Here is a 120,102-nt window from a genome sequence, read left to right as displayed (position 1 = left end):
ACTCTATAGTGAGGTCATTAAGTTGTAAACCAGAATATCTATATTGAAAAACATTAAAAATGATTTTATTTTAATATATAATCAAATGTCACCAACCATTGTCAAATCTTCACTCCAGTCACCGTTATATTGGCCACATTAGAGATGATTTAGCATAATAACATCAGGGATGGCTCCTTGCACAGAAAGGCAGCTATCTGTTCCTCACTAGGTCTTCCTGGTTGGGGGCTTTAGTGTCAGTGACCAACTCCAGAGTAACTAAACTCTCCTGAAAATTTATTGTTAGGTGCTGACTTCCTTCTCATGTTGAACACAACACACTCCAAACCGTACTTGCTTTATTAACAAATAGGATTATCAATTTGAGTGCAAGTTGGCATCCGATTCGGCACTAAAGGACTATTCTGCCCGTCTTTCCCCACCCCCACGTAGTAAATCAGGTTTACACTTTACCAACTCACCACAACAGGAGAGGAACTTTGTTTCCAACCTAATGCTGCGGCGTGCAGAGAGGGGGAGAACTTCAGGAGGAACGTCAGTGTTCCCCTGGTAGTTTTATTAGGGGGGCAGGATGGACCCCCTTTCCTCTGACAGGTATGTTTTTAATTTTATTTTCTAAATAAAGGCAGAGAAAGAAGAGAAATAAACTGTGGTGGTTTATGCCCCTGTATGGAAGCTCGTATTGCCCAAAACTCTACCCGGATAAACAGATGAAGACATATAAAGCTAGACAGATGGAGATGAACAGATGACAGATGGGGAGAAACCAAAAAACTGGACAGATATAAAAATATAGATATATACACAGATACAAAAAGGAGCTTTGTTCAATAACTGTTAAATTCTATTGTGTTTATATTGATTTTTATGTCATATAAATTGATTGCTGTTATTGATGAAAACCTACCACTCTTTTAAGTTTCTACTAGCAGTTTTGAATATTTATTAGATTTGTGAAAACACAAAAGGAAGATTTTAGGGCGTTTTGTGTATTTCTTCACGTTACATGGGATCCTCTTTGCAAACTACATCCTGGGGTGTTGCATGGTGCAGCGGTAGAGCAAGCGCCCCACATATTGAGGCTATATTCCTCAACGCAGCCGTCCTGGGTTCGATTTCTGACCTTGAGACCTTTGCTGCATGTCTTCCCCCTCCTCTCTCTGTCTGTTTCCTGTCTGGTAACTGTCAATAAAGGCCAGTAGTGCCAAAAATAACCTTAAATAAATGAATAAAACATCAACTAGACAGCCCAAAACTGGATAGAACCCTTGTTGGGTTACAACATTAAAGGCCAGTAAGAACTTTTCTGGAACTTTCAAAATAAATTGCATTAACCTCCTTCTAGCACAGCCAGGAACAGGAATGAGAAGGGAGTAACAGCAGACTTCCCATGACGTCACTGTTTGAATAAAAACCCCGCGTTGCAACAAACAGACCTCTTCCACACAGGTCCCCAGCGGAGCTGGAAGGAGAGACACCAATGTCTCCTTGCTGGCAAGCAGACATAACTTTTCATCTTGGATCCAGAGTGACTACGATCACGTGCAACAAAGTTCAGTAATGATTTGCTGCTCGAGTATCCGGCGTTCCCTCATATCTTCTGAGGCCTCCAGAAGCAGCCCTAATCGAAGCGGATGTCCCCCATGGCCTGGAAAGGAGGCTGGGACGGCATCGTAGCGAGAGCTAGCCCACCGCATTGCGCCCCCCGAGGAGCCCAAAGTGCCTTTGTTGTACGGTTCCGCCGGGCCAGCTAAAAGCCCTTCCCCACAGCTACGGAGCTAACCCTTTATTTACCCACACGTTGATGTATTTTCCTCAACACTCAGAACAACTTCTCAGCACGGTTCACATAAGAGGTAGTGTTTGGGCAGAGATCAGTTTAAGCTAAATAATGTTCGTTTAATGACTTCTGTTTGTGTTGAGAAACTCAGCTAGAGTAAGTGCTAGCAGACTAGCACTCAGCTAAGGATGTGTTCTGTGTTGTTTTTTTAAGACAAACTTCAATTAAAGGGTGGCTTTTAAACACAGAAGATCGGCCATAACGCGCCGTCCAAGCTTATGCATTTCAACCCTTTTATTAATGTTATTTTAAACGGTATGTGTTCTTTTGTTAGCTCCAACCGCTAACAGCTAAGAACACTTTATGCTGAAGATCATTTACCCCGAAAGGTTGTTGGTCTTCATTCAAAATATTTCCTTAAATATTATTTCAACATTTCCTTAATAATATTTCCTGAAATATTATTTGTACCAGGTGAAGCCAGCTAATTAAACACAATTAAGACCCATTTATCCAAAAGGTGTGGTTCTTATTCAAAATACTTGTCTTCCGCTTCATCCGGGACCGGGTCGCGGGGGCAGCAGACTCAGCAGAGACGCCCAGACGTCCCTCTCTCCAGACACTTCCTCCAGCTCCTCCGGGTGGAGCCCAAGGCGTTCCCAGGCCAGCTGAGAGACATAGTCCCTCCAGCGTGTCCTGGGCCGTCCCCTGGGCCTCCTCCCGGTGGGACGTGCCTGGAACACCTCCCGAGGAAGGCGTCCAGGAGGCATCCGGTATAGATGCCCGAGCTACCTCAACTGGCTCCTCTCGATGTGGAGGAGCAGCGGCTCTACTCCGAGCTCCTCCCGGATGGCCACCCTACGGAGGAAGCTCATTTCAGCCGCTTGTATCCGGGATCTCGTTCTTGACCTAAAGCTCATGGCCATAGGTGAGGGTAGGAACGTAGACCGACTGGTAAATTGAGAGCTTTGCTTTTCGGCTCAGCTCTCTCTTCACCACAACGGACCGGCACAGCGCCCCCATTACTGAGTTCCCAGCAGACCCTCACTATGCGCTTGGGCCGGCCAAGTCTGTCCGGCTTTCTCCTCCTCCAGCGGATCCAACTCACCACCAGGTAAGTAAGTAAAATGTTATTTATATAGCACCTCTCAAGACACAGATCACAAAGAGCTTCACAACACTAATACAAAGTACAATTGGAATAATATATTTATAAATGTAAAATAGAAGATAAGATCAAATCAAAAATAAACTAACCAAACGCAAGCCTAAAAAGATGAGTTTTTAGCTGTTTTTTAAAAGACACCACCGAATCTGCAGTCCTTATACACAAGGAGATAGAGTTCCAGAGTCGGGGAGCTACTGTTGCAAAAGCTCTATCACCCTTAGTTTTCAGCCTTGTGTGATGTACAGCCAGTAGGACTTTATCGCATGACCTCAGAGACCTGGGGGGATTGTACGGATATAAGAGTTCACTGATATAAGTTGGGGCTTGACCGTGAAGACCTCTATAAGTCAGGACCAGAATCTTAAACTGAGCTCTAAATTTAATGGGGAGCCATTGCAGCTGGATGAGTAACGGTGTGGAGTGGGAATACTTAGAAGATTTTGTCAGAAGTCTAGCAGCAGGGTTCTGAACAACCTGGAGACGTTCCAGGGAGTTTTTGCTAAGACAGGTAAATAAAGCATTACAGTAATCCAAACGTGAGGAAATGAGTGCATGGATAGTAATCTCAAGTTCAGAACGTGACACAATGGGACTTAACTTAGCAAGGTTCCGTAAATGATAAAAACAAGAGTGAACCAGAGATTTGATGTGGGTATCTAAGGAGAAAGCAGAGTCAAAGGTTACACCAAGGTTCCTGATGGAAGATTTAGCAAATTTGCCAAGAGGACCAAGAGCTTCCATTATCCTGGGTATAAATCTATCAGGGGCACAAACAAGGACTTCAGTTTTTTCATCATTAAGTTGGAGAAAGTTATCAGCCATCCATCTTTTGATAGATTGAAAACATACAATCAGCAACTGTAACTTAAAAACATGTTCAGGCTTAAAGGAAATATACAGCTGAATATCGCCAGCATAACACTGATAAGAAATGCCCTCAAAAGTGCTTAGGATATGCTGTAAAGGAAGCAAATACAATAAAAATAACAAGGGCCCTAGGACAGAACCTTGGGGGACACCACAAGAAAGGGAGGCTGGAGAGGACCTGTACCTAGAGGCAGCCACACAGAAGCATCGTTCAGATAGATATGAAGTGAACCACTCTAAAGCATAACCAGATACACCAACCCAATGTCTCAGCCTATCGAGCAAGATATGATGGTCAACAGTATCGAAGGCAGAAGTAAGGTCCAACATCAGCACAGCAGAACACTCTCCTGCATCACTATGCAACAAGATATCACTAGAAACTCTAACAAGAGCTGTTTCTGTGGAATGAAACTTACGAAAACCAGACTGATATTTGTCAAGGATATTGTGTTTGTCCATGAAGGCTATCAGCTGCATAGATACAACCTTTTCCAGAATCTTAGATAAAAAGGGTAATTTTTAAATTGGTCTATAACTGTTGAAAATAGAAGGATCAAGCTTGGGTTTCTTTAAAAGTGGGTGAATGACAGCGTTCTTAAGGTAAGTGGGTACATGACCAGAGGCCAGTGAAGTGTTAATTATCAAAAGCACACAGGGACTGATATGGCGGAAAACATTTTTGAACAGAGAGGCAGGTAGAATATCAAGAGAGCAAGAAGATGCTTTCGTTGAGTCCACAAATTTTTCCAGCTCAATTAAAGAAATAGGAGAAAAACTTTCTATAACATCAGGCCGAGCTGGAGCAGGTACGGTCAGTGAAGAACCAGACGGGGAGATGTTAGATCTTATATTACTGATTTTATCTACCAGAAAAGAAAGAAAATTATTACAATCCTCATTTGAAGAAATTGGAACAACAGGTAGAGCAGGAGTAAGGATATCAGTAATTATGTCAAATAACACCTTTGGATTCCCTCTACTCTTTATGACCAGGTTTGAGAAGTAAGCTGCCCTTGCATCTTTGACTGCATTATTAAAAGAGACTAAAATATCCTTTAAGTGAAGCAAATGAACGTGTAAACGAGTTTTCTTCCACAGACGCTCAACTTTACGACAGTCACGCTTTAAACAGCGAATGCTGTCATTTACCCAAGGTGAAGGTTTTGAAGCAGGAGCTAATCTGGTTTTAACAGGACAAACTTCATCTAGAATAGACAAACAATGATCATTAAAATGATTTGTTAAGTGATCAACATCATTACAGGGAGATAAAAATAAATTAAACCTGCCAGAGAATTTATCTGCAGTAGAGGAGTTTAACATGCGAGAAATAACTACCCGGCGGGCAGGGGACCGAGTTACATGATAAGACAAGTTAAACAGAATACAATGGTGATCAGAAACAAAAATGTCTTTCGAATAAATAGAATCAATATTTAGACCCAAAGTAAAAACAAGGTCCAGAGTGTGTCCTTTAGCATGTGTGGGGCAGGACACATGCTGAGTAAAATTAAAAGAATCCACGATGCTGATAAAACCTCTGGCGAACAGGTCAGAGTCATCATCAATGTGAATATTAAAATCCCCAACTATGACTAGCCTGGACAACTTTATAGTGGATGATAAGAAGTCACCAAGTTCCTTTAAAAACATGTTACTCCGGGCAGGAGGACGGTACACCACAGCACAGTACAGAGGATCCTTGTTTCCAACTTTAATCAGCTGTAGTTCAAACGAAGAAAAGTGACCGACCTTTATTGAACGACAAGAGAACCTGTCCCGAAACACTGCAGCGAGACCTCCTCCACGCCCAGACGTAGCTGATGAAGGAATAGTCATCAGGACAAAGCTCGATGAGGGAATAAAAGTCAGTCACGCTGCCAGGTTTCAGTAAGGAATAAAAAATCCAATTCTTGGGAGAGTATAAAATCGTTCAACACGAACGATTTATTAGTCACTGATCGGGCATTAAATAGCGCCATGCTTAGCGAGAGGGAAGTCCGATGTTTAGGTGATGTTCGAGTTAGAGGACGTAGATACTGAGGGTTTGGGCCACGACCATCGTAATTTCCACTAACCGAGGGGACAAAAGGCCAAACAGCAGGAGAGTCTGGAAAAACCCGCCTGAGATAGCAGAGTCTCACACAGCCAGGCCGTGAACATCCAAGCCGGTACTTTGAAGAATAACCCTCTTCCATGGAAACCGACAGATTACAGGAAACCAGACACGCTCGGCGTCGCATTCCCACCAGACCCCGCTTCCAGAACAGTCTGAGCTTCACCTGGACACCTGCTCGTCTTCCTCTCCTCCTCCGAGGTTTGCGAGTTCCCATAAAGACAACATTAGGGACGCCGGACGTAGCTTCAATCCCTGGGAATATAGGATGAAAACTGCCGTCACCGGGAGATAAAGTATATTTAACCATCATTGAGGATCTGATAGACATGAGTGTCTGGCGATCATAAACCAAGGCAGACAGAACATCGGTGATACAGAGTGAAAACAGCAAAGCAGAGAAAAATAGCACTATCACAGAGCAGAACAAACTGCGACCGGCAGTGGCAAAGCCAAACACAGGCGCCATCTTGCCACTGGTGGTGATCAGTGGACAGTTCAGCCCCTCTCTTCACCCGAGTGTCCAAAACATGCGGTCGAATGTCTGATGATACGACAACAAAGTTGATCATCAACCTCCTGCATAGGGTGTCCTGGTGCCAAGTGCACTGATGGACACCCTTATGTTTGAACAAGGTGTTCGTTATGGACAATCCGTGACTAGCACAGAAGTCCAATAACAAAGCACCACTCGGATTCAGATCGGGGAGGCCATTCCTCCCGATTACGCCTCTCCAGGTGTCAATGTCGTTTCCCACGTGGGCGTTGAAGTCCCCCAGCAGAATAATGGAGTCCCCAGGAGGGGCACTATCCAGCACCCCCGACAGGGACGCCAAGAAAGCCGGGTACTCTGCACTACCGCTCGGCCCGTAGGCTGAAATGATAGTCAGAGACCTCTCCTCAACCCGAAGGCGTAGGGATACGACCCTCTCATCCACTGGGGTAAACCCCAACACGAGACGGCTGAGCTAGGGGGCAACAAGCAAACCCACACTAGCCCGCAGCCTCTCCCCGTGGGCCACTCCAGAGCAGAAGAGAGTCCAACCCCTCTCAAGGAGACGGGTTCCAGAGCCTACGCTGTGCGTGGAGGCGAGCCCGACTATTTCTAGTTGATATCTCTCGACCTGTATTAATATTAAATAATATATTCATATTCATAATCACAACATTCAACATAAATGACAGATTAAAGAACAAATGCACGATTTGCCCTAAAAATGACCTCTTTTTTTTCACAAATTCAAAAAGTTTCACAAATCATACTTTATTTTTAATACTCTCTATTTAGTGTAGAATAATTCTAATGGACTTGTCTGGTCCATAAATCTGCAAACTGTGGCTCCAGAGACACAAATGGTTCTTTGGACCTTCCGCTGTGCCTCCTTATAACTGTGGCTACAGATGATTAAAAAAAAACTACTAATGTTTTTAAAGATAGCTATAACAACAAATAATTGCATTGAATTGATGATGAAATTATGTAAAATCTGACCCCAACATCTAGAACGAATGAAAGGTCATCTCAAATGTGTAAAATGCAGCGGAAAAACCCTTCAGTCGAGGGCCAAATCTTCAACTTCACTTTCATGCTATTAATCACATTTTCTTTCTACTGGCCTTTTAAACGGTGACCAGTGTAGAAGAGACTGGAGTTTATGTTTATTATTTAATACTAAAAACTGTAAAAAAAACAAACATTGTCAGTGTTACTTGATAAGACTGTGGTAGTAAAATTTCAGATATATTTCATTATAGACAATCTGGTGTCCGAGGTGCACTTTAATGCAACATGAGGTTATGCATTTTAAAGGCCTGTTAATTCTGCAGAAACTCAGCGGCCTGATAGACCAGAACATGTAAGACCCTTTCAGTCGTGTTACTTGACAGCTAGAGCACCCTGTAATTAAATCAAGTCGGACTCACCACTGCTGTCTTAGTGCCAAAGGACCGTTATCACCCGTCCTCATCCCGGATGAAGTCACCTCTAGATCCACTACCACCCAAGATCTCCTCCAGATAGATTAGGGAAGATCAGAGAGCCAACTGTCCAAGCCCTGCATGGCCAGCTGATGTGGTGTAAAAACTGCTTCATAACCTTTGAGCTTTCTGGAAGCAGCCATATTGTTCACGATGTTACACCCGTCGCTGAAGGTTCTGATAATCCAGTAATCACATGACGGTTAATTGGACTTTTATGGTGAAGCTGTTCCCTTCAAGTGCTGGTAAACAGGAGCCGGAGTGGGCTGAAAACAGCAGGGTCCACAACACCAACTGTAGAGCGGGAGCTGTTAGCGGGATTTCCGCTAACATGTGGAGATTTCCTTGGAGGTCTCCACAAACATTTTACATTCAGCTGGAGGTTCGGAAGTCCACCTTTCAACCTTTAGCTGAAACGCGAAAATAAACCCGTAATTTTACCGTTTCGTTGTCGGTTGTAGCTAAGCTAGCAAACAAGCCGTTCGCCGCGTGACAAAGGCGCGCGCTGATTGATCTGAACCATGACCCGTGTCACGTGACTCCATCACCCCACTACTTTCTTCTTCTGGTGTTAATTTGTGGCGGTTGACAAATAACTTTGAGGTGTGCATTACCGCCACCAACTGGTATGGAGTGTGGTTCTTTATGGTTTTAAAACTACTCATTTACGATAATCAAATTATATTTATTAGGCCCGAGCCTATTGTAATTGCTCCGTTTCTTATTATTATTCATCCGGGAAATGAATTGGCTTTTTGGAGGCCTTAACATATTCAAAACTTCACAGAAAGTTGTCCCCCAATGGAAATTTACGTATTCTAATGGTTTTGAAATTGGGCGTGGCCAAACGGCTCCACAGCGCCCCCTAAAGTGAGATAGGCCAACTGGTAAGTCCTAGAGAGTTGAAATTTGGTACATAGCTAGATCTCTACCAAATCATGAAAAAACGCCTCCTAGGGGGCGCCCTAAAACCAACAGGAAGTCGGCCATTTTGGGTCAAAGGGTCATTTTTGGACGTTTTTCACTTTTCATACATGTCCCACTTTAACAATCTCCTCCTAGGGATTTTGAGCTACCGGCTTCATATTTGGTCAATATGCAGTGAAGGCATGAGGGATTAAAAGTTATCAAAATTGTGAGTTTTTGAGCATGTTGAAGGGGCGGGGCCAGGCCTCAAAGTTAACCTTCTCGCCGCAAATTTCGAATAGCAATAACTTTCACATAAATTGGCTGAAATACACCAAACCAAGTATTATTGATCCTTCTCAGGTAAACAACAATCCTATATGGTCAAATGATGACATCATCAAAGCCACGACCCCTGAGAACAGGAAGTCACTTTTTTTCACTTGGAAAGGTGCCTCTCTGACCCTCTTGACCCAATCAACTTGAAACTGTGTCAAGTGACTGATAACTAGTGGGTCTAACTTCGTTTGAAGCACAGTGACTTTTCATAAAAGGGCGTGGCCATGGTGGCGCGGCGAAGTTGGATGTCACGCCTTGGCCATACGTTTGGCGTAAATTTCCACATACATCATCTGATCTGCACCAAATTCAATGTGATTGATCCTAGTCCAATCCCCAACAGAGATCAGATGACATATTTGGTGGGCGGGGCCAAAGTGGTCCACAGCGCCCCCTAGAAAAAATTTTAAAATCAGCCCCAAGCCATGCTTTGACCGAGGATTGTGAAATTTGGTAGACATATGTAACTTCTCAAGACCTACAAAAAAGTCTCTTGGAGCATTGGTCCAAACCCAACAGGAAGTCAGTCATTTTGGACTGAAGTTGCCATTTTGACCCCAGATTTGCCCTTTCTAGCCCGCATATCTGAGCAAACTCCTCCTACAGCTTTTGACTTAGAGACTTGAAAATCACTCAGTTTACTCTTAAGACACCGGGGATCAAAAGTTATCAAAAGCTTTTTAATACATGAAAGCGTGTGGGTGTGGCTAAGCCTCAAAATCTGACTTCTCGCCATGAAACAAAATTATTATAGTTTCTACAAGGAAAGTCACAGAGTCCTGAAACCTTCTGGGATTTATCCATATGATGACTGGAACAATATTCAATGGTCAACTGCTGACATCATTGAAGCCCCGCCCCCTGAGAACAGGAAGTGTCATGTTTTCCTTTAGAGAGTCAATTTTTTCATCTAATCAATGTGAAACTGTCCCAAGTAACAGATAACATGATGGTCTAAGACAGTCTCCAGTGCTGACTGCTTTAGCTGGAGGGCGTGGCTATGATGGCGTGGCAAATTCTGATGGCACGCCATACGTTTGCCTCTAAATTACACATGCATGGTCCGATTTATTCCAAACTGAATATGGTTGATCTTTGTCAGGCCCCAAACAGCTCTATTGGATTACATTGAAATTTGGATCAATAGCGCCCCCTAGGACACTTCAAGGGCTATATCTCCCTCTTACATCATCGGATCCACTTGAAATGTAGTATACATGATCATGAGTCAATGATGGACATGTTGACACAGTCAGTTGATGACATCAATTCAGCTCCGCCCACTAATAAACAACTGAGTGCAGGTTCTCTCTGGAAGGTCAGATTTCCCCCAAATTTTAAATGCTTCTCGCCAGACCAGAACTCTGCATGACCGAAGATCATATGACATGTCACTCACAGTCCCCCTTAGTGGCGATGTTTGGAATTGAACGGTGGTCTCATTGGTGGCGTGCAGCCGGCGATGGCAGGCTCCTGCGGTTGCTGCACAGGCCGAGTCGCACTGAGGTGCGAGAGCCTTCAATGCTGCTTGCAGCTTTAATTAATTTAGTTTTCTTGAAAAATTTGATTTGAATATGTCTGCTCCCTAAACATCTTTGCAATGTATCTATCAAATTAAAATTTTCTTTAATACCTACAAATTCTCTCCTCAAAATTGTTTTCTTGTTCATATTTCTGACACTTCAATATTACATGTTCTATTGTTTCCTCCTCTCCACAATGATCACATTTTGCTGTATTATGTTTTTTTTATCTTGAACAATGTAGAATTAAGTTCTGTATGTCCAAATCTTAATCTTGTAATTAACCTTTCCTCTTTTCTGCTCCTTCTTCCAGTTCTTACTTCTCCTACTATCTTGTTGATTCTGTAAAACCATCTTTCTTTCCTTTTTTCATCCCACCTTTTTTGCCACTCTTTCCTGATTCTCTGTTTAATGATATTTCTCACCTCTGACCTACTAGTATTAATTATAAAGCTAATATGGTTCTGTATTGCCTATTTTGCCGTCCTGTCTGCCATCTCATTCCCTCCAACTCCTACATGCGCTGGTACCCATAAAAATACTAATATTAATCCCATCCTTTGTATTCTGAATAAAGTATGTTTTATTTCCAACAAAATGTCTGGCCTGCCATCTGATTATGTTTTAAACTTAATAATGCTGAACTTGAGACTGAGCAAATTATTGTTTTTAATGGTTTTATATCCTCCACCCACTGCACTGCTAGCAATATTGCTAATAATTCTCCTGAATATATTGATAATCCATTTCTAATTATTTTTCCTACTGTTATTTTAAAATCTGGTATTATAAATGCTACTCCTACTTTTCCCATCTGTTTTTGATGCGTCTGTGTAAATCTGAACATATTGATAGTAATTGTTTATACATTCTTGTATTATACTTGAATCTAGAATACATTTTGGATCGTTTTTCTTTTCCATCAATGCCATATCCACCACTGCTTCTGGTAACACCCACGGTGGCACCACTGGCGAAGGCAACATTGAACTTATTTCTATATGATGTATTTGAAATTCTTCTGCTATGTAATTGATGATCCAGCCAAAACCTCTCGTTTGTTTTCGTTTTTTTTTCTCCCAGCATGGTTTTAAAATATGACATGTAGGATGATCTGGATTATTCACTCACTACTTTCAAGCCAGGTCTTTCTTAATTCAATTCAAAAATACTTTATTAATCCCAAAGGGAAATTAAATGTTGTTGTAGCTCATTATGAAGGTTTCTTCAAAGAGCCGTTGTAGATGCTGATGGCTGTGGGCAGGAAGGATCTCCTGTAGCGCTCCGTCTTACAGCAGATCTGAAGAAGCCTCTGACTGAAGACACTCTGTTGTTGTAGGACAGTCTCATGAAGAGGATGCTCAGGGTTCTCCATAATGTTCTTCATTTTATGAAGAATCCGTCTTTCCACAATGATCTCCAGAGGTTCCAGAGGAGTCCCCAGAACAGAGCCAGCCTTTTTTATCAGCTTGTTGAGCTTTTTTAAGTCCCTGGCTCTGATGCTGCTTCCCCAGCAGATGATGGCAGAAGAGATCACACTTTCCACAACAGACTTATAGAAGATATGCAGCATCTTGCTGCAAACACCAAAGGACCTAAGCTTCCTCAAGAACCACAGTCTGCTCTGTCCCTTCTTGTAGATGGCTTCACAGTTGCATCTCCACTCTAGTCTATTGTCCAGGTGAACACAGAGGTATTTATACTCCTCCACCACCTCCACTTCTTCTCCCATGATAGAAATAGTTTTTGACTTATTCCTGTTTCTCTTAAAATCTACAATCATCTCCTTTGTTTAAGTCACGTTCAAAATGAGATGATTGTTTCCACACCATGCCACAAAGCGGTCCACCACCTTCCTGTACTCAGCTTCTTGTCCATCTCTGATCCACCCCACGACTGCAGAATCATCTGAGTATTTCTGCAGATGACAGGAGTCTGTCTTGTACTGGAAGTCTGAGGTGTACACAGTGAAAAGGAATGGTGAGAGTACAGTCCCCTGTGGTGCTCCTGTGCTGCTGACTACCTGGTTAGATTCACAACCCTTCAGTCTCACAAACTGTGGTCTGTTTGTCAGGTAGTCTTTGATCCAGGAGATTGTTGAGGCCTCCACCTGAGTCTTCTGGAGTTTCTGACAAAGCAATTCAGGTTGGATTGTATTAAATGCACTGGAGAAATCAAAGAACATGATCCTCACAGTGCTGCTGGCTTTGTCCAGATGACAGTGGGTTTGTTGAAGCAGGTGTATGATGGCATCTTCAACTCCAACTCCACAGCGATAAGCAAACTGAAGGGGGTCCTGATGGTTTACTGTTTGCTTACTCAGGTGGGCCAACAGGAGTCTCTCTAGGACCTTCATGATGTGAGATGTCAGGGCAACAGGTCTATAGTCATTGAGGACTGATGGGTGAGTTTTCTTTGGTACCAGAACAAGACAGGAGGTCTTCCACAACACCGGAACCTTCTTCTGGGCCAGGTTAAGGTTGAAGAGGTGTTGCAGAATCCCACAGAGCTGCTCTGCACAGGCCTTCAGGACTCTAGGGCTGACATGATCTGGACCTGCAGCCTTATTCTGATGCAGTCTCTCCAGTTGCATCTTCACTTGACTTCTTGAGACACACAGGTGGAAGAGGGAGGCAAAGGAAGCATCAGCATCTTCTGATATGGTTGAAGGCAAACATGTAGAAGCAGAAGGGTCTAGGGCTGAGGTGGAAGATAAAAAATGTGAGGTGTTACTGGACAGCTGTGGGTCAAAGGAAGATGGAATGTCTGTTTGGCTGTGAGCAGGAGAGGAAGATGCGAAGCTGGTTTCTGAACTGAACCTATTGAAGAATGTGTTCAGTTCATTGGCTCTGTCCAGACCTCCATTGGTCTGATCTTCTTTCTGCTTGAAGCCTGTGATCTTCTTCATCCCTGTCCACACATCTCTGATATTGTTTTGCTGGAGCTTGCTCTTCAGCTTCTTCTTGTACACCTCCTTGCTGTCTCTTATCTTGACTTTAAGTTGCTTCTGTATTCTCCTCAATAATTCTCTGTCTCCCTCTCTGAAGGCTCTTTTTGTCTTGTTAAGCAGGTCCTTCAGGTCACTGGTGATCCAAGGTTTGTTATTGGGGAAGCATCTCACGGTTCTGGTGGGGATGATGTTATCCACACAGAAGTTTATATAGTCGGTTACACACTCAGTCATGGCATTGATGTCCTCTCCATGTGGCTGGCACAGTGCGTCCCAGTCTGTAGCCTCAAAGCAACCTTGCAGGGCTTCTTCAGCTTCCTGTGACCATTTTCTCACAGTCCTCTTTATTACAGGTTGTCTCTGAACAAGGGGCTTATATTTCGAGCAGAGAAAAACAAGATTGTGATCTGATTTGCCTAGAGGAGGTCTTGCTGTAGAGATGTATGAGTCCTTGACATTTGCATAAAACAAATCTAATGTTTTGTTTTCTCTGGTAGAGCAGCTGACAAATTGTTGAAACGTTGGAAGTGTAGCAGAGAGCATGGTTAAAATCACCAGAAATTGCCACAAAAGCATTGGGGTTTTGTGTCTGTAGCTTATCAACAACTGAGCTGATGGCATCACATGCAGTGTCAGCAACAGCGGAAGGTGGAACGTAAACTGTTACCAAAATAACACTGGTGAACTCTCTGGGTAAATAATATGGACGAAAACCTACTGCCAACAGTTCAATATCTGGACTGCAGAGATGACACTTCACAGTAACATGTCCTGGATTACACCATCTATTGTTCACAAGTACTGCCAGTCCACCTCCTTTACATTTGCCGCTCCTCTTTAAATCTCTTGTCTGCTCGTATGGTTAAAAACCCCGGCAGAGAGATGCTGGAGTCGGGGATATGATCCTGCAGCCATGTCTCAGTAAAACACATAATACTGCATGTCCGGTACTCTGGCTGGGTCCTTTGTAGGGCTTGGAGTTCATCCAACTTGTTTCCCAACGATCTCACATTGCCCATCAAAATCGACAGAAGAGATGGTTTGAACTTCCTCCTTCTCTCTCTTCTCTTAGCTCCTGCTCTGCATCCACGGCGTCTCCTTTTCAACTCATCAGGGATTTGGGGTTGTAGTTGAAGTATTATTTGAGCTTTTGAGATATTAATCAGCTGCTCCCAGTTGTAAGAAACAACCCCGTTGCCATGGCAATGCATCATAACAAATGTCCAAAAATAGAAAGTATTAATAAAAATCCTCCAAGCTGCACAGCATCCGACACTGGAGTGGACAGTCGTACAAAAAAAAATCAACTGTATCCACCACAAGAGGAATAGTTCCCAAAAAAGAATAAATCAAAATCAAAAGTAACAGAATTACTCCAACCTGCTGCCACCTTGAGCGGAGCAATTCTAGAAATTTCTTAATATTGCCCATTGATTACGATAGGCTGTTCAGGCGCATTGATGCGTCCCAAGACAGGGACAATTATCAGCATCCGGGTTCCGCAGTTCTTCCCCTGCATGTAACTTTTAAGTCCTACCAAGGTTTCCCGGTCAGACCCAAACTGGGTACCCTGTAGACACATTGTAAACCCAAAATAAAGTTGGAACCAGATGTTTACATAAACTGTATCAAAGGACAACTATTGTTGGTCACTCTTACATTAAACCAGACTAAATTCTTCCTGAAAATTTGTTGGCCGAGCCAAAAAGATGTGTTTGATCAAAACAAATGGCTCATCTGATTTGAAGTGGGGTAGTGAGAGAAAGAGGTTGTGGATCTTTTTATACAGAGTGTGTATTTGGTTTCAGCTTTATTTCTGTGCACCAACAAAGAAGAAGCAAGACTAAAATGAAGGTGTTTGATAAAACAAGCACAAGGTCATAACCTTGTTTTGCTCTCAGCACTTCAAAGTCTTGACGCCTTTTAGATTCCTGAGAAAGTTTAGTAAATGAAGGATTACTGCAAAGCGCTGATCAGCAGCAGACATCTATATTATATGAAATACTGAAACACTACAATTCAAACCTCATTGTCTGTTAATTTGTTATCCAGCCTGAATGAGTTAAACGTCTAGAGATCTACACTTTGAAATGAAGAAATAAAAATACTTCAGCAGCTTTAATCTTTATTCTTCATTCAAACAAACCTGCAAAGAGTGAATCACAAAGACTGATTACAAGGTTTTCAACAGACTTTTTTGCTTACGACAGGTTTCTGACAACCTCAGTTTTCTGTCAGAAGGAAAAAAAATAAATGGAGCATGAGACAAACTGATGACCAAAATGAGTCATCGCATCCATCTGAGGAGTTTCCAGGCTAAACATTACAAGAGTCGTTTCCTCAATTAGCAGCTCTGCTGTTCTGAGAGTTTCACTCAAACTCTGCAACAAACACAGAAACTTTCATTCTAACACACAAGAAACAGAAAAAATATCCCCTTTCTAAACAATCAGTTGGAAAAACGCAGATTTCTGACCATAATGTGGTTTTACTGTAGCTCAAACTAGAAAAGTTACCGCCATCTGCTGCAGGTTTTTCAGCTTTTGTTGACTAAACACAGAGGAGTAAAAGCCAGCAGAAGCTGTTTTCCCCCACCACACACACACACACACACACACACACACACACACACACACACACACACAGTCTCTGTTAACCCCTAGAGCTCATCAGCTCTGCAGTCAGATGAATCACATTATTTGTGATCATGTCCACCCTGACCTGCTCTCTGCACACATGCAGCGAGGTCCAAAGAAAGTGACTTTTCAGCCACTGTCCAGAGGAGGTGATCTTTTCACCTCTCCAGGATGAGGAAGTTCTTTAACCTCAGTGTCTGGGTTGGCCATACAGAGACATCTGCCCCAGCAGAGGGAAGGAGATGAAATATCCGAGCGCAGAGCCCAGGATGATGCCAAGAAAGATCCAGATGTTGTAAGACATGACGCAGAGCATCAGCATGTAGCCTAGAGTGACCTGCAGGATGTGAAGGCATGTCTGGATGATGTGCAGCAGCCACCTGGAGACCAATAGTTGGAGGGATTAGTTGTAAAAACATCATATCACTAAGTAGGGGTGTGACGGCACACAAAAATCATGGTTCGGGACCTTTTGGGTTCCCTTCGTTCAAGACAAACGAGTAAAAAGTGGCCACTATAGAACTGACTGGAGATGGATGGAACAATCCAGTGTAACAGATGTACTTGAACACACCATAAAAGTGTTCAGAGGAACTGGACTGGACCAGCGTGTTGCTGCATCTCATCTGCTGTGCAGCGTTTTGGACTGGTTGAAAGCTGCAGGCTGCTGGATTTGGACTTCAGCTGACTTTTCTCCAGAACCAGGGATGCTTACCTTCAGCTTGATGTTGTTTTAAGTGAGTCATTTAGTTCAGAGCAGAGCAGAGCCGCTATGGACCTTATTGCTGTTGAAAGATGTAGACAGTGACAAAGTTCTGGTTCAGTCCACCTTTCTTTCTCCACTGCAGCTGCATGAGAAACCTTAATGTTTACCGATAGTTGGGAACCTTCTCTGTTTTGTTGTTACTTTTTAAAGATCCCCTAAAGAACGTTGCATTGCCCACTTAGTTCCTGACAAAAACATCCTGCATGTGTTCAGGTAGAAAACAACGCTCTATCGTACCGCCACACCCCAAATACTTATTATAAGAGACAAGTTCCCACCTGTTCCTGGTGCTCAGAGGCTGGGAGGTCAGCGAGGACTCTGAGGGGCTGGCGTCCAGCACGGAGCAGCTCTCTGTACGTCCGGATGGAGTGGCGGCATACGCAGACGCAGACTGAGCCAGCTTGGAGCTGCTGCTCAGCCACAACCGCCACACTTTGAGGATTTCAAAGAAGACGGTCAGCAGCAGGACGACAAACACTGACAGCACCATACCTGCAGACAGAGAGAAATACAAACTTTTACTTTCAGTACTTTTACTGCAACTTCCTTTTCCTTAAACATCTTTCTATGACCAAATTTCTAGTCCATTTCTGCCCCTTTTTTACAAGCTTAAACACAAAAAGATCCTTCAACTAATCCTGTTGAAGATCAGTTTCCTACAGATGACTTTGTGGTTAAACATTAAACTGAACGTTTGCTGAGCAGAACAGCATCTGGTCTTTTCTCACAGTCGCACCTGGACCATTAGAACCGGTCCCGCATCAACAGTGTTACTGGAGCAGGCAGCAGGAGACAGCTGGGTATGAATAAAAAGCTCACTGGAACAAACTTGCAGAACCTAGCTGGGCTTTTAATTAGATATGTGATGAAATGATGAGTCAATATTTAACATTTCTAAAAATCATTCCGACCTCTTTCAGCATATAATAATAATGTCAGTGAAAGAGGACAAATGTGTTGATTTAATGTTGAAATGTAATGTTCTGTTAAGCTAAACATCGGATCAGTGCATTCACGAGAGACTTTTGTGATCTTCTCAACATCTACTTCCATTGAGTGTTCTCCAGCCAACCAGCCAGCTTCTCTCACATGATCCAAGCAGAATATGACACCCAAACAGATCGGATGGTTCTGGGTGGCATTTTATCCGCTTTGTTTGTTCTGTTTAACTGGATCTTAAAGAACGTTGGTGAACTTCTGTAGTTTTTAATTTGCTACGTAAATATATTCCTGTCGCCTTCAACTGACCTTTTCACCTCCAACTAAAATAAACTCACAGAACCTGCCTTCAGGTACCATTTGACAACAACAGGAAAATATTGTCAGACAGAACATCATGAGTTCTGGTCAGAATCCTACATCCACTCATCATGAGCCTGAAGGTCGTAGCAGGTTTGAGGCTTTAATGATTTATTTGAACCGCTGATGATTACGTGAACAAATAACTTCAACGATCTTTAGAAACAAGAACTGGGATTAATTAGTTAGGGTTAATTGTGGGTTTTCTCTGATCCAGAGGGTCAAAGATATACATACACCCCAGCTTTCATTTGTAAACTGTCTCTTTACCAAGCAGCTCTTCTGCCACATGGTTTTTATATCCACCAACAAGCTTCTGGAACCATCAGCTGGATATCAGATCGCTCATCTTGGCAGGAGTGATAGAGCTCATTTTAATTGGCTGGTTTCCAGGTATAGACGCAGCTTTGAGGCGCTCATCCATTTTCACTTTGTCTTTGGTTCTGTTGTCCTAGAGACAACGGTTACAAACCACGAGTTCAGTTGAGTCCGGTTCTAATGAGTTTACTCAGCTGAGAGGTTGTCAGACGTGTAGATCTGGTGCTTACCTACAGGGCCATGGACATCCCAGAGGTCAAAGAGTAGCTTCACGCTGCTCGACGCCTCAAAGGTCATCTGGAGGAAAACAAGAGAAGCGTGAAAAGCTATACACAGGCGACGACAACACCTGTACTGCAGAATCTATTGTTCTGTTTCCTTCATAGGACTTTTTCTCTTATTAAGATTTCATTATCTTTTGAGTAAAAACTGGATGATTCAATTGTTTATCTTCTAATGTTTGTTTAAAGCACTTGGAGCTAATTTAATTTTTATAGAACTGATTAAATCAATGAAATCCTTATTTACTGAGGTTCAGCTTCAGCTCAGACATAACGTGTTCAACCTGCTGCTCAGAATGGGTCTGATTACTGATCTTCGATCCAACTTTCATTTTCTCAGAATAATCCAGACACACGGGAAAGTTTAAAGAAGGGAAGCCTGGGAATTCTCGGTTTTACTCCTGTTTCTGGACTTGCAAACGCAAAACGTTGCCGTGATTATTAAAACCCAGAAATAACTGAACGGACGCTGCTGTGGACCGATCTCTATCCGGCACGTCTGAACAGACCGGCTTTTTAATCAGAGTGATGCTTTGTCCTCTCCAGCTGCTGTGGATGTAGGACTGAGAAATTCTTTGTGTTGTTCTGTCAACATCCCGGCTCTCTTCTCATCTTCCTCCTGTCCGGGCAGGAGGATCTCTCAGCAGCTGGCACTCAGAGCCTGACAACACCTTCTACACTCCCAGCCAACAGCTCAGGTGGCTTCTGGCTCCGGGGCCCAACGGCTCACTGTTCATTCTGATTTTAAATCTTTAATGAATGTTTAAGTCATTTGAAAACATGTATATCACCAGCTTCAACTGTCCAGGCTTATAAGCTTTGCATGATGACGGCCTTTCTGGGAAAGCAGCAGACGTGTTTCAACAGTTTATGAGTAAATCCAAACACAGAGTCAACAAACAGGCTGATCATCAGGAGCTTATCCTTCAGGGAAATTGAGAAAACCAGGATTTTTTATGCTTCCAGGTGAGCAATGAGGCAGAAAACAGAGATACCTCCAGCAGATGGTGTCTGGGTTTATGGATTTAGCTGCAATGGACGCTAAGAGGTCAAACAGGTCATGCTCTGATCAAAACTAATACATCTGGATGCCTCATATCAAACATTTTGCACAATGTAGAACATTTTAGATCCAAATCACATAACATTTCTGCTGTAACAGAGCAAGGGGAAGAATGTCAACTGCAATTATAGAATTGCGTAGATCTAAAAAGGTGCTAAAAAACTAGAAATCTACCCCACACTGATGCCTTCAGATGTGGCTGTTTTCACTGCTGTGTCTTTGTTCTAAACGTTAAAGTTCTCCAGGCTTCCTGAAGGTCTGTCACGGTTTTTCTTTGGACTCTGGCTGCTTTCCCACTCAGTTTCTGGTCACCACCTGACCTTCCTTGTGTTCATTAAACCAGTTAACTCTGACCTGTCAATCATTCAGAGAGGAGGCACGTAAACTCAAGAGATCAACCAGTGTTGCGTCAACTGAATCTACAAAAGAAAACCAGTAGAGATTGCAGTTTTTACAGACAGAACATTTTTAAGTTCCAACAAAATTATTTCTATAACTTTTTATACTTTAGCGCCATTTTGCAGCAGAGTTTTATGGGGTACAGAAAGGAGGCGTTTACAATGAGACATTACAGATCATGTGTAAATTCATCCTCTGACAACCGACGAATTTATATGATTTTCTATAATCTTCTAGTAGTCTGCTGTCAGGACGTGTGGTTAAACAACATCTGAGGTGCCATCTGCGAAGAAAATAAAGTGTAGGTTGAAGTACGTGGATACAACGTGGTTTGTTTCTGGAGTTTCTGTGAAATCCAACAATTTTCTCACTTAAATTTCAAGACATTTCCTTGAGTTTTTCAAACATTTAAAAAATCCAAATAGAAAATATTTACCTAGTTATATTATCTGCATGTCCCACTAATCATGAAACAAGACGATGTTAAAGCTTGATTCCAATATTCTCTCTTTATTTGGCATCTGGACCAACTGGAACAGCTCAAATATAGATGGTTCAGTACTGGTCTGCATCCAAACCAGACCCACTTTAGCACTGAAATGGCCTTTTTAAACATTCTTGATGAGAGTTTATTATTTTGTGGGTTTTTTCGGTACCTAAAAACATTTAAAAAAAGAAAGTAAAATCCAGTTTTGACGTGGTTATTCACAGATTAACATAATTTGGATACAGGTCAATAAAAAAAAGCACTTTATTGTTTTGAAATTTTGAATTTTCTTGTAAATATTTTAAATACCAAAAAGAATAAAAGTTGTGAATTTTCTTCCATAATCCATTTACTTGCATCCATAACCCTCCAGATGAAGAAAACGATTAGAGCAAATTTCAAACTGGAGCAACTCTGCTATAAAAACATGACTCACCGACCCAGAACCAACACCACTGATGCTTACCCTGGTGACTTTATACTAAAGACCAGAACCAATCTTCTGCTGACCCAGGACTGTCATATGTAATGATTCACAATGTTGGCCCAAAGTCTTATATTTCCCTTCCAAGCTGCCAGAACTTTGTTGCATCCATTTAACACGGTCTATATTAACAGTTCTCCAGACTTTGGCTGCTTTTTCACCCATTTTCAGACATGTCCCGAACCATATCCACAGGACTGTAACTTAAATACCAGCAGCCAGTATCAAAGACACACTTTGCTCCACGTTCTGAAGTAAAAACTATTTTTAAAGAATATTTCAGAGATAAAACAGTTTGATAGAAAATTTGATTTTAGCATCAGTGAGGCGGTTCAGCTAAAACCGAGCAAACAGAAGATTATCTGCTTTTGTCTCTTTCCTCAGACTTTAAATACACACTTAACACCAAAGACATGTTGAGTTTTCAGATAATAGTTATCGAGTAAACTCTTTGCTCAAACAAAATACAATAAAAACAGTGACCGGCACAGGGTTTAGATTTGAAATAAAATAAAAAACTAAAGGAGCCAAAGTCCAAACAAAAGCATTATGAAAACCAGGAACTTTTTCAGAGCTCATTTTCAGTCTCAAAATCTCAAACTTTTCCAAACTAAAATTTTGAAAAATCTTCTGTCATATCCGGATGTTGTTTGTTTTGAAATCATGGAGCGAAGCAAAAGTTTTCCATGTCAGGGGTGGTAAGGTTCCAGTTTACTGGGTTTAATTTCCATCTGCAGGAGCTCCAATCAGTTTTAACAGTTTTCCTGGAATCTAAATCAGACCAAGAAACAAAAACACAGTTCCAGTTTAAAACCCTGAGCTAAAAGTACAACTTAAAACATATTCCCATGCCCAGTTTCTTTATTCCACACTTATCTTGAAAGCAAGTTTTCCACAGTTTTCCATAGTTTCTAAGACTTGGTAGGAAAAGTCTTGAGCAGATTATTGACCCAGATATAATAATAAAACTGATAATTAGAGGAATGTATGACTGGGTATTTCTCTCTATATAACTGGTAAAGTAGAACAGATATTTTACTGTTCTTACTTTTATGATCTATAATTTAATTGTAGTTTCGCGGAAGTTTGTAAATTTAAACTAGGTTCCTGCAGCATGTCTGAAGACGCCAGAAACGATCCGCTGCTCCTTTCTTTCCACAAACACGTGTCCGCTCCAAACAGGAAACCCACCTGCATGTTGGTGAGGTGAAGCTATCGACCCAGTTTCAGCAGGCGTTAAGTTCGGGTCCCATCAGAACTTTGAAGACTCAGCTGTCAGATCTGTCCATCTGCTGAACGCAGCCCAGCAACAGTCAGCGGAATGATCAGAATCTCAGCAGCACATTGAGGTCGGCTAAACCCGTGACTTAAATCAGCCCCAGGGGCTCATGGTTAATGGAGTTTCTACAGAAACTGAGTTCCAGCGATTTAACTAGACGTTCCCGTCGGTTCAGGACAAAAACGGACAAATATATGCCACAAAAGACGAGACTATATTCTATTTTAGCCGCTAAATGACGCCGCTCGGTGCCTTTAAAGTTAACGGACGGCTTTTTGTTTACGACGCCTGAACGTTGTCGACTGGAATCACGTGACCAACGGAAAAGGCCGAGTGCAGTCGTCTAAATGCGGCGTCCGCTCTCTCGCGGTCAGCCGGGGCTTGACATGGCTAGAAATGATTAGCGGGGCGGGAGAAGAATCAATCTGTCCAAAGTTGCCGCAACTTGTTGGCGGTCATACGCCTTGGAGCTCTACCGGTCCTTGGAGCCCGGAAACAGTCACCACTCTATCGAAAGACTCTTAAAGGAACGAATCTCAAACAGTTTCTAAAGTTTGAGCTCTTTTTAATCTAAGTTAAGGCAGAGGAATTACAGAGATCAGCGCTGAGGCTCCCGTCTCGGACCGTCTCCGTCTGTTAGAGGATGACGAAGAGCCCCGATAGAAGGTCACATATAGTTTTTATATCTGGTTCTCCAATGCAATGGATGTTCCCTCCCTCAGTGTTTATCAGTAGACTATGTGTCACCATTGTGGTGTCTATCTGTTAGATTGTGTCCATCCTTAATCTAAGTGTGCTGCTGCTTTCTAATCAAACCAGTTATACCAGCTGCTCCACTATCAGCCCCAGTGCCCCAGCTTCAGGTCATTCATGACAATCCTTGCGCCATTTCTCCTTGTAATGTGTGTCTATGAGCTTCTTATCCTATTCTAACAAAAGGGAAACATTAGAACTTATATTTTTATTTATAGTATAAATGGGAAAAACAGCTATGAACATATTAATAAAGGTTATTCCTAACAATCAATAAATGATACTAATCTTTGTTTGTCATTGCAACTCGAACATTCTAATAAAAATGTCCTCTGCATTTAAAACTCATGCCAGAGAGCAGCGGACTGCAAAGTAACCTGAACTGGCTCAGATTCTTTGCTGCCCCATAAAAACGATGCGTCAGCGCGTCCGCCATATTGTGAGTGGCAAGTTCGCCGAAGACACCATACAACGATTGGACAGAATTAAAAGAACTAAATAATTTTGATGAGTAAACTTTCTATGTTTATTTTAATACCATTGTGATCACTGAAATAAAAACTGGACACTATCTGTAAATTAAAATACAGTGCACGTAAAATTCACTAAATCTTACTTTGATTTACCTCTTAAAATCTACCAAACCACCTAATTTATATTAAATGATACCGAAACTATATTTATTCAGATATTTTTTCTGGTTGTGTATGAGTGAGGCGCTCTACAAACCTAACTCAGTTTCACCAGTAGAAGCGGCCAAAATTCCAGCAAATTATTCTAAGAAGCTTGTGGACAGATACCCAAGTCATCTGGTCTAAAAGCGAACTACCAAATACTATAGAAATGTATGTCACCTTTTCAATTAGGAGACTGTTCTTTAAAAATTTCCTCTCGATGTTCTGATACTTAGCAAATAGAAATAACTGTTATTCCTGATGAGAAACTGATCAAAATAGAAATCACCAGGAAATTATCACGTGCCACGGATTCAGTGACTTTTCCTTTATTTGGATGACGTTTTTATCGTGGTATCAAAATAATAGTGGTATGTTTAAATGTGTTGTGGTTTTACGCTCAAGATGGAAAATCCAAGACAGAAAAATGAACTGGATCGCCACCCGAAGTCAGGATTCTCACTTGTAGTCCGGAGGAGGAAGAACCAGCCTGGACCGATACGAAAAACTTTGTGCTACTAAACCTAAAATGACTTGAGTTTTGCAGTAGGGCAATGATCCAAAACTCATCAGCAAGTCCAGCTCTAAATGCCAATAATAAAAGGAAGGTTTTAGAGTGGCATAGTCAAAGTCTGGACTTTAATCTGATGACGATGCTGTGGTGTGACCTTAAACAGGTCTGTCATGTTTAAAAGGAAAGTTGGCCAACATTCCCCCACAGTAAAACACTTATCGTCACGAACTCTTGATGGCAGCTGTTGATGTACGAGTTTTACAAGGGTTGCACACTTATTAGGTTTTGGGGGAAATTACTTGTTGACATAGGTCAACTACAAAAACACGTCATGTGATTTTTATTATTATTTTATAGTCCAGTACAACCCTGATTCTGCACTGACGCTGGAAACATTACATGTACTCGTTGAGGTGCTTGTCTCAACATATTCAAACTGCGCCTGTAAACAGTTTCCAAGTAGAAAAATACAAAACTAGACGCCACTCATTTACATGTAAAAGGAAAATCAGCAGAAAAAAACCCCATAAAAGTGGTGTTTCATAAAGCTATAGTACCTTTAGTTGGAATAAACAGAAACAGGACTGAAAGGCAGCAAGAAATGACTTCAAGGAGGCATGCAGTCACATTATTACCCAGACTTTAACATGATTATATTTGACAAAGCAGTTTCCTGTGGAAGGTTGACTCTGAACCCGGATGCTTTCATGAATGTAAAACTGATTACTGATTGGTTTAAAATGTAAGAAAACAAGACCATTCAGTACAGTGGTTGTGCTTTAGATTCTCACAGTTATAGGAAGGGCGACTTCTTTGAACAGGGTTCCTTCACAGTTTTTATTTCAAAATTCACGTTTTTAAAGGCTCAAATTTCCAAATATCTCAATCAATCTGAAGACCATTTAGAGTATGGATGTTTAATGTGATTTGGTGCATTTGTTTTTATATTTTGGCGCTTCGGATCAGTGTGTTCGAAGCAATAAATGCTTAAAAAAAAACCAAACTGAGCCACAGTGACCCTCGGCTGCTTGAATGTTTACACATCAGTGGGTTTTCAGTGAATACCTCATAAGCTCCTTTATTTGGAATCATTTCACTCTCAAAGTTTTGAGATAAAAAAGATCTCAAGCCTGTTTTGACTCGACAACAGTTCAATTAGGTAATTCTTTTAAAAAAATATGATCTTCAGATCTTTGTTGCAAATACAGCTTCACGGTTTCATGATCTTAACAGAATACGTCTTGAGACGACATCTTTGACTTGATAGCAAGCCGATTATCTCGAATTAAGACAACTTAAAGCCTCTTGCCTTGAAATATTTCGTTATCTTGAGATAATGGGATGTTGAGGTTGTTTTGAAGGCATTACAGTTTGATTGGCTCATTATCTTATTTTCTCAAGGCAACAATTTCACTATATTATCTTAAAATAAAACAATCTTGAGCTTTTAGTCGTACAACTAAAATACAATTTAATTTTCCCCTAATCTTGAGGTATGAAAGCTCAAATTCTTAAAAAGAACAGGCTGATAGGTTTAATTCAAACAAAGCAGCGAAACCAGCAGCTGGTTCAAGCTGAAAACTATCCGTCATAGAGAAGACAGGAAAGATTATTCCTGTAGTAAAAACTATTCGGTGCTGCACCATAAACAGCCTTTAATCTAACAAATCTTATCTCAAAATAACAAGATAATCAGCTCATGATTTCAATTTAAATCACCCGTAGGAACAGGTTCTCTCAGTTTACATACATCTGTCACGCATCATAGGTCTGAAAATAACTGTTAGTAGTTTAGATCGAGGCAGACAGAGTTTATGGTTTTTAAAAATAGAATACTGACATTATGGAAATTACTCATTTTACTTATCCAGGCTTGTAAAATGTTAAAAGCAAATTCCCTACTTTTCCATAATTGTCTCAGGAGTATGAAGGAACCCTGTTTGACAGCAAAGTAGTCCTGAATGATAAGAGTGCAAGAAATCAACATAAAGGGATTTTCTCTAAACAACTGAACAAAACTCACAAATGAACAATCAGTCTGAAGCATTTTGTTCCTTCTCCCTCTTATGAACCACATCAGATAAAACGTTTTTATGTGCAAAAGAAAACAAAGATGTTCTATCTGCAAATGCCCGCTGCAGACGTAACGTACTAAGATCACATCGTGGGTTTTTGTTGGAAATAAAAGAGAAAAAGTTTAACATAGAAATGACACAGGAGCAGGTTAAAAATTAAGTTTGAGAAGAAAAAAAAAAAAAAACCAACGTGTGGCAACTCGTTTAAATCCAGACCCTCCTCACACACACACACAATGCACTCAAACTTTCAGAAAGTGCTCCATTGTGCACACACACATTGTCATCTACACACTACATGAGGGTTAAGGCAACAAAAAGGTTCCTCAGACTCCTCCAGAGAAGAAGAAGCGCTTTAACGCCAGCAGAGGGGCTGATCTGTTGTGATTTCAAACAGCAGACCTCAAAGACGCCGTGAAGCAGTTTGGGTGGCTGGATATGAGACTCCAGACTGAAAGGCAAGCTGATGTACCACAACTGACCACAGGAGGGCGCAGTGAGATTTACTGCAAAAACAACCCTTTGAATAAAAAAATAAAGCAGAACCAACACAAGATGGCGGTATGGAGTAAAACACAACCAATAATGCTCAATTAAACTTATAAACCAATTTTTTGACAAGCAGCCAGAATATTACCATTTTAAACTGGTTTCGATCAATAGTTCTTCTGTTGGTTGTTTCATAGTGACACAGAGAACGGCATGTTAAACCTTTTCAGGGGAGTATTTGTTAAGTTGATTCTGACCAATGAATCATTGAGGCATTTCCTTTGAGCAGACGCTGCACAATATGCTGAAAGATTAGCAGCTAAAGAACAAAGAAAACATTAATAGACCTCCATAAAGCCAGAAGAAAAACTGATCCAGGACACTTTAAAATATTACAAGAAATTCTGACCGCTTTGGGGAAAAGCAAAAAGAAATTCAGATTGGTTTCTTTTGCACAGAACTGTGCCAAAAGCATTCATACTACTTGAACTTAACCACATTTTGCAAAAAAAAAGAAAACCATTCATGATTTTTTTTTTTTCCAGTGTTCTACTTTGTTTTGGTTCGTAAAAGAAAATCTTGGTAAAATACCAAGAAGTTTATTCTAATGTCACAAAATCAGGAGAAAATCAAGGGGTAACAGGAAAACTTTCTGAAGGCTGAAGTTATGGTTTACCCAGAACCCTGTTTCCCATGTGTAGGATAAAAACAAGTTCTTTAAAAATCACCAAAAAATGCTTCATAAAGGGGTTGTGTTGGGTTCTGTAGTTTCTCCTTCCTTGCCAGACAGATGCACTGGATGCAGCAGAGGAACCGGCACCTTTTTAGACCCGCTACAGAGGCACCCCTGCTCGGCCGATGACGAGGACAGCTGGGAGTCAAACACACAACTCTGGAGTCCAAGCATCCGTGCAGATCTGTTGCGATTCCAGAAAAGGCCAGACTGAAAGTTCTCATCGAAAGCAATCAGGTGCTACAATTATTCTAAAGGCATTACAGATGCAATAGTTCGCTAAAATAAAAAATAGATTTCACTCCTCCAAGAATAAAACGGGTCCAGTCACAGAACATCCTAAATATTGATCTGAAAATACTTCTTTTAGGCACTGTGTTCACCTGTTGTGTCTGATGTTACCTGCTGGGACATGAGGTGGAAACTAGAATTCTTAGAAAAATAAGAAACGATCCCATTTTAACTCCAGACAGACCCAGTCCTCGGGGCGTCTGCAGGGTGAAGCGGTTGTCCAGCATGTCTCTGTCTGGATTTGTTTGGGAGGCGAGTGCAGACAGGTGGCGAACATGACGTTTCGCCGTCCGCTTATCTTCTACTGTCCACTGTTAAAACTAGAGTTCACACTGCTGCAGCTTTCCTCATAAGTCGGAGGGGGTTCTGAAACATAAAGGCAAAAAGGTCAATAATGAGCAGAAGTCTGTAAGATTACATTTTGTGGGATTAAAGTTGGATTACCGGACGGTCCAGAATCTAACTTTATCAGTCCTGAGTTCCTAAACATTTTCCTATCAAAGTTCCAGACTTTTCCAGATTTCTCAGTTCATCTAAAAGAACGAAACAACGGATGAATGGACAAACCGACGCTCGATCGAATGAATCAAAGGATAAATGAACGGAACGACAGACAAGCTGAGGGATAAATGGACGCATGGATTAATTAACAGGTACATGGACACACCGATGGATTAACGGACGGATAGGAAGAAGAATGGACAAACAGACTGTTGGATAGATGGATGGATGGATGGATGGACCGAATGACTCATGGTTAGACGAGAAAATGGATGGACGGATGGTTCCCAGAAGGATGGATAGATGGATGGATGCATGAATGGACAGACACTGTGGGGAACGGATGGACCAACAAGCGCACCGATACACGGGGGAAGGATGGCCTGACGAATTTATGGATAAACGGATGGATAGATGAACTGGCGGACGGATGGTTCTGAACGGAGGGAACAGACCTGGAAAGACATCCAGGAGTGAGGGCTGCGATTAAGCTCAATAACGCTCCTTGTTAGACTGAATCAGGCAAATGTAAGCACAGATAAATTGTCTGCAGAAAAATATCCTGGAACATTAGCAGGAAGTCTGTTTTTGACCAAAAATAAAAAAGCAAATGAATAATTTCACTGAAGCGTTATTACCCTGGTCCACCTCTGCTGCGTGCCCAGATATATTGTTTCTAATTGCTCACCTTGAGGATAGTCACAGCTGCTGTATTCTGGGGGCAGGATGAGCGAACAGGAGGTGGGGATTGGAAGTACATCTCCCTCTGTGAAGAAAGGTATGGTGGCTCCAGTGGACAGGCAGAAGAGCGGAGCAGACGCATCGGGGCGCCTGCCAGACAGCAGCGCTGCACCCGGGGCGTGGCTGAAGGCGCTGGGCGACATGGTGACCGGCTGCCCCGAGGGATCCTGCTGGGAGTGGCTTTTGGTGGGAATCTCCTCGCTGGCGAAGCCCCCGGCGCACAGCTCGTCCTGTGGATCCTCCTCAGCTGGCGGGGCGCTGGGCATCACTCCAGTGGTACCAGGTACCAGCGATGAGACGGGACTGGGACTGGTGGGTATAGACCTTGTTGGAGACAGGTTCACAGGGATGTTTCCGATGTAGATGGGCAAAACGACGACTGCTTCTGGAGACTTTAGTGAAATCTGAAACACATACAGAGATTCTGAAAGAAGACCTCAAGCTTCAAGGCTGAGTTTACGTGCATTAAAGAGTAAGCATAAAACAGTTGCTGGTTTTAATGGTGACCATGGTAAATTTTAGTTAGTTATATCTAGCCTATATGCAGCAACTTGCAGAAGCAATAACTCTAAGATCTCTTCTGTCTGAATGTATCCGACGTTTGGCCCATTCTTCTTTACAAAGCAGTACCTGCTCATTGAGGTTTCCTTAGAGCTCTCTTTAAGTCCCGGTGCAACATTTAGGTTAGGTTGAGGTCTGGTCTTTGATCGGACCATTTTAACACCTTGATTCTTACTTTTTCAGCCATTCTGTTGCAGATTTGGTTCTGTTTTTAAGCTCACTGTCCTGTTGATGACCCAGTTCGGCCCAAACCTCAGCTGTATGACAGATGGGCTGAAATGTGACTCCAGAATCCTTTTATAGACAGGGAGTATATGGAGTTTAATGACTGCATGGTGCCCAGGGCCTATGGCTGCAGAAAAGGCCCAAAGCATCACCCCTCCACCACCATACCTGACAGCTGGTTGGAAGTTTTTCTGCTGATGTGCATTTTCAGGTTTCTTTAATTATGATTCTGCGCATTATGGCCAAATATCTCTACGTTGGTCTCGTATGTCCAAAGCACATTGCTCCAGATGTCTTGTGGTTCATTCAGATACAACTTTGCAAACCTAAGTCACTGTTAAGAAAAAAAAACAAAGTTTCTCCGTCAACTCCTCAAAACCGTCCATACATGTTCAGTCTTTTTCTGATTGTCGTGTCACGAAGGTTAATATTTTACATCCTGAGGCCGGTAGAGTCGAAGCTCTAGGCTTTTGTTGGTCATTTCTCTGAGCATTGCAGAGTCTGATTGTTGGGTGAATTTGCTGGGACGTTCAGTTCTGCAAAGACTGGCAGCGGTCTTAAATGTTTTCTACTTGTAAATAAATCTCTCTGCAGAAAGATGGACTTCAAATAGCTTGAAAAGCATCTTATAACCCTTCACAGACTTTTGAGACCATTTTCCTTCCACTTCATAATTATGTGCTACTCAGTGGGTCAAAGAAAATAAATTAAAGTTTGTCATTAAAATATGAAAAAATGTGAAAAAGTACAAGAAGTACAAACACTACTAATCACAATACTATAATAGTAACAGAGCCGCCAATAACAGATTTTTAACAACAAACCAAAGAAAGTGTTTGCCTAAAAAGACCCGATATTACCTGAACGAAGTAATCGATGTCAATTAGGCGGCAGCCGGCAAGTGCCGACTGAGGAAGAGGAGGGACAATGATCTGCTCCTTCCACTCTGCATGTTTTCCAGCCTTCACTCCGGCTCCCTCCACCTCGGCAATGGTTCGCAGGTCGAAGACGGGCCGCTTGGACCTATAGGTCACTTTCTAATCAAAAGCACGCAGACATGTTAGAGACTACACTTTACTCTAATATGAAGCTGCATGTAAATGTAATGTAGATCAAAAAGGAAGAAAAGGTTTATACACCGCTTGTGTTTATTACACTAATTAAGGAAGGTTTGGTGAATATTTAGATTTAAAAAAAAATCAGTCCTGCAGCCAAGATGGTACCTTCTGAGGAAACATATACTACTGATGATTTCTATACACACCTGTATGAGACTGGCCAGCACGTATCCGGTGTCTTTCCCGGACTTATTGTGGATCTCCGTGGATAATCTGATGACCTGACCAGGGATGTAACCCTTCAGGTCACTGCGCGTTTTCAGCATCAGGGTTCCCGTCCTCACCAGGAGGTAATTAAACTTCTTCGTTGTTACTGCACAATTCTGTTGCTGCGAGGGTAAATTTACAGTGTAAATATTTGGATTTTTAAAGTAAATAAAATACTTTAGCAGATGTACTCTGGAGTATCAGGAAATTTTTAAAGTAATGATGGCAGGACGGTAAATTGGCAAGTGAAAAAAGATTAGCAATTGTTGCAGCGATTAACTTTCTGTACTATTTTTATTACCATAGAAAGTGCTCCCAGCTCAGTGCCTCTGTGGGTAGTTGTGCCTCTTTCCTGGACAGAGTCATTGACGAAGATATTGTCGCGAGCAACTTTGTGTATTCATAATGTTTTGGTCCCACAGAAATACTACTAAATGTTTGTGTTTAGATATTTCTTCTTCTTTGACTGAACCAATGGTTAAGCTAGTGCTGCGGTTCACGCTGTGTACACATTCTGTTTGTCTTTTACATAGAGAGTACTACTGACCCTGGTTCCTGAATTTAGATTTGTGTCCTGAGTCAATGTTTCTACGTTTTGCTGTCTCTCTTTCATGTGAAAATACACTGACAGAGTTATTGCTACCATTGAAACTGTGAACAGTTTGTTTTTATTACCATAGAAAGTACTCCTGGCCCAGTATTTCCGTGTGTAGATGTGTGTCCTGGCTCACTGCTTCTGTGTTTATAAGTCTCTTTCTAGGACAGAACTATTGACAGAGCTATTGCAACCTATAATGTTGTGAACTCTTCGTTTTCCGTCCAGTAGAAAGTACTCTGGTCCTGGCGCTTCTGGGTTTAGATGTGTGCCTTTCCTAGATGGAATCATTAAAATAGCTATCGCTACTTTGTTTACTCTTTGGTTTACTGGCTCATAGAAGGTACTACTGGCACAGTGGTTCTGTGTATAAACGTCCCTCTTTTCTGTACTGAGTCTCTGACTAGGTTATGGTTACAATTTACATTGTGCACTGAAAGTACTCCAAGTTTAATACGTCTGTATTTACATGTGCTACTTTCCAGTACAGAGCCACTAACTGAGATATTGCTGGCCTTTGTGTGGAAAAAGTACTACTGACCCAATAATTGTGTTTGTCTTTGCTGGACAGAACCAATGACAAAGCTTCTTGTAACGTCGTGTTTTTTCCTTTCCTTTCAAATGTACTTCTGATTCAATGCTTCTGTGTTTGGCTGTGTATTCCTACTTGATGGACCCATGTTTGGAGCTATTGCTCCCAGTAACTGCATACTAATGGAAAGTACTGCTGGCAAAAAAAAAAGGAATTTAACAGGTTATTGCTGCCACTAACTTTATGTACTCCATTTATGTTCTTGTCCCATTGAAAGTGCTGCTTACTCAGTGCTCGATGCTGGGCTTCCTTCCTGTATTCTGTGTAATTGAATATGAATTTGAACTCTTTGTCTTCTAAAGGGCCTTGAGAGGGCATCTGTTGTGAATTTACGTAATTAAAAAGATAACTGAAGTGAAAATGAGGTGAAAAACTTCACTCATAGAAGTTCCAAGTTTAACCCAAACACTCACTTCGATGTCAGGAACCTCGTTGAGATTGAGCATGTTGAGAACGTAGAAGAGCCTCTGTGCTTTGTAGTCCTTGGAGAAGCGGGGCGTGTCAATGGCCGCCCTCACATGGTAAACGACCTTCCCAAAGGGTCCTTCAAACGACGTGGGAATGGCAACTAAAAGAGTGGATGGAAAATGTTCAGGCATGACTTTGCTGCACGAACAGATTCTAATAGCCTTTAGGACATTTAAAGGCTTCTAATTGATTTAGGCCAGAAATGCTACAATCCACGTAGACCTCCAACACATGATGGGACGTAGAACTGGTAATCAGTCTGGCCTGGAGATAAAATTATAAAAGGTCTTTTTCACACACAACTCTCTGGAAAACGAGAATGGTCCAGGAAACAAAAAAAGATCCAGTAAGTGGCTGCAGAATGGGAACTTTGAAGCAGATGTGCTACAGCAGCAGAGGACAACGCTAGGTGCCAGTCCTATCAGATAAGAACAGAAAACCGTAGGCTACAATTCTCATGGGCTCGACAAACAAAACAACAACAGACTGGAAAATTGTTGCCTGGTCCAATGAGTCTCCATAGGGTCACTATTGGAGCAAACAACATGAAAGCGTGGATCCATCCTGCCCAAGGCTGGATGGATCACTCTGGGCTCTTTAGTGCCAACTGAGCATTGTTTTAACACCACAGTTTATCCGGGTATTGCTGCTGACTACATCCATCCCTTTATTAACACAATGTACCCATCTTCCGATGTCGCAACGGTAAAAACAGTCTTTGCTCAACAATGTGGGCCCTGAGAAGAACACAGGAAAACAAACAAAGCATCAAATGAAACAATCTTTTTTTTTTTAGGTTTAATTTATTAAATAAATATTTATTCATACTTTATTAATCACTTCAGCCCTGAACTGATCTCAGAGCTAAAAGACACTTTATGACAGATACCAACAAGATTCAGAGCACATCATGACACCTCTGTCCTGACATTTGCATAAAACTTTAAAACCAATCAAATCCAACTTAACATTTGTATTAAACAGCTTCCTTCTTTATACTTTCATTTATTCTGCTTTGATTGTTGTGATCTTCAACAATCTGTGCAGACAGCTCATTTTTTGTTTGAGTAAAAATAAACATTATGTGACATAAACATCTAATTTCCTGATTTAGCAACAACTGCAGAGTCCTAAACCCACACCAGACTGGTTCCTTCGCCAGCAGGGGGCAGTATGAGCCACAGTGAGTTGATGAGACTGGGGGCTTCTGAGGAGGGGAGGACAAAGCATGGAGGCATAAAGACCAATTAAACAGTGACTGTAGAGAAGGATAAAGGGCTCCAAATAACCCCAACTCCCACTGATATTGAGCCATTCATGCATAATGAGCAGAAGATACCAGACGGATACAGGTGGCAAGAACATTCAGCAAGAGTTAGTTTCATCAGCATTACTGTGGTTTTGAGCTTCACTGCCAGCAGCATTAAATGTGTATTTATGAGAAAGGTTCATGCTGAATTAGGATGTAAAGTCATGCTGAGAGGATCTGAGACCAGGAGTCTCCACCCAGATCTTTCAAACATTAACTAAAGGTTACTTCTCCTCACATATCTGATGTGTGACTAATCCGTGTCGTACATGAAGGTCTCAGAGCTAAACACTCTCTAAATTAACAGAGGTTATCATTTGTTTTACTGACGTCAGCTGTTGGTTTAAATAAGGCAGGTCTGCAGGAAAAACAATTACAGGAACAGAAGGCGTGCCTTCGACGGGCATGACTCACCTGGAAGGACGAACTGGAAAGTGAAACTGTGTTCACCTGGGACCAGGGTTCCTGTAAGGAAGAACGGTTTATGAGTTACAAACCAGATATAAAACTATACAGAGCTACATCTTGTTCACGTAAAAACTCCAGCCTTTTCCACCCCGAACTGACCACAGCTGGCACCCCTTCATGTTTATTTTCAAATATAAAATACAAAGAGATTCATGACATTCGAACCTGCGAGAAGGACGAGAGGGGAAGGGAAGAGGGATGGACGTAGGACAGGACAGAGAGAAACAAATAAACAAAGGACTAAATAAGGACACAAGAAGAACAAAAGGCAGTAAAGAAGGAAGGACATAAGGTAGAGAGGACCCAAGGAAGCAATGAAGGAAGGAGGTATGAGAGAAAGGAAGGACACAGCATTTAGGCAGTAGGATAGGGAATAATGTCCTATCTTTAAATAGGAATGAGAGAATTTAAACTATACTGTGGTTTTAAAAAGTCACAGTTTGAAAACCACAAAAAGTGCAAGGTTTTCCACTGCTGTATGTAGAGCAAAGCTCTCCTCCCCTCCCCCACTTATTGCTACAAGCAAAAAGTAAACAAGTCTGTCAGCTGTGTATGGTGCTCTAAGAAAAGGAATTTCCCCCCGTTAAACTCGGCGTTTTGGAAAATCACTGGAAGCACAGGCAAGGCTCGGATGCTAGCAATCACAGATCCTACGGGAGCGAAACTTTGCAACAAGCTAATAAAATTAGCATCTCTGTTGGCAAAATTAACACCCTATTGCAGACTTGCTATTTAAGCAGATAAAAGGGCTAATTATAAATCAACTTTTTTTTATTTTTACATTTGACTTCTAGAAGCTTTAATTATGTTAATTATGTTGTTTATTGCCAGTTAATTTATAACCTTGGCATGGAGACCAAATAAATAACTGTGTCCGAGTCACAGAGCACCCAACAAGCTTATTAGTTGTCTAGATGAGCCGACAGCCCAATTAAATTCTTCCAGACAGCAACACGTCCCACCTCAGAGACGGGGACAACTTTTCTCCATTCGCCTGGACCTCCTTGGGGAGGCAGAAGGAGGGTCCTCTAACTGTTCCTCTCTGCGTTCATTTGTATCATGTTTGCTGTTAAAGGAAGCAGCCATGCTTCAAATACTCCAAATGTTTCAGTTAAAATTTAACACGGAAGTAAAAAAGGTCGAGACGTTTGCCTGAAGAGAACAAACCCGATTAATGGTTGAGGTTGACGTAGTATGAACACATTCACACCTAAAAGATAATTGTTCTTACCTAATTTAGTTTAATAAGTTGTTTAACAGCAATGAAAAAACGTCTGAATTCCTAAAGTGTGAATGTAAAAACCGTTTAGAAATCCACTTTTAATAACAAATAATGTAGACTTTATTGACTTCACAATGGATAAATTATCCATTAATAATCAAGGCTAACAGGAAAAACAGGATCTGAAGTTCATACAGGAGGCCCACAAATGAGTCGAGTTAGTGACTGAAGCTGAGAGTCAAGCTAGCAGCTACTCAACTATGAGTCCAGACATTTCAGTTAAAAAATACTTTATTAATCTCAAAGGGAAATAAAATATTGGTGTAGCTGATAATACCCAGGTTTCTTCAGAGTGTTGATGGCTGTGGGCAGGAAGGATCTCCTGTAGTTTTCTGTAGTACAGCTGATCTAAAGAAGCCAGTCTGATGAAGAGGATGCTCAGAGTTCTCCATAATGTTCTGTGTTTAAAGAAACCTTCTTTGCACAGTGATCTCCAGAGGTTCCAGAGCAGTGGTTCTGCGCTCTCCACAACAGACTTATAGCAGATCTTCAGCATCTTGCTGCAAACACTGATGGTCCTAAGCTTCTTCAATAAGTACAGCCTGCTCTGTCCCTTCTTGTAGACGACTTCACAGTTGCATCTCCACTGCAGTCTGGTGTCTACGTTAAAACCGAGGTACTCCTCCACTTCTTCTCCCATTATGGAAATAGTGTCTTTTTCCTGTTTCCCCTGAAATCCACAATCATCTCCATTGTTCTGTTCAAATTGAAGATAAAATGATTGTTTCCACCCCATGCCACAAAGGGGTCCACCAGCTCCCTGTACTCAGCTTCTTGTCCACGTCTGAGGTGTCCAGAGTGAAAAGGAAGGGTGAGAGTACCGTCCCCTGTGGTGCTTTTTGGAAAAGAATAAATAAAAATTAATGTAACTGAGCTACTCCAACAGGCAGCCTGATCAGGCATAGATTTTCACAGAAAGCAGGATATCATGATGGCACAAAACAAACCCAGGACCTAGGTCACCTGGTTTAGGTGGCTTTAAGCTTTGAGTGGTCGGTATGACTGGAAAGGCGCCATACCAGGCGCCAAATCTACTCTGAATTTAAGAAAAATACCTGAAAAAGGCTTTACAGTTTATAAACCTATTTTTGTTTAGTTCATTTTGGAGAAAATGTTTACAATATTTGCTTAAAATTCCAAAATGTTCATTTTATATTAAAAACCAAAAAGAAGAAAAACTGTTGTTTTTTAATTCAAAATTAACTTTGTTGCTCAAACATTTTCTTAAGGGGAAAAGTAAAACAGCGTAAACGCATGACGGGCCTGTATATAAATGCTAAAAACAATAAAGCTGTCAGTGTTTCCAGAAGAAGCGAATTCCTACAAACTGCAGGAGAAAAAAGGCTGTTGGTCATTAACAAAGAACAGAGACAGGATGAAGAGCAGACGCTGATGTCACTGGTCTTCACTCGTCTAACCGTCAAGGATCTGTGGCATACCACATGATCAGCCATCCAAACCGAGCTTCTCTTGCTTTTTGTGAGACCGTGTGTGACGTGATCCTTCGCCACCCTTCCTGTGTCACTTTCTGAGCCCTCAGATGCCGAGCTGCCCGTTTTTAGAAAGGAACAGAATACAGAACAATCCCAAAGATAAAGGAAAGCACAGAAAGTGGGTGTGCTTTGAATTACGTACGTCTTCCTCTCTCTGAAGTGTATCTGGTGTTTAACACTTTTTTATCTGAGACTGACAAGCTGATTAAGATCTATTGCTACAAATCAGAGCGATGACAATCGTATGCTGGATTTTATTTGACAGCTATCCGCTTCACTGTCTAATAAGTCTTTCACAGCAGTTTTTCTTCACTCAAAACTAAAGCACCAAAAATAACCTTCCTACCAGTGGGTGGCACGCTGAAGTGTGCTCTAGTGATCAAACCTTAAAGCCATTAAGAAAAAGTTTGAGTTTGTTTAGGGTTGATTAGTTGTGAGCAGTTAGTTTCTTACAGGAGGTATACAGTGATCTTAGTTTGGAGAATCAAGGACAAATTGTCATCGAGGAGTCAAGCCAGCTGCTATTTAAACTGAAGGAAAAAGGAGCTTTTTATAGCAGAACAGGTCCAGAGCTGTTCGCTGGGTATAACTGGGTACAGTCCAGTAGAGCAGCTGCATGCATTTGAGCGATGATCCATTGAGTTGGCTTTTGAATAAGATTTTGCTGTTGGAGAACCAAACTAAACGAAACGAAAGAGGAGAGCCTGAAAACCTGTGGCTGTACTGCAGGAAATCAAATCAGAAAACAATATCGGGAAATCCCGAGAGTGGGAAATTAGTACAGGTAATGAGAGCGATGGGAGTAGTGATACTGTGGATAGAAGGACGAGTCCAAAAAGAGGAAATCCTTCGATGGCGGCAGGAGCAGGAAAGATGGGAAGGATGGTAACAAACTGGGCTGAATCTGAAGAAGAGATGGAGGTAAAGGAGTTTAATGTTACTGTTCGATTCAACGAGGAGAAGGGATTGCAGTCAGTTAAATTATCCACTATCCTTAAGAACCAAGTAGGGGAAATTGCTACTGAAAAACTTCTCAGAGATGGAAATTTAATGAATATTTGCAACACAGAAGAACAGAAAGGCAGAGCATGTAGGATGAAAGAAGTGGGAAAGTGACAAGAGTGAGCTGTGTAGAAAAAGCAGACAAATGGAAAAAAGGAGTGATATAGGGGATCCCGGTTGAGGAAATAAAATCAGATCTTAAAGGGGGGAAAGTTAAAGAGGTAAAAAAGCTTCAGAGCTTCAGAAAGTATTTTGCTAGAGTTTGATGGAGAAAAGCTTCCAGAAAAGATTTATCTGGGGAATATGGCATACAATGTAAGAAAATATGTTCCACGACCGCTTAGACTTGCAAAGGGAAGAGAAGATGTGCATGATGTGGAGAAGATCATGATTATGAACAGTGCAATAAGAGCAGACAACCAAAATGCTGTCGTAGTGGTGGTAGCCATAGTGTGACATATGGGGGCTGTGAAGTGATGAAAAGGGCGGTGCAGGGGTAACAGGTCCGAGTACGTAATAACGTTTCGTACGCAGAGGCAGTCAAAGAGGTGAAGCAAAGGAAAGACGTTGAGATGGAAACAATGTTGAACCAAACAAGTGAAAACAAAGTGTGTGTGCATTTAAAAAGGCCAGTGACATTCATTGCAGAGGTCATCAATGCATAAAAGTCCAAAACAAAGAGAATTCAAATAACAGTGAAAGCAGCAGCGAATCATATTAACTAACTTGAGAAGATGTGAAGGATGACCTCAGTGCTCAGGCTAATCAGGAGGCAGCATGGGTAGGATAACTAATATATAATGGTCTTGCTTCTACACTGTAATGCAAGACGTTTAATATGAAATGGTCAGGAAAAAGCACTTAGTTGGCAGATGTTCCAGATGTTTGTTTACAAGAGACCTGGCTAAAACCCCAGTTAGACTTTAAAATGTAAAATTATAATGCTTTTAGATGTAATCGGAGGGAAGGTAGTGGTGGTGGTTGTGCCACTTTTATTAAGGGGATCCTGCCTTTTAGAGAGGGAAGGAAGAGGAGTTTTTTGTAGCAGAGATATGGATAAATGCAGAATCATCTACCATAATAAATTATTATAAACCATATAAGAGACTAGATCTGGACAAACCAAAGGAAACTCATGGACATAATAGAAATAGAGGCATTTGGTGAGGGGACTTTAACACTCATAGCAATTTATGGGGAGGACAAAGGACAGATATAATAGGACACTTTTTAGAAGACGATTATTTAGTTTGCATAAACAACGAGAGAGGGACAAGAATACATGTTCATACAGCAAATCGCTCAGCACTAGATTTAACATTGGTATCCAGAGATTTAGCTGGAATATGTGATTGGACTAAAAACAGGAGACAGCAATTGGTAGTGACCACTTTCCAATTTTCTGTAGAATACAAATTAATAAAGGCAGGAAAGATGGATATTTGGTAAAGCTAAGTGGGATTTGGTGAAATATGTATGAGAACGCCACAGTGAGGAAGTTCATTTAAATTTAGATATAGACGACATGGAGGAAAGTTCCACTGAAGGTGGCAAAACTAGCAATCCCTGAGAGGAAAGGTAAGCAGAAAAAGAGAGAGGTACCATGGTGGAAATCAAGCTTTTAGACTACTGAGGAGAACACATCCTTTTAATAATTTAATTGAGTATAAAAGCTCAGGCAGAAGTCGGGAAAATAATTAAGAAGGCAAAGAGAACAAAATGAAGGGATTTTTGTGTAACAATAGGCAGAACAACTCCTATAGAAAATGTAAGAAGAATGATCAAGAAATTGAGAGGAAACAGACGGGAGAAAACAGGTAAAATACAGAAACTACCTTTTCAGTCATAAATTCAAGTTAGCTAGTAGGAGAGAAGGAGCGGTGTGAGCTTTCTCCATAACAACCACTGGTTCTTCCACTTCCTGGTTCTGTGAAGCCAGCTTAAGTTATGTAAGCTCACATTGCCTTGGTTGCTCTGCTAAAAGCCAAGGCATCTTAATCCCTGGGACCACATTAAAGAACAATCTAGAAAATGCCGTGAGAATGAAAGGTCACAACTTTTTAGACAGGAAGTAAAAAGTACAACATTTACACATGAACTTTACTGAACTTATAGTGTAAAGCACAGACACCTGAACAAAGTCCAGTGCTCCATTATTCTTTCTATCAGTTACACATTGAACCCTTGTGGCTGATTTTAACCAGTGTGGTTTATATGCGCTAATGACTTCGCCTTATAGCTTTTCTTTAGGATTTGTTTATACAAATTCATTATGGTACATTTTCTCTCTGGTTATGGACAATACACATTGTCCAAAAAAAAACACCGTCCTAAAAAGTCTCACTTCTGCAGTTAAGTGGGTCTTAGCGGTGCAGGGCACAGAGTTACTTTAAGGCTAATAACCTGTCCTCTGTGGAGAGTCACAAACATCCTCCAGAGCGTTAGCCAGGACCTGAACTGAACATGTCTCAGGATTTAGGGGAATGAGCCGTAATGAAACTGAACACACCACAGTTTACACAGCTACACATGAAATAATTTGCTCTTTGTATAGAAAAACAAAAAACAGCAACAAATTTAACCCACACCTCTTTTGATATATCTGTTGAGCCAAACCAGATTTCTGGTGGAGGTGTTTCACAATGTGTGGGAAATTTCTGTACTTACCTTTATCAGCCACTGATAACATGCTGTTCAAGTACTGCTCCTCCAGACTCCACGAGGAGTCGTTCATTTTGTTGGAGATCCCACATGAGCCCTGACAGTTCACCTTGATGGCTGTGGAGAGAAAGGACAGTATGACTCACTCAAATGTCTTTACGTGTGAGCTCATATTTACACAAAAGACAAGCGCTGCTGCATGACGGCCAGTTAAAACAACTTATCCTCTGTATGCATTCTCCTGTTTGGTTATTAAAGGAAATAAAGTTTGGTGAAAAAATATTTACCCCTGCCTTGAGATTTTATGTGTTGCTGCTTTTGTGTCACAATGACATATTTTAGATCAAATTGATTTGGATGTCAGACAAATATAACCTGAGTAAATACAAACCGCAGCTTTCAAATGATTGCATTTATTAAGGGAAAAACCTCTCTTCAAACCAACCTCAACCCATGGATTAACTGTCATTAATAATATTTATTTAAAGACTAAAAAGACTCACTCAGGCCTGATTACTGACAGACCTGTAGAATCAAGAAATCACATAACAAGAACCTATCTGACAACACGAAGTAGGCAAAAAGATCTCAAAAGCAACCCATCATGCCTCAATTATGATGCATGTTTGGTAACTAGTGCAGCACATTACATTGAATGATAATAGCAATTCTAATGCTAAGCAATGCTTGAATTAGGGCTGCATAATATTAGGAAAACATGCCATAAACGATATTTGTGAACAAATTTAATGTTGATTTATTGATAAAGTAGATTTAAAAACCACACTAGTTGGATCCACTTGTTCAAAGAGGATGAAACAAATCCTAAAACGTGTAACAATAACGACAAGAAAAGACATAAAATGAGACGTCAAAGTTAAAAGACGTTCCCAAATGTTTAGAAATAAACCCAGGAAGATTACATCAGGACATGAAAACCTCACTAGAACAGACAGCCAAAGAGTAAAGATGGATTTTCCGGAGGTTTCTAAAGCTGCACAATGTATAAGCGTTCTTTATAGGCAATCCCAAATTGTTCCAGAGAGCAGGTCCTGCCAATACCATGGCACAATCACCCATGTTGTTGCATTTGGTTCACGGGGCGTGCGGGAGCATCTGTTTTGTACACCGGAGTGCGTATAAAGAATGGCATAATCAAGCAGACCACAAATAAAACCATGCATAAATTCTTTGAAATGTCTGGGAGAGAGATAGGGCCTTGTCTCGGCTAAATGTCTCAGCTGGAAGAAGCTCGATTTTATGTCAGAGATGATGTGATTGTCAAATTTAAAAGAGCTGCAAATCGTCACACCAGTGTTTCACACAGAGGATTTCTTATAAGAAGCCAAGGACCAAGAAAAGGGTCAGGGTAAAATCTATAACAGAGACATAGAGAGCCTGAATGTGTGCTAGTTAAATAATTAGCTAACAGGCAGGTCTTAGCGATATGCGTACAGTGACACAGCAATAACAACTCATTTGAGATTTTTGTGAATGCAGTATTTGGTAGTTAATAATAAATCATGCACCATAAATTCAAACTCTGCTTGACAATAATATGGTCCTTTGACATTTTCCTAATATTTTGCAGGCGTATTGATAACATGCAAGTAAAGACATTGTAGTTGTATCTGTTGGGCCAGAAATATGAAAATATACTAATATAAATACACCCTAAGGCTGTAAGATTAGCTATGCCTCATGTAAGCTGTTGATTTGAAGCAGATCAGATACAGTTAGAGAAGTCTACAGGCATGGGCTGTTACTGTATCAAGGTATAACAAGATTTTTAAATATTACGGTTTCAAAGCTGATAAAAGTTTACATTACACCATTGGCATGGCTTATGGTAACACAGGACGGCCGCTGTGTCACCCATCACTGCACACTGCTGGTCAGATGGCTAAAAGCAGACACCTACACTTTTCCTCTTACAAGGAAGACAGATTTCGCTGTTGGGAAAGACCTGAAGCTGTGAAAAACACACAGTCATGGTGTGGAAACAAAAGGAGCGACACCCGTCACTCTCAATAAGATAACACTGCTTTAAAATTACACTCGGCAAACTGTGAGCCACATGTCTGATAAGCATTTAACATTTAACTGCAGGCTGTACCCGAGACAAACAGCTAATTACCTAAATAACCAGCTAATTAACCAACTAATATCAACCTGTTATCCTCCCAGTATTACTCTACAAAGAGAATGACAAAAAAGTATTTTTTGCACAAAAGCTTTTAAGCTAACAACAAATTTAGCAGGTGTTTTTCTATACTTTTTGATCAAGTTTATGTATCAAAATCAATTCCTTGAAGAATAAAGACAAGTATTTTAATGCACTTCAGCAGGAGTAGAAATAATTGTTGCTTCTTTATTTGAAAAACCTTTTAGATCAGATTATAAAATTTTGTTTTAAAATATGTGAAAAACAAGTCTATATTTTTACTCAAATTTCTCATAACAGCTGTAGGCTCGATGACCAATGTGCAACTAACTTGTCTTGTTTCTTCTAAGGGAAAGTGAAATAAAATCCTCATCTCATTCAGTTCTCATGAACTCAATACTGTGCATCATCTCGTTAGCTTAACTAATCGATACACCACTAGTATCTTAAAATGAACAGTACAACTAGCGTCTCCTGTCCACCAGAACTCAGAGAACATTATTAAAAGAAGCATCAGACACATGGCTGCAGGCCTGCAGAGTGCGTCGGCCCTCCTCCTGTGATTCCCCGATTAGTTTCTCTCTAAACCCGTATCTGAGGAAACGATGCATCTGATTACACAAGTACACCAAATAAACCAAACAGTGAAAACCTGACAGACGCTAGAAGATTAAGCAGAAAGACGGTGCAGCCAGACTATTATCTCTTCATAAGGATACTATGACAGCAACTACTCTTGTCAATGTTTTCCACTCAGTCCTCCAGGCCACTAATTTGTGTATTTAATAGGCGTATTGGATCACACAGTGGACAGATTTTCCACTCCTATGTATTATCAGACAACCAAGAGAAAGAACTGGATATAGATTCATTTGTTTGCAAAGGACTTAAACCTTGTTTTGCTTTATTATAGGAAGGTCTTTTTCATGAATATAGTCGATGAACATATTTCAGAGCAATTCATTTGTGGCATAAAATATCTTAGCTGTGCATGTTTGTCAGGTCCTTTTAATAATCTGATTTTATAATGATATAAAATGTCAAAGAAATAAAAAAAGGCTTGTTTTAAAGAAAGAATGTCCTGAAAACACCCCACTGACTCTGGTCTAAAAACGATCCAGCCCCTGGCAGTATCTGTCCAACTACAGTCACACCCATGCAGGTTTCTGTGCTTCCATCACAGGGTTTACACACTTACACCCAAAATGGCAGATGGCTTAGCTGTTTGCACCGGCATGGCTGCTGGCACGGTTTACGCTCAGAAGGACGTCTGGCAAAAAGAAAACTAAATCTAAGCTCTGCAGCCATGCAGACCAACGCTTGTTCATGTGGTCATTTATTAAACTAAACAGTTAATTTTACTTCTGCATCGAACCACAAAGCGGGAACACTTTAGAGAAATAACAGTGGAGACCTACAGCATCCCAGTGCATTTAAAACGGAAAGGAAAAGCATTTGCAGCTGTAGGATATTGTTTACAGCTGTCTGTTGAGGGAAAGAGAAGAGCTCAGCCCATGAAAGGTCAGTAGCGGGGTAATCTGGTAATATCCCCAGCTGCAGCGGTGCTGAATGTGAATACTGGACAGGACTATTTACAGATGTATGACAGAGGAGCCGTCATCACATGCTTGAGAGGGGGGAGTAACTCCTCCACCCTACTGCTACTACTCACTCAGCTGCACAAACTAGGACTGTGTTGGCCGTTAATACCCACGCTTCAAGGCTGACATGATTTCAGAAAGCTTTACCGTTCGCGGTCGCACAGGGTCATAGGGTGGAAGTCAGCGGGAACAGACTCAGCGCATGCGCTATAGCCGATATAAAAACCAAAATGCGCTGGCGAGAACCCTGTCTAGGACTTTTTGCTTGAGGTCAGGATAGTGAAGTATTAGAGCTGCACAGATATCTGCCGGTGACCAGAATCAGCCGCTTTTCTGTTTGATCGTTTGGTTGGAAGCTCAAAAATCCGATTAGGGAATGCCCCATATGGAGGAGTTGTTACTGCGTAAAGAAGACTCAAAGTTAGAGATTTTTAGTAACATAGGTGTTTAAAAATGAAGTCAGAGGAAGCACAGAAGCTATAGGAAGCTGTTTACAGAAAAGAGGTACAATATAGATTAATTTAGCTATTTAATTAAAAGGTGAAACCTACTGATGTATTACACACAGACTCATAACTCAAGAATTATTTTAATGGATATGGCTTTCAGCTGATGCAAACCCCAAATTTAGTTTTTCAGAAAACTATGACACCACGTCAGACCAATAAAGCACTATTTTCATTACAGGAATGTTATTTCATGGAAATATTATGTCCTACATAATCATGGAGAAGACTGCTGACCTCATAGTTGTCCTGCAGACAGTCAATGACACCCTCTATAATGACACTAAGCCACAAAAGGTTAGAGAAGCTGGCTGTTCACAGAGTGTTGTGTCCAAGCTTACTAATGGAAAATTAAGTGGAAGGAAAAACTATGGTTGGAAAAAAGGTACACAAGGAGCCTTGAGAGGATTGTGATGCAAGGTGCATTTAAGAATTTGGCAGAGATTTAGGCATGGACAACAGCTTCACCACACACAGATATATCAAGGATATGAGCTACAACTGTTGCCTTGCTTGTGTTAAACCCCTCCTGAGCCAGAGACGATGTCAGAAGAGAATGCAGCCCATTATCTTAACTCTGAGATTTCCAAGCTCAGCATGTTCCATCACGTCAAAAGCTCAAAAGGATAAAACAGAGAACATTTGCTGTACTTGGTTCAACCTTTCTGTTACCTGTTAAAAGTCTTGCTCTCTTATTCTCTTGCAGCCTGAATGTACTGCAAACATGGCCCAACATGCTGTAGAAAATATTGCTTCATTTTAAACAGCTTCTTACATCTCAGATTCTTCTGGCTTCATTTTTAAACATCTCACAGATGCTGAGAAAACATATTGAAGTCTTCTCCACTCTGAAACAGCCCCCACCTGGTGGGGGTTAGTGTGGTATGTTCACTGATATGAAATATTATTGGATTGTTGAGTTCTCGACCAACTGGTTACTGGAATTGGCTGAATTATAACTTAATCAGCCCTGACTGGTGACCAGCAGGCCACTGGCTTGATTTTCAGTGAATGGAGGTGGAAGCACGGAGTTGGATGGGTGATGATCTGGGCTTGTTTGATTTTCACAGAACCTGAACACTTTAAACACCTTCTGGAACCATGTCCTTTGGACAGATGAGCTCAAAGTAACAGAAGATTAGGATCTTTGTCATCTTTGATTGTATTTTTTTAAGTCTAGAAACCAAAAGAAATATTTAGGAGATATTTTTCTTCACCATGACTGCATCACATGACAGTTTACGTCTAAGCTAGCTACTCCCATGTGAAAAAGGCTATCAGATGTTTCCCTTATGAGTTAATATCAGGGATGTCAGATTGGCTGATCATGCATCATTGCGTCTAGACATAAAAACATCTCAGCAGTCCTAGGCTGATGCCACATGATAAAACACAGGACATTATATGGCAGAGAAATCAAAAACAATTCTTTCCCAGGGGCAACAGTGGTGCAGATGATGAGTGAATCGGTCAATAAAAAGCCTCTGCTGAGAAGACTTCAGATTACCATCTCCACTTCCTTAGTGAACACCACTTCCCTTTTTAAACTGAATGCCTAAATATTGAGGCCAAGTTCACGTGGCTTTCAGAAACTACAACAGTTCAGTCAAATTTACAAAGACACATTGCTTTTTATTCTTTTGGCAAGATTAACAAAACTGATGGATTGCACAACAGTTATAGGATGCAGGAACATTGTATGCATATATTGCAAATTATAAGGTAATATTTAAGTATTTAAATATAACCTGAGAATATTTTCTCTTGTGCAACTCTGGTCTGAGTCTGTTCGTCCCCTTGTTAAGGTTGACTGGTTTTAGTTCAATCATTTGTTTCCATTACCCTCAGGTCATGTGAGAAGCTGTGCTGAAGAAAATAACAGCTCGATTACTCATTTACTCTTCCACTAACTCTCCCAAAAAGCAGAATAAGCACCTTTAAACCACAGCATGTTTAAATCACAGGATTATAGCTCATCTCTTTGCAAGGCAGTAAGCATGTAAGTCATGGCAAGCAGAACATGAACTTCCACACAAACATCCTGTGTGGAGATCCGGAGTGTAACGTTGCTGAAACAAAGACAGAAACCACAACACGGCCGCTGCCTGCTTTGTAACTGCTCTCAATGCCACTTATAGCCATTTAGTGCCTCAGTTTACTGCAACAAGAGCGACAACATGTAATCAGATGAATTATAACATACTGATCTCCAAATACAATCTACATTGTTATTTTATTTATTGATTTTTACTACTGAGGGAAACCTCACAAGGAAAGACTATTTTCTTGAATATATAATATGGGTTTTCATGACTAGCTTACTGTTTTTTTACAAAGCAGCAAATGACTGTAGTTTTTTTTTATTGGAAATGTTGGAAAACATCAGAAAACTAGGAAGATTTCTTTAATTCATATGATTCATGTCACAGACTCAACTTTCCAAAGTTCTTAATATTTTCGAAGATTCTTCAACTCAAATTGTATTCAGAAATGCTGAAGATATATTTCTAGAGATCAGAGTATAAATACAGGATGGATGGATGGATCAGCGGATAGATGGATGGATGGTGCGATAAACAAATGGGTGGTATGTCAGATGGGTGGAGGGAGGGATAAAGTGAGGGAAGCATGGATGATGGATGGATTGACAAACAAATGGGTGTACACAACATTTAGATGAAGGAATGGGGAAAAAAGCCTGGAAGTACCCACCCAGACCTGAAAAATACTTTTCATCAGGCTGTAGACACAGCAGCATCTTCACAGAATCAAATCGACTGCAGACGCGTCTTTAAAACTCACAACAAAGAGCTTAATGACAACTTCCTGGTGCCTCTATTTCAGCTCCAAACATTTTAGAATGTGAAATAAGAAACCTTATAATAGCGGCAGACCATCAGCCGGCTCTCTACACCTCAGACAAGCACCGGCAGGCTGAAGGAAAGCGAGAGGGAAGCCAGCAGCACAGCAGGTTCTGACTCAGCAGCTGCCTGGGTTTACTGCAACACTGGAATCCATCCAGGTCTCCTCCACAGTTCAACCAGAGCGTCTGTGGGAGGCAATGATCAGAGTGCTACTACACATTCAGCTGCACAAATTAGGACTGTGTTGGCAGACACTGAAGGGTTTTATCATATCAATGAGCTCTCAGGCGCTCACTAATCTCCAATCTGATATCGGCACGGTCACTGGCCAATTTATAAACCTCTTAATGCTCATTAAAAGCTCTATGGAGGCTTTTCTATTTATACAGAGTCAGTTCCTCCTGCTGGTTTGACCAGAAGTCACCGATACTAATCCAAACTCTTCGTTTTCGGCAATTCATGAAGAATTGCGTGCTACTTGCATAGTACTGTGGTCGGCATTACTGCAGAACTTCATGTAACAAAGAATTGTGGCATAAAAAAAAACACTTCCACGGAAATATTACTTCAGCCACAAATGACCCAGATTTTCCAGATAGCAGGTTAAAACGCGAGTTAACAGTCTGATGCTTCAGGACTGTACTTGACAAAGATTAGCCATCTTTCTTGGGAAATGGTGGTACTTTTTTATTTATGCTCATTAAACTGAGCGACAGCACAAAGGAAACCTCAGTAGGTTTGTTTGAGGATTGGGTTTAATCAGAAACAAAGGAGACCTCAGCTTCTCAGACCAAACAGGAATAAAATGACCTTTCACAGTCAATGCTTTCCTCACAGTGTGAGTCAGGAGGTCAAAACAGAGAGAAAACGCTGAACATGTTTCACATTTAACATTGAAAGGCTTTTCAGAACAAGGCTGCAGAACATGATGGTTTTATTCAGCATTCTGCAGAAAACATTAACAGAGAGATAATATCACAATGTAAACAGTGAGCTTGGGCAGTGATGCACAAAGCTAGTAAAGTCTACCGTCGCAGGAAGAACTATCAGACCTGCACATTACCCAGAGATTTAATAGCCCTCAGTCTGCTAAATTCACCACAGTAGGAAATGGCCTGCAGTGTGGAAAGGTGCCAAGTCCTCCTGGACAATGAAATCAACATCTTCATAAAGCCCGTCAGCAGAGGGAAGCATGAAGTGCTCCAAGAATTCCTGCTAGAAAACAGAAAGGACCTGCATCAGCTCCCCAGATCATAACTGACTGTAAAGCACGGAGGTGGAAGTGTCATGGTTTGGTGGTCTTCTGCTGCAGCAGAACCCAACCAGCTCAATGACCCAAAACAGACCAGTAAACCCACCAAGGGCTGACGGAGAATTAAGAAATGGAAAGTCCTGGGCCGAGTCAAAGGCCAGATGTCGAACTAACTGAGATGCTGGAGGGTCACTTGAAACGGGCCGAACCTGCACGAAACCACTAAACATCTCACTATCAATGCGTATAATATCGGAGTGAAGGGAATGCTGGTATGCTAAATTTTCTAGGCTTTAACATGTCAACGGCTGCTCATTAAAACGGTTTCCCAACTCTATATTCTGCTGGGTGCTGCTTTTAGCTCCTTGAGGACAGAACCATAATGCGTGTTGTCAATATTATTATTAAATAAACGGTTTTGCATTGTTTTGCTGTTTCTGTGCCAATAGATAATTGTTATCAAACTACAAAGATGCCCGAACGGGTTAAAGTGGAGCGCTCCATAGCCTGGAAGGGGTCAGGGTGTGATGAGCCTCAACAGCATTTAAAGAGACAGCACCAAAACGAGTTGCTCTCAGAAGGTCCTCAGAAAAGGTAAAAGAGAAGCCAGTGGAACTGCAAGAACAAGGAGTTCAGACCAAAGCGTTGAGGTTCCACTTTATATAGACCACATCTGGATGATTTAAGGGTGAAAAGGAAGGATTTAAAAGCATCATATGTCCCCTTTTAAAAAATAAAGCAGTCTGATTTTCTGTAGGAAAAGGATGTGGAAATAATTGTAGATCCAGAACTTAAAGGTTTAGACAATTCCCAGAAATAAGAACAGAATTTGGGTCATACTTGTTGCATTTACCAACTTTAATTGGTCGCTAATATTTCCCTAATTAAAAATAAAATGTCTCCAATGTCCCTGCATCCACCACCAGCCAACAGGCCAACTTTGAATCATTCTTGAATTTGAGTTGGGGGCCACATAAAATAAGTCCAGGGGCCCAAAATGGCCCCTGGGTTGTACTTTGGACAGCCCTGGGTGTAATGATGGTGGATCCACATACTGCCTGATAGGCCACATATATTCTATTCCATTCCACGTCAAAGTATTCAAACTTTCTCTAACAAGTCTCAAAGGTGACATTTTTCTGCAGGCCAGTAATCCAAAACCACTCTTACTACCTTCATTAAATCTTAAAGCCCTTCAACCGATTAGTCCCTCTCACTTTTCCAGCATCTAATGCCTCTCCGTGAGAGATGTCAAACAGAGTCATCTGATCCTATGATCTATAACCTCCAACTGTAAAGGAATCCTCAACAGGCAAACAGAGCCTTGCTTGTTCACTCAGACTCACCCTTGGTTACCAGAGACAAACCCAAAATGTTCCATTGAAAGCTGCTTCAGGGTAGCAAGAATAAGATTTATGCAGAAACGCAGCAAACGGTGAAACCAACTGATCAGTCTATGAATGTTTGTGTCTGGATGAATCTGCTGCATGTAGGACGCATCAATCTTTCAATGTGTTTGCATGTAAAGAGGCTTATCCCTGCAGAATTTACATCATGAAACCAGGAGACGTTTAATCTGCACCCTGCATATCCGTTCCCACATCACCAGTCGTGGCAACCTGTATCCACAAAGTTCTGCTTCACAGCAAAATCAGAAGACAAAAAAGTCATAGAAACAAAAACTGGATTATTTTTAAATTATGATTCTTTGGGGAAAAGGTTGGTTTTGATGTCAAGTAATAGCACTTTTTATAATAGTCCAAAAGAGTATTGACTTCACATTAACACATACTGTTAAAAGAAAGGAGAAATCAGCTGAACAAAATATCAATGTATTTCCTGAAACTATTACAGGACAGATTTTGACTGGCCTGGTTTTGTTTCCATGTAAATTATTTCTGCTTTTACGTGATAATTAAATTAAAACCTCCTCTTCCAATGACTGATAGCAGCAAATCAAGCAACTGAGAGTTGATATATGATGAAGTCTGCAGCCACAACCAAACTTATTAGTTATCTTTAAGCATTTACTGTATAACTAAACCCACATTTGCATGTATATTTCCACAAAATGGTCAGCTAACTTCATCTCAAAGCAGTAAAATCATGAGCGCAGGTGAAGCTAAAAAGAGCTCAGCCAAAATTCTTCCATCAGTGTAATTGACATACAAGAGGGAGAGATGTGCTTAAAATCAGAGTCTTCTGTCGTTTTTTTTATCATGCTCTCACTCCTATGTCACACCTACATGGCGTTCAGTGCCGTCAGCATAACTGGAGAAAACAACTTTCTAACTGGGAAAATAAAAATTTAAAAAAATCATTAGAATACTCCCTCACACCAGGAAACATCTGGGTCATAATTTTAATAATTGTTAATAGTATTTCACCAACTACCCCAGTATGTTGCACATAAATTATAGAAACAGAAAGGTAAAAAGGTCGGAAGAATAACTCCCAAGAGGCTCATTAGCCACCTGGAGCCGCGGTTTACTTTGACGAGCCGCCGCTACTTTTCTGATGTGTGTCTTCCAGCTAAGTATGATGTGATCGCCAAATGCATCCGCATGTTGACTGACAGCAACGTAAATGACATAAGCTTCATCATCCGTATATGGAGCTGTGATGTCAGCCCTGTAAGCATGATAAGATATGGTCCACAGCTGTCATTATTTTAGTTTCTATATTTGTGAGGAATGCACTTTATCAGTATAAATAATTGTTTAAAATTATATATTAATAATATAATGAAATAAATGTAGTTGGAATCTAAATGGTGGAATGCCCTTTTTACTTTGTATTTAATCAGTTCTAGAGGCCTTTATGTTTTTTATATCAAGAATGAACACACCCTACTTAAATAGATGTTCATTTGAAATGTGGTTTTGCTCGATGTATTTTAACAAATGTTGGCTTGCTAATAGTTTTTCATTAGAGTATGGATTTCATGATTTTCCAATTCTGCGCACTGGTCTCATCTCCAGCTATGTTATCGGTTATCGATTATTATCGGTTATCAGCCTTTGGAAGGAGAAAGTTATCGATTATTGATGTCGGTTTAACAAAACAGCTATCGTGCATCTCTAGTTAGCAATACTTACTTCCGAAGAAAAGCCTGCAGCCAACATTGTTTTTTTTTTCTGGGCCGTTAAAACTTCAACATCAAGCTGCCACCGGTGCAGAGCTTGTACATAATTGCCAGCAAAAGGATATGAGTGTACCTGCATGCAGGTGAGGTGAAGATTTTTGAACAAAATCTTGAGAAACCATCAAGGACAGGCTGAAATTCTGCAGGATGTGCAAGGCTGGACAGCAGAAGACTGGTAGAAAATTGCTTAATCTGAAGCTTCTGGAATTGTCACAACCTCAACTAATTAATGGACTATGGTTGAAATTAAAAACGATGATTAAATATCCAGTCAAAATGATGCCAAAAGCTTGTGGATAGCTACAAAATCAATTTGCTAAGGGACAAATATTAGTGGGGCTGTTTGTTGACACTGGGTTTTATCTATATATTTTTGTCCCAACCCAAAATTAATAGAACATGTAAACCTCTCACTGACCCAGCAGCAAACAGGAGGAATTAAGATGTGAAAACGCTGGCTCTCAGTCAGGTTACAGCTTAATGCTGATTATATCTGTGTCAGCAGGGTCTTCATTTCAGCAGAGGCTGCTCCCTCATCGCAGGCATTGTTATTGTTGGGCTTGATCTCATTTTGTGGAGCACTACAGCAACAAAGCAGCAACTAAACTGCAACAACTAAGCTGTAACAATAGCTCCTGGCCTCATGAACACACGAGGGAACATTTTACTGATGACAGCATACCAGCAGGCCATGAATTATCTCATCTTCCAACAGACAAGTTTTGTATTTTTAGTCTTTCTACCTTTGTGAACTGATGAACCCTTCTTCCTCTTTCACTGAGGAGCTACACTCGTGGTGCAAAGAGTCAGTCGTTGTTGCTGTTGCAGCACAGGAAGTGGGAAAGTGTTTTTTTAGTAGAGGAAGGAAGAGCAGGGGTCATCAAGGGTGGGGCTCCGCTTATAACAGGGGAGTGACGGAAAAATCCTCTGACATCAGAGCTAAAGAAACAGCTGTGGTGTCAGACAGTGTCTCGTCTGTGGAGGTCAGAGGACAGACGTAATTAAAATGGCTAAATCTGTAGGGAGAAGCCGCAGGTGCCAGGACTTCCAACCAAGAGCGTTTCTTCAACAGGCTCCAACTAATGAAGCACATGTGGATTGATGCTCCCCACCCACAATGAATGGAGTCGTTCTGAGCCACCGTTATTCCCAATGTGTAATCATATCCCACCTTCCTCAGTCAGGACAAAAGACACCTCAGTCACAGGGATCCAAACCTGTCTGTTTGGGTCCAGATTGTGAACTTGATCCTTTTTAAAGGGCTAGTCTCAAACGGAAACAAAAGACAGATATTTAATCACAAGGTTGGACAGTCTGTAAAACCTCAGCATAAAACCTTCAGAAGGAGAGCGATAATGGAAAAAAGAAGGACTAGTTGTGTTCGTTTTGTTTAAAGTGTCAGCTGCTGCCATGTTTTTAAGCGCTGTGTTGCTCCATCTTTAGCATCAACTCACCAAAAGAAACACAATGTCATTCCACTGCATAATCACTAAAACAACCATAAAGTGCTTAAACTTCAAATGATTTTGAGCAACAGGCAGGCCTAAAATATCTGGTCAGTGATGTGGTTCTGTCAATAATTCTCCCAACCACAACTGGAGCACCACAGAAATAGAGATGCTTGATTTAAAGTCCTCAAATCAGAGAAAATGACGGTTTTCTGTCATTTCAGGAAAGCTAATTTTATCCAACAGCAGCAGAAACAGAATTTCAACCTCAGATGTGTAATTAGATGATCCAATAATCAAATAAAAGGCCTGAGGCCTGTCAATACTCAAGAGATTTCCTATGAGGTCAAGGTCAGGCCAGTTCGCTGGCCTATCAAGCACAGTAACATGATGGTCATCAAAGCAGGTATAGGTACTTTGGCAGCGTGGACAGCTGTCAAGTCCTGCTTTAAACAGATAAAGCTTGTCAGCAGAGGGAAGCATGACGTCCTCAAAAACGTTCTGGTAGATGGCTGCGCTGACAGCTGTAGCCCATGTCCTGGACACGTCCATATGTTGTTCTTGAATCACTGACTCCAGCCATAATCCACCCCATGTGAGTTTTTCCTTCCACTCAACGTTCCATTAATATCCTCTGGATACAGCACTCTGAACAGCCAACCTCTTAGCAATGACCTTTTGTGGAGGGTGCAAGCGACTGTGGAAACCTGGCAGTGGAGGTTGGACAGTTGTTCTCCAGGCTTGTTTAGGCCACAGCATAACTTTCTCCATCCAATAAACTGTTTTCATTGGTCTTAATGTTGAACTTTTCTGAGAAAATGATTTTTGGGTTTTCATTAGATGTAAGCCATGCTTATCGAAATCATCAGAAGTAAATGTATAAAATATTTAACTACAGTACGTGTGATGAATTTATGTTATTAGTTGTACTTTTAGATCCAAATTACTCACAATACTGACAGGAACGGCAACGGATTATTATCATCCTGCACCTGGCAATCCTTTGGATTTTATCAGGGCATAGGACGCTAGGACAAAAGAAATCTGCAGAGCACTAACTAAGTACAGTGACATCATTTATGATCGGAACAATTATCAACGCGAAGGTCATTGCGATTCTCTGTGCACCAATCCAGGTGTCAGAAGAATGACACAGACAGGTTTTTCCAACCATAACGTTTTCCAGCAAGATAAGAAGCATTTACTGGCTGATTAATCACTTAAAATTTTCAGCCTGATAATGGTGCTCATTTATCAAACTCTGGTATAGACGGCAGGACAGGTTCCACCGTGTGAACGAGCCAATCCCAGCGTACGAACAACTGGGTGTAGATAAATGTGGCAGCAGGAATAAAATCATATATTAAGGAATCCAGCCAGATCTATTTATAGTTACAGTGCACAGACATGAATGAATGAAAGACAATAAAAGCTAGAGAATGATCACATTTTTTAAAGTGACAGCATCACAAGATCACTAAGCACTATTTGAGTGTATCCTGCGATCACATCCATATTTATAAATCCTGAAATCAGACTGAAAATAAACATAGACCCCATCATACTCCATCAGTTCTGGTAATAGTGCTGAACGTATCTAGCAGGAATGCTCTGCTTCTGCTGACATCCACCCACTGTTTTGACTGACTGTTGGAGGCCCCTGCAACTGCCTGATAACACCGTCACTCCACTGATAACGCCCTCTGTGTCTGTTCCAGACATAGTTCTCATAAGCTGTTTTTTCACTAAAAGAAACACTGCAGTTATTACGGAAAATGATAATACGCCTTCGTCTTTAGCTTTGATTCTCCCACAGGTGATGTCACAGTTCGCGCAGAAAAATCGGTATTCTGCGAGTTGAACCATAGTTTGCGCCCTGGAACCTTTTTTTTCAATGGAAACACACGACACCGGTTTGAAATGATGTTCAAGAACCGGAATGGACTCTGAACCGTGTTGGTGAAAATGAGGCAAGACCCATCTCTGGCTTGCATGTCAATAGCATCCAAACACACCTATTCTTTGCAGGTGCTGAGCTGTTTGTGTACCAGAGAACAATTAAAGTTGGTTTTATTTACAATTCAACATCATACCTAAATTTTAACGGCACAACACCGCATGAAATTTAATTGCACAGCATTTATTTAAAAACAATCACTAAAAACATCCCTGAATTGGCAGAGAAGAACAAACAATAATTTGATTATCTGCATGCTGTAGCATGAAAACTCTGCAGTTTCAGCTTCTCTTGCCCATACTGTCCACTGTGTTCCCCTGTTAGAACAGAAAGCAGACATGTCTGTGCAAACCCTGCTCTGTTTTCAGATCCTGCTGTTCCTCCTCCCTGTCCAGCTGTGTTTTCGGTCATGCCGTCATGTGCCTCAGCAGACGCTGGTTTCAGTGAGGCTGAAGCAGGCCAGATAAAAAAATGAGAAGCATTGGGAGCGTACTAACACCCAAAAACAGCAGAAGAAAAAGCCAATAAAGTTTTAAAAGAAAAACACGGATGTTTAATTCGCATGTAGTGTGTGCTGTATATGCAACTTTTCATAAAAGATGACGCCTACTGAATCCATTCCTGGCAAATGCTGCTATGTGGACAATTGAGGACACATCCTGGATCGAACAAGCAAATCACCAGAGGGTAATTACGTAATTATTACCATCTGAATCAGAATAGGCAAATATCCGATCAAGTAATTCAGCCATAGTCAAATACTGTTTGGACATTTTGTGTGTTTTTGCCGGTTTTGGGCCTCTTTCCTTCTCTATCTGCTGTTACTTGCTCTGCTCTCTCACACACCAATGCTTGGCTCTCCCTCCCATTTCCAACTCTTCCCTAAAACATTAGAGTTGCTTCGAGGGTTAAAGATTACAGAAATATTTGTCACCATCAACAAAGAAGCTCAACTCTATCAAAACATTGTAGCTGGTTTAGCTAGTTTTGATTTCCCTGGCGTTACACAGCAGTCTGTCACAAGATTCAACCGAAGTAATGAGGTGAACAAAACGCGTTCTGATGCCAGATGTTAACGTGTTTCATTCTGTGGAGAAGTGGAAGTAGATAAAATGTGTGATGTGTCTTTTATTTTTGGTATAGTCACCGTTTGCTCCTCCAATCACCACATTACATTGAAAGAAAAAAAATTCAAAAAATATGAAAAACTAAAATAAAAATATTGCAAAATCGTTTGTATGTATTTTTATTTATTTATTTATTTATTTTTGTGAGAAAATGAACTTTGGGTCATGAACGAAAGAACGAGATCCCGGATACAAGCGGCCGAAATGAGCTTCCTCCACAGGGTGGCCGGGCTCTCCCTTAGAGATAGGGTGAGGAGCTCGGAGTAGAGCCGCTGCTCCTCCACATCGAGAGGAGCCAGTTGAGGTGGCTCGGGCATCTATACCGGATGTCTTCTGGACGCCTTCCTCGGGAGGTGTTTCAGGCACGTCCCACCGGGAGGAGGCCCAGGGGACGGCCCAGGACACGCTGGAGGGACTATGTCTCTCGGCTGGCCTGGGAACGCCTTGGACTCCCCCCGGAGGAGCTGGAGGAGGTGTCTGGAGAGAGGGACGTCTGGGTGTCTCTACTGAGTCTGCTGCCCCCGCGACCCGGTCCCGGATAAGCGGAAGACGACGAGTACGAGTATTTATTTCTGTTTCAACTTTGTGCCACTAGTTGCCTTTATTTTGTAGGGTGACTGACAGGAAATGGGGTGAAGCAAGAGGGGAAGACATGCAGCGAAGGTCAATGGGCCAGGGCTCGAACCCGTGTGTTTTACCCCTGCGCCACCGCCGCGCCGCACCCATGTGTTTATATATATATATATATATATATATATTTTTTTTTTTAGATATGCAAATCTGTGAACTTTCATTTCATTCATGGATGTCTGATTGGTGAAATATTTCTGCTTTGGGGGTGCCTATAGACTCTGGTTGTGAGTTGGACATGTGCAGTAGCTCCTCTTCAGTACTCGAGATAGGGGAGCCTCATTTAAATACAGTACCACCACCACACACATGGGGGCGACGTCATCAAGTGTAGCTGATTGACAGGTCAAGAGGCGGGACTTGGAGAGACAGAAGCAAAATGGAGAAATTGAACAATTCTGAGAAATCTTAAAACAAAAGCTTTTCAGAGGAGATCGTATTACGAGAAGCTCGAAGGAAAACGGGTCAGACCTGAAACGTCAGCAGTCCAAAGACAGAGGGAGACTCTGCACTTTTTTCAGGACCTGGTAAGCATTAAATGGTAAATGGACTGAACTTATATAGCGCCTTTCCAGTCATGCCGACCACTGCTAGCGCTTTACACTAGAGCCACATTCACCCAATCGCACTCACTAACGCTCACACATTCATAGACCGATACGCAGATCAGTAGGCAACTTGAAGTTAACTGCCTTGCCCAGGGGCACATCGACATATGGCAGGAGGAAGCTGGAATTGAACCCACAACCTTCTGATCGCAAGACGACTACTTTTCCTACTGAGTCGCCTCGACAAAGACAGCTATGACTGATTTAAAGCAAAGAAAGGCAAAGAAAAGCAATGAAGCCTCAACAAACTGGGACCCACAAGGAAAAAGCACTGAGACAAGCTGTGTGTGGGAAAATAACTACGATATATCAGCATTGGCCATAGGACAGAACCACGTCTAATAAGGACTCTACATTACAGGACAAAGTCTCATGAGGTGAAGTAAGGACAGAAGTTATACTACCTGCTACAACAAATGCACAGACCATGTAATCACAGCCAAGTCGGACAGAGATGGGTAATTATTGTACCGTTTATCGTTACTGTGAAATATTTTTTTTGTCACAAGAATTTAGATTTTTCGTGACAACACAAAAGTCTTTTGTCGTTTGTTTTTATTAGAACAGTATTTGTGTTTGTGGGGTTTTCACTCCAGTGACGGGCAGTCTCAGCCATACAATCTATTGTCAAAAAAGGGTTTTAAATACGTTTTTTTCCTCGTTATCCCAATAAATACAGTTTATCACAAAATATTGTGACAAAATTTTAAGTCCATATCGTCCATCCCTATGAGCAATAAAAGCTTCAATTATACAGAAAATGTTACTTACTGATGGGTTCGTCAATATTTACAATACTTTGTTTTCCTATTAAAATGTCCAGTTCTGTGTGGGCGTCGGATAAATGTTTGAACCCTCCTGATCAACGGAACTACAGGTCCTTCTCAAAATATTAGCATATTGTGATGTTCATTATTTTCCATAATGTCATGATGAAAATGTAACATTCATATATTTTAGATTCATGGCACACTAACTGAAATATTTCAGGTCTTTTATTGTCTTAATACGGATTATTTTGGCATACAGCTCATGAAAACCCAAAATTCCTATCTCACAAAATTAGCATATCATTAAAAGGGTCTCTAGACGAGCTATGAACCTAATCATCTGAATCAACGAGTTAACTCTAAACACCTGCAAAAGATTCCTGAGGCCTTTAAAACTCCCAGCCTGGTTCATCACTCAAAACCCCAATCATGGGTAAGACTGCCGACCTGACTGCTGTCCAGAAGGCCACTATTGACACCCTCAAGCAAGAGGGTAAGACACAGAAAGAAATTTCTGAACGAATAGGCTGTTCCCAGAGTGCTGTATCAAGGCACCTCAGTGGGAAGTCTGTGGGAAGGAAAAAGTGTGGCAGAAAACGCTGCACAACGAGAAGAGGTGACCGGACCCTGAGGAAGATTGTGGAGAAGGGCCGATTCCAGACCTTGGGGGACCTGCGGAAGCAGTGGACTGAGTCTGGAGTAGAAACATCCAGAGCCACCGTGCACAGGCGTGTGCAGGAAATGGGCTACAGGTGCCGCATTCCCCTGACCTGAGCTACAGAGAAGCAGCACTGGACTGTTGCTCAGTGGTCCAAAGTACTTTTTTCGGATGAAAGCAAATTCTGCATGTCATTCGGAAATCAAGGTGCCAGAGTCTGGAGGAAGACTGGGGAGAAGGAAATGCCAAAATGCCAGAAGTCCAGTGTCAAGTACCCACAGTCAGTGATGGTCCGGGGTGCCGTGTCAGCTGCTGGTGTTGGTCCACTGTGTTTTATCAAGGGCAGGGTCAATGCAGCTAGCTATCAGGAGATTTTGGAGCACTTCATGCTTCTATCTGCTGAAAAGCTTTATGGAGATGAAGATTTCATTTTTCAGCACGACCTGGCACCTGCTCACAGTGCCAAAACCACTGGTAAATGGTTTACTGACCATGGTATCACTGTGCTCAATTGGCCTGCCAACTCTCCTGACCTGAACCCCATAGAGAATCTGTGGGATATTGTGAAGAGAACGTTGAGAGACTCAAGACCCAACACTCTGGATGAGCTAAAGGCCGCTATCGAAGCATCCTGGGCCTCCATAAGACCTCAGCAGTGCCACAGGCTGCCTCCATGCCACGCCGCATTGAAGCAGTCATTTCTGCAAAAGGATTCCCGACCAAGTATTGAGTGCATAACTGTACAAGATTATTTGAAGGTTGACGTTTTTTGTATTAAAAACACTTTTCTTTTATTGGTCGGATGAAATATGCTAATTTTGTGAGATAGGAATTTTGGGTTTTCATGAGCTGTATGCCAAAATCATCCGTATTAAGACAATAAAAGACCTGAAATATTTCAGTTAGTGTGCAATGAATCTAAAATATATCAATGTTAAATTTTCATCATTACATTATGGAAAATAATGAACTTTATCACAATATGCTAATATTTTGAGAAGGACCTGTATATCTTTCCATGACACAGAGAACATGCTGCAGCCTCATGGCCTTGACTCACTTCCTCGTGTTTAACATGAAATGTTCTGTTTTTATCAACTAGTAAGGTGGGGTGCTGCATTTAGAGTAGTGTGGAATTTAAACAGCTTTTCTGTCCACCCAGAACTGAATTAAAACATTTGTTTAAACAGATGTAGGTCACAGCACATGTCTAGAACTATATGCAAATAATGCAGCTTATTCACCATCTTTCATTCAAAGATTCAAGGCTCTACTCTGAGGTTTCTGTGAAGGAGCCAATCAATGAAAAGGCTTTCTAATGGTCTCCATCATCAATAATGGAGAGGCTGAGAGTGGGCCATCGGAAACATCCAGCGTTTAAAAAGCCTGCGTTTTCTTTTTAATATCTACCTGTATTTATTTCATCAGCCAACTTGGTAAGTTACACTGTAGTTTAAACAAATATGTGTGCAGTCTGTGTAGGGAATGATTCAGAGTGCAGACAAACAGAAAACACCTAAAATAGAAATGTTATATTGATTATACAATCTGGACTGCTGATGATCTCCCAGACAATATCCGAGGTTGGATTATGGAGATTATCAGAGATTTTTCAAAGTTTGAACAGTTCAGACTACGTTCTTTACTAATTAGAGATGCATGGATGAGAGTTTTGCGGCAGGTTTCCGCTGTCGTAAAGCTTTTCTACCCTTCATGCCATCAGCTGTGATTAATGATTTAAATTAGGAGCAGAAGCCAAGCACACCGTGTTCAAGAGACCAGTCATTATTAAACAGGGTTTTAAAAACTTGAGCCATCTAAAACTGGCTCAAGCAACCTTATATAGGCAGTTAGCTTGGTTATCATTACTAAAGCATCAGTCCACGAGTATTCCTCGTAGAAAACAGAAATCCCGTATGGAAGTTCAAAAGGATAAAACAGAGAACCTTCCTGTTATCTTCTGATAGTCTAACTCTCTCTTGCAGCCCGAAGGAACTAAGCTAATTAAATATATTGCCTGGTTTTGGTCACAAGCCAATTTACCATACCGCATAATTTAGAAAGACATTAAAACAGCAACAAGGCCAACCAAAGTCCTCCACAACAAAATGAACAGTTTCACAATGCATCTCCAGTAAGTATTTGATATGCATCTATTAGCATCTGGTCATAATGCAATGCTGTCACCACAAGGCAGCGGTAACATGTCAGAACGCTGAAGTGCATAAAATCTTTTCATATTTCTCCTTTATTCGCTCATAATAACCTGTTTTTATTTCTGTTTGCCGATCACTAGAAAAAATAAAACTTTTTAGAGATTTCTTCTCTAAAAACTGAATTTGAACTTTTCTTCAAATTCAGAAGTTTACAGACAATAAAATTACCTTGGCTTCAAGCCCAGATGATGATGTCATGGCTATGTAAGCACCTGATAATTCACAAAAGGCACACCTACGGAGGTATTTTAAGGCAACACCTCAAACATCCTGCTTCCTGCGATTTCATCAAAAAATGGAAAAGCAGTCAAAATGTCCGGAAGAGAATCGTGAAGCTCCACATGTCTGGTTAACCTTTGGGTACAAATTACAGATGCCTGAAAGTGCCAAGTTCACCTGTTGGAGTGAGAATCAGACAGCTTATGTGTCCCAACGAGTTTAATGTAACATGTGTGTCTCAACCCCAGAACCAAAGAAAAGACCTTGTGAAGATGCTGGTTGAAGCTGGTAGGGGCGTGTCATAACTCACAGGGAAATTAGTCCTGGAAGGCCACTCAGAGAGAAAGAAGCCATTACTCCAAAAGCGACATACAAAAACTGATTAGAGTCTGCAAATTCAGTAGGGGACTAAGACAATGACCGTTGTTAAATTTAGTGGAAAGGGAAAGCTTTAAAGCCTGAGAACACCATCCCAACAGCAAAGTACTGTAGTGGCAGCATCATGTGGTGGTGTTTTGACCCAGGTAATACAGTTTAAAAGACAACTCAGCAAAAAACCACGTATGTAAACGTCTGAATTTAAAGAAAAAAAAAATGTCTCAAAAAATTGTTCGTGTTCATCATTTAGGCTTCTAGACAAGTTTGATTTAATATGGAAAAAGTGTTGTGTCTTTTTATACAGTATGTAATTATCTGGCATCAACTGTATCCTTATGGAAAGCAGATATGCACACTTTCTTCCAGCCTAATTCTCACTGATGGAGCCACTAGCCGCCAGGTGACGTCAGTGGACGGACGTAATGCAGCCGTGGCATCTAACGAACATTAATGGACATGGCTGAAAGCCCAGCTGTATCTCTAGATGGAGCACTTTGGCTCAGAAGTCTCTGGATGACTTTGAAAAAAGGACTAAGCTGAAATTAAAACAGTAAGTAGGCTGACCCATAGTAATATGAAGAGAAGCTATATGAGAAACATTTGACAGTAATACCAAACCACCCATTTCCTGTGCTTCAGCACTTGCCTCACTTATATATACCCTGGGAAAAAAATGTGCAAAACAATTTAATACAGTATTAGCATTCAGCATTTGTATGTGCGGTGCTTGCAGTATAATTTCCTTGCAATATTTCACACATTGATAGGTTGTGGAGCTCTTATCACGGACGTGAGTTTTTTTAATTCCAGTTGCAAAATCTCACTATTGTTTTACATCAAACCTTCAGTTAAAAATATCCTGGTATTTCAAAGAGCTTAAAAGTGTATGCGTTCTCACAAGGCTACCAGGAGCTTTAGCAGAGAAACAGGCCCACAGCATTACAGATCCTTCACTGTACTCAACGGTCAGCTTAAAGTGTTTTCTGCATATTCTTTCTTTTTTTGCCAAACCCATCTGGAGTGTTTGTTACTTAAAGGTTCAGTCTTTGTCTCGTCTGACCCAAGCACATACTTCCAGTTAAAGTTAATGTGTTGCAGCCATTGATCCAGAGTTCCCACCTGTCTGTCGTATTTTGCTCAGGTCCATGTTTCATCCCATGGCTGGAGCACAACAGCCTGTTGGATAGACTTTCCTTGCCCTTGATTACCAACACTAGGTGTATATTTTTAGTGGTTGAGATGCTACACTGGCCAAATGTGGTTGGGACATTGTGATGAAAGTAAAGAAAGAAAACGCCCATGGCATCACAGATCCTCCACCGTGCTTAGTGAGTCTTTCTCATTTTGAACAGTAGCTAAGCGAAGTGGGCCTATGTGTCACATCAGATTCATACTCCAGGGAAACAGGCCGTCATGGAGTACCTATTCAAAGTTCCTTCATATTATGATCGACCTAAAATAGTAAAGAATAAATTTTAAAAATCCTTCAGTTACATTTATTTTATGGGATAAGTAGGGAGTACAAAGAACTGTTGCACTGGTAAACATCTTTACTAAAAGGTGGCAATAAATGGAGGGAGCAATACTGCCAGTCATTGGAGGTTTGAGAGATATGTAAAGTACTGTACTAGACATACTTTTAATGCATCACAAGATCACAAAAATGTAATAAATTTTTTTGCCACAAACGATGCCAATACCTCGTCTTTCAAAGAGCAAAGCTGACCTTTTCACATTATTTAGGCTTGATTTTCTGAGTGTCAACTTGCATTACAAAACCTGCAATTTCATGTGATTTTTTCAAAGATCAGAAAGTTAATTGCACAATGTGATCTGAAATCAGATCGTAAAAACATTTGCAGAGAAATTAAACTGAATACAGAATAAAACAGACATGGGCTTGCAGTTGCACTTGACAATGTTATCCAAATCTCCATGAATGCTCTTCCTCTTCTGCTTTCACTGAGCTGTTACATGAAGCTCTGCTCTTATCCTTCTCTTCCAACAGTGAACATCTGCCACAGTGGCCTTTATTTCAGGAACAAGGAGAGCTGGTGTCAGTTAAGGCGGACTCATGTGCAGCGGCGTTCAAATCAGCTCTGACCTCTTCTTTTCCTGCTTCAGGTTAGGCTTATACATAATAGCATCTGAACCTAACCGTCAGACATGACAACGGAGCCTGTCTGCTTTCTAAATTGATCAGAATATATAAAAATGTAATTATTATAAAACCTCAAGTCATACCTCGTTTCTGTATATTTTACTCGCAAAGAAAAATTAGTTTTCATCTAATCTTTTTAAGACTTCTCATTAATCAGTACTTTAGGTCTTCAGAAGGTAATTTCAATGTTTTCTTTGAACTTTGGTAGCTTTTTCACTCATTTTCCATCATGCCCTTCTAACAAACTAAATCCACATATAAGCAGCCTAACTCCAAAGAAAAATTTAAAACTACGAAATTGCTCATCGAAACACTTTAATAGTAACCAGAAGGTCCAATTAATACAAAAACAGGTAGAGATAAAATGAAAAAAAATTAGCACTTGACCTCAATCAGCCGAGTTTAAGCTTGGTACGCCTAATCCAGCCCCCAGCCAGTCTGAAACTCAACAATGAGATAATTTTGTGATCAAAACACACTTCACCCAAGTGGTACAAGGTAGTGTAGAAATCAGGAAATGGGGTGGGACCTACCAGGGTTCCCAGTGGAACTCCTTTTTTAATTTTCTTAAAGGAAAAGACTTGATACTGTTATAAATTACAATGAACTGTTTGCACCCCATTTGATATGATCTAAACCAGGAAAATTATTTACCAAATCTCATATTTTCTAAGTTTTGAGATGAAGATATTATGTGTAAAATGCGTTACTCAGATTTAGAAAAAAGGTTTTACTTTATTGAGGGATTGTTTATATAATTTCTAAAAGAAATTATAGTGACCTAACCCTAACCCAGTGATTTCATCTTTTAAAAAGCTGCAACCATCTTAATACATCAGCATCTGAAAGATGGTTAATTTACAAGCAAAAACGGATGAGACCTAAAATGGTTACCTGTGGAACTCCTTTTTAAATTTATTTAGGAAACGACTTAAAGATGGATGATTTGTGCTCTTTTTGATATGATTCTATCCATTGCCTTAATCAAGCATAAAAACGTCAACAATCACATTTTCTTTATGAAGTGACTAAAAGAAAGCAGGTAGCAGGAATAATTTAATGCACTTTACATTAATATTTTTGTTCCAATGAACTGAAATACCACAGACTGGCTCTGAAGGGGTGTAAAGATAGTAACCCTTATTGTTAAAGGAGAATCCCACACGGATCACTTACATACAATAGACTTATTGTTCTACCCTAAACTCACTTTTTTCCTGCATCATACTCAAGACTGTAAGATTTTCACGCAGGCATTGAGAGCGTTTTCAGGCTATAAGACTAGTAAACATGTGGACACGTCTAACACCTGTTGTTTGTCCTGCTTTTCGTTTCTTCTGAGAGTTTAACCAACACACAGGAGAGAAGGAGCATGTTAGAACAAGCAGGATGTGGCTCAGGGTGGCAGGAGAACTAACCCAGAACAATCATGTAGCCTGCGGCGGATAGTCGTGTCTCACAGGGGGGGAAACGCTCCGTCCACTCCCAGGAGACAAGCCGCACCGCGACGATGCGTTATGCCCACCGCACCAACCCCCCCGACAACAAAACGGGACATTAAATAAACGGCGGAGACCCTGCTGCTGAATTCCTAATCACAGTGGGAAAAGTTTATTTCCGCTACCTCCAGCCCCAGCCAGGCGCAGGAGGGAGAGGACCCGCTGTCACAGGCAGACTAAAAACCGTGTTCCTCTCTCCTGTTGTTGATACAAACCGAACCCTTACCTTTGTGATGCAGTGAGTGTGCAGTTCGTATTTTCACACTTCCGATAATGGACTCCCCCGGACCGTAAACCACCTTATTGTTGGCAAAAGTAATGTCAAATTCCTGTAGCTTCCCCATGGCTCCGATCCGCTACTCCTCCGCTCTGAGCCGCTTCGCTCTCACCTGCTGCCGCCGCCGCGAGCCCACCCTCCCGCCATGGCAACCAGTGACGTCACCTCGATCGCTAAGAGACGGTTGATGACGGATGCTAATATTTCCCAATTTTTGCCCTAAAACAACGAACTAATGAAGCACAGTCCGATTTATGTTACTCAGCATGTATTAAAAAAATATAATGACAAAAGTTACTGAATATAACCCAATTTTAAACACATTTAAATAGTATTTTAGCACCAAGTGATGCCTAACGTGCTAAAAGCATAGCATACAGGTGCCTCTCAGTCAGTTGGAATATTATGGTAAAGTTAATCTATGTCAGTAATTAATTTAGAAAAAACTAGATTATTTAGATACATTACACTAAAAGGGGTTGAATTAAATATGTTTGTTTCTACTTATTTCTATTATGGCTTACAGCTAAAGGGACTGATTTGGTTTTGCAGGACCTGAACACTTTGCTTTAATGAAGCATGAATTTTGCTCTCCAGCAGAAGATCCTAAAGGAGAATGCCTAGAAAAGAGTTTGTGAATTTAAGCTCAAGTACATTTGGGTTATTTATACAGCTGAACATGACCTGAAACACAACAGCAAGTCAATCAAAAAATGGCAAAAAAAAAAGCAAAATAAATGTTTTTGAGTGTTGATAAAAACATAAATGTACCAACCATGTTTTGTTATTTGTCAGTTGTGTCCAAACGTTCACTGTTTGCAAGCTCTGAATAGGTCTTCACTTCAATTTTGCCCTGCGAAACCATAGTACGAAACCAATATAACCCCATTTCCCTTAATTAACAATTCTCATGACCATAATAAAAAATTTTTTCCATCAAAATTCAAACATTCCTAAAAAGTCAAATTTTTTTGCATGTATTTGAAAGCGATTTCTGTCTCTGATAATACTTTCTGCTTTGGTATGCAGCCCCAGAGTTGAAAGCTCAAGATGTATGAGATAAACTGCTGTTGAGCTGTTTATCATCCCTATGCAGCAATTAAAAATGACACTCGTATACTATACAAATTTGCTCTTTTTCTGTTCCATCCTCTCATCAGGCTGAAACTGTTCTTCACAGTGACAGAACCCACAAAAATCTGGTGTCTGTTAACAACTAATCTAATTTTAACAATTATTTTAAACATCAGTCAGTCATTTTCTACCGCTTATTCCATAGTGGGTCGCGGGGGAGCAGTCTATGGGCGAGAGGCGGGGTACATCCTGGACAGGTCACCAGTCCATCGCAGAGCAACACACAAACAACCATGCACACACTCATTCATACACCTAACGGCAATTTAGAGAGACCAATTGACCTAACAGGCATATCTTTGGACTGTGGAAGGAAGCCGGAGTACCCGTTGAGAACCCACGCATGCGCGATATTTTAAATATCATGTTTTTTATGTTTCCTTACTGAAAATGTTTCCCAGACTGAATAACAAGTTGTGTTGATGCTGTGAGGCAACAAAATAGACGTGGGTAACCAGATGAGGTCAAATGTCAGGCATGCCATTCATCATGCTGACGTAGATCAATGCCAGATCTGTGGGGATAAAGACTAGATGACCTAATTCATTCATTATTTATCTGCAAACACTATACCAAGTATCTTTGCTTCCATGTTTTAATGTTTCTCATTATGAAACATTTATTTTATGGGTTGCTGAGATATTTTTGACTCTTTTCAGGTAATTCTGGTAGATTTATTGGTCCAATTAGTGTGGGCTATAGCGACATGAGAGCAAACCCAATACCTCCATCTAGTGTACACCTTAAGGAAGTGAGGTTGTGCCACATGCTCAGCTGAATCATATTGCATGAAGTAAAGTCAAAGTACATTTCTCCCAGGAAACTTCACGAACACACTGCTTGAACTTGTTAAAAATATTTGCCACGTTCCAAACACAAACTTCAATGTATTTTGTTAAAATTTTATGTGATAGGCCAATACATACATGACTGGAGCAGAACAAAACATGGTTTCTAAATCTCAGTCAGTTATTTTCTACCACGTCTTCCATACTGGGTCGCAGGGGGCTGTTGCCTATCTCCAGTAGTTTACGGGTGAGAGGCGGGGTACACCCTGGACAGGTTGCCAGTCCATCGCAAGGCAACACAGACGCACACAGGGCAATTTAGAGAACCCAGATAACCTAACAGTCATGTGTTTGGACTGTGGGAGGAAGCCGGAGTACCCAGAGAGAACCCATGTAACACAGAGAGAACATGTAAACTCCATGCAGAAAGACCCCTGGCCAGGAGCTGAACCCAGAACCTTCTTGGCGCAAGGCAACATTACTACCAACTGCTCCACTGTGCAGCCCAGGTTATTAACAGGTTTCTAAAACTGTGTTACAAAAATCAGAAAAGTGTGGCATGTATTTACATTCAGCCATCTTGTCACATATTTTTAGTTAGATTTAGCTCTGGACTTTGAACCTTAACTTTAATCTGAAGTCGTCTGCAGCCTCTAAAAGTTTTTTTCAGCATTGACCATTGTTTATTTCCACCCATCTTCCCATCAGCAGTGACCAGCTTCTTTGTTCCTGTTGTCAGACATCTTGACGAGCACAGTTCACTTCCCCTTGTCTGCTGTCAAAATGGTTTGGTCCATGCAGAGGATATTGGCTTGTTTTCCTGGAGACTGGGGCTGGAAGGACTGAGGAGACTTGCTATAACTTTCATCCTAAGTTGCTCTCCTTCTGCATCATTGGCCCAACACAGTAGCGCCAGCTCAGCGGGTCAAAACTTAATGGTTAATCTACATCTAAAGTCTCTTGTGAAGACACTAATGTGCATGTATTGGACAGGGGCTGACTGGTGGTTCATGGGAGAAGTGAAGGAAGCCATCACTGTTAAACATGAAAAATCAGCATCAAGGACATGGCCAAGGGGTTCATCTTTCTAACACCTGCAGTGTAGTCTTGAGTGTCTCCAGGCAGTTTTACAGCTATTCACACCTTGAGACAACTGACCAACATATGTTGACATTGTTAGGAAAACGTTTTAAATATGAAAACAACCCAAACAACGGACAGGATGGAGAGGTTGCGTCAGTGACTCTTGTGAGCTTAACACCCTGTTTATGAGCTTAACTGTCCTTTAAGAGACCATAACGGTCATTTAAGTGACCATAAATGCCCTATTGGTGGCCTTAACAACAACAATGTTAGTGACCCCTTGGCCCCATTGGTTCCCTTAGCATCCTAATTAGTGACCCTAACAGGCAATTAGTGACCTCGTTATCCCTGTTAGTTGGATCATTGTTACAACTTACTTGATGTTCCCAGTCCATGTTGATGAGGGGAAGGTTTTCGGTTTTTAGAGAAGGAGATCAGTTTATTTCTATTTAAGCACTTAAAATAGCTGTGTTTGAAAAACTAAGTACAACTCATCATTTAATAACAATTGCACAACCAGCTTTAGAAGCAAAAACTCTCAGTAATAATTTTCTCTTTGACTTTTCTCATCTCTCACTTCACTGTGGAGGAATTTTGGCACGCTGTTCTTCAAAACATTGCTTCAGTTTATTGAGGTTTGTAGGCATTAGTTTATAAATAACACTTTCTTTAGGTCCAACAACAGCATTTCAGTCAAAGTGGGGTCTGGACTTTGACTGGGCCATTGCAACACCTTTATTCTTTTCACTTTGAAGTTTGTGGGATGTCCATGGAAGATGCAAGCTGTTCTAAATGTTTTCCACTTAAATATTTTTTTTCTCTCTGTAGAAAGATGAACTGATGGTGTGATGGAAATTCTTGCAGTAAGCATTTCACAGTGTATGACCTTTTTTACTCCTCAGAATATCTGTGTTAGAGGAAGAAGCTGTAAAGCCATTATCAGAAGTTTGATGGTTCAGACCCATCTTTACGACAAGGTCAGTTAGGGCAGTTAGGTCTGTTCCTAGATAAGCTTGTCACTGTTGAACTCAAGAAGGGTTGGGGTCATAGAACATGGACTCTTTGCAGTTGAGATCACACTGTCTTGTTCTGGTATAAATACTGTGTGTAAATGTTGATCGGGGCTCTGTTCAACTGACTAACTTCAGTGACAGAGTCATTCAAACGCTGAATGCCTTTGAATAAAACTTATTAAGACAAAGTCCGGATTTTCTCTTGTTATGAGTCAACTTCTCTCCACTTTGATAATTAAATTCCACAACAATTTTAGCGTCACGAACAGGATCTGACGTGCCAGAGGAGACCGCAGGATGGGGACCCGGACGCCTGGCCAACCTGGAGACGTTGTCCTCAGTCCACCTCCATATTACGGTGGTGGAGTCCGGGTGTCCGCCTGCGGCTTCTGGCTGATTAGATCCGAACAATTTGTTGTCAAATATATCTGGGTGAGAAGTTGCTCTGTATGATATAATGTATATTATTATTTTTATTACACATTAACCATCATCTCCTAACTAATTAATTAGGTGCCAGAGTTGCGAGAGGGAGGACATCAGCTGAGGGCCCAGTTACCCTGCAAAGAAATGGCAGGGAGGTTCTCATTGGTAACAATAAGATAAAGCAAAACACAGGGTTTTGCGGGTGGTTTTTAGCAAATTTCTACACCTCATAAAGGAGAAAAGCCAGTGGGCAGACGTGCCGCTGAACAGGTAAAAAAAAATGGCATCTTGTGGCATCAGGGGTGTCTCCTTCTTCAGACTCTGATTTATAAAATAATGAAAGGAAAAAGTGGGGATGATTGTGTTAAATGTGCTTTAATTTGGAAGATAAGTTTGGTTTTTCACAGCATGGAAGTTTGAGTGTAAATAAGTTAAATAGTTTAAATAGTTTCAAGTAAAACAGTTGATGGAAAAATAAAAAAAAAAACACAAGAAAAAGATTAAAAAGCACAGAGTGCATCAATTAAGGGGTTAAAGAGTTAAAACTTTCCTGAAGGAAGTTTCGTTTGTCTTAAATATTGCGATCAGTCGGAAAAGAAGGTAAAAGTGAAAAGGGACATTAGAGATGCGAAAAGAAAGTTGTTTTAGAAAGGAGTATAGTTCATGTTGTGGAAGGAAGTGACAGGCAGGGGGACAACTGACTGACTGACTGATAATATTTCTTTGTGCAAAATCTGAACCTATACTAAACTTTTCTTCTGCCTCTCTAACACAGAAATACACACATATATGGGATTTGAGTTCAACATCTGCGTTTTTGAGTCTGGATTTTAGAAACCTGCCCTTCTCCATGTCTACTCCACCAGAGACGCTTCTCCAGAACGGCCTGAAAGAGAGAGATCTGCCTTCCTGCATGTTGAATATCGCAGTGTGACTTTCTACAAAAAAAAAAAAAAAAACGAAACTCAGAAGAAGTCTGGACCCTCTGAGATGGACAACGATCCATGCTGTTTGCTAGAGCCAGAAGAGTGATACACTGGATTTATATTGAAAGCACATCTTATGCGGGCAGAAGAGAAACCGGAGCAAAGTTTCTTCTTTCTCCCTCCTGGAGAAGTTAAAGTGGACAAAGAATGATTGAATGTCTCACCAACAGACCTGGGAAAGGCCTGGTTGTTTTTTGGACTGATAGAGGACTGTGTGCCATGACAGTCTGACTCTGGAGCGATTTAGAAACTGATGGGGGTAACGTACAAAAACACACACATTTGCATAAATCTTTTCTTATTTTCTGCAATGAAGAACGCTTATTAACCGCTGCTCGTGTGACACGCTTGCTGGACGTGGACAAATATAGAGGTTTAAAATATTATTTTAGGGTTAGAAAAGTATCTTTAAAAGGGTGATAACTTAGCTCATTTGATACTTTCCAGTTAATTCTTTTAGAGAAACAAGTTCTCTTTCATCGTGTAATATTCAGGGTCAATTATTCTAGTTATTAAAAGTTATTAAAAGCAGAGGAAGTTACAACATCTCTAAAACTCAGCAGTAACCATGTGTTTCTATGTTATTCTCAGGACAGATCTCATGAAGGAGCATTTTTAAAACCCAGCAAATGCGTAAAACTTGATGGGCTCTCCTTCAGGTATAATTTTCTGTTGTCAGATTTTGTATCCCATAAATCTAATGGGTAGAGACCTCATTAAAACAGGCTTAGTTCTACTGCAGATGGTCTTCATACAGTTTCTGACACAGTATTTACAGTTTGGTGCAGTTTTTGTCCGCAAGTGCTAACTGACGCTTATGGAAAGTACAAATTCATTGTTTTTCACAGCAGCTGCTGGGAAGAGGTTATATTAGGTTTTTTTCTTCCCTCTTCTGATTCATGCAGCGTTTTGATTTACACTGTACCTTATATCAAGTCCTGACAAAAACCTATGAAAGGTTTGGTTCTGCAGGTTCTTTTTTCTCCCTTTGGAGAAGGAAAGGACACCTAATCAGTTCTGTGCTGCACAGAAATATTAAAACACTTGTTGTTTTCTAAGATATCACCAGCTAAAAACTTTTAAAACTTTTGAGAGTAATTGGTTTTGTTAAACACATTTCCCTTGGTAAAACAAACCTTTAAAATGAGAATGAAAAATGGGGTTATTTAGAAAGATTCTGATTGGACAGTGGTACCACACAAAAATTAAACTAATCTCATGTTTCCTAAAAGACTGCATGAAAAGGCCTTCAGAACCGTGGAGTTATTTTCCACCACAGTAACAAGTTTTTTTAAGTATGCTTTTTCTTTATTTTAAAACAGATCTGGTTTTTTGTTTTTGGCTTTTTAGCATAATGTTTGTCTGAAGCTTCTTATGAACTGGGTTAGAAGCAAATATGATCTGAGGTAAATTAGGAGCTGTGAACTAATAATTATAAATCTGATTATTGTCCAAGCAGAAATAATATATTTAGCCAATCCTTCAATCTCTGCAGAAAGTTAACACCATTATTCAATTCAGTAGTACTCAACTTGTGGTTCCTGGACTCCTGAAGCCCGTAAGCCATAGATTTTGGGTCCATAAAATTATAATATTTAATTAAAGGTAGACCGATTACTTATTAAAACAGATCTAAGCCAATGATGAGTTCCAGTCATTTGGTGGCTTTGAAATGCAAGAATACTCAAAATTTCTACTTTGGGGAACACAGATTGGGGTTGAAGAGTTTAGTTTTGGAACCAAGGTTAGGACTTGTATAACGGAATAAAGACAAGTAAAATCCTTTATTTTAGGAAAAGAAAAGAAATAAAGACCCTCTTAACAGTAAGAGGATGGTCGGCTCAAACTCCAGTCTCCTTGTTTGATTTCTTAGGGTTTAAAGATTAAAGGAATACATATGAGTAGAAAGATACACAAGGTAATTTCAGATTATTAAGAGATAAAATATTGAAACATTTATCAGCATTTGGATTATTAAAGAGGGGTTCTAGTAATAAGTTTTCCCCAACTCTCAAAATTTAAATAGCCAAATTAAAGAAAATGATGTTTGTTCTTTTTTGAAACACTATGTGGGAAAAAGTCCAGTTTGGAGACAAGCTTCTTATCTTAATTTCTGATTAAGTCAAACACTGCAGTTTTTGTTTAGTTTGGGTAAAAATGTCAATGCTGACTTTTCTAATTTCCCCTCGGGGATCAATAAAGTATCTTTGAATTTGAATTGAATTGAATTAAAATACTTCTTTGCATTTAACCTGAAATTCTGCAATGCAGCTGTGATCAAATTGAGCCAAACAAAAAGAGAATTATAACTCTCAGGATTGTAGTTATTATTACAGAGTTACAGTACAAAGAATTAGCAAAAGGTTTCAGCATCAGTAAATTTGGATTCATTTAAGAGAAAACTGTTGCTGTGCTTCTAAATACTTTGAGATTTTTTTTTGGACTATTTGCACTCATTTTTTTAAAAAAGGATCCTGACGATTGTCATAACAACATTGATCAATTATAGCATTAAAAGATATGACTGAGAAAACATATTCTGAAAAGAGATTGTTAAAAATTTCTTTGAATTCTTGAAGCTTCAAATTTGGCCATTTGTCTGTCTTTGATGTTTTGTCTTTGTTTTGTTGGAATAAATGTTTGTTTATATGTTGCATGAAACAATAATCCATGTTTAGAATAATGTTTCTAAATCTCAGATTGATTAAAACTTTGAGTTTTCAGGAGAGTTAAGAAGCAGCTTGTTTCTGAGGTAGGTGCATGTTAATAGCTTTGCAGTTTAAGTTACACTAATGTGGGATGGGATGAAGAAACTGTGGTTCCGCCCATAGGCTGTCAATCAAAGGTTAGTTCTGCCTGACCCCGCCCACCTACTAGGTTGGTTCATGCCTTTGTTGTCATGGTAACGCTCAGCACCTCCCTTCCTGAGTTTTAACTGTTTATGAGACAATAGAATCAAAATGCTTGTAGTGATTGTTGCCTTAAAAACATGTTTTTTTTGTTTTTGTATAATGATTAAGGATGTAGGATGACTTTTAGATTTATGTGTTTTACTATTAAAAGGTTAATGAAATAGTTTAAACTAGTTTGAAGAATTAGTTTTGCATACAGAATCATTGGTGATTTATTAGATTGAACGTTTCCCTGGTACCATTAAGCTAGCTGACAATTCAAGATATGCAAAAGTAAGGAATATATATTTTTGATAAAGAATCTGAGTCATGACTTTATACTTGGTGGGAATTATCTATTAGATTCGAATTTGTAGGGTTTATGCATCTAAATTACATTAGATGTCCATTAATTTAATACTCATCTTTGTACAAGACAAATCAGGATGATATGTGACTAATTTCTAAGTGAGACATTGATGAACTGAACAACTAAAGTTTGTGTTTTGTTGTTAATGGAAGTGAATTGCAGTTAAAAACATCTGGATTTTCTTTATGTTGCTTTCGTTAAATTCATAGTGACACATAGTTATGTCAGAATTCATTTCTTTGGTTCTATGTAATGTGATCTTGGTTACTAAACATTTTTGTTCAGACTTTTTGCTGAATTGTCGCATGGGTTGGACCCTGCGCCAGAAGAGGGGAATGTCAGAATAAAGTAACATGGGGTTCCAAAAGTTTTAGCACCCATGGAAAAAGGGTAGCTCATACCTCCAGTGAGGACTTAGTGACAATGCGAGAGAGACGTTGTACTTTGTTTATATAAATGGTGCATAGCTCCCTAAGACCACATTCTGAAAACCTCTCTGAAATTATGGTGTTGATTCTTTTGTGAAATTTTATATCTCCACAGATTAGACCATTTTTGAAATTCTTTTTGGGTATTCTGAAACTATGAAATATTGACCTGTAATCAGACCTTCCTCAAACATCATGTCACATTTTTGATAAAGAATATTTAGCTGATGGTTACTGCTAGAATACCAGGTGAAGTCAGAAGATCGATTCTTTTGATTTTGTTGGATGTTTTGATGAAGTTGACGTAGTTAAGCACTTAGGTTTGAGAATGGGACTTTGAATTGAAAATTAGTCAAGCGTTGTGAAGGCTCTACCTATTGTTCTCACTTATATGAGATTGAGACAAAGGACACAGACAAATCTCAGTCCTTTTGAAGTGCTGTGTGGCAGGTCTCCTAATTTGGACATGGGAATATTGCCAGGAACATTTTCTTCCACATCTTTGTGTGAAGATAGGATGTTGTTTTACTGTCAAAACCTGTCCACTGTGTTTTCTCAAGTTTCACAGATGGTGAAGTCTGCATTACCAGAAACAACCACTTCCACCCTCCAGTCCTTTATTCCTGGGGACTGGATTCTGCTCAGAGAATTTAGGAGAAAACACAGGAAGTCCAGGCGCTGGAATGGCCCATATCAGATCCTACTAGACACCCAGGAAAGCTGCAGGAAAGCTGCAGGAAAGCTCCAGCTCCTCCAGCTTCAACTGGCTTCCAGGACAAGTCATCTTTCAACTGGATCATCCACGGCCTGAAAGGTGTGAGGACAGCGGACCACCACAAGACAAAGAACTGTAAGCTGATCACTGGCGAGTGATTGAAGAGGTGGTTGAAGAACACTGTTCTTACAAGGGCACAATAATCCCTTGGGCAGTGCAACGTTATTTCAGAATCTACTTAAGGCCATCGCATTGCCTGAAAGTTAGAAATCATAAGGTCATTTACCTCACTGCACACACACACCACAGTGAGAGATTCTTTCCTCCCACTTTGACAGCGAGACTGACTCTGAGGAGGAAATCTCGGATGCTTTTATCTAACTTTTATGTTTATTGCTTGATATTTATCATTATGGTATTATTACAAATTTGAATGTGTTCATTTCCACCGTTGTTTAGTTGGACTATGGAACCCTAACTTCCAGCAGGTTAGAGTTCCTGTTTCTAAATATATTTCTAGAGGAGCTTCCTACGACCGCCCACCTGTACCAGACTGGTGACAGGGCAGCTTGAAGCGCAGAAGCCACTCAGGAGAGACAGCAGGATTTTTTGTTTTTTAAGTTGTGTTTATAATTTGTTTTCTTTGGAAAAAACTGTTTGCTTTCAGTACCAGAAGAAAGGACATTCCACTTCAAGGTCACGATGCAGCTATATGGAAGATGGTTTGTTCTGATGCTAATGATTGGTATTGCAAGTATTTTTTATAACTCTTGTGTTCATTTTGGGAAAGGTACAGCAAAGACAATGTGCGGTTAATCTGACTAATAATACTCATCAGCGGATTCGAAGAGAGATTCATCACTTTTCTGACTACTATGATCATGCTGATAATGTTTGGTGGCAACTGATGCATCAAAACTGTGAGGAATTATACTGTAAGAAAAAGCAGAAATGTTAGTACATTTTCTAGTGAGACTAATTTAACGTGTGCTTCTACAGGAACTCTTTATAGATTTCGGGGTAATAGAAATCCGATTAAAGATCCAGATATTTGTATTGCTCAGGAGGAAAGTACACCTTATTTCCTTGGAAAGACAGAGGGTTGTAAAACTATTATACCAGTTTCATGTGCCTTGACCCACATTAATACATCTAGACCTTGTCCTGTCAGAACTGATCCTTATACTATTTCAGAATCTTGTTCCTAGATAACCTTGTCACTGTTGAACTCAAGAAGGGTTGGGGTCATAGAACATGGACTCTTTGCAGTTGAGATAACACTGTCTTGTTCTGGTATAAATACTGTGTGTAAATGTTGATCGGGGCTCTGTTCAACTGACTTGCTTGGTGACAGTCATTCAAACGCTGAATGCCTTTGAATAAAACTTATTAAGACAAAGTCCGGATTTTCTCTTGTTATGAGTCAACTTCTCTCCACTTTGATAATTAAATTCCACAACAATGGGCTTCAAGGAAACGGTCTTCCAACGCTTCCCAGATTGTTGAGTGGAACAGATGCTTCCCACGGTCATTGTTGATGTCTCTCCACCTTGGCTTTTATTTAACTCATATCTACATGTTCCAGAGCAGCAAACTGTTGTTGCAGAGCTGGTCAATCAAATCCATTTGATCAGCAGCACCTACTTGTAACTTTCCCTCTCAAATCATATGAAACCAGTTAGGGTGTACTTAGTTTTTGCAGAAGGTTCTGAGTAATCAAAAATGCCAGGAAGGCATCATGTAAAGCACTATTTTTTTTGCTTCTTCTTAGTTTTGTACATTTTGTGTTTAACCTTCTTAACGATCATATGAGACAAAAGACATCTTTAATTTACTTCTGACAGAAAACACAAAGTTTAACATATAAGCACTTATCTTGTTATACAAATACGACAACAAAGAACATCAACATTTAAACCGAGCTCTTCTTTTATGAGAATTATTTATGTGTCCGTACACATAAATAAACCTCCCACCAATGCTGTCAGTTCAGTAAATTGAATCCACTGGAGGTAAACTCACAGATGAATCTGATCATGTTGTAATGATGCTACAGTATATAACACACAGGCAGCTTAAAGGCATGGGCGGATTTTGAAACAGCGAACCCTAAGCCCATAACAGTGGTTTTGTTTGAGTGTACTTTTACAACAAACAGTTGCTCATTGGGCATCCATCCAGACACTCTTTGTATGTTCATTTGGTGTGCATCTTTATTTTCTTGTGATTTGCATCTCTTTTAGTTATGTTCCATATATTTAAGCTGTGGCAGTGGTACTTTGTAATCACTTTTATATCCTTTTCCTCTGCTGTAGTGAGGGTATTAGTGTTTGGATTAAATTTGTTACTGTTTTTATTGCTTTCATGCCTGTTTTTCGTAGTTTTTGTCAATTTGTGGTCTGGTTACCACTGTTTCCGATTGTTTAGTGTTCTTTTGTATTGTTTTGGTCTACAGTACCTTGTGAAAGTATTCACACCCCTTTATCTTTTTCAAATTTGGTCACAACCACACACATCAGTATTGGGATTTTATGTGATAGATCAACACTGAAAAACGATTCATTCTTTAAAAATAAAAATCTGAAAAGTGTGACGTGCACTTGAATTGTGCTCACTTTACTCTGATACCCCGAAATGAAATGCAGTTCAAGTAACTGCCTTTAGAAGTCACCTAATTAGTGAATAGAGCCCATCTGTGTGTAAATTAATTTCAGTATGTGCTGTGAAGGCCTGAGAGATTTGTTGGAGAACCTCAGTGAACAAACTGCATCATGAAGGCCAAGGAACACAGCAGATAAATCAGGGAGGAAGATGTGGCAAACTGACGCAAGGAGAACATTAATCAGAGATGCTCATAGTTACTCTAGAGCAGGGGTCCCGACCCCCACGGGGTTGCGAGACACCAAGTGGGGTGTCGCGAGATGATTTTCAGAATCATAAAGATGGAGGGCCAAAAGGGCCAAAATAAAAATTGTTTTAATTTATCATGAAATAAATAAATGTACCATGTAATGTACCATTAAATAATCAAATAATAAATCATGAAAATAAATTATCAACTGTAATTTTGTTTTTATAGAGGGTAAAAATTATATACATTTTAGGGAGTCGCCAGTCTCTGGTACCTTTATTTTGGGGGTTGAAGGCTGAAAAGTTTGGGAAACCCTGCTCTAGAGGAGCTGTAGAGATCCACAGCTCGGGTGCGAGAAGCTGTCAATAGAATACTATTAGTTGAGCGCTCTACAAATCTGCGTTTTTATCAAAACCTATAGGATTTGTCATTTAAAGTTTCCCACAAGTCAATTAGGACATTCAGCAGAAAGTACTCTGGCTAGATGAACAACAAAAGGTGATTCTACAAACTATTTGGAGTCAAAATACAATTGCATGTTGCACTTTCTGATTTTATCTTTAATTAAAACAGTGCAATTATTTCATTCAGCTTCAATTGTGCACCAATTTGTATTGCTCTATCACAAAAAAATCCAAGAAGTGTGTTGCTGCAATGCGACAAAACGTGAAAAGGTTCTAAAGGAAGAACATTTGTAAGGTGCTGTATCTAATTCTTTAAATTTTTCAACGTTTATCATTTCACATTGGAATAAGCTGGTAAAATGAAACATTAAATATCACCAGATAAGTAAAAACAGTCTGCTTGGACCGTGCTGAGTAATCTGCCTGTACATTTAGTTAATAACTTCTACTTCTTCCTCCTTCAGATCAATAAGGCAGGTTTGAGCAATGGCCATTGTCACTGTGTAAGGGTCACAGTTTGCTGCAGGGCGACGGTCCTCGAAGTAGCCCCTCTTGTCCTTGCCCACCTGCCGGGGGATGCGGATGCTGGCTCCTCGGTTGGCCACGCCAGCTGAGAAGTCGTCGATGCTGGCGGTTTCGTGCAGACCTGTGAGGCGCCTCAAGTTGTCCTTGCCTCCATGCGGGTCATACACCATAATGTGCTCTTTATGCTTTTTGGCCAGCTTGTCTATGGCCTTCTCAATGTACCTGTCAAACGAGAGAAAAAAGTTGGACTCATTATTTGTAAGTCAGACTTAAGATGTTTTTGCTTTTAAAATAAGTAGATGTTAATGCAATGTTGGGCAAAGATAGACAAATATTAAAATTCAGCATAAATATAAACAATACAGGGCAATTGGAGCCATGGTCCAAGAAGGTACACCTTTCAGTTTGATAGATGCAACACACCACCCAGCTCCTGCTTCTTAACCAGGTTTTAAATCATTCAAAATGAATTTCAAGTGTATAAAACTATGTAATAGATTCATGAATACCTTTATTAAACAAAAACAACCCTAAATAGCGCAAGCTGTGTGTGAAAACTAGTATACCGTACAAATACCAACCATGTATTGCTAAATTCCTGCTTGATTGCTCATCATCAGTGTGAGCACCTCTATAAAAGCAGCGGTTTTAAGAGGTTTGCTGCTCTGGAGGGCAGAGACCATCAGTAATGACCTTAGAGAAGCAACTGCCATTTCCAAGCTGTGTGAAGTCAGTTATTCTACAGAAAGATTAATTTCAAGAATAAAACATTTCATATAACTGCTTTTCTTCATTAGAGTAGATGTCCCAGCAACTCCACCCTTAGATGAACCAAATTCTTAGAGAAATTACAAAAATCTAAAAGCTTCTTCTCGACCTTTAGGCCTCAGTTAGCATGCACAAATACTCGGATGATTCTGCAGTTGTTGGTGGATCAGAGATGGACAAGAAGCTACAACAGACTAGAGTGGAGATGCAACTGTGAAGCCATCTACAAGAAGGGACAGAGCAGACTGTACTTCTTGAGGAAGCTTAGGTCCTTTGGTGTTTGCAGCAAGATGCTGCAGATCTTATATAAGTCTGTTGTGAAAAGTGTGATTTCTTCTGCCATCATCTGCTGGGGAAGCAGCATCAGAGCCAGCCAGGGACTTAAAAAAGCTGATAAAGAAGGCTGGCTCTGTTCTGGGGACTCCTCTGGAACCTCTGGAGATCATTGTGCAAAGAAGAATTCTTCATCAGATGAAAAACATTGCGTAGAACCCTGAGCATCCTCTTCATCAGACTGTTGTACAACAACAGAGTGTCTTCCGTCAGAGGCTTCTTCAGATACACTGTAAGACGGACCTCTACAGGAGATCCATCCTGCCCACAGCCATCAGCATCTACAACGGCTCTTTGAAGAAACCTTCATAATATGAGCTATAACAACATTTAATTTCCCTTTGGGGTGAATAAAGTATTTTTGAATTGAATTGAATGTTAGATGTTAAAGCTTGTGACAGAATGGGAAAAAGTATGGCTTATTTGAAGCCTCTTCTCTTTAAAGGACAAGGAAGCATACTTAGTTTGGCAAAGTTGCATCTAAATGACCGTCAAGACTTCGGAAAAATGTCAGTCAGTCAGTCAGTCATTTTCTACCGCTTCTTCCATAGTGGGTCACGGGGTAGCTGGTGCCTATCTCCAGCAGTCTATGGGCGAGAGGCGGGGTACACCCTGGACAGGTCGCCAGTCCATTGCAGGGCAACACACATACAACCATGCACACACTCATTCATACACCTAAGGACAATTTTAGAGAGACCAATTAACCTAACAGGCATGTCTTTGGACTGTGGGAGGAAGCCGGAGTACCCGGTGAGAACCCACACATGCACGGGGAGAACATGCAAACTCCATGCAGAAAGACCCTTGGACCAGAATTGAACCCAGGACCTTCTTGCTGCAAGGCAACAGTGCTACCAACTGCGCCACCGTGCAGCCCTCGGAAAAATGTATTTTGACTATATAAGGCCAAAGGGATGTTTGGCCATAATGCACAGTGCCATGTTTAAAACCAAACACAGCATGACAGTAAAAGCACCTCATACCAACTGCCAACCAACGGTAGCGGAGGGCTGATGGTTTGGGCTTGTTTTGCAGCCACAGGACTGAGGCACCTTGCAGTCATTGAATCGACCACGAAATCCTCTTTAAACCAAAAGGTTCTAGAGGTAAATGTGAGGCCATATATTGGACAGGTAAAGCTTGGCCCAAACTTGGTCATCAGCAGAACACTGATACCAAACAAGGCTCCAACTTTACAGCAGAATGGCTGAATGAAGAAAAGAATCACTGGCAGAGTTAAAGTCCAGTACTCAATTTAACAAAACAGCTTTGGTTAAATGCAGAACCAGATGGTCTCATATTTTCCTCAAGCACCATCTGATACACGGTAGAATTCATTGTAGATTCTATAATGGTGGGCTGGCCAGGTCCGGCTGCAGTAAAACCTCCCCAAACCATGACAGTTTCACCTCCATGCTTTACAGTTGGTCAGAGGCTCTCTCTTGGAACAGTGTATTTGATTTTTGACAAACATGTCATTGGTTCTGTTATCCAAATAATTTGGTTTAAGACTTGTCTGTGGTCCAAATCCTTCCAAAATCCAAAAGTCCTGGTCTTTGTCTCCCTTCTCTCTTGCTAACTATAGTCTGACCTCTAGGTTTCCACACCTCCCTGGAAAGTTAAACTTCTGCAGTCTCTTTGTGATATTTGAGGCTAACACTTTTATATCAACAGTAGAAAGAGCCTGCTGTAGGTCTCATTTTAGGGTTTTTAGAGATTTCTTTTAGCATAATGCGACCTGCTTTGTGGGTAAACTTGCATGGACAGCCACATGTGGCTATGTCAGCTGTTGTTTTAAATGATTGTGGACTATTTGACTTACAGTGGTATCCCAATCAAATGTTTAAGGTTTAAACGGGGCATTTCCTTACTGGAAATTGCATTTTACAGACAAAACTCCAGAACAGATGAGACTGTCGTGAAATTTGAAATAGGCTGTGAACAGTACAAAGTTCTTATATTCATATCAAAACAAACACGTCTTTAATACACCACGGTAACCGTTTAAAAACCCCACATGAACCCATTTTTGTTACTATAAACTGATGTTTTGCTTTATCATGGTGGAAACAGAAGAATCATAAGAAAAGTTTATAAATTTACTCACTGCAGTCCTTCATCTTCCCTCATCTGCTTGGTGCTGACGTTTGTGTGGCAACCAGCGCCATTCCAGTTGCCTTTTATTGGTTTGGGGTCCAGGGTTGCCACCACCCCGAAGTCTTCACACACACGATGCAGCAGGAAGCGTGCCACCCACAGATGGTCACCCATCTCAATGCCCTCGCAGGGGCCCACCTGGAACTCCCACTGAAGAAAGAAGCAAAACAGTAAAAGGCTGATATCAGAGGAAAAGCTAAAATAAAAATTAAATTCAATACTTCAGTTTCACTACCTGAGATGGCATAACTTCAGCATTGGTGCCATAGATTTTAACCCCAGCATAGAGGCAGGCTTTGTAGTGGCACTCCACAATGTCCCGTCCATATGCATTTTTTGCTCCCACTCCACAGTAGTAGGGACCTTAAAGTTGAGGAATAAACAAAAGTTGTAAAACATACTTGGCCCAAAAAGGGAGAAAATGTGTGTCCTTTGTTGTAAAAATAGCGCAAAATTTTATACCAATGGAAAGTCTGTTTCTTTCCCTTTAAATGGTGCTACATTTTACAAGGAAAATGCATTTGTGTGTTGCAGCAATAAACACTCCCAGAATCCTCTCTGCTAATGCCACACAGCTCAATCTTCTGGTGACTCTATTTGATGTCATTTGTTGGCTTGGATGATTGAAGTTTAAAGAAACAAAAATTGGGTCTAGGTGTTGGCATGGGAGAACCCTATGTAATCACAGCAGCCTGGCACCTCCTCCTCATGCTGGTCATTCGCTTGGTCACACACTGCTGCGGGATCCCCATCCCCAACAAGCATTTGTTGCAAGCCAGCCAATGAAGCTGTGTTGGTCATTCTGGCATATACAGTTATTCCCACAAGTTTTCAGTTGGGTTGGGGTCTGGACTGCAGCCAGGTCCTCCCACCCTTTCCACTCCCAAATCCTTCAAGCTGACTCTGATGGACCAAGGTCTATGGAGGCGAGTGAAGGATGCAACCCACACACTCAACTCAGCAGCTCAACCCACAAATTATTTTCAAAGTGTGGCAGATGTGTCATCATTTAAAGAGAAATGAGCAGGCTTTCCAGCGGTTGACGACTTACTGCAAGGAAGCATTGTTACGACAAAGAAACAATCAACTAAACACAAATTCCCTTACTTTCTTTTCTGAGTTTATGTAAATCCTTCAGAAACAGGATTATCTACATTTTTCTAAAGAGTTACTGAAAAACTGACGGTGGATTCGGTTCTCTTTAGGCCCGTGGTGAATAACGTCTACCATGGAAAGTCATGAGCCAATTGCTTTGATAGTTTTTTTTGTTGGATAGACTTTAAGAGTGTAAAACAACAACTGATAATATTGGTTTTGAAAAGGAACACCGCTCTAAGTGAAGCATTTATGCCTTAAAGAACATTGTTATTAAACTCAACCTACTACTTCCTGTGCTGATCGCTCCTCCTAATCTTTGGAACAATGTCTACATATAAACTGCCCAAAGAAATCAGAGAGGTATGGCGTATATTTCTATCCAGCTGCCTTTACACTAATGCACCTAAATAAAATCAATTAGAATCTCCGGGTCCCACCCTTAAATCTTTTGCCTCGAGCGTTTTTTTTTTCCAACATTACCCTTCACGGTGGTCTTCTTTGCTGTCGTTTTAAGTGGAGAGCCATAAAAGTCTTATTTTGTATTTTTTTTAGGGGTATCAAAGTAAAGGGGAGCTGAATACAAGCACATGTCTCTCTCTTTAGGTTTTTATTTGTGAAACAAATTGAATCTCATTTGCGTCAACTTCATAATTTGCGCAACTTTGTGTTGCACTGTTAAAAGGCCCTGCGACCTGCGGTTCCGGAGCCACACTAGGCTTTCTGAGCTCTCCGGAAAGTGGATCTTAATAACAATGGCCCAAATTGCTATAAAACTGAGCAGTAATTTTAAAGCATAAAATGTGAAAAAAACACCCATTTTAAAAGCTTTTCTGTGTATGTTGATGTAATATCTTTAGAAAAGAATGACACTAAGGGTAAAAGGGAAGAAAAGATTAACTGCATGCATTTTTAGTCTCGACTTTGCAGTTTTATTTTTCATTTTTCACAAAAATCAAAGGTTTATCAAATAAAAATGTCTTAATTCTCTTGATTACCCTTTTTACTTTAGCCATAAAAGAAACAAATTTTATTTGACATATAAAAATTTTGATTTTATTTTTTCTAAAGTAGACATGTTGGATTTGAGAACCGAGACAAATCGTATCAGTAAGAACGAGAGCAATAATAGGTCTCTCCCATAAAATCCCAGTAAAACACAGGGAAATGTTTGGTTGGGAATATTTTTCCAAGGCAGCTTTGCAGAACTGATTCACCTTGAGGTGCTGGGAATCCTTGCGGAGGCCAGCTAAAAGGATGTCCATCTGTTCCCAGAAGCGTGTACTCCTGCTCCATGCCAAACCACATGCAATGTTCCCTCACCTTCTCCATCACTTTGTTGCAGCTGTGGCGGTGGTTGGTTTCTGAAAGAACAGGGATAAAATGCGTGTTTCTCCTGATCCCGACAGGGGGAAACTAATGTGAACAGAGACAAGCGTACCAGCAGGTAGGTAGTTGTATTTCATGACCTCACAGAGGACGAGTTTGTTGGGGTTTAGGGTGAAGGGATCCCTGAACATACAAACTGGAATGAGGTACATGTCGCTGTTGGAGCCTTCGGCCTGGTAGGTGCTCGATCCGTCGAAGTTCCATTCAGGAATATCTGATGAGATACAGAGGAAACAAGGACAGGGGCGTGGAGTCAAAGCAGAACTGGATCCGTAACATTCTCCACACGAGACACGTCACGAAGCGCAGAAGATGTCAACGAAACAAAAATCTTAAATATGATCAGATCAGCCAAGAAACGGAAGAGAGGGAGTGTCCCACAGACAGACCTGGACTTATTTACTGTCAAGGAAATATGAATCTACTTTCCTTTAGCATCAGAGAAATGTGTGGGTGTGATTTCTGCAACAGAAAGAAACTTAAAGAAGCAAGCATGCTAGGCTAGGTAACAGACACATGAGCTACCTTACATGCACCGTGCAGAAAAATCATTTCTTGACTATTATTAAATAAATGCGACACTTGAGTTCCCACTGAGATGTGCAAAACCAGTTTTAAACTTATGGAAGAAAATATTCTCTTATTTTATTTGGTTGGATGGTGTCTATCTGTTTTTCTTTAACCTAGGATCAGATTTATAGTAATTTATTAGGTTTAGATTTCTTATCTTAAAATCAGTAAAAAAATATAGAATTTGAATGTTATTTTTATTTAATTATATCATCTACTTAAATAAAACAAGGTAACAATAATCCTAGTTAGAAATTATTCTAAAAATGTTTAATAGTAAAGAATGGTAATTATTTAATATAATGACTTAAAAATGATCTAATAATAATTCTGCTAAGTTAAATAAATAATGAATACTTATAATTTAGAAAGACAATGACATTTCAATATTAATAACAATATAATATAATATTATATTATATTTTAATTAATAATGATTTTAAACATACATTTTTGTTTTAGAATACACACATTTATTATCATCTTTTTTCATAAATTACCTTTTGTTTTCATAAATTACCTTATAAAAATTTACCTGTAAGGTATTCATTTTCCCTTAAGAGGCTTTTTAATTATCTTTCATTTATTTCCCCTAATGATTAGCAGAAAGTTGTTTGAAATATCCCATCTATTATTTTAAACTTCCACAGAGGAGACAAGAGGACTTGAGTTATTATATAAACACGTTTTTACCTTCAACGCTGGTTGGTTCTGCATCCAGGGTTCTTGTCTTGTTGCGGAGCCCCTCTCCAGTGCCGTCCACCCAGATGTACGTGACCTGGCACTTCTCCCCCTGAGGCAGGCTCATGTACTGCTGCCGGACCGCCTTGTTGAGACGGGCGCTGGTGGACACTGATGCCATGGTCTCCTGTAGTCAGAATGGTTTGACTAGGACATTATTACATTTATTTCCCCAGGATTTTTACACCAGCTTTATTGCGCTTCTATCTGTTTTATTTTGTTTTCTATTGTGCGTCCTGAGTCTTATCACGCTGTACTGATTGTCTTGTTTTAGACCCAGTAGCACATTTTGACGAAGTTTGTGGTAAAATATCCAACATTATTGTGAACAGAGCTATAAAGAGACAAAGTTTGTAACATCTGGGTTCAATCTAGCTTACTTAGAGTTTGAAGTCAATAATTGTAAAGCAGGAAAGCACATTAACTTTAGTTCCTGCTGGATAATTCTTACATTTTCTACCAAATGTGTCTCACAAGAGTTTTATTTATTGGCTTTTTGGATCAGATAAGTAAAAAGTGGGTTGCTGTATATTACACATCCAGTTTTTGATTTATTAGTGCATATTTGAGGAAGACTTTTCTGGAACTTTCAAAATAAATTGCATTAAACCTACTTCCAGCGCATTTGGAAAAGGGGGGGGGAGGGGGTAACAGCGGACTTCCCATGATGCCACTGGCCCTATAAAACCCCCACCTTTCCAATGGTCCGATCTCTTCTATGCAGGTGACACAGGGACCTGGACAAAGAGACACAGCGCGCTAATGTCTCTTTGCTGGCAAACAGACATGAACTCTTCAAACTGGATCCGAGAGTGTCATACGATCATCGATCAAAGTTAAGTACGAATGAATCACTGTTTGTGTATCTGGTATTCATTCATAAAAAGGGGTAATTGAGGTATAAGCATTGCTTACTTTCTCTCTGAGGCCTGTAGAAGCAAACTGTCCCAGAGAAGTCCCCAGTAGAGATGCTGTCTCTACAAGCCGAGTGGAGCAGTTTCTCAGTCGGAGAGAAGGACAACAGGAGCAGCATCACCATGGTTACGGTAACGTGCAGTTTGGTCGCCTGACAGAACGAGCCACTCCCCACAGCTAAGGAGGTTAGCTGTAGCTAACCGTTTGTTGACTGTGGACGTTTCTTCAAACTTCGCCGCCCTTGACAGCTTTTCCTCAGCATAGTTCAGAGGGTAGGGGTTTGGGCAGAGAAAGATTTAGATTTAAATGATCTAAATGTTTTTCATTTTATGAAGTTTGGTTTTGTTTGTGTTGAACTCAGCTATCTTGGTGCTAGCAGGCTATCTGCTGCACACGTGCTCAGTTTTGTGTTCTGTTTGTGTTTTTAAAGTTAAGACAAACTTTATTTAAAGGGTGATTTTAAACACAGAAGATTGATCATAAGTCCGCTATTATGCATTTTAACCCTTTTATTGACGGTATTTTAAAGGTGTGTGTTTGTTTCTGGTGCTAAGCTAGCAGCTTGAGAATTAGTCATCCAGGAGGTTGGTTTTATTCAGCGGATCATTCTTTAAAGCATTATTTTATTAAAAAAATATTTTATCTGATCTTGCATTGTGAAGGGTTGTCTAAACGTTTGCTGATTATTGCCTAAGTTGGTTCCAAGACTAACGTAACTTCACTTCCAGATTCTTCAAGATAATCCTTGGTTCTCAAACATAAACATTGCATGGTAATGTTGCATCACTCTTTTGATCATGATTTTCAATCATCTTTAATCAACTTGTTTATATTGTACATAGCCCATTAGTCTTCATTATTCTTTAATTCTGCTTGGTAGTTTAGTCGGATTGTTTTAGCATAGTAAAGAGTTTGTTGATTGAAATATGTTTGACTTTGAGTTGACTTATTTTGTTAATAAATTCTTATATTTTAAGAAATTGTGTGAATTCATTCCATGTGTGCAGTTTTGCTGTTCAATAATGTCAGAGCTCGTCTCACCCTTTTGATTTTGTCCTAATACCACTGCCTTACTGGGCTGGTATTCACAGGACAACCCTTAACAGACCGAAATATTATTTGATAAAATATTAAAGTATTAAATAATATTTTCAGATTCATAGTCACAACAAGAGGAAGGACAATATGTTTTTCATATTTTCCAAGCAAAAAAAGTACCCGAACAGTGTGGTGTGCTTTTGCTTTCATCCACCATTCACTGCAGTAAAGGCTATTTCTGATGGCACTTGGTAGAGCTGGATTCTATTTAGAGGCATTAAAAAACCCTTGAAAAGCTTGAATTTTGCAGCATGAATCTTGCATGTCCAAGATAAACAGTTTTGCAGAAAAAAAGTGCATATAAATTACAGAACCAGCAGACATAAATTTAACAGCAGTAAGCTTCTTTTTGGTCTGGAAAGATGAACAGGATGTATTGTTAAAATAAAAACTAATCTCCAGAGCTTTTCATCAATATTTAAATAAGAGAAGAAATCATAAAGAGGAAAACTCAGATATTTCTACTGAGAGCCACATTCAACATGTAAAACCTATAAAGGGGTGACTGATGGCAGCCACATTGACCTACAGTTAAACTCCTTGCAGATTTAGATTGAAATGTATTTTTATTTGACCAATATGTTTGTTTCTGATTGGGAATGAGACAGGCATTTGCCCAATAATAACAAGACAAAGGGATATCATAGAAAAAATATTTTATATGCTTAATTTATATTTCAACAAAAATGGCATGTGGAAAATAATTAAAACCTTTTCAAATTAGCTGTTAAGTCTTAATTTGCATTGCATCTGTCAAATCCTTCTTATAATTGCTGACCAGCTTTTTGTTTGTCCCCACTGGTATTTTTATTTTACCATTGATCGATGCAATGAGCTATTTCTCTGTTTATCTTGGATGGCTTCCTTGCCATCACCCTAATCTTTAGCTTCCTCGACAGGTTCTGTCAGATTCAGGTCAGGAATCTGTCTGGGACACTCCAAAACGTCTATATCACTTCCGGTCAAACGAAACATGTTGGTCTAAATGAAAAGATCACCTTAAATCTGCCAGAGTAGGGATACATTTGGGCTTTACATTAGAATTTGTAATAAAAAACAGGTTTTATTTCCTTTGAGTGTGAAACAGATTTTCAGTCTCAGAAATATCATTGAACAGGATTTAAAGGCAACTTCATGAGAGCGAGAGCTAGTGAACGCATGGCTGTGGGCTCTGTACTAGAGGGTGACACGGGAGTGGATTTTCTCTCCTGTCCCATCCCGCTCCCACAGAAAAATGTCTTGTCCCATCCCAATCCCAGGCCAGCATAACGAAAAAAATCCTGTCCCGTCCCACTCCTGGTAAATTGACTCCCACTCCCATCCCGCTCCCATTCAGAACGACTCCCACTCCTGTGCCACTCCCATTTTTGTTTTCTTCATTTAGTCTTTTGGCAATTTCTTTCTTTGAAGGACCAGTTAGGTCCCTGTTTTTAGCTGTAGTAAAGGCCAGTTAAAGTAAAAAGAATAATAATGAAGAAATAATAAAATATCAAACAAGGAAACAGATCATGCCTATCTTAGTTGAATAAACAAAATGTACATAGTTGTATTTTACTCACTTATTAAGTGATTGTTTCCTTTGAACAATGACATTACTTTTATGTTTCAAGTTGCTGAAATGAAAGAAAAATGCACCTAGCAAGAGAACTGTACTTGTTGAACAAAAGGACAAAAAGGCATTACCTTCACAATTTAGAAACTGTACCTCAATGGTTCACAGCCCTGGTCCTCACAAGTTTTAGATGTGTGTCTGCTCCAGAACACCTGATTCAAATTCTGACATGACCTTCTATACAGGCATCAAGAATGGAGGGTCAAACTGGACAAAATTAATACAATAAAATCATCATTAAATAAATAAATGTTGTGAAAGTACCATAAGTGAAGCAAATGTAACATGAAAGAAATGTAACATTAAATGTGCCATTAAATTGAAAAGGTACCATTTATTTATTTAATAAATAATTAGAAACAATAAATGTACCATTATATCATGAAATGGACTATTATGCAATTAAATGTGCCACTGAATATTTAAGTATAATTTTAAAGACGACATGACGTAATTAGTGGTACACTTAATATTTAATAATGTATTAAATAAATTGTACATTTAATGGTACATTCAATTTCTTTCTATTTCACAACATATTTATTTAATATCTTCTCTTGATGAAGCCTTTCAACGAGGTCCGCGAGGGGACAAGGGGAATTTTTTCTCTTTTTGCGTTCTCACGCAATAGTCTTTGTGTTATTTCGCAATACTTTGTGGGATAGTTTCCAAACCACATAACTGCAAAAATGAAACAAACACTACACCCGTTTTGAGATTTATTGAGTTTTATTTTGAAATCAGCCTTAAATAAAATTATCTTCAAATCAGACTAAAAGACAGTTTTTATCCACAAGCTGTCAAACAAACTACTGAACAATAATACAGCACAAAACCTCATCTGTGACATTTTGTTTGCTTACTACTGCTGCATGATGGGTACTTTTTTTTTGTACGCCATTAGTGTTTTTGTTTTTATCGTGATTTGAACAGTTCTTCGTATCCTAAGCATTTAATCGCATTGTTTACTGCGTGTTAACCTGCATATGACAAATAAACCATATTAATGTCATATCAGTGTTGTTTGTTTTATGAGCAGTTTGTCATCTGTGCTGCTGTTCCAAAATGCCGAACGCAAAAGTATTGCGTGGGGACGCAAAATAAATACATTTCCCCATGTCCCCTCACGGGCTTCCGTACCTTACCTCTTAAATCTTTAGTGCACATGCAGCACAAGTGTGCCTTAATCACTGGTGAACTTGATTACGACTAAACACGTTTTACAAGCAGCAGACTGCCTGTTAACACCGCTACATTCAACTCTCCTGAAGTTCGGTCATATTTGTGACTTTCCTGTCAGCTCTATGAGTTTAATAGATAAGTCTTTACTTCTGACTTTACGTTGCAAATCCAATTTTACCACGTCCAGTTCTACACCTGCGTTTGTTCCCTCCATCCTGAACGCAGGTGGAAAACATCGATCAGAAACACTGTTGGCTTGTGGGTCGTGTAGTTCGTTTGACTCACATTATAGTATAGGCTTCTTGGAAAAAAACTACACAATGGCGGCGTCGATTCAAGTTTTTTTTTCTTAAAGTTTATAACAAAGTCTCAGTTTTACATTTCCAAAGACAATTGATCCTAGTTTATTTTCCCTCCTATTGGTTAGCTCCCGCTCCCGTCTGCTCCAGTTCATGTTTTATCCTGTACCGTCCCAATCACGTGATCTTTACTGATGCTGTCTCCTGTCCCGCGGGATTCCCGTGGGAATCCCGAAAGAATGTCAGCCTCTACTCTGTACTATTCATCAGTCTGTCATCAGCGTAAATGGACATCTGCAGTTGCTACATTCCAAAATCAAAAGCAGTGGTCCTCAAACGGAGGCAGATTTCACACCACTTAAATCTATCCCTTACATCATTTTCACACATCAGATTATTTAGGTCTATTGTCCAGCTTAATTACCTCTGTTTAATAAATATTGCACTACATATTAAACAAATGGCTTTAAATCGAAGGTTCAAACTCGATTTATTAAATACTCAATAAGGTTGGAGTTTGGTTTCTAAATCACATTTATTATAAAGCGTCTGCACTTACTGTACGGCAGGTGGTTTCAGGAGAAGTGTCTGTTGAACTTGTCCAGTGAGTGTTAAGCCTTAACCTGTTTGTGGTATTTAAATGTCCTGCAGTGACATTTCACAGGCTCCCTGCGACTGTAGGAGGAGTTATTGGCATTCATTTGTTGCCACTGCACAAAAAGGGAAAACAAAGTTGGCTGAAGTGGAAATCGAAAGATCTGACATTACAAACAGAAAGTAAACACTTCATCTGCAATTCTGACACCTTCGATCCACAACAACAAAAAAACATGTAATCTACACTGAAATCAGCCAAATGAACCCAGAGGAACAGCTGAGAAGAAAATAAAATCCCAGGAGAGATGGAAATAGGCACCCACCTGTGCCAAGTGAGACCTTCTGCTGATGCCGAGCGACCGTTTGCTGTTTGCTGAGCTGAGGGTCTCGCAGCTCACTGAACACAATTAGTGCCCAGAAGCTGCTTGTATGTTCAGTTTCCGTCAGATTAGCTGTGAAGATAGACGAGGTGGGCAGAAAATCAGCGACTCAGGAAAAAAAGCTGAAGTCATCTGAGACATCAAAGGGGTGGTGGTGCAGAAGGTACACAACACCAACAAGAACCCCACCAATGAGCTAAAATCAACACCCTTCTGTTCAGGACTTTAATCCAGTCATCATCGACATGATGAGGTCCGACTGATTTGGGGCTTTTAATGATTTATTTGAACCATTCCTTCCTGAGGGTGGAATGAATATAATGCAAAAAATGTCAACAATTGGGTGAATTTATTATAAATATTCTCAAAATTATACATCCCGGCACAAAGATTTATTTAGTATTTAGAACCAAGGCCTATTTGATATCTGCTCAGTGATCATGACTGAGTGGTTTTCTCTTCGACTGACTGGATTGAACCACACCAAGAACAATGGGGAGGTCCAAGGAGCTCTGGGGTGGTCCAAGCAGGAGAACTCTAGATCTACACATGTTAGGAAAGTCACCACTTTTCTATAATCTGGAAGAAGAGCGAAACTGTCCCCTTCAGATTAAATAGAACTGGTTTATCAGTGGCAGGAAACTTGGCAGTAAATTATTCCTACCATCTCTGCCAAGAAGAGAGTTCCTTCAGGGCAGAAACTCAATATACAGGTCCTTCTCAAAATATTAGCATATTGTGATAAAGTTCATTATTTTCCATAATGTCATGATGAAAATTAAACATTCATATATTTTAGATTCATTGCACACTAACTGAAATATTTCAGGTCTTTTATTGTCTTAATACGGATGATTGTGGCATACAGCTCATGAAAACCCAAAATTCCTATCTCACAAAATTAGCATATTTCATCCGACCAATAAAAGAAAAGTGTTTTTAATACAAAAAACGTCAACCTTCAAATAATCATGTACAGTTATGCACTCAATACTTGGTCGGGAATCCTTTTGCAGAAATGACTGCTTCAATGCGGCGTGGCATGGAGGCAATCAGCCTGTGGCACTGCTGAGGTCTTATGGAGGCCCAGGATGCTTCGATAGCGGCCTTTAGCTCATCCAGAGTGTTGGGTCTTGAGTCTCTCAACGTTCTCTTCACAATATCCCACAGATTCTCTATGGGGTTCAGGTCAGGAGAGTTGGCAGGCCAATTGAGCACAGTGATACCATGGTCAGTAAACCATTTACCAGTGGTTTTGGCACTGTGAACAGGTGCCAGGTCATGCTGAAAAATGAAATCTTCATCTCCATAAAGCTTTTCAGCAGATGGAAGCATGAAGTGCTCCAAAATCTCCTGATAGCTAGCTGCATTGACCCTGCCCTTGATAAAACACAGTGGACCAACACCAGCAGCTGACACGGCACCCCAGACCATCACTGACTGTGGGTACTTGACACTGGACTTCTGGCATTTTGGCATTTTCTTCTCCCCAGTCTTCCTCCAGACTCTGGCACCTTGATTTCCGAATGACATGCAGAATTTGCTTTCATCCGAAAAACGTACTTTGGACCACTGAGCAACAGTCCAGTGCTGCTTCTCTGTAGCCCAGGTCAGGCGCTTCTGCCGCTGTTTCTGGTTCAAAAGTGGCTTGACCTGGGGAATGCGGCACCTGTAGCCCATTTCCTGCACACGCCTGTGCACGGTGGCTCTGGATGTTTCTACTCCAGACTCAGTCCACTGCTTCCGCAGGTCCCCCAAGGTCTGGAATCGGCCCTTCTCCACAATCTTCCTCAGGGTCCGGTCACCTCTTCTCGTTGTGCAGCGTTTTCTGCCACACTTTTTCCTTCCCACAGACTTCCCACTGAGGTGCCTTGATACAGCACTCTGGGAACAGCCTATTCGTTCAGAAATGTCTTTCTGTGTCTTACCCTCTTGCTTGAGGGTGTCAATAGTGGCCTTCTGGACAGCAGTCAGGTCGGCAGTCTTACCCATGATTGGGGTTTTGAGTGATGAACCAGGCTGGGAGTTTTAAAGGCCTCAGGAATCTTTTGCAGGTGTTTAGAGTTAACTCGTTGATTCAGATGATTAGGTTCATAGCTCGTTTAGAGACCCTTTTAATAATATGCTAATTTTGTGAGATGGGAATTTTGGGTTTTCATGAGCTGTATGCCAAAATAATCCGTATTAAGACAATAAAAGACCTGAAATATTTCAGTTAGTGTGCAATGAATCTAAAATATATGAATGTTAAATTTTCATCATTACATTATGGAAAACAATGAACTTCATCACAATATGCTAATATTTTGAGAAGGACCTGTATCTACAAAGATATGTGACTTGCTAAGAAATATTGAATAAAATATCTACAGGGTTATGGGTGTATGTAAAAGTATGACCCAGGTGTGGATGAGTAAAAAAAAAATTAAAAGTTTTGCTTCAATGTTTGCAATGTTTGTGTTTAAAAGGGGACATATGATGCCTTTAATTCCTTCCTTTTCACCCTTAAATCATCCAGATGTGGTCTCTATAAAGTGGAACCTCAATGCTTTGGTCTGAACTCTTTGTTATTGCAGCTCCACAGGCTCCTCTTTTACTCCTGTTCTGAGTCCTGTTCTGAGGAGCGTTTGACAGCAACTCGTTTTGGTGCCGTCTCTTTAAATGCTACTGATGCTCTTCACACCCCAGCCCACTCCAGGTCAAAGAGCGCTTTACTTTAACCCGTTCGGCCATTTTTGTAGTTTGATAACAATTATCTTGCGGCGCAGAAACAATACAAAAACAATACATACTGTTTATGTAATAATAATAGTAATTAAATTTGCAAGCAGCATTGAAGGCCCTTGCAGCTCAGCGCACGCAACTTGGCCTGTGCAGTGACCGCGGGAGACCATCATGTTATCTGTTACTTGGGACAGTTTCACATTGATTAGGTGAAGAACATCAAAAATTGACTCTCTAAAGGAAAACATGACACTTCCTGTTCTCAGGGGGCGGGGCTTCGAAGATATCAGCATCTGATCAGTGAATATTGTTCAGGGCCAGAGGCAGATCAATCTCAGAAGGTTTCAGGTCTCTGTTTTACTTTCCTTTGTTGGACCTATATCAATTTCGTCTTTTATGGCGAGAAGTCATATTTTGAGGCGTGGCCAGGCCCACATACTTTCATGTATTAAAAAGCTTTTCATAACTTTTGATCCCCGGTGTCTTAAGAGTAAACTGAGTGATTTTCAAGTCTCTAAGTCAAAAGCTGTAGGAGGAGTTTGCTCAGATATGCGGGCTAGAAAGGGCAAATCCGGGGTCAAAATGGCAACTTCAATCCAAAATGGCTGACTTCCTGCTGGGTTTGGACCAACACTCCAAGAGACGTTTTTGTAGGTCTTGAGAAGTTACATATGTCTACCAAATTTCACAATCCTCGGTCAAAGCATGGCTTGGGGCTGATTTTTTAAAGTTTTGTAGGGGGCGATGTGGAGAAATTAGGCCACGCCCACCAAATATGTCACCAGATCTCTGTTGGGGATTGGACTAGGATCAATCACATTGAATTTGGTGCAGATCAGATGATATATGTGGAAACTAGAGCCAAACGTATGGCCATGTCGTGACGTCTGACTTCGCTGTGCCGCCATGGCTACACCCTTTTATGAAAAGTCACTGTGCTTCAAACGAAGTTAGACCCACTAGATATCTGTCTTCTGAAACACTTTCAAGTTGATTGGGTCATGAGGGTCAGAGAGGCACCTTTCCAAGTGAAAAAAGTGACTTCCTGTTCTCAGGGGTCGTGGCTTTGATGATGTCATCATTTGACCATATAGGATTGTTGGTTACCTGAGAAGGATCAATAATACTTGGTTTGGTGTATTTCAGCCAATTTATGTGAAAGTTATTGCTATTCGAAATTTGCGGCGAGAAGGTTAACTTTGAGGCCTGGCCCCGCCCCTTCAACATGCTCAAAAACTCACAATTTTGATAACTTTTAATCCCTCATGCCTTAACTGCATATTGACCAAATATGAAGCCGGTAGCTCAAAATCCCTAGGAGGAGATTGTTAAAGTTGGACATGTATGAAAAGTGAAAAACGTCCAAAAATGACCCTTTGACCCAAAATGGCCGACTTCCTGTTGGTTTTTTTCATGATTTGGGGAGATCTAGCTATGTACCAAATTTCAACTCTCTAGGACTTACCAGTTGGCCTATCTCACTTTAGGGGGCACTGTAGAGCCATTTTTATTGTGACTTTCGCGAAACCCTTAAAATACGTACATTTCACACACAACTGATGGCTCCGCCAAATTTGGTGAGTTTTTGAATATGTTAAAGCCGCGAAAAAGGCAATTCATTTGTCGCCAGAATAATAATAAACGGAGTGATTACAATAGGCCCTTGCAGGCCTTCTGGGTCGGGCCTAATTAGAACATTCAGTACGGTTCTGTCCTCAAGGAGCTAAAAGCAGCACACAGCGCTAACATCAGCAGAGATGTTACTGCTATCAGAACAATTCAATTCAAAAATACTTTATTAATCCCAAAGGGAAATTAAATAAATAAGAACAATGGCCAGGACGTCATATCTACACAAGAAATTCATGTTTAAAATAAAGTTTGTTGTCATTTTATCTTTATTTGCAGCTTACAGCTTTCCTGTGTCCATCGTTTCCATAGACAGAAGGAACCGATCCCTTAATCAGATGAAGTCTTTCAGCAAATACTTCTTGATACTGGTGGAGGTTGCTGAAGAACTTGTCCTTGAAGTTGGAAAACAGGAATTTCCCCACTGATGCGGGAACATTCCCATGAAAAATAAAAATTAATCAGGTGCTTTAAAGAGGTTCTGATGCTGGGGGACGGTGTAATGAATTGTGTGGGTTAATACACCCAATAACCGAACCAAACTTATCCTCTTTCAGCGTAGGAAACCTTGAGTTTGGACTACAACATCACAGCGAGAAATAAATATGGTGGATACGCAAAACTGATCAGCCAGAAGTCCATGACCTTATTTAGCTGTTCAGCAGCAAATACTGTGACGTAACAGATAGAAAAACTTAACAGTTGATAGAGAAAACTGAACAGACTGAACATTATGACCCAAACTGAATATAAAGATGTCTCCGCAGCACCTGGAGAGACTAAATTCAACTTCTCTGTTCTCCAACAGACTGCAGGTACACAAAAAAATGTATTTAAGGGCTAAAAAAGTGGATTTTGCATGATATGTCCTCTTTAAAGGTTTTGAATATGTTAAAATGATGTTCACATCTTCAGTGAAAGAATGTGAACTTCTGGCGATCTAAAGACACATCATGGCAGCAAAGTTTATCTGATTTTTAATATGGAGAACTTGTTTGTTTTCCTTAAAGCAAGAGTATGTGAGAGTCAATCGAAGCATTTATCATGTACGTCTCTCAGCACACAGTGCCAAGAGCGGTCAGTTAGCCTAGTTTAACCTGCAGAACGTCTGATGGCTCTCCCAGACGTGTTTTACTGACACAATGGACTAGAGTCACAGTAAATATGAATTCTTAAGATACTACTAATGATGAGAAATGAAAAGACGGGTGAAAAGCTCTGCGTGCTTAAAGATAATTACAGCTTTAGGTAACCTAACAGTCCTCTGCGAGTCCCCCTCTGACTCACGGGATCCATAAATATCTCCTTTAACATGTTAATCTGAAGGTTTATTAAAGAAACCACACCAGGGTTGTAGATGGAACAACATAAAATCAGCTAACAACCTATTTTCTGCCTGTCAACGGTGTTCTCTATACGTTTTTCATACATTCATTGGAATGAAGAGTTAGGGTTGTATGGCAGGATACTGGATAGAAAGCATGAAATAACAAACCTTCAAAGCATCTGGCAGTGTGAGAATCATTCAACTGGTAATAAATGTTGTTTTGTTATCATATGTTTTCTTTGGCTCTTTCTAAAACTTAATTAGTGGCAGGGCTGGATCTGCTGCAGGAAGCGTCAGTTTTATATTTATGATGCATGATTAATGGAAGTATGCCTGGGTTATAAAACTCACATGTCTTTGCCAACACTGCATTTTATTTGGAGGTAAACCAGAGATGATGAATCATTGTAAAATGTGCCCTGAATGGAGGAAAAATCTCCTTAGATAGTTTCTGTTTCAGGCATAAAGGTGTGAACTGCATCACAATTTCAACTTCAACTTAAACATTTTGATGTATTACAGCACAAAGCTGGAATGTTCTGTTTTAACTTTAAAAATCAAAAGTATCCAAAACTCCGGATTAAAGCAGAGTAAAAAAAAAAACAATCTGACTCTCTGGGCTTCAACTCTTTGGACTTATAGAAGATGATACCATGAAACAACATCCAATTTAATTTAATTTAATTTAATCTGTGATGCAGTAAGGTGTTTACTGTCGCTAAATGCTCATTCAGGAGGTGGGATTGTTGCAAAGTCAGTGACTGGATGCAGTTGGCTGAGTTTCTTTCTATGGAAATCTTTAAACAAATTAACATAATAAATTGAACTTGACTGCATTGCTTAGGACTGAACTGGAACATAAAGAATTGACTTGACTGAATTGAACACATGTATCTGGATTGTGGTGGTTTTTGATATAGGCCATATTGGCAGCTACCCAGGGTGGAATTAGAAAGGGGGACACACGAGCGTTTGAAAAAAAAGTTGCACCTCAGAAGATTTTCAACTCCTCTTATGCATGTGCAGTCAGTGGGGTTGGATAGGGGTCCCCTGCTTCCAACTGAGAATAGGGAGACTAGGTTACATGCTCTGTATGGGACTTCACTGCTTTTATTCCAACCAATAACATCAAGTCATTTCCTGCATTTTAATTGCTTGGATGACAACAGGAGGAGGGGCTCTACCGGGTCAACGTTCAAGTAAGAACTGCCTCTGTATCTAGATCCGTCAGTCTTGTAAAGCGCCTTATGGAGGCTTATATTGGGAATCGGCACTGTATGGATAAACTGACTGAAACTGAGTGGAAGTGTAAACATCAACCCTTTTAATATTTCTTTAACGGTCATTTAGCAAGTAGCATTTCGACCTGCTGCTTCCTGTAGCCACATTATATTTATTATTATAGGAATCAAGGTGAGGCTTTCAAACTCAAGAATGTCGAACGAGCTGCCAAGCATAGTGGTGGCAGCATCATGCTGGAGGACTATTTTCATTACCTGCAAAGTGTTCAACTTCCCCTCAACTAAACAACTAAATGGGGCCAGTCTGGGTCGGACAGTTAAAACTTGGTACAAATCCTGCCAAGAACGCCGGCCAGAATTGGTGCAACTGACTAAGAGACATAAAACGAAATATTAATGGAGATGTTGCTGAGTCTGTGTAGACCACTGAAAAACAGGATGATGCCTTTAAATAGGCTCAAACCATTTAGAAATAGATGAAACGGATGAAAAAGGACTTCTAATTTTTCATGCTCAACCAAGGGTTGGGTCATTTTGAGCGAAATTGGTACTTAGCAGAAATGCCTCTGCATCTTGTTCATCTTTATATATTTCACACAAGAGGGAAATACCTTGACGTAAAAAATTGTCAACATTTGCCATAAAAAAGTAAAAATTTAAGAAATGTTTAGGGTTAGTTTTTTTCCCCTAAAACTAATATTATTGTTCTTGTTCACCTTTTGTCCTTGTTATGCTTTTCTCACAATTCGTCCGGTTTTTCTCAGGTCCCTCCCCCCTCGGCTCACACCTGCCGACAGTCTGTTGGTCCTCAAAACTCCCTGACCCATCCGGGCGCTGTGGAGGAAGCACACCAGGAAAAACCGGGATGAAAACCTTCAAAGATTCAGAGGCAGAAATGATCAAGCACCAAACAATCTTAAAATACTGGTTGACATAAAAAGACAGGATTATCTTTGCTTTTCCAGCCATGCAGTGGTGCTTTTATAGAATGGCCTCATGGACAGTTGCCCAGGGCAGCATTAGAAAAGGGGCGTGCAAGAATGCATGTGCAGGTAATTGGGAGTTGGAGCCCATTGCCTGGTGATTAGTACAGTGAGAATAGGTTGCGTGCTTTGAGCAGAACTGCACTTCTTTCAGTCCTGGAACAGAATCTCAGAGGACTTCCGGCACTTTGATGGGGGAAGAAGAGGCCCCCTTTACTCTAACCCCCTTATATAAAATCAAGTTCACCCAAGTCAGCTAAAAATAAAACAAATGAGACCTGTGCATAATTTAATCTAAGTATAATTTTAGCAGTTCTGTGAAGGTCTGAGAGGTTTCTTAGAGAACATTAAGGAACAAACAGCATCATGAAGCAGACAGGTCATGGAAGAAGTTGTTTAGAAGTTTAAAGAAGGGTCAGGTTCTAAAACAATATCCTGAGCTTTGGACATCTCAAAGAGCTCTGTTCAATCCATCATCTGAACATAGAAAAAATATGGAACATCTGCAGACCTTTTGGGACATGGCGTATACCTAAACTGACAGGCTGGGCTAGAAGAGCATTAATCAGAGAAGAGCCAAGAGGGGTGTAGTAACTCTGGAGGAGCTGTAGAGATCTAAAGTCCAGGTGGGAAAATTTGAAAACCTGACAACACCTAGAACACAATAAACACCCTTTGTAAACATGGTGGGAAACGTCATGTTGTGGTGGGAAGATGATTCGGGTTAAAGAGAAGATGGATGGAGGTAAATAAAAGGCAAAAAACTTGAGACTGGGGCGGAGGTTCACCTTCCAGCAGGACAAAAGCTGCAAACAAAGAGCCAGAGTTACAATGGAATGGTTTAGATGAAACCATATTCATGTTTTAGAATGGCCCAGTCAAAGTCAGGAACGGTGGGAAGCATGAGGGAAGGAAGAAAGAAAGAAAGAAAAGTTGCATCTGTGAAATTATTTTTCAGCGTTTTCCAGATTTTAGAAGAACTCTGTGTATTTCTCTCCATTTTATGTTAAAAAACAAAAGGAAGATTTTGACAAACAGAGGAAAAACTCTGCCATGTTTGCCACTGGTTTAATGATAGAGATCACCAGAGGTGATTTGCATAGCAGCCGCGTTGGACACAGACCTTGTGGAGAGTCCACTTCCAAATACAACGAGAAAGCACGAAGCAGTGGGATCTGCTAACTGTTGTGGTGCCTACTAATGTTGGCAACACCTACAGATTTTATTACATGTTCACACAGAAACGTTGTATGGCACTTGGTGGGCCAGTGGTTGAGATACAAACCATCAGATCGGCTAAAAAGTACCCTACACCTGTAACTTTCACTGATTTATTGCACGGCAGCCATATTGGATAATGAACTCTGAGCTGCTTTGTGACCTCTGACACTCCTGGTCAGAATTCTGACCTTATTAGATGCTCTTGTTGCTTTTCCAGATAGGAACCGGTTAAAATCCGTTTTGCCTGAACCAAAAGACACACCATAGTAGAAATCAAGTGAGATTTACCACTATGGTTCTGACTATGATTACCAATGCCAGACCCAACATTCTGCATGCTCGAAGGGTTAAGAAATATTTTATGTCTGCAGCTTTCACTACATTTTTATGTGTACGGCAGCCATATTATTACTAAACTAAGGGCTGCCCGGCGACCTCCGACATTCCCGATAAGAATTCAGGGGTCAATCCTGTTGCTTCGGAAAATCCTACCAAGTACAAAACTAAAGCCCCTTCTCCACTAGCAACTACTTGGCATGTCTTGGGTTTTAGGGTTTTCCTATACGTACTGACAACTGGTACCAGTATCTTAAGTATTTACTCAGCTGAGGTTCCAAGTTATGGCTGAAAACGCAATGTCAGAAGACTGCCGGTCACTGATTGGCTAGGTCGTGTCGTCACTGCTTGAGTCAAGAGAGTTAGAGTTAGAGGAATCTGACGCCATTTTAAAAAAACTTGTAGCAGCAACTGAACGTATTTGAAGCTTCGGTGAAAAATGGCAACTCTGAAATCAACAAGGGGGTCCAACGACGAGGGGCAGTCGTTTTTGGGCTTGATGGCTAATGAGAAAATACAGAGGTAGCAAGATGGTGGTTTGTCGCAAACAAATCATGTCACTTTTCGGCCACCTTGCAAAGACGACCCCACCCACACTTAGGTGGTACTCTATTGTAATGGAAAACAACCCAAACCGCGTAGAGTCCGGTAGAAGCTGAGCCGAGCACCGAGCAGGTACTAATGGAAAAGAGCCACAAGCTATTTTTTATATCCTTCTGCTACCACAAGAGGGAGCCATCACTGTCCACGCTAATGCTTTGAAAGCTTCCGCTTGTGATGCTTATTTTTCTTTTTTACAGAAAAGCTGGAAGTGAGAGATATCAGGGGATGCTTTTGTTTTAAAAAATATTTAATAATAAACATCTCTTTCTAAATTTTTGTAGATTTCAGAATAAAAGCTGAAATCTTGATATTTTGTCTAATCTTTTATTGTCAATTATAAAAATGTTCATTCTGAAGCAACAATGAACTGTTTAGCCAGGTGACCCTGAGCAGGAGAAGTGGAGGAACCTCCCTAAACATTTCTCCCTGCCTGGTTTAAACTCAGAGCATGTTTGAATGACGCACCTTGAGCGCAACAGAGGTCCAGCTGCGGGTGTTCTGGGTCTGGCGCTCTGTCTGCGGTGCTGCATCAAGCCGCACACCAGGTCGTGCGCGATCATCACGTATAGCAGGAAGATGAGCAAGGCGGGATCCATTCAAGAAGGACGAGAGGCGGCTCCTGCAGATGTCCTGAAAAACGATCAGATGTCAGCAGGTGTGGGCAGGATGGGAGGAGGCTGATGGTGATAGAGGAGATGGTGAAGTTACCTCGTTTGCGCTACAACTTCAGGCTCCCAGCTCGCACGTTTCTCACCCATGACAACACGCCATCATCTGCAGTTCTTCCCTCAGAGGATCGGAGTTATGGTATCCATTTCTACCGTCTTCCCCTCCTGCCTCCCTTAGAAACAACAGATGAGGGTCGCGCTGCAGCAGCACAGAGGGGACACCGGAGGATGTTGCCGTAGAGACGCTACCGTTGCTAAGGGGCATCATGTCGTCATCCCTTCACCAAGAGGCTGATGAAACGTTTCAGCAAAATGAAACAGGTTTCCAAGCAAGATGAGGCTTTAATACCCCTTATACATAATATCAAAAGTACTTTATTGGGATTTTATGGAATACAGTACCACAAAGTGCTGGTCTTCAAACTATTTTACAAATAAAAATCAGAAAGGTTTGGTGTGCGTTTGTATTCAGCCACCCTGACCCAAAGGTTTGTAATGCAGTTACAGCTGCAAGCCTTCTGAAAGATTTATCCACCCATCTAAATTTCTGTCCATTCTTCTTTCCAAAGCAGGTCAAACTCCATCAGAGTGAATGGAGAGCGCCCTGTGAATTTGCTCTAGATCTGGACTTTGACTAGGCCATTCACATGATTCGATCCAAACCCATGGTTCTTAAATCAAAGTATGACTTTGTTTTAGCCTTTCATCGTGAACAGAAGTATTTCTGCTATTAATTGCTAGCTGTTTCTGTTATGGGAAATATGGCTCTTTGCCCTGGGTGCCACCATGTTAGGGGGAGACACAAGCACTGGAAAGAGAAATCTATCAGTTGCAAACCAAACGAGTTGTTTATTGCTTACTGGCATGTCCAACTAGTCAAAGCTGGACATGTCCACCCCTTCCCTTGATTCAACTTTTCAAATCGGTGCAAATTAAAGAGGCCATTTCAAATTTTTCTGCACACTGGACTGATTTTGATCATCTACAGCTTAGAACCTAAAACACAGTTTGAGATCCTCTTTGGGAAAACACAACCAAATTGTTATCCATACATTTTATGGATCAAGACATGAAACCCACTGTATGTAGACGGGTCAAAACTGGATCCAATTGTTTTACACTTATCAGAGATTATGCAAAACACAGTTTGCATTTGTAGATCATGTAGAGAGATCTAGTTTTCCTAAGAAACAACATTAAAAACTGTTGCTCAAGTTAATTGACATTCTCATGGCTCCCATACTTAAATATAATTTTCTGAGCAGATTACCTTAGCACCTTCAGAAATATGAACCCAAGGACAAACCAGACCTGTAAAGGGCTACAATTCTCTTCTTGATTTTTTGTTGACTTTTTTAGATTTTACCATGATGTTGCAGAAGAAACCAGTCTGTTATAGGAATTGCCCAGAAATACATCTCCATTTAACTCAAGTTATGCTATCAGATGCTTACAAAGCCATGACATCATCATCTGGGCAAACATTGTATGTAAATATCTGGTCCAAGTTTAAAGGAAATAAAGGAAATGAGTTCAAAATGAAAACAATCTGAAGACCAGTGCTTTAAAATCTGCTTTATTTATGATCAGATTGTTGTAACTGAAGCGTGTTAACCATCAACCATGACAAATCCTTTGGTCTTTTCAATTTTTCAAATTGCAGATTCACAGCTGCTGTTTTACCTGATTTTTTCATCTTCTCTGCTTCCTCACTTCATCGGGAACACAAAGGTTTTAATACAGCTGAAGAACGTGGAAAAATCTTTACCAAAACCAGCTGATAACTAACTTTAGTTCAGCCGTCAACTAGAGCAATGTTCTTGATTCAATCTGAGCCGACCCATAAGTACCACATCTTTAACATTTGCCTTATTTTTTATTATTCATCCAGTAGATTTTGTAATGAGAATAATGTTGGGTGGCGCAAAGAGCTGCTTCGGGTTTGTTTTGGGTCACAGTTCACAAGGTTTATAGGTAACTGTGCAGAGTGATTAATTATTCATTGCAGAAACTGTAAAAGGTTTGCAGGAACATCATAAGCACAGGTGAAGATTTGAAATCCCTCCATCAATCTAATCAGCAGACTGCTGACTGGCTGGTTGCTATAAAAGAGGGGGAGGTGTGCCTGCAATGGTTTCCTGTATTGAAAAACGTGCCACCAATCATCAGTTTGTATCAAAATGGTCTTGCATGCAGGAAAATGCAAATTACAGCTGAAAGGAAGGTTTCTGCAGCATAACAAACTCCAAGCCCAGACGTTCAGTTGCAAAGAAGTAGTTTTGGAAGGATTTCCAAGAGTTTCTAGTAAGCACCAGGACCACTACAAAAGGATGCTACAGGTTAAATTGGCAGCAGGTGGGTGTCAGTTCATTTACATGGACAGTGACAGGAAGACTTTTGGACAAAGAAGGGCAGCAAAGAAACTGTTTCTGAGACATCAAGGATTGACTGGAATTTCTGCAGGAAGGTGGTACAGAATAAACTGTCACCAGTGCAGAGCTTGCTCCTGGCAGCTGGTGGGTGTCATCTCATCGCATGCACAGTAAGACAAAGTCTGTCAGATTACAGCCTTGTGAGGAAAAAAAAGGAACAAAGAATCAACTTCAGTCCAAGAAAACCATCACAGGCAGACTGAAATTCAGCAGGAAGTACAAGGATGGACAGCAGAAGACTGGTGCAAAGATATTTCTTCTGACTGATCGTCCTGATTGTTTGGGAAATCTGGTGAAGACCATTTAAGCTAACTGTGAAGCCTACCGATTGGAACCATGAGTGTGAGCTTCCTCTCAGTACTGCAACAGAACAGCCATGGATAGAGATTGGGATCAAAACATCCTCGAGGACCAATGTTCCCACAATCCAGGAACAAGCTGATGATGATCTGTGGATCAAAGTCCCTAAAACACCAGTTCACCAGACATTTTGAAACTAATTTCAGTAAACCCCCACAATCTTAATCTCAGGTAAGCTGTGGTCAGCTGTTAGATAGCAGATGAAGAAACAGAAGACAAACAAACTGTGATCAACTCTAAGCACTAATAAGCAAAAATCCAATCACTGACTGTTTGATTGTTGCTCAAACATCAGATCTGTTGATAACTACATGTGTCCCACATCAGCATCACTAATGCACGAGTGATTTTTTATTAAGTCACAATACAGGAAGCTCAAATGATCTTATAAACGTTCATGCCTTTTAGTGGTTCTGTGGTAGAGAGGTTTTAAGGCAATTAAAAACAGCCTTTAATTTGCTACAGCTCTACCAGTCATTCAGTTAGTCGCCTAGAGCACCACGATGTCCCTCTGTCTTCCATCCATCCACAGCTGCAGGTCCTGAACTCAGAAGATCCTCTCAGATCCGGGGCAGCTGGATTGATGAGCACTATGGGTGTGTTTTTTCTGTGTGTGTGTGCGTGTGCGTGTGTGTGCGTGTGTGTGCGTTAATTTAAGGTGACACAAGCAGTTCTCCCGCTGTGACATCACCTGCATTTCATAAAGCCACCTTTAGCTGGCAGAGCAGCCCCTGCATCACTCCTCCATCTCACTGACACCAGCAGGTACCTGCAGGTAAAAAAAAAACATAACCAGTCAAAATGCCAAGCTCAACGTCGTCATGTGCAAAAGTCTTGAAGCATCCTTGATGTCTTGTCATGTATCAGTACATTGGCATAATTTTACAGACACATAAGCATACAGGCTTCCCTGTTTGGTGTCCTGGCAGCATTGGCGGAGGTAGTTTTAACTGTTCGGTTTCCTGGCACACTTTTCCTAACTTTTCCAGAAGTGTAGTCTGGAAATTTACAATAGGGCTCAGATCAGGAAGTAGGGAATACCATTACAGGCGTTTAATGTTAGCCTGCATTATCAAATCAACTTTATTTATAAAGCACTAAACACTAACAATAACTAGGGGAGTTGGGAGCTATTAACAGTCCCACATCATCATGCTGCCACCACCATGCTTGCCTGTTGGTAGAGTAATCTTAGAGTTGAAAGCCTCACCCTCCATCAAAGACTTCCTGTCACTGTGGACCAATGACAGGAAGTCAAGCAAGGTGGTGGCTGCATTATGCTATGGGAGTGTATTAACTACCTGCAACTTCTTCATCTTCACCTTAAACCAACAGCTAGATGGTGGAATTTTTGACATAACTAGATGTTCCAACAGGAAAATAAGTCCAAACGCTTTAAAACTGGTTCTGGAATGGATGAAGCAGGCTGAGATTATTCTTCTGAGCTCCCAAAGCATCAAGCATCAGCCCTGCTGAAAACCTGTGGACTACGAATATATTCCAGCATTTACAAGACCGTGTAGAGGCAGATTTAAACTATTTTATGTATCACTAACATGTGTCACCAAATTACCATGACTCCAAGGTGAACTGTTCAGCGGTTTAATTATTTAGGAAGTTCAACTGTCAAGTAAGATGGTGGACGTATTATGTTGTGGGACTGTGGTATTGGTGCATTTGTTTACCCATTCCCAAACCAGTTCTGATGACTTTTTTCATCTATTCTGACCCAAAAGGTCACCCTCAGAAGAAAGAAATTTGGTCAAGGTAGAACAACCCAAGAACCAGCAAGGGTGCCTGCTACGACCCAGAAGCTGCTGGAATACCGGTGCCGCTGGTGCCCTGGCGGTGACACAGTGAAGTCAGTTTTAGACCAGCATGGACTGCATGTGCCTTCAAGCACAACAGCAATTTGCAGCTGACCATAAGGAGAAACCAAATGCCTTCTGGAGAAATATTTTACGGTCAAACAAGACAAAGTTTGGTGGTGGCAGCATCATGTTGAGGTGCTGATTTCACTGCCAGTCAAACTGCATGAAGTGGCTAGAATAATGAAGAAGTAGGACTTTCAACTTTTATCTTTAACATCTAAATGGTTTAAAGTAGGATACAGTTGGATTTCCACCTGGTCAATGATCCCAAACACACATCGAAACAGGCCAACATTAAGGTTCTGGAAAGGCCCGGACCACAATCCTGTAGAGAAACTGCTGGCTGTGCATTAAAACTGGGTCTTTGCCAGGAATCCAACCAATTTCAATAAAAATATTAAAATTCAACCAAGAAAATTGGGTAAAAATTCAACCAGGATTGTGCCAGAAGATGTTTGATGGCTGCAGAAAGTGTGTGGTGGTGTAGTGTATGTATATATATATGAGCCTGGATGTATATTATGTAAAATCATTGCAATACTTTTTTGTTTAACAACTCCACCCTGGAAATAGTAAAGGTTAAAACAATATTAAAAGACAGAAACCAAAGTGACGTTCATGCCAGTGATGATTGGGTGTGAACGTCTGACTGAAACCTCGGAGTTGCTTCCAAATACAACCAAAACCTTACCAGAAACTTCACCAGGGCAAATGATGAAAGACTTGTACACCTCCATTAATTATGATTCATTAAGATAAAAATGGTACTTATGCAGTAAATCCAGAACTGCACCCAGAGATACCAGAGATCAGAGATAAAGGTGACAAGAAAATCCCAAGACACGTTCTTCAGGTTAGGGATGGTCTCACCTGCAGTTTCATTTGTTTTCCTGTTTTATGGAGATGTTTCTGCTGTAATCACAGCTGTCAGATTGTAGTTAAACTCAGGAAATACCGGTTCTATTTTTCTTTACTACCTCTCAAGTTTTTCTGCTGGTCTTTTAAAGTGTTTCTGTTGACTTTATTTGTTTTAATCAATAACTGCTGCCTTCTTGTGGTGACAGATGATATATTTCTGCTGTGCAGCTTTTCACGTCATTAATTAACAGTAATGACTAAGCAGATAAAGAAACTGTGTCCATATTGAATAAAACTGGACATTATTTCTGAAATGTGTTGAGGAGTAAAACGTACAGAGACATTGTTGAACCCTGCAGCCATTGGATGGTTTTGTAGTGGAGGAACGCTGACATGATTCTCCTGAGATGTGATTTAATATCACTTAAACAGGTTTCAAAAAAGAAAAGGTGAGAAAGAATCGAAAGACATTGTGGGATGTTTTAACTCACTGTGGAGTCCTGAACATATCCTTCGTTGCTAAAGCCGGTAGCGCCCGATGAAGCCTCGAGTTCTGGTCTGGTCCGGAGGTAGAAGACGAGCAGGGCGACCAAAGTGCCGATCAGCAGCAGGACCACAATCACAGAGGCTGCGATTCCTCCGGCGTTGTCAGGCTTCTTTGAGGCTGAAACAGAGACAGAAATCATTTTCATCTTCTGCAAAAGATCCTGCTGCCACAGTTCACAGAGAACAGTTACATAATTCAGATTTACAAAGACTGCCAACCGGAGATGTCATAAACCACTGGAACAACAATGCTGGCATTCAGTTCATGAAACATATTCATTTTAAGCCTTTCAATAGTATAAATACACATTATTACACTTTGGAGCCACAAAACTCCATGTATTTTATTAGGATTTTATGTAATAAACCAACACAAAGTGGTGCACAATTATCTCCATCTAATCTGACTGAGCTTGAGCTATGTTACAAAGAAGAATAGACAAAAACACTTCAGTCTCTAGATGTGCAGACATACTCCACAGGACTTGGAGCTGTAACGGCAGCGATGGTCATTTTAGTATTCAGGTGGTCTTAATGATGCTGTTTGGTCTCTAATGTCCTCGGAAAAACTCTGAGGCAGGGGTGTCCAAAGTCGGTCCTTGGGGGGTGGTGTCCTGCATGTTTCCTTGCTTTAACGCACCTTATTCAGGTGATTGCAGTTCAGCAAAAGCCATAGACAGAAATTAGGTGTGCTGAAGCAGGTAAACATCTAAAACATGAAGGACATCGGCCCTCGAAGACTGACTTTGGGTACCCCTGCTCCAAGGCCTTGCCAGGACAAGTGGATTTATACTGAGATTAAATTACAGACAATAATCTATTTTTTATTTACCGGAGTCAATGGGACTACATTTTAAAACAAATGTTTAAAACCAAGAATCCTTTGGGTCGGTTCTGTGTCTACAGTCAGCATCTTAGAAGAGAAAACCAGCAGATATTTCGGGGTCTCCAGTCTCCTTACTTGGTTCTGTGACTTTAGTGGCACAGTCAAACCCGACAGTGTACTCGATGTCATCCAGAGCTACAAAACCTGACGTTCCTTTGATGCCTTCGAACACAATCTGTTAAACGCAAAGAAAAAATGGCAGCAGAGACGTCAACTATGATGCTTTTAATCGTGACTGACTCATCAAGAAGAAGTGTTCTGCAAATTTTTCACTGACCTGATACTCCTCACTAGATGTGATGTTTACTTCAAAGTGTCGCCAGGGTCCCCCAAGTTCATTCACAACCAGCAGCTCAAAGATAAGACCTCCAGACAGTCTCCAGATCTTCAGCTGGCAGTCCGCTGCGGACATTTACACAAACATGATGCCTCACACGCAGACGATCCAGACTCTGAAGTCCATTTTAAAGCAACCAAGCTTACATGAGTGGGGTTTGTAGGCCCAGAACCTCAGACAGGTGGCCTGTGTCGGTGGTAGGTGAGAGCTCAGCAGCCAAGCGTTTTGACTGGCTGCTGTCCTGTTGCTGCTTGGAAAGAAGACGAAATGACCTGGATACCAGAAACAAAAAACAGGACGGGCCATTTGGATTAGAACCAGAACAGAAACCCTTAATAATCAAAGCAGCCCCAGTGTCACTGTTAGTCTGTCTGACGCTAACCTTTCTCTGTGCCCAGAGTATGGTCTTCAAGCGGGACGGGATAGTGCTGTTCTGCCTCCGCACTGGTCAGCTCCCAGTCCAGTTTGTCTCGTAGGTTGTTTTGAATGTTGCTCCAGCTGCACATCCCGTTTTCCAGGCTGCACTTGGAAGCTGAGGTTTTCAAAGTAAGAAATTTGTATCTGTAGCAACTATTATCGAGTCGAATCTCAATAAATTAATTGAAAATGATTTTACTTCATAATAATAAACTTTAAAGTTGTCCTGCAGAGAGTCACTGACAGCCTCCACAAGGAGAGTAAGCCAAAAAACGTCATTGCTGAAGTAACTGGCGGTTTAAAGTGCCAGATCCAAGCATATCAATGGAAGATTTAGTGGAAGGAAAAAGTGGCAAAAAAGGTGCACAAACAACAGGGATGACCTTCAGATGATTGTAAAGCAAAGCCTAAAGAAATGTCTGCCTACTAAAAATAATGTCCATACAGCATGCAGTATATGAGCTCAGAATTTGGTTGGGGCTCCTTTGGCTTGAATTACTTCATCAGTTCTGTTGATGAAACAGTTTGGACCAAGCTTCAGCTGTTTAACAGATACAGTAGAGTTCATTGTTGACTCACAGTAAGGTGCCAAGTCATGTGACTGTAAAACATGCCTAAATCATCATGGCCCCAACACTGTGCTTCATATGTGGCGTTTATGCTGATATAATATGTTTGGTGTATCCAAATATGCCACTGTCATGTTCCCTAGCACTTTCAGCTCAGGTTGACGACTTCTCTCGTTCACTGAAGACGTTTAACCTACAAAAAGGCTTCTTCAGTGCTCAGGCCACAACATGTTAAAAAACATCCTATTCCAATTGATGTACCTCATGTGACTTGACTTATGAGATTTAAGCAACACAATTTCTTATTATTTTCTATTTTTGTTTCTTTTCAGTCATTATAATCATCTCAGACGTGTAAGGCACACATGTTCAGACAAGGAAGCTGGGGTGAGCGGTCATAGTTGAAAGGTTCTCAAATTGCAGTACCAGCTTCAAATGTTTTGTAAATGGCCTTATAACACGTTAATTAGGGGCAATTTCTGCTTCTCTAACGTCATTGTTGATGTCTATCCACCTTGGCATTGACCTAAGGTACACCTGCAGGATCCAGAGCAGCAACCTGGCAAAACTCCTGCTGTTATAGAGGTGCTCACACTAATGATAATTAATCAAACCCTTGTAGACTATTGCTGTAAACCTTACTCAACCACCACACAGTCAGGATGTCGTATGTGTGCCACCAGCGCCTGCAGATGCATTAACGTTTTTTCCCAAGTATCATATTGGAAGCACTCTGCTAATTTAGCTCATTTCCATACAGAATAACTACATGTAGATGAATACTTTAACAATCTCTACTTAATTTAGAACCCGTTTAGCACAAAATCACAATCAATTTAGTTTTATATCATTCTAATTCAGGCATTAAGGGCTTAAATAAGCACATTTGATGAATCCTATGAAAGCCGCCGCAAGGGTGTTCTTATATTAATCTGGACTTGGAGGGAAAATTCTGCTTGGTTTTTATTTGTCCTGCTGATATAAGTCAAAACAAACCTTGATCTTCACATGGGTGAGCTGAGACAGAGATGTCATCAACAGCAACGTGGGAACCTCTGCTTCCTGATCCAACCACCTCAAACTCCAACTGTGGAGCAAAATCATTAGAATATTAAGTCGAATAGGGAAGAAGTACTCCTTAAATTAGCGGTGAATTGTACCTGCCAGTCTACGAGGCCATTAGAGATGTTGCTGTTGCCATGACGCCAGTCATCTCCCTGACCGAGGCTTTCAGAGAAGATCGGCACCCTCTCTCCCTTCTCCAGTTTCAGATACACCGTGAAGTAGCCTGTAAGGTACCCACCACCAGTTGGTGAAGTAATTTGACAAAATGTAGCTTTATTTCAGTGCTATGGGTAGAAAAGCACCTCACCTGGATTCGGTCCTCCCATATGATACCAGAAACTGACACATTCGGGTTTGGTGGTTCCTGGACGAACAGGAGAGGTGAGGACAGCAGTGGTACCGGTTGGAAAAACATCTGCATCTGTGTTGACCATCATGTAGTAACCTGGACAGAACAGAGTTTATCAGTATCTCTGTTTTCTGTTTAGATATATTAAGATATTACTGTTCTCTAAAGATACTTTTTCTGACCCAGCTCAGTCCCCAAAGTGTGGTCCGTTTTGGGTCTAGTCGTTGTATTGTTGTGTCCACTACGATGGAGCCACTTAACGGTGCTGTAACCACACTTCTGGCCTTCAAAGGAGCACTTTCTGGGTATGGTGCACACGCGGTCCACAAAAGCCACATCGTCAATGGCCACCTGGCCATCGAAACCGGACCGAACCGCTTCAAACGTCAGCTGGTGGAGGATGACAATGATTTTTAAAGGTTTACTATGCATCTATGTTTCTTCCCAGTTGTATTTATCCAGCAGCCTGTGTTCATGGAGGAGTTCTTTTAGTACTTAGTAGAAGCAAAGCAAGGCAGGTTTATTAATGTAGCACCATTCATACACAAGGCAACCCAGAGAGCTTTACAGGACATAGAAAATAAACTAAGTATAAACACAAAAGCGTTGCATAAAAAAGATGCTATAGGCAGAAGGAAAACAAATTTTTCAAATAGTTCATTAGTCCGATTGTTTGATCAAAAGCTACAGCAAACAAAAAAGTTTTCAGTCCAGATTTAAAGCTGCAGTATGTATTTTTTATTTGTTAAAACGGTCACTATGTCCTGAAAGTAGAATATGAAACAGATGATCTGTGAAAAAAATCCAGCTTCTCTGGTTCCTTCCAGTGCCATTTGCAGAAATGCACAGTTCCTGATCAGAAACAACCAATCAGAGCCAGGAGGAATGTCTTAGTGTCAATCACGGTGGCGTAAGCGCTGCTCATACCCTCCCCCGCACACAGCTACCGTCATTTAAGCTAAAGATTGCCGGTGTGCTGCAGGTGTGCTAATGGTGGAAAAACAACCGAACGTTACAGAAACAACTGCACATTTCTTGAGTGGCACCTGCTCAAAACACAAAAATGGTTAACAGAAGAAGACTGATGATGAAAAGCCTACTGCACGTTCACGGCAGGCTCCGCTGTGGAGGGAGGGCTGTAGCACAGCAGAGAGTAAGGGGCAGCGACCTGTAAGGTGTGCTTGTTCAAACTTTCAGGCTAAGTCCAGGTTTTCTCAGAACTCCCCACTAAGAGCTGTGCCTCCAACCGGGCACGCTCATGGTGGCGCGGTAAAGCGCGCAACCCATGTATGGAGGCTGTCCCAGGTTTGAATCCCAGCCCGACGACGTTTTCCCGTCTCTCCACACCATTTCTTGTCTGCCTACTTAAACCCTGCCTAACACTGAAAAATAAAGGCCACTAGTGCCGCAAAACAAAATATATATTTTTTTAAATAAGCCAACCGTTTCCGCACATCTCAGGTTTTCAGGGAGTTTGTTCCAGAGCTGAGGAGCATAGAAACTAGACGCTGCTTCAGGTTGTTTAGTTCTGGTCCCGGGAGATCTGAGTAAGCTGGTCTCTGAAGACCTGAGGGGTCTGCATGGCTCAGATCTGACAAGCAACGCAGAAATGTGGCAGAATTTCACTATATCTATAGCAGAGCAGCCATCTGCTGTTAGGACCTGCTGCAGATGTAATTGATATCAGGTATGGGTAAAGAAAAAAAAAATCTGAAGATTTTGGAGTGGCCTAGTTAAAGGCTGAGCCTAAGGCCGATTAAGATGCTGTTATACTGCATAGGTCATGGACATTAGAGAAATGATAAATCCCTGGTGTAACAGAGGTGCGAGGTCTGTCACGATTGTATTGTATTAGTTTATGTTCAATGGTTCTCTTTTCTCATACATTTCCATAAAAAAAAACAACTGTTAGTTTTGATTAATATCAACCTGTCAAGGGACTACAGCTGGAAATTAGCATATTTTGCTATAACCTGGAACCATGCATATTTCCTGTTTTTAGGTCAATGTATTGCTGTGCACTGTCCCTGTACAAATAAAAGGAAATCATCATCATCATCATGTTGCATGACCTTAAACAGACTGTTCCTGCTGATAAGGCCTCAAATGTGACTGAATTCTTACAGTTCTGAAAAAAAAAGACTGGGCCAGATTTTCACCACAGCCACGTAGAAGACTCATTTCCAGTTATCAGAAACACTTCATGGTCGTTATTGGGTTTAGGAGGCCCTGCTATTAGTATTTCTTCAGGTTATTAAAACCTATTTGATGATCTGGGACATTAAAATGGGAGAAAAAAACAGAATAAACCTGTTTTTCACAGCTCTGTGTTTGATCTGGAGCGCTTCGTTACCTGAAAGGTTGTGAGCTGTTGCGGTACTGGGCACTGCGCTTCGTGCCACTCATTGCCGTGAGCTCCACTGCGGGTCCACAGTATGATCTCATAGCCAAGCCCGTCTATGAGCTTCACATTCAGAGCACCTGGATGGGATCAGGAAGTTAGTCACCAGATACACCTGAAGTGAAGTTTTTATCAGGTGAGAGGGCGTTGCTTCATTTGACCAGTGAGCTCCAAGTTTGACCACCTGTGTTTGGCCCGTAGAGTTTGTAGAAGAAGGTCAGGCATCTCTCAGTGGGTGTTGGTGGCTGTGGGTATGATACCAAGCGTCCAAACGCTCCGTGTAGCGAAGGACTCCACATGTCCACCACAAGGCTGCTGCCTGATGATCAGCAACGAGATCAGGTAAGATATTCCATCAGAGTCACAGAAATACAGATTCCTTTCAGTAAATATCAGTTAATATATTAATGGATATAATTATAATTCAGCTCAACACAAACTCATACATTATTCATTGAGTACAGAGTGATGTTTCTGGTGTTTGTTCCTCTTTATTTTGATGATCAAATCTAACAGCTGATAAAACCCCAAAATTCAGATTAACAGAAAATTTGTTAAATGAAACAAACATAAAATTGTTTTTATACAGAAATATTGTTTTTATGGTCATGAGGCCCAAAATCACTGTCAAGTTGAGTTTGTTTCCAATTCAAAATTTGAAAATAATTTTCGTTATTTTTCTATTTGTAGCTGTTTGGCAATAAACTAAACATGTAATATTTAAACTAAACAAACTTGTACATTTGCTTTATTAAAAGAAAAAACATAAAATGTTCTAGTCTTTGTGGGTGGATTGCTTTCATATTTTGTTTCTCTTTGGTTTATTATTATTATCAACAAGACAAAGACTTGAAAATTGGGCCTTATAAATTACAAAATGTGTGTCCATCTGCATAAACCGCTTTTGCCGATGGTCAGATTTGTACTACTTTATGAATTACAATTGGGGGCCACACAAAATTATTCCAAGGGCTGCAAACAGCTCCCCGGGCCACAACTTTAACACCCCTGGTCTACAAAATCATAAAAAAAACTTTTTGACACGACAGATGTCCAGCAGACACCCTCCATGTCATTGCTAAATAAATTGGCTGTTCATAGCCGGTTAATGGCAAAATTGAGTGGAAGGAAAATGTGTGGCATCAAAATGTGCTCAAGCAGCTGAGATTACTGATGCCCTGTCATTTGCTTGTGCTGACCTGAAGTCAGCGCAGCCATCTAGCAGGAAATGTTTAAGTGATTCATGCTTTCCTCTGCTGTTAGGCTTTAGGGAAATGCTGATTTCATTTTCCAGCAGGAATTGAACCTGGACTTCCGGAACACCTGAGCAGAGCCACAGGGAAATCGCCTCCATGCAATGCTGCATTGATGCAGTAACTGTTGCTAAAAGAGCACATATACTGCATAGGTCATGGACACTATTATTATCACAGTTCTGGATTGAAAATACTTATTTTCTTACAAATACTCAAATTTTAGGTTTTCATTTCCTGTAAGCCGTAATCATCAAAATGAAATTAACTTTCCAACATTATCATTTTCAGGTTTCACTGATTTTCAGGATGTCAAATTGTACAACCCCCGCCCCCCCCCCAAAAAAAAAAAAAAAAACAACACGGTTTTTTTTCTTTTAGAAAAAGACTGAAATTTCTTTATAATTCACCGGAAGAAGAGAGCTAAATATCCCAGAAGGCAGAGATGTGTGATGAAGTGTTAAATGCTAAAGTTACAGAGGCACATTTTTCCTTTATTCATGCTCCAAAGAAAGATTTGTTCACTACAGATAAAGGTTCTTCTGCCACCATCAACAGAACCATTTGGTAAAAAGCCTGTCTGAACTTCTACAGTTGCATAAAGGTATTATTTTTGTACAGCTGTTCCGTAACATCATGAGGTTTTCTACATGTGACAAGAAAGGTAAACCTGAAGTGATCAGTGTGCAACATAGGTGAGATCATCGGTGTATGATCTCACCTATTCCAATGGTGTGATCCATCCCAGTAACCATGGACCAGTCAAAGTTGTCACTGTTGTCCTGATACCAGCTGCACAGTCCTTCCTCAAAGTTACATGACAGCCCTGCAGCCCAGAAAAGTTACTTCAGTTAAAAAACTTTCAGACTTTTCGATTTAGAAATAGTCCTGAATGTTACCTGTTGGTACCGATGGAGAATAGTCAGCGTGGCAGCTGATGAAGCGAACGTTTCTCACTTTGATCCATGCATACGGCTGGAGTTTCACAGCGCGGGCTTCAAATGCCAGCTGATTAAAATAGGGGGAAGATTAGCTGTTTTGTGTTTGATGCTGGTGGGCAGGGTGTAGCGATTCATCAACAGTAGAAATAATAAGAATAATAATAAGAAGAATAAGAGTACACACCGCTTTTAATATGCAAAAATGAAACTATATTCAATAACGCACTTTTTTCCAAGTTTAATTTATTTTATCCTGTTTAATCCAACTGAAAAACAATCAGTTTTCCTCTTCACTCTGTACACCTCAGACTTCCAGTACAAGACAGACTCCTGTCATCTGCAGAAATACTCGGATGATTCTGCAGTCGTGGGGCGGATCAGAGATGGACAAGAAGATGAGTACAGGATGGTGGTGGACCGCTTTGTGGCACGGTGTGGAAACAATCATCTCATTTTAAATGTGACACAAACAAAGGAGATGATTGTAGATTTTAAGAGAAACAGGAATAAGTTAAAAACTATTTCTATCATGGGAGAAGAAGTGGAGGTGGTGGAGGAGTATAAATACCTCGGTGTTCACCTGGACAACAGACTAGAGTGGAGATGCAACTGTGAAGCCATCTACAAGAAGGAACAGAGCAGACTGTACTTCTTGAGGAAGCTTAGGTCCTTTGGTGTTTGCAGCAAGATGCTGCATATCTTCTATAAGTCTGTTGTGGAGAGTGTGATCTCTTCTGCCATCATCTGCTGGGGAAGCAGCATCAGAACCAGGGACTTAAAAAAGCTCAACAAGCTGATAAAAAAGGCTGGTTCTGTTCTGGGGACTCCTCTGGAACCTCTGGAGATCATTGTGGAAAGACGGATTCTTCATAAAATGAAGAACATTATGGAGAACCCTGAGCATCCTCTTCATGAGACTGTCCTACAACAACAGAGTGTCTTCAGTCAGAGGCTTCTTCAGATCTGCTGTAAGACGGAGCGCTACAGGAGATCCTTCCTGCCCACATCCATCAGCATCTACAACGGCTCTTTGAAGAAACCTTCATAATATGAGCTACAACAACATTTAATTTCCCTTTGGGATGATTAAAATATTTTTGAGTTGAATTAAATTGAATTGAATTTGGGAAAAATGTAGGAAACCTGCAGTAAACCAGTTGCTTCAACATCTTTTTGGATTAAATTTTAGTTGTTGTTTTGAGTTCAGACCTGCCATCAGTTACAGCAGCTCTGATTAACCAGTTTGGTTTAGTCTCATTTAATGTCAGACAGCGAGAAAAAACTATTGCCAAGCATAAAAGATTAGAATAAAGACTTAGATTTAAGATAATTAGAACAAATTTAATAGTAAATAATGAAACTTGACCTGGAAGCGATTTTTCCTAACTCCAAGAAGAATGTCAGCGTGATGCCAAGCCGCCTCCTCCTCCTCCTCTGCTCCCGTTTTTCCACTGTACTC

General features: G+C 40.6%; 5 protein-coding genes across 10 annotated transcripts in view; all 5 read right to left on the bottom strand.

Annotated features, from left to right (window-relative positions):
- Nucleotides 1-4,337: 4,337 nt before the first annotated feature.
- On the bottom strand, nucleotides 4,338-8,495 carry LOC124872344. Its single transcript, XM_047372231.1, has 2 exons — nucleotides 7,858-8,495; nucleotides 4,338-6,189 (listed from the first exon to the last, which is right to left on the bottom strand). Exon 2 carries the CDS (start codon nucleotides 5,655-5,657, stop codon nucleotides 4,338-4,340), a length of 1,320 nt encoding a protein of 439 aa, XP_047228187.1. The 5' UTR covers nucleotides 5,658-6,189; nucleotides 7,858-8,495.
- A 7,242-nt stretch (nucleotides 8,496-15,737) lies between these two features.
- slc31a2 (solute carrier family 31 member 2) lies at nucleotides 15,738-23,083 on the bottom strand. 2 transcript variants are annotated; one of them, XM_047372102.1, is made up of 4 exons: nucleotides 22,554-23,083; nucleotides 18,879-18,945; nucleotides 17,310-17,523; nucleotides 15,738-16,645 (listed from the first exon to the last, which is right to left on the bottom strand). In XM_047372102.1, exons 1-4 carry the CDS (start codon nucleotides 22,557-22,559, stop codon nucleotides 16,456-16,458), a joined length of 477 nt encoding a protein of 158 aa, XP_047228058.1. In that variant the 5' UTR covers nucleotides 22,560-23,083; the 3' UTR covers nucleotides 15,738-16,455. The 2 variants fall into 2 exon arrangements, with proteins under 2 accessions (XP_047228058.1, XP_047228059.1); XM_047372103.1 differs by lacking the exon at nucleotides 22,554-23,083 and adding an exon at nucleotides 20,167-20,321.
- Nucleotides 23,084-24,894: 1,811 nt separating this feature from the next.
- Nucleotides 24,895-67,023, bottom strand: arrdc1b (arrestin domain containing 1b). Of its 3 annotated transcripts, none has more exons than XR_007039372.1 (9): nucleotides 66,823-67,023; nucleotides 41,400-41,510; nucleotides 34,902-34,952; nucleotides 33,124-33,278; nucleotides 31,463-31,645; nucleotides 31,059-31,235; nucleotides 29,360-29,816; nucleotides 28,263-28,536; nucleotides 24,895-28,063 (listed from the first exon to the last, which is right to left on the bottom strand). XR_007039372.1 is itself a non-coding variant. In XM_047373264.1 (8 exons), the coding sequence occupies exons 1-8, from the start codon at nucleotides 66,938-66,940 to the stop codon at nucleotides 28,472-28,474; spliced, it is 1,317 nt and encodes a 438-aa protein (XP_047229220.1). In that variant the 5' UTR covers nucleotides 66,941-67,023; the 3' UTR covers nucleotides 24,895-28,471. The 3 variants fall into 3 exon arrangements, 1 of the variants encoding a protein (XP_047229220.1); XR_007039371.1 differs by having other exon boundaries at nucleotides 28,282-28,536; XM_047373264.1 differs by having other exon boundaries at nucleotides 24,895-28,536.
- Nucleotides 67,024-78,516: 11,493 nt separating this feature from the next.
- On the bottom strand, nucleotides 78,517-105,831 carry LOC124872017 (glutamine synthetase-like). Of its 3 annotated transcripts, XM_047371665.1 has the most exons (11): nucleotides 104,399-105,831; nucleotides 104,156-104,320; nucleotides 101,264-101,381; nucleotides 93,570-93,698; nucleotides 93,209-93,359; nucleotides 87,496-87,670; nucleotides 86,285-86,446; nucleotides 86,061-86,207; nucleotides 83,984-84,111; nucleotides 83,699-83,898; nucleotides 78,517-80,709 (listed from the first exon to the last, which is right to left on the bottom strand). In XM_047371665.1, exons 6-11 carry the CDS (start codon nucleotides 87,662-87,664, stop codon nucleotides 80,394-80,396), a joined length of 1,122 nt encoding a protein of 373 aa, XP_047227621.1. In that variant the 5' UTR covers nucleotides 87,665-87,670; nucleotides 93,209-93,359; nucleotides 93,570-93,698; nucleotides 101,264-101,381; nucleotides 104,156-104,320; nucleotides 104,399-105,831; the 3' UTR covers nucleotides 78,517-80,393. The 3 variants fall into 3 exon arrangements, with proteins under 3 accessions (XP_047227621.1, XP_047227623.1, XP_047227622.1); XM_047371667.1 differs by lacking the exons at nucleotides 93,209-93,359; nucleotides 93,570-93,698; nucleotides 101,264-101,381; nucleotides 104,156-104,320; nucleotides 104,399-105,831 and adding an exon at nucleotides 88,158-88,381; XM_047371666.1 differs by lacking the exons at nucleotides 93,209-93,359; nucleotides 93,570-93,698; nucleotides 101,264-101,381; nucleotides 104,156-104,320; nucleotides 104,399-105,831 and having other exon boundaries at nucleotides 87,496-88,120.
- Nucleotides 105,832-105,918: 87 nt separating this feature from the next.
- Nucleotides 105,919-120,102, bottom strand: part of mamdc4 (MAM domain containing 4) — a 26,946-nt gene continuing 12,762 nt past the window's right edge. The window contains exons 14-28 of the mRNA XM_047371662.1: nucleotides 120,010-120,102; nucleotides 118,602-118,710; nucleotides 118,424-118,528; nucleotides 116,634-116,768; nucleotides 116,402-116,529; nucleotides 114,231-114,438; nucleotides 114,007-114,144; nucleotides 113,795-113,922; nucleotides 113,631-113,721; nucleotides 112,031-112,180; nucleotides 111,795-111,920; nucleotides 111,589-111,713; nucleotides 111,387-111,486; nucleotides 110,371-110,543; nucleotides 105,919-107,919 (exon numbers count right to left, since the gene is read on the bottom strand). The exon at nucleotides 120,010-120,102 is cut by the window's right edge and continues 56 nt beyond it. Of these exons, the coding sequence (XP_047227618.1) occupies nucleotides 107,887-107,919; nucleotides 110,371-110,543; nucleotides 111,387-111,486; nucleotides 111,589-111,713; nucleotides 111,795-111,920; nucleotides 112,031-112,180; nucleotides 113,631-113,721; nucleotides 113,795-113,922; nucleotides 114,007-114,144; nucleotides 114,231-114,438; nucleotides 116,402-116,529; nucleotides 116,634-116,768; nucleotides 118,424-118,528; nucleotides 118,602-118,710; nucleotides 120,010-120,102 (1,842 nt within the window). The 3' untranslated portion in view covers nucleotides 105,919-107,886. The remainder of the gene's footprint in view (nucleotides 107,920-110,370; nucleotides 110,544-111,386; nucleotides 111,487-111,588; nucleotides 111,714-111,794; nucleotides 111,921-112,030; nucleotides 112,181-113,630; nucleotides 113,722-113,794; nucleotides 113,923-114,006; nucleotides 114,145-114,230; nucleotides 114,439-116,401; nucleotides 116,530-116,633; nucleotides 116,769-118,423; nucleotides 118,529-118,601; nucleotides 118,711-120,009) is intronic.

This window comes from Girardinichthys multiradiatus, chromosome 8, assembly GCF_021462225.1.
Source record: "Girardinichthys multiradiatus isolate DD_20200921_A chromosome 8, DD_fGirMul_XY1, whole genome shotgun sequence".
In the NCBI taxonomy this organism is placed as follows: Eukaryota; Metazoa; Chordata; class Actinopteri; order Cyprinodontiformes; family Goodeidae; genus Girardinichthys; species Girardinichthys multiradiatus.
The sequence above is the reverse complement of the archived record's forward strand: the minus strand, read 5'-3'. Positions and strand labels throughout refer to the sequence as shown.

Bases quoted from the DNA above. Each gene is read 5' to 3' on its own strand.
- slc31a2 (XM_047372102.1), bottom strand. The intron at 17,524-18,878 runs GTAAGCACCAGA...CTCTGTCTGCAG, and splicing joins GGATGTCCATGGCCCTGTAG to GTATGGTGCTGTCAGTGTTT. The intron at 16,646-17,309 runs GTGGGAACTTGT...ATTGGTCTCCAG, and splicing joins CCTCTGAGCACCAGGAACAG to GTGGCTGCTGCACATCATCC.
- LOC124872017 (XM_047371665.1), bottom strand. From the start codon at position 87,664: ATGGCATCAGTGTCCACCAGCGCCCGTCTCAACAAGGCGGTCCGGCAG. The intron at 86,447-87,495 runs GTAAAAACGTGT...GTATCTCATCAG, and splicing joins AGAACCAACCAGCGTTGAAG to ATATTCCTGAATGGAACTTC. The intron at 80,710-83,698 runs GTGAGTAAATTT...CTCGTTTGACAG, and splicing joins AGGGAAGATGAAGGACTGCA to GTACATTGAGAAGGCCATAG.
- arrdc1b (XM_047373264.1), bottom strand. From the start codon at position 66,940: ATGGGGAAGCTACAGGAATTTGACATTACTTTTGCCAACAATAAGGTG. The intron at 31,646-33,123 runs GTGAGTGTTTGG...TTACCCTCGCAG, and splicing joins ACGAGGTTCCTGACATCGAA to CAACAGAATTGTGCAGTAAC. The intron at 28,537-29,359 runs GTGAGCAATTAG...TTTATGTTTCAG, and splicing joins CAGCTGTGACTATCCTCAAG to AACCCCCTCCGACTTATGAG.
- LOC124872344 (XM_047372231.1), bottom strand. From the start codon at position 5,657: ATGACTATTCCTTCATCAGCTACGTCTGGGCGTGGAGGAGGTCTCGCT.